The sequence below is a fragment of the Xyrauchen texanus genome, chromosome 36 (genome assembly GCF_025860055.1).
Source record: "Xyrauchen texanus isolate HMW12.3.18 chromosome 36, RBS_HiC_50CHRs, whole genome shotgun sequence".
Lineage (NCBI taxonomy): Eukaryota > Metazoa > Chordata > Actinopteri > Cypriniformes > Catostomidae > Xyrauchen > Xyrauchen texanus.
In genome coordinates this window covers 19418793-19562971 of record NC_068311.1, presented here as the reverse complement: position 1 = coordinate 19562971, position 144179 = coordinate 19418793, and the positions used below count along the sequence as shown (strand labels likewise).

General features: G+C 38.7%; 1 protein-coding gene, 1 long non-coding RNA gene and 1 pseudogene across 2 annotated transcripts; all 3 read right to left on the bottom strand.

Moving 5' to 3' along the window:
- Positions 1–32210: 32210 nt before the first annotated feature.
- LOC127630192 (uncharacterized) lies at positions 32211–33536 on the bottom strand. Its single transcript, XR_007968830.1, has 3 exons — positions 33499–33536; positions 33343–33412; positions 32211–32602 (listed from the first exon to the last, which is right to left on the bottom strand). It is a non-coding gene; the product is annotated as an uncharacterized LOC127630192 (long non-coding RNA).
- A 4651-nt stretch (positions 33537–38187) lies between these two features.
- LOC127629864 (sortilin-related receptor-like) lies at positions 38188–128885 on the bottom strand. The gene is made up of 48 exons (XM_052107141.1): positions 128601–128885; positions 112699–112815; positions 108810–108938; positions 101238–101399; positions 100862–100929; positions 91536–91716; positions 81055–81156; positions 80761–80930; positions 78100–78292; positions 77137–77254; positions 71244–71317; positions 71030–71118; positions 70746–70924; positions 70083–70269; positions 69017–69145; positions 65896–65981; positions 64547–64719; positions 63332–63463; positions 63155–63246; positions 62745–62991; positions 62490–62628; positions 61234–61407; positions 60176–60289; positions 59962–60084; positions 59150–59269; positions 58910–59035; positions 57901–58011; positions 57669–57800; positions 57125–57256; positions 55660–55794; positions 55252–55404; positions 54999–55160; positions 52555–52683; positions 50842–50968; positions 50572–50741; positions 50086–50198; positions 49892–49996; positions 48507–48573; positions 48304–48380; positions 48128–48215; positions 47848–48032; positions 46650–46769; positions 46391–46555; positions 46021–46195; positions 45569–45675; positions 45261–45459; positions 44908–45120; positions 38188–42660 (listed from the first exon to the last, which is right to left on the bottom strand). The coding sequence occupies exons 1-48, from the start codon at positions 128883–128885 to the stop codon at positions 42593–42595; spliced, it is 6642 nt and encodes a 2213-aa protein (XP_051963101.1). The 3' UTR covers positions 38188–42592.
- A 2419-nt stretch (positions 128886–131304) lies between these two features.
- Positions 131305–132650, bottom strand: LOC127629514 (carotenoid-cleaving dioxygenase, mitochondrial-like; annotated as a pseudogene).
- Positions 132651–144179: the final 11529 nt, after the last annotated feature.

The following is a 144179-nucleotide window of genomic DNA, read 5'->3' as shown; positions in this document are numbered from 1 at the left end:
ACGAGTCTAGAGGACGCCTCCTCCGGACCTCCTCCTCAGTCACCAACCCGACCCCTGCGGAGTGTGCGGAGCAAGGTAAGTGCTTCAAGTCTTTTCTCAGCACCAGAGCCTCAGGACACACCTTTGCATCCCAATGCCATACTACCTGCTCCGCCCGATGCGAAGCCCCGCTGGGTACATCAAAAAGAATCGTCCTGATAGTGCCCCTAGCATGGAGCTTGGATGCCTGGCTTTCACTTACCAACCATCACGCTGGCTGGCCAGGACCATCCGACACGGTTACGCAATTCAGTTTGCCAGGCCCCCCCCCCCCTTTTCGGGTGTCTGCTTTACCGCAGTACACGCCGAACAAAGACGCGATAGAGCCTGTCCCTCCAACCCAGATGAAAAGGGTTTCTACAGCCCTTAATTCATCATACCCAAGAAAGATGGCGGCTTACGACCAATCTTGGACTTAATATTTTTCAACCGGGCTTTGCACAAACTCCCGTTCAAAATGCTCACGCAAAAACACATCTTAACTTGCGTCCGGCATCTAGATTGGTTTGCAGCGGTAGACCTGAAGGACCGCGTACTTCCACGTCTCAATATTGCCTCGACATCGACCCTTTCTACGGTTTGCATTCGATGGCCAGGCGTATCAGTACAAAGTCCTCCCCTTTGGCATGTCCATGTCCCCTCGCGTCTTTACGAAGGTCGCAGAGGGTGCCCTTGCCCCACTCCGAGAAGCCAGCATCTGCATACTCAACTACCTCGATGACTGGCTCATCTTGGCCCACTCCCGAGTGTTACTATGCTCCAACAGGGACCAGGTGCTCAGGCACCTCAGCCGCTTACGGCTTCAGGTCAACTGGGAAAAGAGCAAACTCACCCCAGTTCAGAGCATCTCTTTTCTTGGCATGGAGTTATTCTCAGTCTCAATGTCAGCGCGCCTCACCAATGAGCGCGCGCAGTCAGTGCTGGAACTCACTCACTCACATCCCCGGCAACCTCAATGTCGTAGCGGACGCGCTATCACGACAATGCTTGCCCAGTGGAGAGTGGAGGCTTCACCCCCAGTCGGTCCAGCTGATTTGGGAATGGTTCTGCAAGGCTCAGGTAGACCTGTTCGCCTCCTAAGAGACCTCCAGCTGCCCGCTCTGATATGCCCGTACAGAGGCTCCCCTCAGGGCAGATGCACTGGCCCACGGGGCTGCGCAAGTATGCATTTCCCCCAGTGAGCCTTCTTGCAAAGGTGCTGTGCAAGGTCATTGAAGACGAGGAACAAGTCACTCTAGTGGCTCCCTATTGGCCCACTCGGGCTTGGTTCTCGGACCTCGTACACCTCGCGACAGCCCCTCCCTGGCAAATTCCCCTGAGGAAAGACCTTCTTTCTCAGGGATGGGGCACGCTCTGGCATCCACACCCAGACCTCTGGAACGTCCACATCTGGCCCCTGGACAGGACACGATAATCTGGCCCCTGTCGTCGTAGACACGATCAACCAAGCCAGAGCCCCTTCTACCAGGCAAAATATCTGTTCGTAATAGGTGTTCTTCTCGGGTCGAAGACCCATAAAGGTGCGCAGTCAGGTCAGTGCTCTCATTTCTGCAGGAGAGGTTGGATGGGAGGCTGTCCTCATCCACTTTGAAGGTGTATGTAGCTGCTATCGCAGCCCACCACAACACAGTATGGTGGCAAGCGTCGCCTTGTTCCCCTGTCTAGGGTAACTATAAGGATTCCGATTTGGCACGTCAAGTACCTGTCTGCTCCTGTGTCAGCAGTACACGTACACGGCTCAGCGCATGACGTGATTTAAATTGGACCCCTAGTGTGGCGACAGACGAGGAACGTCTAGGTTACGGATGTAACCTCTGCTCCCTGATGGACGGAAAGAGACATTGTGTCCTCCCGGCCACATCGCTGAGCCAAGCCACTGTTGTGGCTGGACCATTTCCGGCTCCTCAGAAAAATCCTGAAAGAAACAGATGCATTTCCTCGCCTTTAAACCCGTATGTCCGGGAGCGGGACATGCAAGTTTTTTTTTTTAAGCGTATGCAAGGCAGTGAAGCAGCAATCTCATTTACATGTTTAGAGAACCCATATGAGTATAAATGTTTCACCTTTTAATGCATTTGATGCAAATGGATTTCACATCCTTACTGCTGGTTCAGAATTTCTTCCTCGAGTTAATTCCACATTTAATGTCGTTGATCAAAACAGTTGCGCAGTTTTTGGTAACTGTAGCGGCTCCTGATGTGATTTATAGCTAATATTTTATTGGACAGGGCATTTCATTGCCAGGTGATTGAGTGAAGACACTCTACAAGGCTCCATTGGAGTACACTGTTTCTATTCAAAATGTTAATTGCAGACTTTACAATTCTAAAACCATAAATAATTAAATATTAATATGTTCTATTAAATATATTAATATGTTAATATATATGAATTAATCTTATAAATATATTGTGTATGGTCTTTTCCACTCTTTCTCCCTTGCCATCCCAATACTTTGAACTGAGTGTCTCCTTGTGGATTGGCAAACACTGCAGAGCAAGAGAGCAGTGTTCTCTATTAACATGCTAATGCTTGAATTGAGCATTTTTCAGTTTTTTCAAAATTATTCAGTTTGGAGCTGTCCATTTCTCATTGACATGACTTTATTAGTAGCCTACTACAATAGTTAATAAGAAATACAATTAAGATAAAACACAAATATTGAAAAACAGATGGTTCTCTTTGATTATGCCTTTATTTACTATAGTAATGTACTGCAAAATCATGATCAAAATGACTTAAGTTAAATAAAAGTTTTATAAACTGTTGGAAGTAATGCCAGTGTGATTCTTTGAGCTGAACGTTGATGTGTTTGTCGAAACAGTGATGTTACTCTTCCTCATTTAAAATGAAAACGTGATGGTGATTTCATGCATCAAGAAGAAATCTGAATGTGTTTTCTGTGCTTGGCTAAAAATAACAGTTCTTTCCAGATCCAGAAATAGGTTATCTGGAATTGGATTCTAAGCCTAGCAGCACTTTCCATTTAAACAACCAAATATGCAGGACATGCATCACCATGTCAGATTAAGAGTGCTACTTTTAAACAGACCTGGAGCCTTATCACCTTTACAAGATGTCCTGACTTAGAACAGGACAGCTCTGGAACATATGTATGACATATTAGGCTATACAAAATTATTATTTTTTTTTTTTAAATGTATGTACAATAATTGAATGGTCATTTAAATCATTTAAATTGAACGGTTTTACAGATTAATTAGTTGCCTGCAAAAATACTATACTAACATAAAATACATGTCGTAATAGAACCACTAGATTCTTCAGTGATCTGCACCACATGTCTAATATATTTATTATGCACAAAATATTATTTAATTGCCTTGGACCTGTCTATTTGCAATACTGCATCAGTTGAATTTTCTCCTCGAACATAATTATGTCAATAAAGATTTTTAAAAAATCCTTAAAAGAAAAATAAGTCCTAGATTGGAATTTACTGCCTCATAAAATAGTTTTACTCTTGTTCATTTTTTTCTGTAATTAGATCAAATGATGCATAAGGACAAACAGATGATTTGTTTAATTAATTTAGAAACTGCTGGACTGATTTTGTTTTTAAATCAATACATTTTTGAAACATTTAGGGATAGGAGGAGGCTGGAACCAGCTTTTAATGAAATAAAGGAACTTAATCATAACATAAAACACACAGACAGCGTGACCGGGTGCATCTCTCTTTCTCTCCCTGCCCCAGCTCTTCCTTTATCTCTCTTCCGCTGATTTGACAACTCAGCGCCGGGCACGCATCCTCACGGCCCGGTCATGCCCTCCTCCTCGTCACAAATGTAATTCAAGTTTACCTAAAATTCCCTTTAAAAAGGTTTAAAATTATTATAGATCATATACAGATATGCATATGTGTAACAGTTCACAGAAAACAACAAAGTTTTTTCTGTTCTTTCAGTGGATGCTCCCTTAATTTGGAAATGTTCAAGGACATCAGAGATCTGCTCTCTTTCTGTTCTCTTGTGCCTGAATGCCAAATCCTACTGTATATCCACACACACTTAGTGTATATACTATAAGAGTGCTGTGTGTGTGTGTGTGTGTGGTAGCGGCTGTGTTGCCTTTATCTTGTCCTTTATCAAAAGAAGCCTGAGAGGTAGAGTGTGTTACAAGTGTGCAACTTTCTCTGTCTGTTCTTCCTTTCCTCCCATCCGTTCTTGTATTATAAGAGGCTTTATTATGTGGGCAGAAATTGAGGAAAAAGGGATGGTGGGTTGGAGGGAGCTCTCCTGTTCATGAATATAGGTTACCACACACAGAACAATGTGTTAGCCAAGCGCGGTGGCATTGTCATGAGTGGTGCGTTCCAGCGAGAACTACACCCTGCTGGAAGTCACCGTATGCAGGCAACAGGATCGAACCGAAGAGTTGCAATTTATGTAATTGGCTCATGTGTCTGACAACATACTACCGCACAGAGCATGTGTGTGCTTGCTATTTGATGTATACAATTAAAGGAATAGCTCACCCAAAAATAGGTGAACTATTCTGTTATTATTACTCACCCTAATGTTGCTCCAAACACGTATTACACTCTTTCTTTTGTGTAACATAAAAGGTGAATTTTTAAAACATTTTAAGGTTTGAGGATGATTTATGGAGTGTATTCATTATTTGATTTGTCACTGTATAATGACTAAAACTTCATTCTGTGGATCACACAAACTGATCAAATGGTTTCAGAAGACTTGAAATACTGTGCCGTATCGTTTAGTTTTACTGTGGTTGTATGGTGGTTTTTGTCCTTTTTCGAGCCTGACAGATTATTTACTTTCATTATATGGCACATAAACCCTGTGAAGACTTTTTCAAAATTCACCTTGTGTGTTCCATGAAAGAAAGAAAGTCATACAGATTGAAGTGACATTATGGTTTGAAAATTAGTTTTCAGAATAATGCATTTTTTAAAGTAAGAATTTTTATTTTGGGGTAAACTATTCTTTCAATTGAGCTTTTTTTCTCTCTTTTTATAAACCCCTCTGAGCTGAGGTTGTGAATAAAGCTGAACTCAAGTCACAATGCGGCAGATGTGCTGATGAAGGGGCAAACGCAGTGTCAGAGGAAATTACAGATGGTCTCGGCCAAGTTCAAATGCACTTTCCCCCTCGTCCCTCCTCTTCCCTTCCTGCCATTCTTCTCAATGCATAAACGGCCGTCAGCTAGGTATGCGTTCATTCATTGTGTACGGCAGGGGGTCCCTCACTTCAAACTGGCACATTTAAAAGAGAGCTGTGAAGTCCCATGGAGTCCCCTGAGCCATGAGCGGAGCAGACAGGCGTGACCGGGTCGGCAAACATCAAAGTGGCTTGAATCCTGCCCCTTCATCCTGTCTACACTGTGCCCAGCCGACCTCTCCGCCAACCTTGCCGAACCCACCCAGAACAGCCTTCATTAGGATACCATTACTTTCATTTCCATTCATAGGCATACCTTACAACCAGGCCCAGACAAAACCTATAGACATTTGATATGTTTTAGCTAATTTGGGGAGGAAAACTGTATACACTTGTGGAAACATGGTGAAATGTGTTAAATGAAGATAAAAAAGTACAACACTTCCTGTGAAGAAACATTTTAAACCAGTCTAAACAGGTACTGGGTACTGGTCAGTAACATTATCATAATAATCAATTATATTACAGGTCTATTTTGTATTATATTTTTAGTTATAATATTCATTATATATTCATTACATAGTAAATAAAGGGTCTTTTACTATAACTAATGTTGTTAATTATACAGAGGACCTTCTAACTTTATACATTACTAAATATGAATAGTACTAATTTTACAAATGTTATTTTTTCATTTGTTTTTCATAATTTGATTTTTTACTCTTTCATAAGTACAGTCACACATATGTGATGGTTAATAATTGGCCCTTGCAGAATAGCATTACACATATGTGTTTCTACAACAGCCAATTACTTTACAAGCTGCCAGATTCAAATCAGCTTTCGGTCAAACACACAGATGCGCTGAACAAGCGCCTGTTATTCATATTTGCACAAACATTGAATCATACAGTCTTTTCAAGCACATACGTTTATTTTACACTCATACATCCAAATGGTCACCAATGTACTATGATAAAAAGTTTACAGCTCACATTCAAGGTTAACACATCAAATGCAATCATCCGATGCGTACGGCTATGTTTGTTTACATTAGTGGTTATGCGATTGTCATTCGCACAAACAGCAACTCAGACAATGTTTTCATGTTTTTTCTGAAACAGACAGTCAAACTATCACAGAAGCGCCATGCCAACTCAGTCAACACATAATCACAAATAAGTTTTATCCTGTGATCTCTTCGCAGACATCTGTTTACTTTAGATGACGATGCCTTTGACACACGCGCGCGCGCACACTCACACTCACACACACCCACACACAATGTCTGAAATTTCAAAAAGTGCACAGGCAAACTGTACACCTTATATTCTTTGTCTATTTATTTTTATAACTATATACGTATATAAACAAAATAAAACAAATGCAGTACAGTACTAACCAGTTTTGTTTACCATGGTATGTACAGTTTATTTTTCTTTTATTATTATTGTTATTTTTAAGTGATAATAAATCAAGAATTCAACAAATGATTTGTCAAAACTCCAACCCCCTCTAGACCCTACTCATGTATTTTATCAATAAATATGATGTCTCGAAATTGCATAAATTATATTGTATCATTTTATTTTATTACGTTCATTGTAAACATGCATAGTTTGTACTTTTACAAGTATTTACACTGATATGTAGAAGAAGAGCTAAAACGGTACTGTCTCTTTAAAACTACCAGCAGTTCGGCCAGTGAGCTCTTGACCAATTGACGCCCAAGCATGACTGCTGTGTGAATTTTCCATTCCTGTTTTTGATTTGCAACTAAAACCCCCTAATAAAACATACAATAACTTTTTTTTAGACCAAATACTTCTCCTAAAAATCGATATACACATAAGTGGACAGTGGGACTAAGTTGTAAAATGTGAGATGTTATCACTGATCTATAGATCAGTGGATGTTACAGACATTACATCAGAAAGTAGCAAATATAATTCTGATTAAAAGTAATGGCCAGCATCATCCAATCACTGCCAACCATGTTAAAATAAAAGTTTGCATGAACAATTCTGAATCTATGTACTGATTACCATTGTCCCATATCTGCCAACCATGTTGAGTGGTCTAAACATCATCTGCAGCCTGAAACTGAATTTTTTACTGGATGTTAGGATTGAATGCACTTGGCTGCATAAGAAAGCTATATGATGCTCCCTTGCTCCCTAATTAGGGATTGACTTAACCCCTAGTGTGGTGTCTGTCTACACTGGTCTAAGAACAGTTTGAAATGTACCTTATTTTCATCCTAACTCTATATACAGCGACACTGAAAGCAACATTTTGTAGCTTTTGGATGCATTCATTGATTCTCAATGTGATATAAGGAAAACGAGCCTATAGTCCACATACATGATCATTGTGTTTAACAGCGTGCCATTTCGGTGAATTCAATTATGCATAGCCTACAATGAAGCCAAATTGTAACATCCATGCATGTGGACGAGGGGTCTCAGGAGGATATTAATGAGAGAATGTGCAGTTTCTTTATTGCATCCCTGCCATGTTAGATTAGAATTACAGTAATGTCTCTTTTTAGTTGTTTTTGATTTTAAAAAAAAACATTAAAGAACAGAAAGGGTATTAAAAGGGACATTATTTAATGACAAATGGATGGTGTGGATATCATCTTTGGACAGATATTACACGGGATGAGTCAAACCAAACTTTTTCTCTTTTTTACTCTTTTACTTTTAAATCCTGTGAAAAGATCTCGATGCTAAACTTTGCATACAGTAAAACATCGATAATGGGATTGTTTAAATGATCATGATAAATTGGAAAATATATTTTAACTTCATTTAAATTTTAAGCCATACATGTGATTTTGTAAGGTTTCACTTCACAAAATCCAATTCTTTTTGCATACCTCCTGGAACCTGCTTGATTCGGAATCACTAGTCTAGGAGACCAACTGGTCGACATGTTAAACCAACTAAAAACCAGGTTAGGAGACAAGAGGTTCACAACCTTGTTTTCCTTGAAAGCCCCCTTTCTTACACATTAGCTGCTTATTATAAAGAGTTTTGAGAGGTTTTGCAGTAAGTGGTTATGAAGATGCAGAAATTGCATGGATGTTTAAGATCCAAGTAAAAGAAACTTCCAAAAAATGTGTTGCATTTCATCCTCATGCAGTTGTGCAAAGATGCTTTGGTTGGTAGAGCGACATTCAATTATGTAGGTCTTTTGGACAGTTTATGTTGAGATATTGCTTGTATTAAATTGAGTTAGATGAGGACGCTGACATGCTGTTTTACTGGTATCGCACACTTTATATATCTTTGACCATATAAAAGCACCCCAGCTTGGGAATCTCTGAGCTAGACTACATTAAACCTGCAACAAGTCATCTTAGGCTGGTTTAACCTTTTTACACCTTTTTAAAAATATTTAAAATAAAATTAGGCACAATATTTAAATTAAAACGCATGGGGCAGGGATATGTGTAGAACATTCTAAATAACCAGTGTAATAATTCTGCAGATATCTGAGGAGCTTTCTGTAGAGTTCTTTAAGCGCAGATAACTCCTAATAACATCAGATGTCAAATATCAACGTTTCAACAGGTCCTTTCAATTAACAGACTAAAAGGGAGTTGATGATACAATGCCTCTTTGGCCTGGTCAGCAGAGAAGTGGAAAGTCCCAGAGTTCACTAGGGATCCCATCAGGTGAATAGGCTTTGAAACATCCCTGTGTATGAGAGCATAGTGGGTGGTGCTTCCCCGAGAGCAAGAGGAGAGGAGAGGAGAGCCCCAGCTCTCATTCAGTCCTCTCCGGGTATGCACACAGCTTCTCAAGTGGCCCATGAAAGCCCATTACCTCCTTATGGGAGGGCTTAATTGAAGCTGAAATGCAGAGAGACAATGGTGCGCAGAAACCTGAGTGAATGTAAGTATGAGCACAGCTCTTCCCCATGGCATTAATGGTGGCATAAATGACAATAAACTGCTTTGTAACACAGCGAAATGGCCCTATATATCTGCTGTGAGCCGGGCCAGCCTCATTAGAGAGATCGTTCACAAAGAAAGCAATCAGTCAGGAGGTACATGGCTCACTGCCACTGCTTGCATCATTTGCTATCCCACTGATGCCATGCGATACATTCTAGTGCCTCAGCCACCAGACATATCATAAAAGAGATGGAAAGGAGCCACCAAAGAGATCCAACAAAACTCCTGATGCCTCTTTCCAGAGGCTCTGAGGAACAACACTATTGGTTTATTCACAGTGCAGGTGCAAGGAATACATCACATAGAGGGAGGGGTCATTAAAGTAAACTCCTGAATATGTCAACCATGTGTTCATAGGTGAAACTGCACATGGTCATTCTTCAGTAATCTTCCTTAAAATGTAATGTGTGTGATTTTTTTTTTTTTTTTCAATTAAAAAAATAAAATAAATAAATGTCTCCTATCCCAGCTTAAAATGCAGAAACAATTTTAAGTGAGCAATTCATAGGTTGATTCCCCCAAAAAGTGTAAATACTGTGGCACTTCCAAAACATTGCTTTGTTTAACCTGTTAACCTTTGCCAGTGCGCCAGCGCACTGAAGAGTTTTTTTCCCCCACTAGTTTCATGTTTATGAATAGATTTAACGTGAAAGAACATCATTAATCTTGGCAAACTATATATCATTTTAAAGGTGTAAGCCTCAAGCATCGATGATAGAGCTCTGTTTTTCGATGAAAAGCTTATAACGAATGTATTTCTTGCATTTATATAAGCAATACAGATCAAAACACACGTAATCAAAAACGGAGTACATACCAGTAGTGTCGTAATAACGAGCCACACACGCATCCACTGCTAAAAGTTCCAGATTGGATGGAAAGGTGAGGGTCCACTGAATAACATCCCATAGAGCATTTTTAGTCCAAAGAAACAATAACGTTGTAACATCGATGGTTGTTCCTTTGTTTACATCGAAGTTTCTTCAGGGTGAAGTATCATACTTGTCGGTTATGCAATAAAATTATGCATAAAAACAGACTCCGGTAGCCGAACGTTATATGTGTGTGTTGCTTAGAGTGTAATGAACAAATTATGACCGCACACACACACACAAATACAAAGATAGGCAATATATAGGTCAAAATATCCAAACACTGCGGTCAGTTTTTTGACGTCATGATATGCTGATCCTATTGTTTTGTCTTTACAACGAAAGCCAATGAAAGAATTGAAATGATATGACTGATAGAAAATGTAGCCAAGCAGTGCACGATTCCAACGATACCCGGAAGTTTAAATTCCTCGCGAACAAGATGTTTTTTATTTATTTGAATCAGCCACTCTAACCTGCGAATTAGGCTGTGACCACACCCCGCCATTTGACAACAAACGAGCCATAGTAAAAAGACGGAAAACATCTGTTTTCGCGTCTTACTGGACGGATTATCTCATCAAATGGATCATCAAAAGAAGTTTTTTTTCTGCTGAAGATGTTTTATTTGAGATCACTCGAAGCAGCGATGACGAAATTGAGGAGAGTGAAGACAGCGCCGAGGGTGATATGCTTGAGGACGGAAAAGATGGTCCAATTTTACATCGGTGAGTTGCTATGTAACATGCACACATTATACGTGTGTGTGTGTGTGTGTGTGTGTGAGAGAGAGAGAGAGATAGAGAGAGAGAGAGAGAGAGAGAGAGTGTGTGTGTGTGTTTGTTTTCCCATTTGATATATATATATATAGTGTGTTTGTGCTAGGAAAAATTACAGAAATAACTAAACAACTTTACAATTGTCCAATATATACAAATAGAAATAAATAGAAATAAAGTAGCATCATCTTTTCAGACCACAATGCATTTACCTTATAAAACAAATGGCCTGTCTGATGGCTGGCCATCAGTGTGATTGTTGGTTCTATGTCTGACCATCCATATGAATGCTGTCTGTATCACTGGCCATCACCATGCTGTCTAAACGACTGCCCATCAGTTTGATTGTTGATTGAATGGCCAGCCACATAAAAACTATACAGAATTATTTACTTGACATGCGGTGCTAATTATCTTTCCATTCTTTCCCATGCAACAGCCATCAAGTTGAATCTTCAGATGAAGAGTGGCATCCAAGCACCAGCCAACCAGTAGAAAAGAGATGCAAGCTCTCAAATTCTTCAAGATCTGCACTTGCTGTTTTAGACCTGAATCGACCAGTAAAAGGGAGAGGCAAAAGAGCAGCAGAAAAACCAAGTCCATACCCGCTGTGTCCCCAAGCACCCCTAAAGAAAAGTGGAACTGTTCAACTGACGAGGACGTTTGGCATGACCAGCACTGACTAAACAGGACTTAGCATTTTGCCAGAGACAACAGCATTTTTGAATTTTTTTTCTTTGCCTTTTCTGTTGCAAAGAAATTCAGTTATTTTTTATACATTTATTTTTTTAAATATTTCATAATATTTTACTTATATTTTTATTGTTCTGTTGTGCAAATAAATCACTTATATAAAGTCTTATGGTTGTGTGGATTATTTTATAATTGAAAAAGCATGGAACAGTGTATATGATGACTAAAATAGCTTGCAGTACCCTTCATAACATTTGGTCATTAGGTTGCTTTTTGAGGTATCCAAGGAGGCTTCTTGGTACCTGGACATAGTCTTGGAAAAAATATTGCAGAAATCTCATTTTTCATAATATCTTCCTCAAATGTGAAATATAAACTGATGAGACTTGTGGCTTTCAATCAATTGCCTAACTGGATTCCTCCAGGTTTGTTTTCATTTATTTTTTCATAAAATAATGAAATGTTACTTGCAGTACAAATTATCTTCAAGACACTTTAAATTCTATAAATTTTTGTCTGTGTAAGTTTTTTCAACTTTTACATTTGGGTAATAAACTCCAAAGTGTCTTCTTTTTAAATATGTCTAAATTGTGCATGTAGAGCAAATTGTTCAGTAACTACAATTATTTTAGTTTGGGGATGTCATTTCTGGGGATGTGCCTCAGCAGGGGAGGGAGAAAGGGAACTGACATAGTCTTGGAAAAAAGCTTGCAGGAACCCCATTTTTCATTATATCTTCCTCAAATTTGAAATATAAACTGATGAGACTTGTGGCTTTCAATTATTTACCTAATTGGATTCCTCCAGGTCTATTTTTATATATTTGTACATGAAATAATAAAACATTTTTTGAAGTTCACATTATTTATGAGGCACTTCAACTTTTATAACTTTTTATTTGTTTGAGCATTATCAACTCTGATTTATTGTTAGTAGAGTGCCAAGTGTCTTCTTTCCAAAGAGACCTTAATTGTGCCTGTGGTACACTGTTCTCAGGAGCTATATTTATTTTAATTCAGGTATGTCATTTTCAGCTGTGAGCCCCTGAGTGGGGGTGCAGGTTAACAGGTTAAGCACCAATCCAACACAGCAACATGACTCAACCAATGTGCTGATTGTAGGTCGGGACTATCTGTCGGATCAATGGCAAATGGGGAGTGTTCTGGAAACCTGTTTGAAAATAATTATAATTTTTGCTATTCTTTTTTGTGATGTTAATTCCCAGAAATGTCTGTATGAAATCAAGCTTTTCAAGTTGAAAACAATTGCTACTGTTTATGGTGTAATAAATCAAATTATCAAAATTGCTTGTAATGTTGCAGATAACATCATTTTGTGTGCTTGAAGTTCCAAGTTCTAAGTTCGAAATCCCATTCCAATGGATGAACTCATAACAGATTATTTAGATTAAATTGGATAGAACTACAACTTTCCTTTTCTACAGGAGCGTGAGTTACACATTGCATTACCCAGCTCCCCCTGCATCATAGACCGTTGCCGTGGAGATACAAGTACAAGTGTGCAGTTGTATGAGCTGCATTTGAACCCAGACACTGCATGTACAAAAACCATGCAATCACATTTACTGAGGGCCTGTTCTCTAAAGCCCTGTTTAATGTAAATTTATCAGTCTTATTTAAAAAATAATAATAATAAAAAAAAAAAATATATATATATAAAATAATTCTTATGGCTATTTTAAATGGAATTTCTGGAACTATTAGTATGTGCTTGAATGAGCCCTAGTCGTTGGTAGAATTGTCCTGAAATCAGTTGCCCTGATTGTTGATCACTGATGCTCTATGTGTAAATCACATAGGTGATTCAAACTTCCATATGCATAGTTATATATTATCAATTCATTAATTCAATAAGGCTATTACCAATACATTTAAATAAAATAAAAATCAACTCATTGTGTGATAATGTGCATTAGGCTCAATATTATACAAATATTATGTGACAAAACAAATATTTTTTTTTCACTTTTAGTGGCCTATTTGCCCCAAGCCTCCATTACTTTCTGGCCCTGATCTGCATCCATGTTATCTTATTATTTAGGCAAATGTAGATTTCTGTCAATATAAAGGGTTGCATAGTGTGATTATTATGTTATATAATATATCGTTTGATATAATATGACTGTTTGATTTTACATTAAATATTTGTTGCCACATGTCAATATATTATGATAATGGTATGAATAAAACCAGATGTTAGCTGGCTTTCCTATGTATGCTTATTCAAGTTTAAATATGTATAAGACCATGTCAACACGAATGTTTAAACATTTCTTCCTACAAATCCAAGCTTCAATCAAATACTACAATGTAATACACAGAACCTTTAAGTTAATTATTCAAGCTAATATATTTTTGTTAGATCTCACTGAACATAATTTCCAGTAGAGTGATCATGCACATATTCTGTACAGAGCACCATTAACTTAAGAGAAACACCAGTACCATGAAAGAGTTTCTCACAAGAGAGAGAGCCTCATCTCGGATGTGATTTTGCTGTGTGCACTGAGGCAGTAAAATCTGAAGGCAATTACCATGGAGAGCACCAGCCTGTGCAAGCACACTCTGTCCCCTAATGAGGTGTGACCAGGCTCATGAGTTTCCATGGAAACTTCCACCAAGCCATTGCCACACCATCAAGTCTTCTGTATGATAACTCCCCCCCTCGTCTTTCTATAGCAATGTTTAATCGCCTGAAGGGAAAGTTATGCGTTGATAGCTGTTTAGCCAAATGATGTAATATGATGTGTAAAAGCCTACTTGAATTTCAATAAGTAGAATTAGAAAAGGTAATTGGAAAATAAGGAAAAATATTAACAAAACATTATTAATCTAATGCAACTAATTGATATTTCAAGGTCTCTAAATAAATGAATAAATACAAATCATGTTAATCAAATAAAACTATTTGTGTGATTTAAAAAAAAAGCTTGTTTTTAAAAAAAACCTTGAGGAACTATTTCTACTTGATCTACCTAACTTTAAAATTCCTTTTGTTGTTGTAACCAAATGTATTCCGGTTGATTCAGTGATGTTAAATAATATTTTTGACTTAAATAAAACCAGTTAATTTAGCTATATTTTTTAGCTTAGCATTTTTTTTGTGCAGTTTTACTCTATAAACCTCCTCCACTACCTTTTTAAAGTATAAATGTTTAATATTTGTATATTAATATTGGGTCACTCTGCACTAATTTTGATACATTTAAATATTTTGAAATCCATGGAAAGGTAAGCGCAGCGTAGTTCTAGCGGGAAGACTAGCAGATGTACATCATCGCACCATTACCTGGGTAATTCCCAGCCAATCACATGTAAGCTGTTGCTTTATAAGTCTGCTCACAATCTATCACATTGCCGTTTCAGTGTGCTAACACGGCAACCTCCACCACCCCACCACCACCAGTCGAGTCCCGTCCTGTACAGGGTAGGCTCCTCGCCCCCGCCTCCTCTCTCCGGCAGGATATGACGGTTCTGAGTACAACTTCTTTGGACTGCCAGACACGCCAAAGAGAGACATTACTTTTCTGTTTTATATTCATCAAATAACTGTCCTCTTAAATTTCACTCATGTCTGCAAGTCTTCCTGATAGAATATCTTTTACGTATGTAAAATAGTAAGCAACGTTTATTATTATTATTATTTGTGTTGGATGTGCTGAGAACAAAAGAGGAAATGTTTTGACAAACACTTAATTTTATGAACTGGAAATGAGACTTTCGTGTGCTCTTTAATGATTCAGAAATCCGAAAAGAAAACTATGTGGGAGGTATGTCATTCAGATTCATTCAAACATCCATTTTTGGGGATTCATTTAACCACACAGAAGAAACCCATCGGCCTTTGAGAGCGAAACAAAATGGCAGAATGCTGGCTGACAGCTACACGAGTTGCAGGTCTTGAATGCTGTGTTCTAGAGGCCCAGTCTGCCTGCCCAGCGCTGTCTGGTCACTGCTCAGTCATTTTGTCTACTAGTGGCACATTCCTTCCTCTTGGCCAGTCTTGTGTTTATTTCCAAGGAGCTGTCTTTTTCCCAGGTCCCTCTTGGCCTCAGTGAAGGCTTTTGGCAGAGATCCACGTTGCACAAAAGGTCTGGGCATTCCAGCTGCCTGTCTCTAATCCCCGGTGTCAGCTTGTGTTAAGGTTGCAGCATGAAATCTGAAGGTGCAAAGCGGCGTGGAATATTAAAGAATCATCGTCAGAATTCCTGTGGAATGGCAACTAGTCTGCTGGTGGCATTAGCGAGGGCTTCTGTGCTGCCAACTTGGAAATGAGGGGGTTTGGAGGCTTTCGCCAGAATTGGAAGTGGTCGCCACAGTGGTTTGAGGTAACACAGAAGAGAAAACTGATGAATGCTATCCTTGGAGACTTGCTCCAGAGCGAGAAGAAAAGAGGAGAAAGTGATTGACACAAGACTAAAGCAGCATTTCTGTCTTTTGGCTGATTATCTGATTTGGCTGACATATCTTTGCCTCATCCTTCAACCTCCCACCCCAATCTCCCGGGTATCTGGATCTCAACCTACGTCCAATCCCTTCTAGTGTGATCCTACCCTGTTTTATGTTGTCTTTATTGTCTATATGTATGGTGGACTTATGTTTTATGTAATTTTCTTTTTTGTTGCCTGTATTGTTGAGCTTGCGCCAAGGTTGCTGGAAAAACGATATTTTGTTTATTTTTCAAATCTCTAGGACAGCAAGGGGAACCTTTTTTTGTTTTATTATAATTAAGCAACAAGGTACAAGATTTTTAATCTAAAGTTATATTGTCAAGCAAAGTCTTTAAGTGCCATAACTCAATGGGTCAACTTAGAGTAATATTAAGTGAAAACAATCTTATGTGCCTGTTTTACACGATCAGTTAAATATATTGTCTCAACTTCAAACAAAATATAGCTTAAAACTTGTATTGAGCTTTTTGAAAAGTGCAAATCCTGTATCCACATTGAAACAACAAAAAACAGCACTTCCATTGTTAAAAACAATAATACAAAACAATAAATCATATAAAACATAAAGTCACATACATGTGATCGTCAGTATTCAAACCTAATAACAGCTGGGTTGGACCAAAGAAATTACTAGTCAAATTACTAGTTACTTTTACACACATTGCGGTGGTAGAGACGGGGTCTCGTTCCTTCCATTATCTTACATAGGTTTTGTTCATATAATATCATTGGGACATATTTGGCCTCATATCCGTCACAGCGACTGCACATTGAAAATTAAAAACAGCTGTTTTGCAATCAGCATTTGTGCGATTCTTTCGTGAAAGGTTCAAATCTATCAACAGCAGCAGCGGGGCGAATGGGTCTTAATAAATCACACACCAAATAAATGACAGTGCTCTGTGAAATATCATACATTATGTACTGTAAAACCTTCAGTTTATCCTGATCCACCGATCCTGATGGAAATTTAAAGAAGCCCTAATCTCCAATAATCTTTAGGAAACAGGGTGTTTCAACCACACAAACAAATTCAGCAAAGCACCTTTGCACAGCAGTCCTTTTCTGCACTGTCAAAGAACCCAGGTGTGCTCGAGCTGACCAATTGCTTGTAAACAGCAACTTAATTTACACGTTGTCTGTGACTGAAGGGAAGTTGGGCAGCTGCTCTCAGGTCCTAATGCCTTCCTCTGTCAGTGCAACTTACACAAAGATGCGACTTTTCTGTGTGTTTTTTTTCTCTCAACAACATAATTTTGACCAGGTGCGACATTATTTCTAGGGATGCATCGATACCACTTTTTCTCTTCCGATCCGATTCCGATATCGGAAATCTCAGTATCAGCCGATAGCGACCCCAAGCCACCAGTGTTAGCCAGTGATAGCGACCAATGTTGTTGTTTTTTGCATAATCGGTAGGAATATCTTTACATTATTGTGTGGAAATAATTGGGTGTGCTGCTTAATATGTAAAGAAACAAAAACCTCTAACTATACATTATTTCAATATAAATGTATAGCTTATTAAGAAACACTTTATTATTCATTAGTATACTGGATAATGTAACAGCAAAATTAACAGTAATTCAAGTCTTCAGAAGAAAAGAAACGTCTAGTTTACGGATGTAACCGCCGTTCCCTGATGGAGGGAACGAGACGTTGTGTCGGAGAAGTGACACTAGGGGTCTCTCTTGAGCAGCGAATATACCTCTGATCTATGAAAAAAGGCCGATGAGAAGTTGGCAGCTAGTATTTGCATACCTCGCCCCCGGACATACGGGTATAAAGGCGAGGAAATACTAGTTCATTCAGGATTTTTCTGCGGAGGCGGAAATGGTCCAGCCACTACAGTGGCTCGGCTCAGCGACGTGGCCGGGAAGACACAACTTTTCGTTCCCTCCATCAGGGAACGGAGGTTACATCCGTAAACTAGACGTTCCCCATCTGTCGCTCTCTTCGACACTGTTTCAAAGAAGTGACACTAGGGGTCCAATTTAAATCATGCCATGCACTGAGCAGTGAACGTGTTCTGCTGACACAGGAGCGGGCAGGTGTTTTATGTGCCAAGACGACCGGCTGTATAAGACAGCACGTACCCTTCCCCAATGCCCCAAAAAAGTTGTCGGAGTCCTTCCGTTACCCTAGATAGGGGAACAAGGTGATGCTTGCCAACCTGGGAATGGGCCAAGCCTGGCTGGGCCTCTTTTCTCTCTATGTTTCTCGCATAGAGCAATAGACGGCCGGGGCCCTTACATGCATCGAGGGAAGGGGGTCTTACCCAATTTCCTATTCTTTCAGGGGGAAAAGACCCTGCGGAGACCACACCTACCCGGTGGGGAGGTAAAGTGGTGAATACATCACATGTGTTTTTAGGCGACACGTGGGAGTGGCGCGGTGGTAGATCCAGCCTCAGCAAGGGGGAGTTGCTACAACACGGCGACCGGAACTGCCTAAGGAAAACGCAGGTCAGCTTCGTAAAGGGACCGTATCGCAGAGAATACACACAGGGGTAGTCTGAGTAGGAGTCCTCACCCTGTGGAGCACCTATTCCAGTACAGGGTAGATTGAGTACCCGCAGTGGATTGGGTCGGCAAGTTCCTCCGCTGAACTGCGGACCCATGAGGGCTAGGGAGGAATTGACCAGGGATTCGAGGAGTGGAATCTCCTGTGGAAAAAAAAAACGCACAATTTTACCGCAACTGAGGGAAAGGGCGCTATATGCAAGCGATTCACCCGGCCAGCCCATCAGCGTGTTACCGAGTTCTTCTGGCTCGGATCTGAGAAAACACGGGATGAAACTGACTCAACCCTGTGATTGAAATATCTCGTAAAGGTGTTGGCTGTCGCCCAACCCGCTGCTCTATAAATGTCTGCCAGGGAGTTACCCCTGGCCAGTGCCCACGAGGACGCAACACTCCTTGTTGAGTGAGCTCAGACCCCCAAGTGGGGGCACGGCCTGGGTGTGATAGGCCAATTAAATGGTGTCTACTACCCAGTGGGAAAGCCTCTGTTTGGAGACAGCATTTCCTTTCCGCTGTCCCCCAAAGTATACAAAGAGCTGCTCAGAACTTTTAAAGCTCTGCGTGTGGTCCAGATAGGTACACAAAGCACGTACCGGACACAGCAACGAAGGGGCTGGGTCTGCCTCCTCCCAGGGCAGCGCTTGCAGGTTCACTACCTGGTCTCTAAAGGGCGTGGTAGGAACCTTGGGCACGTAGCCCGGTCGTGGTCTTAGGATCACATGACTGTCTGCTGGCCCGAAATCCAGGCAAGTGTCGCTGACAGAGAACGCTTGCAGGTCCCCGACCCTCTTGATGGAAGTGAGCGCGATCAGCAGGGCAGTCTTAAGAGAGAGAGCCCTGAGTCCAACAGATTCTAGCGGCTCGAATGGAGGTTTCTGGAGCCCCACGATGACTACCTAGAGGTCCCAGGAGGGGAACAGGCTTGGCCGGGAGGGATTTAACCTCCGGGCGCCTCTTAGGAACCTGATGATTAAGTCATGATTACCAAGGGACCTACCTTTAGGGTGGAAGGGGACAGCCTCCCCTCCAGCCTCTCTTGCAGGAATAAGAGCACTGACCTAACTGCGCACCTCTGTGGGTCTTCGGCCCGGGAAGAACACCAACACCAGAGCTGCCTGGTGGAAGGGGCTCTGGCATGGTTGATCGTGTCTACGACGGTAGGTGGTAGACCAGCTAGATCCTCCGCATCCCATCCAGGGACCAGACGTGGAGTTTCCAAAGGTCTGGATGCGGATGCCAGAGCGTGCCCTGCCCCTGAGAAAGAAGGTCATTCCTCAGGGAAATTCGCCAGGGAGGGAACCAGTAGGGAGCCACTAGTGTGACTTGTTCCTCGTCCTTCCTGACCTTGCACAGCACCTGTGCAAGAAGGCTCACTGGGGGGAATGCGTATTTGCGCAGCCCCACTGGCCAGCTGTGTGCCAGTGCGTCTGCCCCGAGGGGAGCCTCTGTTCGGGCATACCAGAGTGGGCAATGGGAGGTCTCTCGGGAGGCAAACAGATCTACCTGGGCCTTGCCGAATTGTTCCCAAATCAGCTGGACCAACTGGGGGTGAAGCCTCTACTCTCCGCTAGGCAAGCGTTGTCGTGACAGCGCATCCACTATCACATCATGCCGAAGGGGAGGAATTTCTACTGGAATGCCTGGCCGTCAAACGCGAACCGTAGGAGGGGTCGGTGTCGTGGAAGAATTGAGACGTGGAAGCACGCGTCCTTCAGGCCTACCGCTGCGAACCAATCTAGATTCCGGACACATTTTAAGATACACTTTTGCGTGAGCATTTTGAACGGGAGTTTGAGCAAAGCCCAGTTGAAAACTCCAAGATCGGTCGTAAGCCGCCGCCTTTCTTGGGTACAATTAAGTAAGGTCTGTAGAAACCCTTCTCCATTTCGGTTGGAGGGACAGGCTCTATCGCGTCTCTGAGTAAAAGAGTAGCGATCTCCGTGCGCAGGGATTTGGCATGTTCGCTGTGTACTGCGGTAAAGCGGACGCCCGCGAAGGGGGCCGGGGGCCTGGCAAACTGAATTGCGTAACCGAGTCGGATGGTCTGGACCAGCCAGCGTGACGGGTTGGGAAGTGAGAGCCACGCATCCAATCTCCGTGCTAGGGGCACCAAGGGGACTTGTATTTTTGACGTACCCGGCGGGGCAGAGCAGCGGGGCGGAGCAGGTAGTACGCCGTCGGGAGGCGAGGATGCGTGCCGAGGCCCTGGTGCTGAAAAAACACTCAAAGCACTTACCTTGCTCCGAACACCCGGCAGGGGGCAGGTTAGTGACTGAGGAGGAGGTCTTGTAGTGGCATCCTCTGGACTCGTCAGAACCGGCCGTCAGTCATGGGGCTGAAGGTGGATCTGGGACCGCGTCCAGCATGCCGGGACTGTTGAGATCTGGTGGCAGAGTGCCGTAAGACCGGCTTTTGCAGGCCAGATGACCCAGAGACAAAGGATATAGCTCTTTTATTGAGAATTTGGGTACCGCTGCCCCGGTTAAGGGAAGCAGCAAATGAAATGAATTCAAAAGAAGATTCTCCTCCTGGCCCTCCACCGGGGGACGTCTTGGACTCTGGGTCGTCCATCTCAGGAGCGCCTGGGAGCCTTCCTGGTCCTCGAGGGGATCCGTGAGATGGGGGCGTCAGCTTCCTGCGGAGCGCTCGACGCGTGGGCTGAGTTGGCTCAATTAAGTTAACTTTTCATTCACACAGTTATTTTTTAGAACCCATTCAACTTAAATATTGTTTTAAATTGTAAACAAATACTAATGATGACAAAAATAATAATAAAACATTTTTATTAATATTATTATTATTGACTTCTAATTTTAAATACAACAGTAATATATTTAAATCATGCACTTTTTAAACCCTCATGCTTTTATTTTGACATTTTAAACTCTCCAGGAAGTCCTGTATGTGTCTGTTTGTAGGCAAGTTCACAGTAGTTTAATTGAGTTCTTATTCATCTCCGGTGCCGTTCTAAATGCATATTATATGTGAACCGAATTATTAAGCATCTACATCTGAGATGCTGTTCTTGAGTAGCGCTCAAATATTGCACACCGGTGTGAAGGCTAAAAATAGCCGCGAGTGCATCACCAGCCTCTGCATGAGTTTGTGTCAACAGAGCAGCACCACTCACTAACACGTTGGCGCTGCGCATACTATATATTTACTTAATAAACACAGCCTTTTGTGATTCGCAGAGCTATCACACATCTTCAAGTGGCTTTGAATAAAATACACGAGTCATATGAACTGCTTTAATGGTGTTTTTATGGTTCTTTTATGTCATTTTGGGAGCTTGACAGTAACAAACATGACTAACACACAGTATCGGATTTGGAACTTGTCCAATAAGATTAGAGGAGCAGATCCGTAGTATGAAATGAAATTAATAAAAAAATTATGATAATAGTATTTTGTTATTAATATTTATCATCTACTCATTTTTTTCCACTTGGTCTAGCAGTACTTTTCCCAAGAAAAGCAGCTTAGGAATGCATCCCTCCTCTCTCATAGTGCATTGATCACTTGAGTGCAGCTGACTTGACATTTTCTCTGTAGTTTGATTGTGGATCTGTGTGGAGGATGATAAAAGAAGGCTGCACTGGGTGGTCAGTGCAGAGCAGGTGGATGGGGTGGTAACGATATGCAGGAAGCAGGACAGAACAAGTGATCGCTGGATATGGAGCTGCTTTCTGATGACTTGTCAGTTTGGGAAGGACAAGCTGTTTGTCTGTGCGGTTGGGTGGGTCTTATTTTCACATCAGTGTCATCTTTCTGTTTTCATTCAGCAGGCAGATCACACCCTTGTGAGTATCACACCAGCCACACACTCATAGAGGGTGGTGTGCATTGATACATGTACATTTCCTCTTTAATCGTATCCTATTTTAATCTTGTATGTCCTTGTTCATTTTCTCCATGTACATTTCCTCTCCTTACATGTTCTTTTCATCTTTTTTAATCTTTTAAAAGTCCACTCACAACCGATTTTCCCTCTGTACTGTGAAATATTCAACAAGACAAAAAGTAGAACAGGACTTGATTTTATCCATTGGGAATTGACTGGGGGTGAAAAATGCATTCCATACCAGAATGGAGCCAGTTTCAATGTAACTTTTCCTAAAGCAATGCCTAAAAAGCTTTTTGGCTATTGGTTAACATTACCCAATAGCTGTGCCACCTAGGTAATATCAGTGCAAAAGGAAAGTAATTTCAGAGGAAGAACAAGTTATTACACTGACTAAAGCTAAAGTGTGTCATTTGTGCACTACTAACATCACCAATCTAAATTAAATCCATAAACTACAGTTCAAAATTTAAAGTTTTGGACCAGATTTGGTAGCCCTAAAGTGAGTTTGTTAATGTTATCAGTCAGCTTTTATGTTTCAAACACAATCTTTGTAGACGTTCTTGTTCCATGATAAGTATTTGAACATACTCTAATTGAGACAATACAATTATAATAGAGACCTAATCATTTTAAAAGGTGCAGAATAGATCAGAATGGGTTTATTTGAATGCATGCCTTGAAACCAACAGCAAATCTTTGAGGTTCATTCACAGCAGGTAAATGTACATGGACAGATGTCTGTTGGAGCGAGACTTCCAAGCAGAATTGCTGGGTTGGGGTGGGGAGGGGGGCGTTACTGGTCGGTTTGCAAGATGGCGTGTGGCTTTATCATGTTTCCCTCTGGCTCCAGGTCTTTGTGTGGGATGTTAAAAGCCAGAGTCTAGAATGCCAAACTGTGTTCTTAACAGTCAGCTATCTGTCTCTTTCATCTGTGGCCTAGATGCGAGCACCAATTCTACCTGTTCAAAAACAAGAAAAAAAGATGGGGGGAGAGGGAGAGCTCAAGGACAAAGCTGAGAGCAGAGCAGCAGAACACAGTGTCTGTTGTGTATGGGTGCAGGCTTGGCACAAACACTGGCTTTTCTGTAAAACTATACCACTCCTACCAGGCCTCTGACTGGTCTCTCAATACTGTCTTTGTCCTTTCACATCACCAATGACATTGAGAAGTCAAATCAAGCAACACCTGGCCCCTCAAAGCCTCACTAGCACATGCAATCTAGCGCAGAGCCGGCCGCGCTCTTGCTGCACTCTGAAAAAGACTCGCACACCACAATGGTAGGTATGGAGTTGATTTTATTAAGCAGCTGTGATATGGGACCACTCGATTGAGCTCTCAGAAAAGTGATTTTTAATCCAGAAAAACATAGCAAATCTAATTTTCCTGCTATCTCATCTTAAATGCAGGATATACTGCATAATTGATGAGCACTCTTTTTAAAGTTATTAAAATATTTGATTCCAGTATTTCTATGGAGTCCAAGTGCGAATCAAATATTTGTTGCAGTGATACAGTAAAGTTGGTCACTGAGACAGTTTGAAGTTCAGCTAAAAGGACACTTTCATATGGAATGGCTTGTGCTGTTCATGCAACAGTTGAGAATAATTTTTCAGAATAATAGCAGAGGATCAAGGACAAGCTAGATTCAATTACAGTGGTGCTTTTCACTAAAGTTATTGTAAAGCAGCTTTTACAGAGTACCAGGAATGGCATACCAAGGACAAGCATGTCTATTATATTCCAAGGTTGCAAACAGGAAATAAATATTAAATATTATTATTTAATTAATAATTAAATCTTATTTGTACAGGGACAAATCGAACACGGGGATGCAGATACATTATACTTTTCTAAAAATAACAGAAGAAAAGCAATGGAATGTGGTGTAATGGCACATGTGAAGCATTCCTAAATCTGTTGCATCAATCTCTGTATGTTAAATATGTATGGAATTCCTGTTCTCTTGCTCTTAATATAATAGTTTAAATTCAAGGTCACAGATGAAACTCAGAGCCAACTTTTAAATTGGAACACAGCCAGAATAAATCTGAATTGTCTGTAGTAGAGAGAGTTCACAGCATCTACTATATAATTAATAAACGAAAAGTAAAGGGACACATGAGGGTGAATTAAAGGAGTACTCTGGGTTCAATAAAAGACAGCATTTGTGGCATAATGTTCATTTAATGTTAAACCCAGATTTTGTTTTGTTCTGTTTTTTTAAAGAAAAAGAGGGACATCAATATTATACCACAAATGCTGTCAGCTGAGCTTTACTTGTATTGAAGCACACCATTGACCATACAGCTGAGGCGTAACACAAATTTTATAGGGTCCCCACACGTCATGGAAACCTGGAATTTTGCAATGCAGTTTTTCAGTAAAAAAATACCTAAATGTCCTGGAAAATAATTATTTGTGCTGGAAAATATTTTTGAATTTTTTAGTATTATGAAACTGTTCGACTAACAAACAAGGTTTGTGCTACATCAGTGGTAAGCAACCTTTGGCATGCATGCCAGCGGGGGTAATCCCTGGCATGCCAGCAATGGCAAGACTGGAGTTTATTATTTTATTCATATGAAATTCCGCTCCTGCATTCCAATCCTCATCTTGATGTAATCCTTCCTCATGATCACGCAGCATGTTTTCATGAGCTGAATGGGAGGCTAAACAAAAATAAAATATGTGACGAGACTGCAGTATACCCAACAGGCCCGTGCAGCGCCCCGCAAGCCATCTGCGCATTACAAGCCGGCAGCGCTTCACTTACGGTTAATCACACGAGAATATGGGCCAGCTTTGTTTTGGTCAGGCTGCGCTGATGACAGCCTACATTCTGTATTTCGTTTGTTTCTTTTTTACTTTCAGAACAACACGTGATGTAATAAGGAAAACACCACTATTAGTGCTGGTCCGTTGAGGCCCCCTTCAAATTGTTGAACTGTGGGGCAGGGGATGGGGTGCTGGTCCGCTGTGGCCTCCTTCAAGAGCTGTGCATTGAGCAAGCACTACATGGACACCTTTAACAGTTGTGCACTGTAACCATGTCAACAACCGCATCTCCAGCTGAAAGCACTTAAACGTGCTCTTCCCGCCGGGCCCCATGGACCCCTGGGCTTCAGCCTGTATAAGCCTGTGCATTAATATGCCCCTGATGGTCACATTCAAAATTACATTAAAAGATTAAAAGAGAAAACATTATCCCACATTGTGGAGTCTATTCAAATTATAAATTAAACATGGAAATAAAGTTTAAGGATTTTAGGTGCGGTTCACCGAAGAGGGCTAAATAGTTGATCGGCTTGTGATGCGCGAATGTCTCATCACACTTTAATAGTGTTTAGTCTCTCATTCAGCTGATGTAAACACACTGCGTGATCATGAGGAAGAATTACATCAAGATGTAGATTGGAATACAGGTGTGAAAAACTTCATATAAATAAAATAGACTGCTCTTTAATTTGGTCAATTATTGCCCAAAAAATATCAGCAGCCAATACTTCACTGCATCACTATTAGTCACCCTTATACATACTTAGTTAGGTGGAACACTAGAGGACAAATTTTTAAGAATGTTGATATTGCTTTCTCCTAATGAAAGCGAATGGGAACTGAGGGCGTTAATTACTAACTAAATAATAACTAACTAATTTTGCCTAACATTAAATTTTGTGCATGGAAAAAGATAGTCAAATGGGTTTGGAACAACATGAGGGTAAGTATATAATACCAGAATTTTCCTTTTAGATGAACTATTCCTTTAATAAATTGGAATGGTGGTGGTATGCATGCAAATGTGATATAAAAAAAGAATGTATACAATTGTGATATTTTGTTTTCTATTAAATACATAGTGACTTGAAAAAAGGGGAATTTTATTTTGATGTGTATTCTTGGCTAATGGAGGGGATTCTGTGAGATCGGGAGTGAAATTACGCTTCTGCATATGCTTCCTCATACCAACAGAGGAGCTGTGATGAAACAGACATGATTTCACAGGGAAATTCACATCTGTTCAACGGACCTCCGGCGCAGGGCCCAGAACAAACATGGAATTCAGATTGCCAATCTTTTATAAAAAAATTGTTCTCTCAAATTCATGTAATATCAAATGATTCATAAAGCAATGATGGAAATAGAATTGCTTCAAAGGGAAAACAACACAAGTGCAGCAGTAGATTTTTTTTTCTTTTCTCTCATCATAAGTCTAAAAAGGCTGCAGGAGGAAAGGGGAGAGTTAACCGCCGTTTTCACTGTGCAATCCAATCTGTTCAACAAGGAGGGGAGGAAAGATAAAAGGAAACAGAAGTGCTGTTGGAGTCTGTCTACAGGAAGAGCCTGATTAGAGGTGAGCCTGCACCAGGCATATTGGCTGAAGAGCCAGCCAATCAGAAGGGCAGCCAGGCAGGGCAAAGCCAGTCTGCCTGTGGCCAACCGCCATTCTGTGTGTCACTCTCGTCGAACACTCTTGTCGAATGTGTCCCGTTTCAACCGTACACTTAATTACAATACATTACATTAGGGTTAAAAAATATTAGTCAAATCTGGGATTTCAAATCTAGTATTAGGGTTTTTAAAATGTTGAAACTATTAAACGTGATGACATAAAATTAGGAAGAATTATAAAGATAAATATTCTTCACTATTTTTAGACTTTCTAATCTAATTTTTAGACATTGACATATTGCCATGTACATTGTCTCCTTTGTATAAAAGGTCTGATTTTCTTAAATTCATTGAAGCACAAAGATGCTCTTTGGAACATCGTTAAATCATGCTGGGAAAACATGGATCATCAGTCCAAGCCTCAAGTCCATGCCAGATAGAATGCATGCTGTCATTAAAACAAAAGGGCGACACACTAAGTACTAAGAAAATGTCATTCACATTAATTATTCAACTCAAATTCAACTCAAATTGTTATACTGAATATTATTGGTCATGAAATGTAATTTTGTATTGTATTGAGCATATTTAAAATGCATTTTCAAAAGTGGACTCAGAGATAAATTTACTTCATGTAAATTATATCATAAAACATGTTTTTTGCACATTTCAGATCACAGAATCTCAGCACATTAATTATTAATGAATTTAATGGCTCACTGGTGTTTCTTGTAATATGTATGAACATGAACATTATCAAAGCAAACACGTCTTAAAATGTTTCGTATTTAACTTTTTCACAAGGCTCGTTGTACATTATAGATGTCTTGACATGGCTTGTAGAAATTATATTTTGCAGCTCAAGGTACAGTTTTATGGTTATTTAAATTAGCAAACGTCTGGTTGAACTTTTAAATTATATGTAATACAAAAAGTTTGGCTTATTTTACAGCATTTCATCCACACATTTAAAAATAGGTAATGTGTCATCTAAAAAAAAAAATGTTTTTGGTCTCTGGGGATATTTTTGTCAATCCTTTCTAAGAGTTGCATAATCCCTCTTTCATTTATTGTGTATAATGTTGTCCAATGGCCCACTCTGTTTTGCCAAGATGCCATCGAAAAGTGTTCCCTTCCAGTTTTGCCATGTCAAAGCGGGAGCTTTGCTTAGGGCAACAGTACAACCATTCATTTGGCAACCGAAAGTCTAGCCAGCAGACTGTGTCGGTCTGTATCACAATGCTGGAGTGAGCACACATGTCAGCTATCAGTCTCCTCTCTCTCAGGCTCTGAGTTGGCAGTGCTAAGCGAAAGGGTCAATTTGCTGCATTAATACCATCGGAAGCTGGCGCACACTCATATGGCACATTTTCCAGAGCCACTCTCTCGCTCCAAACACTGAGCAGCCCTGAGTTCCCCACAAGACGTGGCATGCTCACTGCTTCAGTGAATTGCTGGAATTAGGGATCAGGGGAGGCAATTTGGTGTTTTCCTAAAACTCGAAAGTTGGCCGAAAAAGCTGATAAGTGGAGTGCCGGAGACTTTAGTGAGAACGCTGGAGAACCTTGGACACAGGTGTTGTTACTATAGATACATGTTCCTGCTCACATTACAAATGATAGTCAAGGACACTGGAGGAAGTGAACAGTTATGCAAACATTATGGCTTTGATTTTACTGCCAGTTCATTCAGAATTGCATGACACCTACACAAGGATGAGGTTTGATCTTTCAGAACACTTTCCTGGGCAAACCTTGCTGAAAAAAATCAGCTTTGGTAACCATAAACCATCTAGGTTCATTCATGCAAGTCCAGCCTGTTTATTCTGATTATTCATAGCATAGCTACGTTGTTTTAAATTAAATAAAAAATGTAGCTGTAACCAGCAGGGTCTTTCTAATGAAGCTGGTTGAACAAGGGTGTCTATGCTGGTCCAAGCTGGTTTATACTGTTCTGGACTGGTCTATCTGGTTATCCGGCATAGACACGCCAAATTTTTGGTAACCAGCATGGGTTTACTAATGAAGATGGTTGACCAAAGAAAGCTTGGATTTCCATGCTGTTCCAAGCTGGTTTATGCTGGTTTGGTGCTGGTCTAGCTAGTGGACCAGCACTGCCATGCTATTTACCAGCAAAAACTTGTTGTTAACCAGCATTGATTTTCTGATGAAGATGGTTGACCAAGAAAAGCTTGAATGTACATGCTGATCTAAGATGGTTTATGCTGGTGGCCTTCATAGCTATGTTGTTCACCAAGTTGTTGTAAAATACTTCAGAAGCCTGGTGGGGAAACCAGCATAACAGCATACCCTGCCGAAGACAGCATCAAAAACACATCAGAAAGCAAATGTATGACATTAACGATTAACTCCTTTGTACAGTTAAGATTTCTTGGCTTCCATTGAAGCGCACAAGATGTTCTTCTCAAATCATGCAAGATAACACGGATCATCGTGTTTTGTGGAGTTCATGCCAGCTTGAGTGCATGCTGTCATTAAAACATTAAGACATTCTCAAATTTATGTTCAAATTCAGAGCTTCATGTAAATTGGTATGCTCATCATATAATTAGCAAATAAAAAAAATTAAATCTGAAAAATGCAAAATAGAAGCATGGCCTCTTTGAACCTCACTGGTAAGTCGGTAACATCTGCTACCCAGCAGAACACAAGCCAACTCTGTTGCAGAGCACAATATTTATCAATCATTCTTGTACTGCACACTGTACCCATTGTCAGTTTCATACAGACCAACTAAGATGTTTGCAATGGCTCTTTCTTCCCTTCTTCTCCTGCTCAACGCAAAAGCCAAGCCTTTGTGTTGCTGCATTTATGGAATCTGAAAATAAGCAGAATTGTGACGGAAATTCAACGCACACTGCAGAACAATAGCAGTCCATGCCACGAGGGTTTGAACAAATGTGGCTTTTATGGAGTGAGGGTGTCGTTTCCTACAGTTGGGTGGGGGAGATTGAGCTCAGTCAGCGAGGAAATGACAATATCTACACTGTCCCTGGCAGTGGCAGCAGTGCTGAACCAGGCGCCACCATGACTGAGCGCTGACACACAGACAGAGCAGAAGAGTACCGACCCAGAGGAAACATCTATCTTCACATTCACTGAGAAACCTACAAACACAGCCAGAGGAAATAATTATGTTTCCTATGTGTTCCTCAGAATGATTCGCTGAAAGACGAAGGAAGTAATTGATCACTTGCCTACAGCTTTTTGATGTTAAAATACTTTCTCCAATCCCAACTTGCAGAGACAACTACAAGTAAACTATTTGTAGGTTGATTCCCCCAAAAAGCATACACACTGTGGCACTATCAAAACATTGCTTAGTTTGTTTGAGAAACCAGACAGCCTGACAAAGCAGCATTGGCTAAACCAATGGCATGAGTGTTGAGCTGGACTATCTGTTTGTTTGACCAATAGAAAAGGGGGCAGACTGTTTGAAGACAGTTGTGATTTTTGCATTTTTTGTAAAGTTTGGTGCCACAGAAATTATATGCATCACCATTAAATTAGTTGCTCCAACTCATGTGGTCTGTATTTAGTTCTACCCATACATTTGCATGTACCAGTAATGTGCAAATCTATGTGCAAGCATTAACGAAAGTGACAAAAAGTATTTGTTTTGTTAAATCTTATGAGCTACAGAATGCTGAAAGTAGATGGGAATATATTTGGCACTGTTACATCCGCACACTGTGTGTTGAAGAGGTACTAACTATACCTCCATTTGCCAGACATCCTCTGTAAATATTTACAATTAATAAAAAAAATCTGTAGCCAGCCAACCCAATAAACATAAGATGCCCAATACATGGGAAAGCTCACTGAAGATTAATGCATTTTTGAAAAGTGTAAATAGCAAAGAAATCCCAGTCGGCTCTTGAAGATGTCACGCCAACGGTCCAGAAAAGAGGATGGATCTGGTATTAGGAGAACAGGCTCTGTGCCTGGCCTTGTTTGTCTTTCTCACGCTCATCTGAGGAGTTACTAATGTTCCAAATGTCTGGACTCATTCTGCTGAATCTAAAAGGGATGAAAATGTTTGCAACGGAACACTGTGTCGGCACTTGTAAGATCTGCCATATAAAATCTTTGAATGTTTAGTAGCAGACAGCAAACTAGCAGTTAGGACAGTTAAGGTAAAGACCCCATGGAATTGCTTGACAAGAACTTATTATATCTAACTATTGAAACAGGAAGATTGGCTGGGACATATCAAAGGGTTTGTCCATTTTTTTTTAAATAGGCTACTTAAGTTATAGCCATTAAGCATAATTTGCAACTTGCTAGTTGGTGAAAAGTGGTATTAGTGGGAGGGACATTTTCATTCTAGAGAGCATATGATTGGACAAACATCTATGTAGTGTAAAATTAGTCATCAATATTTTTGGTAAATTTTCTTTCAATACAGAAACTGTAAATTTGAAATAGGCCCATGAATATTTGCAAAAGGTTAATTTTAGGTTACACTAGAATATAGATCTAGCTAACAGATAGTTAACAGACATGGACTAACATAGTTTCTCAACAGTTTCTCAACTGGTGGGTCCCAGCCCAAAAGTAGGTCACAGGTATATTCTGACTGGGTTGTGGACAGCAGGTAAAGAACAATGCAATGTTTCTCCCAGTGAAAATGTTTTGGCAGCCTACCAAGTAAAATTAAGGGCTGCTGATGCAAATTAAATGATAATCTCACATTCAGCTAAAGGCTTCTGATCAGCACTTCAGTGTGAGTGTAATGTAAACAGCTTGTGCTAATGATCAGCTCTGCTCTCTGGCACACACCCACGCAAAAAATGGGCTTCCCTTGATATTGCGGTGCGCAGACCTAAAAACTAATGTGACCAATTTGAATTCTATTTAGAAAGTTCTAGTTTAAAATGCTATGGAGGAAGTCAAATAAAACCTCTTAAACATTAGGCTCAACATGACAAACAGAACAGAGGAGGAATAGAGCAACACAGTTATAGTTTCATATCAACCTTGTGCGACCCCACTTCTACATGCGTGGATGCTGTATTTTGCCTTCACTATATGCAACACATAATTTAAATGAATAAAAACCAACTGTATACTGTTCACAAGACAATAGACATTTAAAGGGTTAACTTCTACACAACTGAGTCACGTGACACAACGGCATGCAGTCGATTTCTTTGAAGTGCTCCTACGGATCCAGCGCCAACAAAAGTGCCTCTTAGAAATATCTACGTTTTTTCATTGAAACCCTTTTGGTTGTAAAGTGTAGCATCTCTAGTTTCGTTCAATATGCTGCTTTAAAAAAAATCTGTAAATTTTTTGTGTCAGTGTAACCCTAATTACGAGGTAGTAATAACGTACATAGGTGTAGTAGTCTAAAGTAGTCTTAGAGGTTATCATTAATGTGAACTTGGACCAGAATCAGAAGATGCTAAATTGTTGAGAGCCTGAGAATTGAATGTCAATAAAAAGAATACCACACCAGAATGACAGTTTGTAACAAGTGTATTAATTACATATGGCTGGTACATACATATAAGAAAACAATTATGAAAAATAACAAACTAAAATAATAAAGTGCGCACATAAATAAATCCCTTGTCTTTAAATTTCTTTGAGCTCAGTTCCACTTGCCTTCGTTGACAAGAGTTCAGTAATCAATGTTGGGGCCCTTTTGAGTTTATGTCAGTGTTTGTCCTACCACCATAAGGATGAAGAAGGAGATCCTGACAATCCGTCTAAAGTCAGAATCAAACACGGTTGGCTCGCCACCCAGCCACCTGGACTGGGAATCTATGAATCTCTGGGAGATCGTCTGGATCTGTATCACTCTGTGGAAAGGATCTCAGATACAGGATGTTTCCAACTCTTTACCAAAACCTGACCTAAAAATAAGGCCAGATCATTTCTCTCAATTACCATTCAGTGTTTAAATGGACTACTACAGGCTACTATAAAATAAAATGAAATCATATTTCAGTACACCTATAATGCAATATCAAAATATCTCCCTCATTGTACAACAGCTCTTTTGTTTCTTCTCAGGTATCAAAGTATATACATTTCTCTCAAATATCAAAAGTACATTTACATCAAAAATGACATCCTTCCTAAAAACACACATTTCAAATAAAAGTTTTATGGAACCTTAGTAACTTTAGCAGTATAAGGAATAAAACTGCAATTGCATGTAAACATTCATCAACTGGTATTAATACCCTTACACTTAAACTACAATATTGAAAATTAGAGGCATTAAGACATTAGCGTGCTTATTTATCCCCCTCTGCACCGGTAACAGTGGAAAGAATGCACTAAAAATTTACCTCTTTAACTCCAGTAACCACAATTAAATTCACAGTTTTAACATTACTATTTAACACTAAGCACAGTATGGAAAGGTACCATTTCTTTTTATAACAAACAACCAAAAACATTAGTCCCTTTCACAGGTAGTAACTAGTATTCCGCTAGCCTATTGTGCCTAATTACCCTATTAGCATATGACTACAGCAGGCTCACATTAGCTTTACACAGTTAGCACCTTTGCATTGCTTTACCCATTAGCGCCGATTAGCATAAATGCTAGCGAACTCACAGTTGGGTAACCAGGTAACCAACTCACCATTTTAGTGGAATTCACTGCTTTTAACTCCTTGACAACAGTGGATTCAGGCACAGCTCTCTTTTAATCTCTATTGTACAACAAGGCATAGTCAGTATATGTAATACAAATTTTTAGAATATGCTTAATTCACTCTGTCGTTTTTTTCTGTCTTACCAAATAAATAACGCAGCCTCCTATGCTCAGATGCAGCGCCAAAAAGAACGTGCAGAGACGCAAACCTAGAGGCGTAACTGTAACGGAGCTTAGCTGACAGCTGATTGGTCAGCTCACTGCCTCATAGAGTTCACCCATTTGCTCACTAACAAATCCATCAAAGATGAGAAAAATGTAATTAACCCTTAGGGACTTTGTCAGACAGCTAAATAGTGTTTTCCATTATTAAGCCTGGGCTACATCAGCATGCTGATAAACATGATGTTTACATATGTGGACACTGGCACCACATATCCTCAAAAGTAGAAAAACATGTTAGTTATTGTGAATAACTTTCTACTCTTTCAACACATCTGTGGGTCATTTAGCTTCATTTTAATATACATTTTATGTTTAATTTTGTTATCTCTGTACAATATGATTCTATTCATTAACATAATTAAATGCATTCCTATATATTTACTGTGCATTTTCACATTGAGAATAAATGGGTTCATCCAAAAGCTGAAACATTTTGCTTTCAGAGTCTTTATGGAGTTAGGATGAAAATAAGCATTTTGAACTGTTCTGAGACCAGAGCAGACAGTCAGCACACTGGAGGTTAAGTTATTCCCTAAATAGTGAGCAAGGGACCATCCTATAGCTTTCTTTGCAGTCAAGTACATTCAATCCTTAAATCCAACCAAAAGTTCAGTTTCAGGCTGCAAATAACCACTCAACATTTTGGCAGACATGGGACAGTGGTAATCAGTACATAGATTCAGAATTTGATAATGCTACATTTTATTTTAACATGGTTGGGAGTGATTGGATGATGCTGGAAATTACTTTGAACAAGAATTATTTATTCAGTGTTACAGAAATATATAATATCTCAAAAACATGAAGAAACAACACTTTCTATAGCTTAGTGTTATTTAAAATTTCACAGTGCAGTCTCACTGTCCACTTTTGTTGACATACATTTTTAGGAAAAATATTTACTTTATTTTATTTTTCTTGTTAATTGGGTGCTACTAGTTACAAATCAAAAAGGGAAATGCTCTATTAGGTAGAATCTATAATACCTCCTTTATATAACAACAGTTGCAGTTGTGGTTGAAATTTCTAAATGTGTTTTGGCTAATTTCTTTTCATAAATACTATAATTTATTATTATATACACCGATCAGACACAACTTTAAAACACCCTGTCTAATGTTGTGTAGGCCCCTCTCGTGCCAACCCGCATCTCAGCATAGCATTCAGATATTATATTGTATAGAGCTGTTATCTGAGTTAGCATAGACTTTGTCTGTTCGAACATGTCCGTCTATTTTCCGTTGACCTATCTCATCAACAAGGCGTTTGCGTCCACAGAACTGCCGCTCACTGGATGTATTTTGTTTTTGGCACCATTCTGAGTAAATTCTAGAGACTGTTGTGTGTGAAAATCCCAAGAGATCAGCAGTTACTGAAATACTCAAACCAGCCCCTCTGGCACCAACAATCATCCATGCGATTATCTAATCAGCCAATCGTGTGGCAGCAGTGCAATGCATAAAATCATGCAGATACGAGTCGGGAGCTTCAGATAATGTTCACATCAACCATCAGAATTAGGAAAAAATTTGATCTCAGTGATTTGGACTGTGGCATGATTGTTGGTGCCAGACAGGCTGGTTTGAGTATTTCTGTAACTGCTGATCTCCTGGGATCTACAGTTTATTGAAAATGGTGCCAAAACAAAAAACATCCAGTGAGCGGCAGTTTTGCGGACGGAAACAACTTGCTGATGAGAGATGTCAACAGAGAATTGCCAGATTGTTTCGAAAAGACAAAGTCTACGGTAACTCAAATAACCACTCTGTACAATTGTGGTGAGAAGGATATAATGTCAGAATGCTGTTCTGAGATGCAGGTTGGTGCTGTTTTGGTGGCACGAGGGGGACCTACACAATATTTGGCAGGTGGTTGTATTATAAATGTTTTTAACTTGTGATTTGTTGGTGACATCAACAACAAACATAATGTCACTTGATAATCCAACCCAGGATACATAAAAAACACAGGTAACTTTTTTTTACTATGGTGTGTTGCCACTTGATGTCCATTGTAAAATCTGGGTCCTGAAGAAAAACAAGTTGAGAACCACTGGAGTAAAACACAAAAACCTGGAGAGGTATGCAGGCATAGTAACATCCACCAAGATTGACAGTAATTGTATCTGCAGTCAGAGCCAAGACTGTCGGCACGTCAGAAAGGATGTTGGGATAGGACCAAATGAGGGAGAATTTGGAATCCGTAGATCAAGTAAAGTGTTTATCGACAAAAGACAAATAAAAAATGTCCTGGATGACAATTTGTGAGGTGGTGACCATGTTCGCTCAGCAGTCAGGGAAACAAACTGTTGCAACACAGCTGGTTTCCATGTTGCGGAGCTTTGTCCTCGCAAGCATTCACCAAATCAAGGAGAGTTTTTGGAGTGAAATGAGAAGGAAAAGAAGGAGGGGGTTGGCTATTGTTTGGAACGGTTAAGTACTTTTTATTTGTGATGTAATATTTGTCACTTAGCTCAGTTTGCACAACTGTGGAGTTCTGTTGCTAGGAGAGGAACAGCACCATTCTCTTCCATTGGCTAGAAGGACCTGCACGATTGTCCAATAAAAATCAGTATTGCGGTTGGACAGTGCTGGCTATCCAGATGCAATTATGTCTATGGAGATTTTAGGAGCAAGTTTTTCCAGGATACTCTGTTGGAATGTTACAAACTTTTGATGCCTTTTTGGGCACATGAAAATGGTGGGATGAACTTTGAAAAATGGGGTGATAGTGTATGTTTTTTTTTATTTATTTCAAATTTTAATATCATACACACTCTCCCCTACAGTATTTCAAATGTATACCTTAAAAAGTACTTAGCTGTAATTCTTTTTTTTTTTTCTTGTTAAACCAAGGTGAGTAATTTCAAAACAAACCTATGAAAAATGGGTTTCTCCATTTCTTACTCTCTAAAACTGAATGCCAAATGTTTCAGACTTGCACTTAATGCCCCTTGATTGGTGTTGTGACAGCAGAGCTCCCAATCACAAGAATTTATATGAAAGGGTCAAGGAAGTTACATCACTCTAGTGCCGAGAACAAACAGTCTCCAGCATTAGGCAGAGGGAAGTTGTAACCCATGAGGAAAAGGGCCAAATTGCTGTTAGAATCACTGAAAGTGATATCAATTAAGATTCAAAGCCATACAAGAAAAAGACAACTTTGTTCACATCTATTTAAGCTTTAGTAACACTTTGGTTCTTCCACAAAGAGCTCTAAGACTTACTTGTTAACGTCTTGTGATGAATCTGCCCTTGCCCTTATTCCGCCACCTGCCGGATGACCTTTGACCCCCTGGGAGCATTCAAGAGGCTCCTGATGTTTCCGAGTTATGCCGGCTGGCCCAGCTGAACTAAATACTGCTGACCACACAAATACAGGATGTACTGGCGCACAGGGACAATCAGGTCTGTATGCAAAGATATCACAGATGTGTTAAGGGCCAAAGATCAGTAAATCTAAACAGGTGCTTTATTTCCCCAAAATGAATGAGACCATTCATAAATTAGTACAGGCATAAATCAGCTGAAATTTTAGTAGTTATGGCTATCCATAGTATGCATGAAAAAATTATAGTAAAAGTTGTGAAACATCAAACCACTACATAAAAATAATGTATCACATAAAATATATAATTTGGTTAAAAGGTTATGTCTAATGTAATATTTTTAAAATTATTTTAAAATGTGACGTTATATTTCTCCGATCAAAAAAACATTAAAATCATCCCTAATGAAATTATGAAAATGTCTGTCTAGCAACACAATCTGCACTCTGAACATTTTTTACTATTTCCTCATTCTCATCGCAGTGATCTTTAGGTGTCAGAAATCCTACTCTACAAATTAACAAGCTGTGAGTATTGGATAGAGAAAAGAGAAAGAACAAGAAAAGAAAAAACATCTTAGATTAAGTGCTCCAGAGAGCTACAGAAATCATTTGACACAAAATTGGTGTTTTGTGCTTGTGCACCCACTAATGGTGTTTCCTTTCAACCTTACATTTTTTTAGTCATCTTTATGGTCCTTTTGTTTTTTATGTCATCTTTATGGTCCTTTTGTACTGGTTTATATGATGTTTTATGTATTTAAAAGATTATTTATAACAACAACAATACACATAAACATTATCACCAACATTTTAGTCAGATGGGTTTAGAAAACAAGATAAGGAAAGATATTTCTACATTTTCATATCTATTTTTAGACACAGACCTTTCTGTCTGACCTTTTCTCTAAAGACACAGATGATCCATTACCACATTGACGTAATTGTTGTCCCAGTGCAGCACTGCCATTGTAAAACTTAATAGGCATTATCTGCACAAAATGGACAGCTCACATCAATGACATTCCCATTACAAATGTCAATGAGGACACTACATCAAGTGAAAGAAAGAAAGAAAGAAAGAAAGAAAGAAAGAAAGAAAGAAAGAAAGAAAGAAAGAAAGAAAGAAAGAAAGAAAGAAAGAAAGAAAGAAAGAAAAAGATTTTCATGACAACATTTTTGATAAAAACTTGGAGAAACAAGTAATTATTGTAGACATATGAGACAACCTGCCAACAAGAATATACAAGTGATCCAATCTATGCTAAAATTAAGGAATTGTGTCTTCCGTTTGCATTCTGTTTTCATGGAAAATGAAGAATTCTGTGTATTTATAGCAATTGGACATCCCAGATCTGATCACCTGGAGCACTAAAGTACTTCTTGCTTTTGTAGGAACTGTTACCTGTCTTTTTTTGGTTGAAACTGTTCTTCCCGCCAAACGACGGAAGAAATAAGAGAAGGTACAAACATGTCCGTGAAGACGACGTCAGACGTTAATTAATGCATGAGAGACCTCTGGTGGTGGAAGCAGGAATAAATACACCTTTTTTAATTGTAAAGATATAAAATACACAAATTGTAACGTATTATTAACCTATTTGTAATGTTAAATTGAATACGTACATTATGGTAGTATTCGTTTCACTGTCATTATAGATATTCACCCTGTTGGTGTACACAAAAACATCTCCATATTGAAATATTAATGTAAAACAAAGATGAATTTCTCTCACAAACACCGGTTGGAGCTACGGACAAGGTTCTGTATAGATATCTTGTCTCTTAAAGGGATAGTTCACCCGTAAAGGAAAATTCTATGATCATTTTCTCATCCTCGTACCATCAGATATGTTTGAGTTTCTTTATTCTGCTGAACACAAAAGAAGATTTTTAGGAGAATATTTCAGCGCTGTAGCTCCATATAATGCAAGTGAATGGTGTAGCGATATTTGAAAGTCCAAAAAGCACATAAAGGCAGCATAAAAGTAATCAATATGACTCCAGTAATTAAATCTATATCTTCAGAAGCGATTTGACAGCTGTGTTCCTGAAGCTCAACTGGGAGAGCATTGTGCTAGCAATGCTAAGATAATGGGTTTGATTCCCAGGGAACACACAAACTGATACAATGTATACCTTGAATACGATGAAAGTCTCTTTAAATAAAAGTGTCTGCCAAATGCATACACATAATTGCATGGGTGAGAAACAGATCAATATTTAAGTGCTTTTAAACTATAAATCTCCACTTTTAATTTAACTTCCACATTCTGCTTCTTTTGTTTTTGGCGATTCACATTCTTTGTGCATATTGCCACCTACTTGGCAGGGAAGAGAATTTATGGTAAAAAAAATATCTTAAATATTGATCTGTTTCTCACCCACACCTCTCATATCACTTCAGAAAACATGGATTTAAGGAGTCATGTGGATAACATTTATGCTGGCTTTATGTGCTTTTTGCACATTCAAAGTTCTGGCCACCATCTCCATTTGTGCTCTCAGAATAAAGTTATACACATCTGGGATGACATGAGGGTGAGTAAATGATGAAAGAATTGTAATGTTTGGGTGAACCATCCTTTTAAACATTCAGTTGTGAAACCTCAGCTTAAGTTCAGTGAGCCGTGCGCTCCCTATGACATCACAGATGTAAGCAATGTCTCTACAACTGTGTTGGAGTAGTTCAATGGGAAATTTTGTATAAGTGCCCATTACTTTTTCTTGTAGATGTTTGTAAAATTTCTGGTCGTTCAATAAAAATCAACAAAACGAATGAAGAAAAAATTGTGTTGGAGAGTGGTGTGAGGATAAATAAAGGGAGACAAGTAAATAAACAGGGACAGGAACACACTGTAAATAAAGACGTACCACTTCTATAAACATGTCTAATTGTGGTTCAGATAAATCCCACACATCAATAAACACAGGGCATAAGGTCTGCAAGCTGTGACTGGCAAATTATGCAAACTGTTTGTTTTAGGTATCCTTATTTTAAAAAATAAAAATAAATCATGTGTAATCAGGCTTATAAATAGGTGGTTTTGTGTCAAATGTAGGCTTTGAACCAAAATTGTGCCCCTAAGCAAGGCACTTAACACCAGGTACTTTAAGAAGTGTTTGTTTCTATAACAGCACTGTATGTTGCTTTGGATAAATGCATGCACTAAAATGACCCTATAATGATAAATGTAATTTTGCTTGAGCTTTTGAAACCTAACCTTATAGGAAAAAATATGATTAGCTGTGAGGGAACTCTCAAGGAGATTCCTGATGAATACTTCATTACAGTCTCACACACATTAACATGGTCAAATTCCACTAATGGGTCTGAACTTCAAAGAGCAGAAAAGAATGTACTTTGGCTTTATTAAGTGTTAACACTGTAAATTAATTGGCTGTTATAAAGTGTGAAGTATTGATTATCAGACGATCCCACTGCTACAGAGTAAGAGGAGCCAAATTCAACAGTTTTCTACATTTATTTAATCATAAGTGGTTCATAAAACATCTCAGATGGTACCACTTAAAATATTTGTATCTTTAAAACCTTCAGTAGGCAGGCAAGATCAAAGACTTAAACATGGCGGTGCCCAACATTACTGCTATGTCAACATTTTACATCTTATCGACCAAAAATAAATGTTCAAACATTGTCACAAATAGTTGTAAATAAGAAATACAAACAATAAAAAGAAAAACGGTGGCTCAGAATTCACACAAGTGCTGCACTAGAACTTCAAAACGTTATACAGTGGTAATTCACAATATGTCAATACACACATTTTCTATCTAATTATTCAGTCTTTTTTTATTCAATTGTCATCTTGTTTACTTTTTTACATTTTTGTGAGTGTGTTCATGTGTGATCACTTTGACATACTGCTACATATATTACTCAGTGTGTTGTAATAAGGCAATGTGGTACTTAAAGAAACAATTTCACTTAAAACTGCCATAACTACTATTAACTGTATAGATTTGTTTCAATAAACAATGGAGATTATTAATAATGAACACGCAATTGAATGTAAACTGTCAATAAACCTAATTTAAAATGACCTTTAAAGGGTTAGTTCACCAACAAATCAAAACTGTCATCATTTACTCACCCTCGTGTAGTTCCAACCCCATTTTAGAAAATTTTAAGAATGTTGATGCTTCTATTTGTTTCCACAAAATGAAAGTGAATGTTGACTGAGGCAAAAATTCTGCGTAACATCTCACTTTATATTCATCAGAGGAAAGTCATTCAGGTTTGAAACAACACAAGGGTGAGAAAATAATTAAATATATTTTTGGGTTAATTATCCTTTTAGAGAAAGAGGGAGTAGACTGTAACCATTTTTCTTTTTTCTGGTCACCACAACACAAGTTACAAAAAAATTAGGTGAAACAGATTTGAAAAAAACAAACAAAAAAAAAAAACAATACATTCATAAAACAAATCTTTTACGCAACACCCGCAATCCAGTTAAAATGAAACATGGATTTAACACATGTACCTCTTCACAACGTATAGGGAAGGCAAGATGGCTGCTCTACCCTCTGCTTTTCTGTAAGCTTGGCACAAGAGACAAGAATAAAGCCTTATGCTCTGCCAAGAGCTGCACGGGCTTCATTGCAATTTGGAACTACTGTACAGATTCTCAGAAACCAACACACTGCGCTGCCTGTGGCAGTGTGACTGATAACGCTGGCACAATCTACATTAACCCAGTTCCCTGAGAACACTAAAGGACTAAAACCATGGCAGCACACAGGATATGCAATAGTATTTTTTGCTAGATAAAATGAGTACCGGTAGGATAAATCAAAGGAATACAGCAGTGAGCACAAGTGATTTGTACGGACTATACAACACATAACATAACTGTTACCGAGATGTTTTTGTCTGCAAGACATTTTGTTTTGTCTTAAGATGATTCTTATCTTAAAATAACTGATAAAACAACCAAACTAGGTAACAAATTTCACATTTTCAAAAAGCAGAGGGGATAAATCTATTGCTGACCAAAAAAATTAACAAATGGATAAAAAGTGTAAACAAGGTACTGTGGACAAATGCAGGCCTACTGACATAAAGTGACACAAATCGAGCATATGTAGAAAAAATCAAATCCTGTGGAATTTGCTGTCGACAGCCTATGTACCTCCTTCCCTTTTCATTAGCATTCATTGATTCATTTTTTTCCTTCTGTACACAAAAATGAGGTTTGATTTTTGTTGACTTTTTCCTTTTGTGTGTTTTTTGTTTGTTTTTGCACTGATGCACCCATATCTAGGTGCTTATTTTGGCTTTAAGCAAATGTAATGCTCGCGTGAGTTTGTTGTACAATAAGGGTCTTTGCTCTGTTCGGTGAGTCTGCTGATCAGTTAACAAACTCCTTCACTTGCTTCAGTTAATGCCTACAAAGTCCAATACCCACATTTATAATATATAAAAAAATAAGTTATTGCGCATCCGAAAAAAAGTGCATCTTATATGGAAAAATATCTCTTTCGCTCCATGCTTTCGTTTCTTCCTTGGGGTCCTGAAACCTACATTCAGCCTATCTAAGTTTACGGGGGTTCGAGAGGAAGGGTGCTCGGTAGCTTGAAGGTGTGCCAGATGGGCAGGTAAGAAAATGTGATGAGGAGGTGGAGGGAGGAGTGAAGGAGGAGAAGAGAAAGAGTCATCCAGCTATGCAATCATCATGGGAACGTCATCTGAAAAGCCACAGATCATTGGATCATCTTCATCATCATCACCTGAACAGAAGAGAGGGAATAAATAACATTAGCAGCTGATTTTTACGGCATTGAAGACAACTGAACAAAACTGAACTGAAGAGAATGTAATTAAACTGAACTAAACTGAAGTAAAGTGAACTGAGCTAAAGTAAATTGAACAAATCTGAAGTGAACTGAATGAAACTGAATTGAAGTGAACTGAATGAAACTGAATTGAAGTGAACTGAATGAAACTGAATTGAAGTGAACTGAATGAAACTGAATTGAAGTGAACTGAATGAAACTGAATTGAAGTGAACTGAATGAAACTGAATTGAAGTGAACTGAATGAATCTGAATTGAAGTGAACTGAATGAAACTGAATTGAAGTGAACGAAACTGATTTGAATGAAGTGAACTAAACTGAACTATATTGAATTGAACTGAACTGAAACTTATCTGAGCGGAACTGAAGTAAACTAAATTAAATTAAACTGAATTGAACTGAAAACTTTAACTTAAAATAGCTGAACAGAACTGAACTGAAGTGAACGCAACGAAACTGAATACAAGTGAACGGAACGAAACTGAATTTAATTGAACGGAACTCAACTGAATTGAAGTGAACGGAACTCAACTGAATTGAAGTGAACGGAACTGAACTGAAGTGAAGTGAACGGAACTGAACTGAAGTGAACGGAACTCAACTGAACTGAATTGAACAAAACTGAACTGAATTGTAATGAACGAAACTGAACTGAATTGAAGTGAACGGAACTGAACTGAATTGAAGTGAACGGAACTCAATTGAATTGAAGTGAACGGAACTCAACTGAACTGAATTGAAAAAAACTGAACTGAATTGAAGTGAACGGAACTCAACTGAATTGAAGTGAACGGAACTCAACTGAATTGAAGTGAACGGAACTCAACTGAATTGAAATGAACGAAACTGAACTGAATTGAAGTGAACGGAACTGAACTGAATTGAAGTGAACGGAACTGAACTGAATTGAAGTGAACAGAATGAAACTGAATTGAACAAACTGAAGAGAATTGATCTAAACAGAAGTGAAGGAAACTGAATTGAAGTGAACTGAATGAAACTGAATTGAACGGAACTCAATTGAATTGAAGTGAACGGAACTCAATTGAATTGAATTGAACTCAACTGAATTGAAGTGAACGGAACTGAACTGAATTGAACTGAACGGAACTGAACTGAATTGAAGTGAACGAAACTGAACTGAAATGAACGAAACTGAACTGAATTGAACGGAACTGAACTGAATTGAAATGAACGAAACTGAACTGAATTGAAATGAACGAAACTGAACTGAATTGAAGTGAACGGAACTTAACTGAATTGAAGTGAACGGAACTGAACTGAAGTGAACAGAACGAAACTGAATTGAACTAAACTGAAGAGAATTGATCTAAACCGATTTGAAGAGAATTGATCTAAACAGAAGTGAAGGAAAGTGAACAAAAGTTACCTACATTTAAGGGACCTGAATTAGATACAGCTGATCCAAATCGACATAAAAAGCAAGACTACAGTTTGCAAGTGCACTTTTTGGAGAAATATCCTCTGGAGGGACTGGTGCACTTCACAAAATAGATGACATCACGAGGAAGGAAAATTAAGTGGATATATTAAAGCAGCATCTCAAGACACCAGCCAGAAACTTAAAGCAAATGGGCCTTCCAAATGGACAAGGACCCAGAGCAGACCTCTAAATTTGTGGCAAAATGGCTTAACGACAACAAAGTCAAGGGATTGAAGGGATCACAAAGCCCTGACCTCAATCCAAATTTCAGCAGAACTGAAAAGGCACGTGCGAGCAAGGAGGCCTACAAACCTCACTCAGTTACACCAGTTCTGTCTGGAGGAATGGTCCAAAATTCCAGAAACGTATTGTGAGAAACATGTGGAAGGCTCCCCAAAAGGGTTGACCAAGTTAAACCAGGCAATGCTACCAAATACTAACAAAGTGTATGTAAACATCTGACCCACTGGGGATGTGATGAAAGAAATAAAAGCTGAAATAAATCATTCTGTCTACTATTATTCTGACATTTCACATTCTTAAAATAAAGTAGTGATCCTAACTGACCCAAGACAGGGAAGGTTTTCTACGATTAAATATTAGGAATTGTGAAAAACAGAGTTTAAATGTATTTGGCGAAGGTGTATGTAAACTTCTGACTTCAACTGTAGTAGTAAAAACAGTATAATAATAAAGACAGGAGACATTATTAAGGCCAAGGTCAGCCTGGTCTTACCCAGCTCATCTCCTGAGGAGAAAATGGCAGAGCCCAGACGAGAGTTGTAGTGGCTGTTAGCAAAGGCGGTGAAGCTGTGCTGTAGCCGACGGTGTCTGAGGTAAAGCACCACAAGACCTCCACACACACCTACCAACAGCAGGAACAACACTGGAACCACAACCACTGCCACGTCTCCTGATTTACCTGACTGAGCTGCAGCATCATTGGGACCTAAAACACAACAGGAGCAAAGCCTTGTTACATGAATGACCAAAGCCAGTAACTCCACTAACTCTTTATTTAAGAGAAGTACTTCAGGACAAGAATGAAACACAATGCCAAGAACAACATATTTTTGTAAATAATCATGCCTGCTCCTTTCCCCAGTTCATCATACAACAGCACTGCAGCATCTCCGCACAGCTGGTTGTTGAGTAGGCAGCGCGCCCTCACTGAGAATGTGTAGTTATGGCCAACCAGCAGGCTGTTGATCCTGAAGAACGTCTCTGTGGTGTTGCCCAAACACGTAGAGGAGTTGGTCACACTGTCATGCACATACACCTCATAGCCCTGAGGAGTGAAATAGTGATAATCAGTCCTGTGGTGTGCAGTATTGCCACTGTAATTTAAGGGTGTATGGAGAGAGCATGCAGTATATCGAAAGGTTCAGGTCTCTAACCCTGCTCTCATTGAAGCTTTGGTCCTTCACAGCCAGACTCTTCCAGAAGAGAAACACATGGTCCTGTTCTTCTAAGATCTTGAGGGCCTCAGGTGCAGGCAGAGGAACTGTGTGGATAAAACACATTTAATGAAAAATTAAATATTAATAAAACATATTGGCTATTAATGTACAGCAGGGTCCTAATGTCTGCGACTACTAGTTCTAATTGAGTAAAATTTACTTCATTACAAATTATATCCTTGGTATAACAATTTGAGTGAAAAGCTGAACAGAAAAAATAACATTCATTTTAGAATTTCCTACTATTTGTTTGGTCCTCCTTGTGTTTTAATGCTTGAACAAATGTACATTTGATCTGGCATGGATTTCACAAGTTTGTACAAACCTGATGATTCATAGACTAGTAAATCATATAATGTTTTAGGCAAGTAATAAATAGAAGGTCATACCGGTGTTGAGTGTGTAGCTGGCCTCTTTGCTCATGTTGAGCAGTCTGATGGTGATGCTATAGCGTCCTCCAGCCTCCAGGCCCTTCAACGTGTACTCCACTGTGTTATTCTGAGTGCTCACCTTATAGTCTCGCTCTGTTTTACGAACCATGTCTCTCGTGTGCACTGCATACGTCTAATAAATACACAGGGATGCTTTAAACACTCGAGTAGATTACCCATCTAAAATATAACTACATAATAAAAAGTTTTATATATACAGGTTTGGGGACCCCTGGCCAAATGTATAACTTTATACAAATATGCCAGTCAATTATATGGAAGAGAACATATGTTAGTATATTTGCCCGGGAATGCATGCTCATCGTACCAGAGGACTGCTGGGAGAATCGTAAGGCGGCTGCCACTTCAGAGTGGCCTGTGTCTTCTCCACTCGTACTTTATGTAGGTTTCGGGGTGGAAGTCGCTCACTGGGGATCATCTTCACTACGGCATATTCAGATGGAGGACCCAGGTATGGAGAGATCACCCTCACCTGAACACAACGCAGACATTTAACTTCTGTACACATGCCGTTATAATGAGAAACAATGGCATACTTAAAAGTGAGGACAATGGTGGACACTAACCAGGAAGAGGTACTGCTCATCGCTGTCTACAATGACAGTCAGGCTGCTGGAGGTGGTGATCTGCCGGTGAGGTCTGCGATACAGGTCCAGGAAAGAGGTGGCATAGAACACTCCATACATCTATTAGAAGATATAGTACACGTACATGCTGTCACATATATATATGATTTCTGCAATAATATACACAACCACTAAAATCTTGCTCCTGCAAAATTGCTGGGTGATTTTGCCAAAAATATATTAGCTGTCCTTGGCTAATATAGCTTTTCTGTTTTGATCTAGTTGATCTAGAAAGTGCACACTGTATACCAAACAATTTGTATGTATAATCATAAACCATTGCTGATAGTGTCCACTAATTTCTTCCACCGCAGATTCAGCATCTAGCTGGTTACAAACTACCCACTGAGTCACAGAGGTGTGCTGACTTTGCTCCCGAGTTTGTGTGCATGTCCGTGTGTGAGTGTTTCTGTGAGAGCGAAAGAGAGGGGGAGCACGAGGGCGCTTTACACTATGGGAGGCTGACTTGGGCAAAATACATTGAAACATTTGCACATATTAAAAAATTATTTAGTATAATATAGAAACTGTTGTATTGATCACGTCTCGGTGGTACGGCTCTGTTTGTTGGTCGAAATTCAAGTTTCTATGTGTGCGTATGTATGTGTCAGCGTGTGTGAATATGGTTGAGACGAGAGTAAAAGAGAAAGAGGCAGAGAGCGAGAGCGAGTGCAAGGGCACTTTTCAAAGTAAACTGAAATACATTTAGGATATTATCGATATTGTTTGTCATTCACATGTGATGTACTAAACATATGTCATTGTTTTAAATGTTTGTTTTTTTTGCTGTGTTAGCCTGTATAACTCTTTGAAATAACTAAATAATTAGGTGAAGTGATATGAACAAGAAATATTTCAGCCGTGCGTTACAGGAAAACAATTGCACACCTTAGAACGTCTTTCAACCAATCAGAGTCAAGCATTCAACAGAGTAGTGGTATAAAATGTGATAAATTCTCAATAATATTTATTTAATATATTAACATTTAATCTAGCAGTGCATTCATTAGTGTACTATATGTTTCTGCTGTAGTATTGAGAATCAATAATTTCTCAGATATTGTTTCAACTACTGAAATTTTGGTATTGACAACTCTGCTCTTTAAATCCACAAATATTGTTCAACATATAGTCTCACCTCAGCCTGAGGACCAGTCCAGCTGCAGTCCACAGCAGTCTGGTTAAGTGCACGGGCCTTAAGTGAGGGCTGGTCAGGTCTGGTGCCTTCGGTCTGCTGGCGGGACAGTGCAGTCGGACTGTCTCCATCATCTGTGTGAGCCCACACAGCCACCTCATACACAGTCCCCGCTGTCAGGTTAGTGGCTACATGGGAAACAACATAAATATCACTCACATCTGTAGTGTATCTCTCTGTGGAAATGCATGTGGAAGTTTGATAGTTTGTCTAGGGTGTTCACCTTTCAATATTCCAGAAACTGTGTAATTCAAGCTCTCCTTTACATGTTCGTCAAACACCCATGAAATGATGACAACATATTCCTTTACCTAACATAGACAGTAACAAAGATTAAGTTCAACTCGATGGAATGACATAAATGTAATCCACATACTGAGGCAAAGCAAACTGTCTGACCTTATAATCAGAGGTAATGGACAAATCCATAGAGTCCTCCGTGATGCTAGTGATCTTAACGGTAGGTGGAGACAGAGCTGAAAGAGATTATTAAATAATTTTGATTCAACCATTATATGAGATAAAAAATCAATACATGTCCAGCAGGGGGAGGCAGCGCTCTTCTGTGAACATTTCAAAGTTGGCTTTACTGGCTTTGTTACCTTTTTGAGGAACGATGGATTTAATTTCTGTCCAGTTTCCAACCCCTCTGCTTGTGACGGCAGCAACCTGAAAAATAAACACAACAGATTTGAAGACTATGTGACAGAAAGGACTCTATTTAATTGTTTCAAAGGCAACATAAAATAGCTTTCACCACCTATTTTACTACTCTAATGTTTACAAGTAATTTACAAGTATTCCGAGACATGTTTCAGAACATACAGTCTTGATTTTATTCACAGAGAAACTGGACAATGAAAAGTGGAATTCCATAGCGTAATGAATCCAGATCTGACGTATGCTTGGGATCGATGCCTTTTTCACACATCGTTAATCTGAAGATTTTGCCAATGATTATCGATATACAGTATCTTTATTTTTAATATAAATAGGGCTGCTGGTTGGACAATAGTCTTTGTCTTTTCAAACATATTTCTCAACACAACTTTGGTAAAGTGTGAGTCAATTCAAGGGGGTCATACACAAGACATGTCTAGCGGACAACATGGTGACAAACTGCCAATGCTCAGCAATTCTACAGTGCCATGGAGTGCAGCTTGCATAGTTTTCCACTAAATTAGACTCAAATCATTATCAAAGGACAAAGATTATTTACTCTAGCCATCGCTGGATGATATATTGTGTATGTGTATCTCTCATTAAGCTTACAATATGTATTTTCAGTTACAAGTATGTCATTTTGGGGTTTGGGGATGGGACAGCTTGAATGTAAGACCTATTCAAGGCTACATACAGAGAAATTGCATAATAAACTTCACCATTTCTAATCATCCAGTTTGTGCATTTAGAGTTTCATACACTAACCTGCAAACTCATCAGTGTCACTTTGTTCATTCTTTATGTACAAAAACCTTCGTAACTTTGGACAGCCATCTGCTGCATCGCATCAGCTATAATAATCGATATATCAATATTTTATGACATCCCCTAATCTGAACTCTAGTTTGCAGTTGATTGTGGAGGATTACTCTCCATTGCCGCCACCAACATTTGAGGAAGCTTTTTGAGGCCTAAGTTCAAGTTCAACCAAGGAGAGCCTCTCAATATATCCCAAAGGTATGCAAATCTTTAAATCTATTATTATTTGTTATTATTGACATAGCCTTTATTAAATAAATGTTAACCTTTTTAAATTATAATGTTAGCTTTTGGCAAAATTTTAGAAGGACTGCAAAACCTACAACAGTAGTCTAAAACAATGCCTAAAGCTATTGTTTAACATTAGTTTAGTGACAGGAAGTTGTACTTTCTGATGAAAGATTAAAAAGACAAACTTTTGCTTCTTTGAAAATAATGTGCAACATGCAAATTGAGCAAATAGGGTCCGTGCTGACTTTAAATCAGCGTGTGCTTCTCATTGTACCCTGAATCTGTAGAGCGAGCTGGGCTGCAGGTTCTTCACTTGTGCACTTGTGCCAGAGCTACGCTGAGAAAACCACTCTGCACTGTTCTTTTCACTGTACTCCACCTGTACAAGACATACAATGAAGCCAGTTAGATACAAGTATGTATATATAAAGAACAGTGGTTTAGAGTCTTTGAGAGATTCACACTCACAATATACTCCCTAATGAGTCCATGTGCTTTATCTGGGGGGCTCCAGGAGCACAGCACTGTTCCATCCTCTTCGTTGTCACAGCTCAGTTGCAGACCCTGTGGACGATCCGGCACTGCCACAAAACACATAGATAAGAATGAACCAGTCTGTATGTAATTGAGACTGAATTGTTGAGAAAGGACAATAACACTGTCCTAACCAGGCGTGAGGCATTGAAGGGACAAGTGATGAACCCTATTTTTTTTTTCCATGTTAATCTGAGTTGTTGTCCTAACAAGCCCCAAGCGAGCTATGAGCAATGATTGGCATTTAGTGCAGAAACTTGCTTTGAATGCTGACTGGAAAATATTTAATATTTATAATTTTTTATTTAATAAAATGTAATAGCTCATATTAATCAATTTTAAAATAACATTGCACATTATTTAACCTGTCAAGTCATGCTTGGTTACGACACAGTAAAATTGGTTATTTTAGTGACTTACATCCTTCTGGTGTGCGCAGCGTGAGCACCTCATTGGTCTTGTGCTGCTTGCTGAGACACTGAGTCTGCACCTTCACTTGGTAGGTGGTATCCGGCATCAACACAGTCAGAGTGGCACTGCCTTTATTGCTGTTTGTGTCCATAACAGTCCACTGCTGGATACCCACCGGCCTGGAAATCAAATAGAGCCTGTTTTAATGACCCACGTGGACCAGAGACACTTTCCCTGCTGTATTGTGCAGCTGAAAGCTGAAGTACGAATGCTTGATACCTGTAGTAGATGATAAAGGAGCAGGAGGTTGCTGGCATGTTTTTGGGTCTCGACCATGTGAGCGTTACAGCACCGGAGAAGTTGGCGCTCCACTGCAGATTTTGGATCTTGTAGACCAGTGAATCCACTGACGGAAGGTGAAACAGAGTGATTTAGTGTGAACTGCCTGACCATGATATGCATGTGCTTGCGGTATTCGGTATAATACTGTACTTGGTGCTGTCAGCTTTGAATAGTAACTAGATTTTCCTGAAGGAAATAGCAGTGCTTGCAAGGCAGCACAATATTAGTTTTAAAGTTTTATGTAAGTTTCAGTTATAAGCTTTGTTTCTGGGTAATTTAATCTGTGTTAATTAACTTAATCTTTGCAGTTGTTATGACAATCAGTGGACATCTTTTTTTATGATGGCTGTGTATGAGAATCGAAACAAAACATGACACCATCTTTGCACAATCCAGCTGTAAGGAGGACCAATTGGAATTTATATGCAAATATTACAATAACACCATCGCTGTCGGTTACATTTTAAATTCTGTACATTCTATCCTGTTAGTCAAATGGAAAATTTCACATTTAAATCTCAAATTTCTTAAAATTGATTCACCTTAAGCGCAAGAGAAACTAGCATGCACCCATCTTGAAAATGTTGTCTCGAAACTTCCATTCTAGCAGACACTATTAGATGTCTATGGTCAAAGTGTAATTAGCTAGCAAAGTGGATAGCTATCATGAGTATTTTAAAGTGATCAGGGGATGTCATAACTGCAAGCAAAATGGGGAGATTTTAAAACAAGTGTACTTAATTCATAAATCCAAAAGATTCTACCTTCACGTTGTGGATATACTGATATTCTTCTGTGCACATGAAACTCCAAGAGACAACACAAAATCATTAAAAATATCTCTGTACGACAACTCTGGCCATCTTTTCAGGTCATTCACCCATCGTGTTATAGTTCAGGAGATCAGATTTTTTGAGTGTTAAAGTGGGACAGGGGAAGGGGTGCAACTATATTTATACACACACATACATACATACACACACACATACATACATACATACATACATATATGTGAAAGTGTATGTTTTAATTTGTTCCATTTACAACAGTTTTAATCACATTGAAGCTTTGAAAAAATGTAGGGTGATAAATTAATTTTAAAAAGTGCAATTGTAATTTGCTTTAATGTTATGAACTTGCATGTGTAATAATAGCTGTCACTGTTGGAAATTTCATGTCAACTACATGCTTTAAAAGAAATTATTATCAAACTGAAACCTAAAAATTAAACAGAATTACAAATCTAACAATCAAATGCATGTATCATGAAGTGCAGAGTGTCATAGCTGTCTGAATGTGATCTGCCAGGCCCAATTTACCTCTGAGTTAACAAACATTTAGAGAGACAGAAAAAACACCTCACTAGCATTTTCACATAGTAAAGGGGTGGTGTAGAATCACACCATCAACTCTTGGTGAAAAATACTGTGTGCTCAGAGGCGTAATCCATTTTGATCAAAGCTTCTCAATAGCTTCAATACAAACTGGAATTTAGATGAAAAACTTAAAAGAGTGGAGCGCGGAAAAGGGGCGGGGCTGAATATGGTGAATACTATAAAACAAAAATAAAAGTCTGAAATTATCTACAATAAGTTAGAAAGGACTCGTTAAACAGTTTGGGCTGAATTGCAGAAATAAGCAAGCACTAACCGGTGCAGTTGTCTTCATCACTGTGATCAGAACAGTCCATAAAGCCATCACACCTCTCACTGTTGAGAACACATGCCTCACCATCCGCACAGAGGGTACCATTCACACAGAGCAACGGCCCACGGGTGGCTGCAATAAAAGAGTCAGTTAATCTTACGGTTACCAGCCCTGAGCTGCTTTTGATCTAAAAGCATTTGCTGAATTGACTAAAATTAGTTTGAACTTTAAATAAATGATAAAAATAATAATAATAATAATATTATACACACCGATCAGTCACAATTTTAAAACCACCTGCCAAATATTGTGTAGTCTCCCTAGTGCCGCAAAAACAGCACTAACAAGCATTCTGAGATGTTATTCTTCTCACCACAATTGTACAGAGCGGTTATTTGAGTTACCGCAGACAGTCAGTTCGAACCACTCTCTGTTGACCTCTCTCGTCAACAAGGTGTTTCCATCCACTGGATGTATTTTGTTTTTGGCACCATTCAGAGTAAATTCTAGAGACTGTTGTGTGTGAAAATCCCAGGAGATCAGCAGTTACAAAAATACACAAACCAGCCTGTCTGGAACCAACAATCATCCATGACATTATCAAATCAGCCAATCGTGTGGCAGCAGTGCAATGCATAAAATGCAGATACGGTTGTGACAGGTCAATAACTCGTCTCAACCACGAATCATATTCTACAGGGTCGAATTAAATAGTTCAACCAAGCCGTCCATTTTAATCCCGAATCCCATTTTCACGACTGTGACGTGAGGCACGGGCATAAGTGAGTCCAGGGTCACAGCTGATGTCCCCTCCAGGCATACCAAGCTCTCTATCACCTGCCGGTCCTCCGCTTGAGCCTGGTGGAGCACCTGGAACTGCAGCTCCTGTTCCACATGCAGGCCAAGCAGAGCCTAATGTTGTGTTTGGTGGATGCCGGCGAGGGTCTTGAACAGTTCGGCCAGCGGTGAAGTCTCTATGACAGCGTTTTCTATCTACTAATTCCCGGGTTCCAAAACCACTGTGACAGGTCAGTAACTCTTTAAGAAGGAGGAAGCGGGAGCCGGATAAACAATCCACGTAGACATGTAATCACAATATTTTTCAGTATCACACAAACAGCTTCCTGTGGTGCTCTCTCTCCCCTCCAGTGGTCTGGACTGCACTATTATCTCTCTCGATCTCTCACTATAACACAGAACAGCTGTTATAGATAATTTCCCACAGGTGTCAATCATTATCGTCCTTCCTCTCCCTGCCTTGCTCAGCCATGCCCACATCACCACAACTGGTCAGGGGCTTCAGTTAATGTTCACATCAACCATCAGAATGGGGACAAAATGTGATCTCAGTGATTTGGACCGTGATATGATTGTTGGTGCCAGACGGGCTGGTTTGAGTATTTCTGTAACTGCTGATCTCCTGGGATTTCCACACACAACAGTCTCTAGAATTTACTCTGAATGGTGCCAAAAACAAACAACATCCAGTGAGCAGCAGTTCTGGCTCAAACTGACAAAATCTATGGCAACTCAGATAACCACTCTGTACAATTGTGGTGAGAAGAAAAGCATTCTGAGATAAGGGTTGGTGGCACGAGGGGGACCTACACAATATTAGACAGGTGGTTAATGTTGTGGCTGATCGGTGTATATCTATATATCTATATCTATATATATATATATATATATATATCTATATATATATATATATATATATATATATATATATATATATATATATAATATTGTGCAAAAGTCACACAAGATGTTTCACAAAAGCATTTGTCTTAAGATGGTTATTTATATCTTCAGCTTTCGTGTGTCAATAGGAAATATAACTGGTAAACTCCAAAACATTACTTTTGCAAACAGAGAAGATTTGAATAGAAGTAGGGAAAGCCTTAAAGTTGAGACAGCCTAAACAGATAGAAGAACTGTGGCAAAATCTCCAAGAAGCTTGGAAAATCCTATCTGCCAACAAACAAGAAAAACTGTGTCCAGGTGTACCTAGAAGAATTGGTGCTGTTTTAAAGGCAAAGGTGGTCACACTGAATATTAATTTAGCTTTTTATGTTTACTGGACTTTGTTTGACATTAAGTGATAAATGAAAAATATTTGTGTCATTATTTTTAAAGACATCCTCATTGTGAAACATTTTTCACAAGTGCCAAAAACTTTTGCACAGAACGGTGTGTGTGTGTGTGTGTGTGTGTGTGTGTGTATATATATATATATATACACACACACACACACACACACATTCAATTTTTATTTAAAAGTTTCTGTTATATATATTTTTTACATTATTGGTTACTGCACAATTCCTGTACTTTTATTTTTGTTATAACATGGTTTAATTACTCAAAATATTATTACAATATAGTAATAATAAAGAATGACCAGTCTAACTTTTGACTGTATATGTGTGACTCGAAGAGGCACTTACGACAGTTGGCCTCATCAGACCCATCTTGGCATTGAGGGTGTCCGTCACAGCGCTTCCAGTCAGGGATACAGGTCTGGGGCTTTAGGCAGAGGAACTGATCTTTAGTGCAGCGGCCTGATGGTGGAGGAACATGAGTTGCCACTGGAGTCACAGAACCATTGGCTGAGAGAGAGGCAGAAAAATCACACAGGCAGGGATGAGTACAGATGATAAGGTAACAAGGCAGGGTGTATTGTAATGGTAGAGAAAGCACCTGTGGGACAGCCCACTTCATCGCTGCCATCAGGACAATCTGCATAGCCATCACAGACCCAGGTGTCCACAATACACGCGCCAGAACCGCAGCGGAAACGATTGGGAGCACAGGTAACTGGACCCGGAGCAGGTGTGTGAACAGTTCCGCCACCTGAACTTACCCACAATATATTATAATTAGGCTTAAAACTGTTGCATAAATTTACACAGGACTATTTTTTGTATTCTTGGAACTGAACGTGTTCATTTCAGGGGATCATTTTGATTAATCGCAATTAACTATTTTTAAATAGATTGACAACCCTAATTTTAATTAATCAATTGTACAAGTCTTTTTGGCAAATCACAAGCCAATTCAAAGCTAATAATCAAAGCTAAGAATATGGCACCGGTCTGATTTGTGTACCTGAGCATTGTGCTTCATCTGACCAGTCACCACAGTCGTTTTCCCCATCACACTTCCACCAGGCAGGCACACAGCGGCCGTTCTTACACTCGAACTGGAAGTAACGTGAGCAGCCTGGCTCTTCAGTCGGCGAAGCTGATACAGGAAGAACACATCAGTCAGACATTAGCAAACATGCTCACAAATTTAGTGCAAGGATTTAACTGTCAAAGCAAAACGGGTACTTGTTAGGCTGAAAAGTGCTTTGAAAATGAAATTGTTTTATTTACGGATTTACATTACATTAAAATCACATTCCTGTATAATGTATAGATGCAGATTATAGGTCCATGTTGTGCAGTTCATATGGGTCACACTTTTTCATCACAATTAAGAGAGTTTGGCTTCCTATTCAGCTCATATAACTTCTACATTTCTAAATTAAGTGACTTAATAAAATAAGAATGCTGACCAGTCAGAGTGTCAATATCACAAAATAAACAGCATCACTCTAAAGGGGTTAATTTGCGATATTGACAATGACTGGTCAGCATTCTTATTTAATTAAGTAATTTAATTTAGAAATGTAGAAGTTATATGAGCTGTATAGGAAAACAAACTCTCTTAATTGTGATGAAAAAGTGCGACCCATATGAACTGCACAGCATGGACCTATAATCTGCATGGATCAATTTACTTGCATGACCAACAAATAGTGCAGTGTAGACAGGTTTTGCCCATATAACTCAAAATAAAACTTGGACTTCACACTAGGGATGGGTATGGATACAGACTTTACAATTCGCATGCGTTAATGCATTAAATGTCAGCTCTAGAAAATATTAATTTTATAAATATTATTTTCTCAGATTTTAACTTTCATGGGCAGTTCGGCAAGCATCACAAATGTGTAATCCGTGTCAGTGTGATTAGAATTAAATGTATATTTTGTGTTGCTTTCAATCTACAATTGACTGTAAAGAACAGGAAGGATATTAAGAGACATTATTCAATGACAGATGATTTGCGTAGATCTCATCTTTGGATGCACATTACACAGAATAAGTCAAATCAAACGTTTACTCTATAAAACGCAGTGAAAGGATCTCGGTGCTAAACTTCTTCGTCACTATAGTAGTCAATAACTGGTGGGTGAAATCTGAGTATTTTCCAGCCTGTGGCTAATCATATGCAAGTGATTGGCATAGAGTTAAAGATCAATCTTGAGATTTAAGGATCGATTTCGAGATTGTTTAAATGAAGATCACAATGCATTGGAAAATCTATATATTTATCCATGCAATGGGACTATTGTTGCAGCCAAACTGAAATGTTTGAAATTGAACCCAGAATTTGGCTTTTGTCTGCTAGGGAGTTTTTGATATGGCACAGTGATTAACATTAAATAAAAAATAAATGGCACTTCATGCTAAAGGTTGTCGACCACTGGCCTACACTATAATGTGTTTGTGTGTGCATTGCTCACCACAGTTGGCCTCGTCTGAGTAGTCCCCACAGTCATCCATGCCATCACATTTCCACTCCAGAGTCACACACATTCCATTGGTGCACTGGAAGTTGTAGCCATCACACGTTTTCTCAAACTCTGGATTAGTTGCTGTGGAGGGAGCAGAGAACATTCAACAAACTAATCATTCCAAAACAACTTCAACACGTAATAGTAGAACCTTTGGTTATAGAGCTGTTCAGTCATGATGTCAGTTTGTAGGTCAACCCCGAAGGTAATTTACCATGGGTTCTACTGGGAATTTCAATGGTTTAAAATAAGGTCTGTGGTTAAGATTACTTAAAAGAGACTTTGCCGTTTTTTTAATAATCCGTAAGCTTTAATTATTACATTAATTTATCAAACAAGTAAAGTTCATTTAATTCTTAATTTAATTAAGTTAATGTGCTATTATCCTGCAATTCTCTTCCAGCTTTGAGGGCTATGAACTGAACAGCACTGTTTCTGCTAATAAATGGGTTATTATGGTAACAATTATTAGTCAGCAAAGTGTTGGACTTACAGCAGCCAGCATACGCTGCATCCTCATCGGATCCGTCAGCACAGTGCCGAGTGCCATCGCACACCAGAGACTGGAACAGACACTGTGCTCGATTCCTGCATACAAACTCCATATACCGTGTGCAGAGCGGATCTGCAAGGAAAGCAACTTATTATTCCTTGCAGCCTACCTGTGTTTTAAAATACAATATAAACAGAATTTCCACTTGAGTTCAAAATAAAAAGGCAGATACCGCAGTGTTGCTCATCAGCACCCCCTAGACAGTCCTCCACGCCATTGCAGTGAACACTCGCTGGCAGGCAGGTTCCGTTAGAACACAGGAAGCCGTTGCATTTTTCACCCCCTACAGGACACAAAAGATAACAAATTCCATAGAATCTTAAGCCAATTTTCTACCATCTGGCATACCATATGCAACAATAAGTTAACACAGAACCATCTTCTGAAGCGTTTCTTCTCATGTTTTACTTTTTTTGACTATCATTTACGCACAATTGTTAACAGCCAGATAAGTTCTTTGTAGTTTCTCAGGCATGTTGACAGCCATAGTACTATACTAATTAAACCATCATCCTAAAATCAAGAACATACTCCAAACTTAAATGTTTTTATTACATTTACCTCATCATAGCGAACTTTGCCAGCTAAATAGAAACAAATTATTAAAGCCATGAACTAAAGCCATTCAACCAGCATGGTTAAGCAAGGTCAGCTAACAGTGCAGAGAAATCCAGGATCGAGATTTTTTTGTAATTGTCCCATGCCAAACCATGCACAAGTGGAAATGCTCCTGGAACTGTTCCTCACCGTGCTCATAAACATTCGGCCAGATGGTGGAAAAGATGCTTAACAGCACATATGTTCTATTCTCTTTCATGAAAGCTGCATAATAATGAGAACTGATGCTACTGAATATTGATTGACCCATATGATTTTCTTTCTTCTAATGATCCCAAAGTTATTTACTAGAATGTTCCGACTGCTCTATTTCATACAATGTAGGACAAATAAAAGTAGTCTATAAAAGCAGACGCATGCACAAAATTTGAAATCTTCTCATATTTTTGGAGCAGCATTCTTCCCCATTCACTTTCATTGAATGAAAAAGAGCAGCCAGGACATTCTCCAAAACTACTACTTTGTGTTCCACGGAAGAAAGTCATATAGGTTTGGAACAACATCAGGATGAATAAAAAACAATGACAGAATTTCATTTTTGTGTTAATAGTTAAGTGACTGACCACAGTGGGTTGGGTCCTCGTCTGAACCATCCTGACAGTCATCATCTCCGTCACACACCCAGCGATGAGGAATACAATGACCCGTGTGACACTGGAAACTGCTACTCTCACATGTGTGGTGGCCCACTATGAGACACAGAGACAAAATACGAAAACATTAAGGAGGTACATCAGATGTATCTGATTTGAGTGCATATTTGTTTTGAATCAGTGTGCCAAATAGTTCTCTTTTCTTCTCACCAGTACAGTTGGCTTCATCTGACCAGTCCCTGCAGTCATTGTCCCCATCACATCGCCAGGCATCCCGAATACACACACCTCTTGCACAGGTGAACTCTGCAAGCCCACATTGATGAGACTCTGGGGGGAAAAAAGCAGATCAAATATTACCCAATGTTCTTTATAACATGTTCATTTACTTTTTTGTTTTTTTTAATAAAACATTTTTGGGGGTTAAAATCATATGAGTTATAAGAAAAAAGGAAATTTAAGTGCAGTGACTTGTTTTTGACTGGTTTTTTTTTACCATTTTAAATTACTAATTTGTCTTCCCTTCGTTTTAAATGGTCCAGCTGTGTAGCTGTAATGTAACGTACAAATATTCTGTGTCATTTCTCAATTAATTTGAGGTAATAAAAGCGGCTTGTTGGCTACTCGTTTGAAGCATTTGTTTCAGAACCTGGTGCATTTTCTCTTAGTTCAGTCCGTTTAGCATGTATGAACATGGAAGTCTTAAACAACACATATACGATTAGTATGGTTGACAAATGTGTACAGGTATTTCGTTCATTTTAACAGGTATATTGATTTAGGAGCTAAATCCTGAAATAGTGCACAAACATTCTGACCAATACGGGGGAAGATTCCTCACATGTGACTTTTATTAATACAGTTTTGGTCCGATTTGAAATGTTGCCTTGTGAAAGCAAACCAAAGCAAGATGAAAATGCAACATTGTAACAATTGAAGCCCCTGTTTCAGAACAAAACAAATGAGCTACGGGTCTGAAAACGCCCTTTGAACGACTACCCATTACATCCACACATACATACCACAGTGCTCCTCATCACTGTTATCTCCACAGTCATCCTCGTGGTCGCACTTAAAGGTCAGCGGGATGCAAGAACCAGAGGCCACACAGCGAAACTGTACCGCAGGATCACAAGCAGTGGTGGCTGCAGAAAGAGAATGACAGATGAAACATACCACAAGCACATCTGTGTACTTTTATATGAGAGAGTGGGCGGAGCTGGTGCTGTCACTCACGGCACTCCTGCTCATCACTCATGTCGCCACAGTCATTGTCACTGTCACACTTCCAGATGCTGCTGATGCACTTTCCATTGGAGCAGCGGTACTGGTTTGGCAAACAGGTGTATTCTGATGGGAAAACATTAATAAAAAAACTATATTAAATATTAATATTAAATCACTTTTAAATAGAATGGCACAGAAAATATCCCTTTTCCTGACAGACATTACTGTATTAGGTGTCCTAAAATATTATACCTGTCTCTGTGAAAGTTCTAGACTCTAAACAGAAAAGTAAAATGTGGCTGCTGTCTTTGTTTAGCCAACCCAAAGACTTTGAATTGTTTTCTACCTGTCATTTATTTTGCCCGTTCACAGGGCAGCCAATAAATGAGTAGCAGGAAGTGCTGAAGTCTGGCTGTAGAAGCGGACCATTCATGTTAAACACCATCTTCACCTTAACAAGCCTTGTCAAAATATTAGTGTGTTGTGCAAGAACACTATATTGTTACTGTTGTCCTGCTCCTGATTATAATGGTCTCAACATTATGATGGATACCTAAGAGATCTATCTATCTTTGTATAGTGGGGTTTGAAAAGGGGTAGCATCTAGTTCAGTGGCAAAGTATGGCGGGCGTTCCAGAATCACTTACAAACCTTTAAATGCAAAGAAGTTAAGCTTGTTTATTAGCTTTTAAGATTTATTCATATCTGAATCTTTAAAGGTATAGTTCTCCCAAAAAGTAAAATTCTCTCATTTACTTTTATAAAAATATGAATCTGTTTCTCACCCACACCTATCATATAATTTCTGAAGATATAGATTTAACCACTGGAGTCTGACACATTACTTCTATGCTGACTTTGAGCTTTTTTGCGCTTCCAAATTTTGGTATCCATTCACTTGCCTTTTGAGGACCAACAGAGCTGAATTATTCTTCTAAATGTATTTGTTTGTGTTCTGCTGAAGAAAGAGAGTCATACACATCTGGGATGGCATGAAGTTGAGTAAATGATGAGAGAATTTAAATGTTTGGGTGATCTATTCCTTAAAGTCAATGTTTGTGTCAGACCTGTCTTAACACATGTGTTATTGTGGAGCTGGTATCCACTGGGACACTGGCACTGGAGCTCTCCAGATGGCAGGGTCGTGAAAGAAACTCCATCAGGACACACACAATGACGCTTATTTCCAGGCTGGGGAAGACACAGCAGACTGCATGGCTGGTCGGCACAAGCATTCTGACCTACAGGAGAGAGGGATTATTCAAAAAAACATTTCTATATCCCAATTAAATCATTTGTGGTCACTATTTCAAAAAGCATTTTAATTTCAAGACTTTTGTGGCTCATGTTTATTATCTTTCGAAACATCTACAGCATATGTAAGTATGCTCCTAAAAGTTGACAAAGCGTACTTTTAGCAGATATAAATAATTACATTTACATTCTCCTTCCACAAAAAACAGACAAAATATATTGATGACACATCTCTACCGAGCACAAACAGAGGTATAACATTTTTGTCCAATAAAGTGCTCGACAGAATGAGGACATCTCCTTCTATATTATAAATATCACCTGCCAAGACTGACACATATATTAAAGACTACGGCCACGGCCACATGAATATGTTTTAGTTTGAAAACTAATTCATTTCATTACGTTTTAGCCTTCCGTCCACAATGAAATGACGTTTTGCTCAGCGAAACACTCGTTTCGAAAAACGCTCTCCCAACTGGATATATTTGAAAACGCATTCTACAGGTTGTAGTGTGGACAAGGAAAATGGAGATATTCCAAAACTATGGTTTATTTGTTGTCTTGTGACACAGTCATGTGATCTATTCAACCCAAAACAATCAAGATTGCGGCCCATGTTGTAGCGCGTTGTTGTACCAGCTATTCACTTTGATAGCGTTGTTAAAGATAAATGTTCCTTTGTACAACCTTCACATTGCATTCCTTTAAAAGCAACTGGAAAGTTTTTTTAGAATTGCTGTCGGCGGGGAAATACGAGGACATTTGCGTTTCAGACCATACATGGAAATGGCGTAGGGCCACGCTTTTTAAGTTTTTCCGCATTCGCAGTTTCAGTTTGAACCAGGAACTTTTGGAAAACATATGAATATGACAGTGTGGATGGTGAGAGTTTCGAAAATGAAAACGCTGTTTTCAAATGTATGTGGAATAATGTGGATGTAGTCTATGAGTGACGTAAAAAATGGCACAAGTCCTTATGTCTCACAGCAACTGGACAGACAGGACAGAAAACTGCACTCGTCAAAACATTTCATGGTTTCTATAATGTCCCTCTAAAAGGACTAACCTCTGTTTTTTCCCTTGTAGAAGATCTTAAGATCCATCACTCCAGTCAATCTGCCCACTATCAACTCACTGTCTGGTGAGCCTGATTTAGGAGCTTTGAAGATGCCCATTTTGGACCAGTCATCCCAGTAAAGGTCATTCTAATCAAAGACAGTATATTTTCAAATATGAAATATGTGCTTTAGATCATCAAATATAAATTCAGAAGCTGTTTCAGCTGCAACAGTCCCAGGCAGTGTTAAACAACAAGGCCTACCTTAAAAACTGCAATAGCATAGGGATGAGGCAGGCTATCCATTAGTACAGTGCGGTGACCTCCGTTGAAGTCAGATCTCTCGATGCGGTCTCCGTACGCCTCTGTCCAATACAGCCAGTTCTCATCGGCTGTGATGCCATTGGGCCAGCGAACTCCCTCTGACACAATACAGGATATATTGGAACCGTCCATCCAGCTGCGGTAGATGCCCGCCACACGATCACCCCAATCAGTCCAAAACATCAAGCTGAGGGAGCCACAAACAGGTTTTTATTTTATTTTGATGTTTAATGAAGGCTCGGGTGTCAAGGTTTCAAATTTTATAATATACTCCGTATCAAAAACTAAAACTACATTTAATTTGTGGTCATTTTTATTTAATTTTAGTTGGTAGATTGTGGGAACTGTACCTTTCTCCAGGCATGAGAGTCAGAGCTCGAGGGTGCTCCAGCACTGAAGCGTTCACCAGAGTGCGTCTCAGATCTCCGTCAGAGTTGGACACCTGGAAGACAGAGCATGTAAAAATGACTACATGGACAAACACTGTTTAAATTAAAATTGCTATAGTTATTTCTAACATCAATTACCTCAATTTTCCGAGCACCTGCATCCACCCAGTACAGCAACCTGCTGATGGGGTCAAATGACAGAGCTTCCACGTTTTGAAGGTCCTTCTTGACAATCACTTCCTGTCCTGAGCTTCCATTCAAACACAGTCTCTACAACATAAAAAACAATGTTTACACAAAATTAGACACAATACTGCCAAAGGTCTGAGACCAGTAGTGAAAATGCTTGTATATGTATTGTCTTTTTCTATTTTTATATATTTTTTTATTATTATAAACTGAATAAATAGTAGTGTCATTTGATTAAAATATTTAATCAGGATTAATCTCAGATTTTAAGCGCTTACATTTGACACTACACACATATTTATTTTACTGTCAAAATACATTTTGTTCCATAGAAGAAGACTTAATGAATATGTAACATTAATGATTTAACCCTCATAGTCCACAATATTAATCGTGGCTAATCACTTTGCTACACATCAAATGATGTGTGCCTTTTTGAACTCTACATGAAAAGTGCTTCAGAGAACGTCTTGATTTGCTCTTGTTTAGCAAATTGAAGTACAACTATAAGATCAAGTGGTCTACTGTCTTTCTTATAACATCAAATGTAAAACTAAAGTGATGAACATTTTATTGGGCTTTCAAGGTATTTGGTATCGTGATTCTGTGAGATCGTCTACCCATGGCTGCATCCTGTTTGTGTAATGACCCCGGACACGTTTCAACTACAAATCCAACTAGTGTTCAGAACTCACACGGAGCTGAATAAAATGTCAGAATATAATGTGAAAATTGGTAAATGGATTAATTGTGTTAAAGAAAACACGTTAAACAATTTCAACAGCTCTAATAAATTGCATAAACACTGGAGTGTAAATTTCAATAGCAAAAATTTACATTTGAAAGTATTTGGAACTTGCACCCAAGCTGACATGAACTTTGTGAAAAACTTGATCCATGTTATCTCAGCATAATTTGAGAATTATCAAAAGAGCATTCTGTTTTTCAGTGGAAACAAGGAAATCTGACCTTTTGTACAAAGGATGCTACCATGGTCAAAGTCAAATAATTGTCTATTATTTTTCTGATTATTTATCTAGATAGAGTGCAGATGTGGTCTCAGACATCTGGACCCCACTCTAAATGTATAAAACTGCATAAATATTTTAGCTTTAAGAACAAAAGCCAGGCATGCAAAAGATTTATTTAGACAGGTTTATTCACCTGTATTGTGTCCAGTGAAATATCAGCCCAGTATAAGCAGTTCTTCTCGTAGTCAAAGTCCAGTGCAACTGCCTCATGGAGACCCAAGAGGGGAAGCGGCTGGTCAGTGCCTGTGGCCAGATCATAGCGGTGGATGGAGTTCCTCACCGCATACAGGATAAACTCATTACTCTCTATAGAGTAAAGCCAAAATAAGACAGTAACACTGAATTACAAACTTCAAACTTCTCAGTTAAAGGGATAGTTCACTCAAAAATGAAAATTCTCTCATCATTTACTTGCCCTTAAAATTGCTCCAAACCAACATGACTTTCTTCTGTGGAACACAAAAGGAGATGGAAGAATATTCAGTCTCAGTCACCATTCAAAAGATGCAACAAATGTAAATGGTGACTGAGGCTAACATTCTGTCTAACATCTCCTTTAGTGTTACATGGAAGACACAGAGTCATGGGTTTGGAATGACATTAGGGGTGAGTAGTATAATTTTTGGATTAACTATGACTCATACGTGTGCCATAAAAATAGCTACTTATGTATTGATTACCTAATAATACTTTTGTGCTTTAAGATTCCTTTTGATTTAATGCTTTAAAGCACTCACCTCTAAAAAAGACAAAAGAAATAGCTACCCATTTCACAGGACCAAACTGATCCCTTCCAATTCATTGCAAATCATAAAAGAAATATGAAGGCACTGTTATGAGTCACATCACTTCCTGCCAACACTTGGTCAAAAGGGCTTCTCTAATACTCCATCTTCTCTCAGCCTTTTCTCTAGTTGCAGAGTCGAGCCAATCATCACAGCCACTGAAGTGTGGTCAAGAGGCTCAGCACCACAATGCAAGAGGGAAGAGGCAGTCTAGACAGCGATGACTCTTTAGAGCAGCACAGTGGTGAGTTACGCTTATGGCCATTTGGAGACTGAGCTCTAGGTTAATAAAACTTTTAACATTACACCAATGTGCAACTGGTAGACAGTTCATGACAGTCCACCAACAAATACATAAAGCTTACATCATAATATTAACTTAAATCTCTACACATGGGTTTGTATGGGTTTCCCTTCCCATAAATGCAGAGACAACTATAAATACGCCATTCATAGCTTTGAATGCTATTAAAAACATTGTTCTGTTTGTTGGAGCATTCCAACTACCCGAATCCGCAACACTGACTCAACCAATGGCATGAGTTTGGGGTGGGACTATCAGTTTGTTCTTTTTAAACGTTTGAAGCAGTTTATTAATAATGGCTGCACAACTTCATATTGAATCTCTTAGGACTGCCTGGTATTACATAAAAGGAAACAGGGAGGAAGACTGTGTATTCTGAGGAGGAGTTCTTACCTCCTACAGGACATGGCAGCATTTCTCCATCGAGTCGAGCTTCAACATCTCCTCCACTGCAGCTGTCTCCAGGCACCTTTCTGTACCTACAGCATCAGACAACACTATAGCATTAGGGGTTGTCGGACTAGTAGGTTAGTTCTGCCACTCATCAAAGTGCTGGGTCTTCGCTGACTCGTTGTGGATCACATGACTTCAGTTGTGTTTATTCTATCTATGGCAACAACAGGAGGAAAATTCCTCTGTCCACAAACTGCATCTCAGCGTAGTGGTGTGGCATTAATTGTATTTTATTTTTTTAAATATATATATTTCTGAAACCGCAAAAATGAAAAAGTGAACCGAGCAAAACACGTTGCAGACATTGTAGACACTCTGACGTCCAAGTTCATTTAACTCTTTAAGCCCTGAAGGTGTTTTTAAAGATTTCCTGTTTCAGTGGCATGACCAAAATTAAAGGCTTATAACTCAACAAAAAAACAAAGAGAGTCAATTTGATGGTATTATTTTAAAGAAAACCTTTAAAAAAAACTTTTTTATATAGATTATGTAAGGGCTAGGTGTGCATTAAACGATTTTAAATGCACAAAAAAAAAAAAATTATGGAGGCGCAGAACTACTCAACTCGAAGCGGAGGGTTGTTGCAAATTTAACTGGAAAACAAAAATGTACGGTTCATTTTATCTAAGGGTTGTTAGATCTACAGCTCTGCATATTGAGACACAAAGAATAAGTAGTGCGACCACACGCTTGGTCAAAACTGTGAATTTAAATACACAATCCAGAAATAATAACATCCACAGAACCTTGAAGGGTTGGCACTAAAGAGAAAATGTATTATTTCATTTTAATGAATTGGCATTTTCACATAAATGTGGAACTACTGACGTTACAATCATGCCAGTGACAGTAAGTAGCACTTACTGTATATAAGGGGAAAACAATTCAAAATACTCTGTAACCTGCAGATATTGACCTCTGAGACATCGGTATGTTATCCATCAAGGCTGCACGATTGACTGAATTACATATGAAATTGCAATTTGTCCTTGAAAGGTAGCGCTTCACAGCAAAATGCTCCATGCATTTTGTAAACAGAATTTTCAGCATTTTATTTTTCATTATTTATTATAAATAAGAGTGTAAATAAGGTAGCTCCAAAAAAAAAATATTTTGTTCCCAATCATGTCACCAGTACCTGAATAAAATTTTGTGTTGATACGACAAAGCAATCAAAAGTTCTAGCATTACAAATATCATTTATCATAGTGCCCAAAGACACCTCTATGTTTTCAAAAGCCTCTCCAAACAAATAAAACATAATAAGTGTACATAAGAACTAACTACACATGCAAATACAACAATGACTAAAGTAACATGTAGGAATGAGAAACAAGATCTCATACAGTTCCATTCTGTGTCACTTGAGCCATCATTCAGTCTGTGTTCAGGAGCCATCTCCTGGTGGCCATATTTAATTAGAGGAACGATCCTCTCTGCCAATATTTGGATGACTTCCACTTCTGGTTGTAGCGATCTAAATCCTAATAAAATTGGTTTAGCATTCTACATAATTTTCGACGATGTCATCTGATCCAGGAAAGTTAACATGCTTTTAGCAAGATAGCACATTATGTGATGTGTACACATGGTCCTTCACGTAGATTATCTAATGAACTATGCATCCTATTATGTTGTGTGTTGGCTCGTTTTAACAAGAATCACTCCTCTAAGTAATGGTATGTGATATTTTATGTTCTGTTTATTTTTCATGCAGTAATAAGCAAAAAAGCAGTTTATAAGCAACACCTGGTTGTATTCTACACTTTGAGAGCTTTCTAACAACATATGACACATTATTTGATCAGTTTGATGTTTTTACCGATTACAATAATATGCACAGTGCAAAATTATTAATAAATTATCAAAACTTCTGATTCGTCTGAAAATTTCAAAGCACTTTCATAATGCCTACACGCATTCTGAAGTACAGCTTCTAAGCTTTAATATGATACCTATTTTGTGATGGTCAAGACTGCAGTTATTAATATTTGTTTAATTATGGCAGGCCAATCCAAACAAAAGTTTAAAGTGTCCACATTCAAGCCAAAATCTTCTGAATCTCTCTAAAAATAATTGTCACCCACAGGGAGACAGATATTATAAGCAAATAGGACAAGATGGATTTGACAGGGTTTATGAGAATTCAAGACATATGGAGACATACAGAATTTCGTCTCTAAATCTCCATTCACACGCTCACCATTAACATAATGGACTTGCCAGAAACAGAATAAAAAACAAAAACAAAAAAAAAACACTGTTGTTTTCATGCATGGTGAGTAATTTATATAAACTAGTTAACTTAAAAATAATTTAATTAACAAGATTTAAAAAATTGGTTTAAATTATATTTATTTAAACATGCTTAAATTAGCCGATTATGAAATTTGTTCAAATAATGCCAAAGCAAATACAGATGTACACATGAATTTTGCTTACTAGGTTTTTGAAGTTAATACTTCCCCTAAGAATTAATTACTTCACACTTATTCTGAATTCATAATATGTACATTATTTTAAAGATTATTGAGGAAATTTGCCATCCAATTAAAATGCATAAATATTAAAAATTTACTTTAATATTTTTTTGACGGGTACCAACAGTTGACACTAGGTGATGCTGTAATTACATGATAACAAACTTTCTTCCTTTGATTAAAGGGTACTTCTTGCTCTTGAGATGTTTTCAAAATATGAGAAATTCCATTTATTTGCATATAAAATGCTAATTCCATTCATCATGTATTATTATTTATTAATGTCACTTCCCCATTAGCCCAGTAATCATTCTCTATTATTTTTATTAACCTCATTACCTCTAGCTCACATCTCAACTGAGTGAGCAGATCTAAACTCATCCAGCTAAATTCATTCCAAGCAGCAGTCTATGTTCTAAATAAATATTCTCCTCTCGACTGCAGATAATGTGGGGAGAGCGATGTGTGGTGAGACAGCTGTGGCAGATCTAATAATGCTTTCGGGCTGCTGATGGTGGTTGCTACCAATCTATATCCAGGAGGATATTTTCAGCTGGGATTGCAGGGATAACGGTTCTTACCCTTTGCTGCGGCGGTATGTGGTGCCCACCGGACAGGGCACTGGTGGGGCGTACAGATTGCCAGAGAACTCAGGATCAGGCATGCACACCTCGAGAGACAGATCCTCACTCAGCTTAAACCCATAATCACTGGGAAACATAAAGATCAGGCGGTCAACTACTGAGAAATTATTCAGAACTCACTATTCATTTGGTGCTCTTCATGTGAACACTTGGGATGAACATTTTCAGAAATGTTCGTAAGTTGACTGTCATTAAAATTTACAATCAATTAATCTAATTTAATTTTAATAGGAGGACTCCAAATAACATGAGCATGCAGCCAATGCATTATCATTAATAATAATTAATTATGAATGTAATATATACTGTATGCATATATATATAGATAGATAATAACGCAATATATGTAAATGCTATTTAATAATATTTTACATTTACATTTAATACAATTAACTACTACAAATGTAAATAGATAATAAAGTTCATTTAATTCCACTATTAATAAAGTTATTTAATAAATGAATATTTCATATATTTCAAATATATTTAGCAAAAATATTATATAATAATATTATTATTAGAAAATGCAGAGAAGGCTCTCACCAATAAAACCTTTGTATTTGGATATACAGCTTGATTTTTTGTTAAATAGGTTTTTTTTTTTTTTATTGTATTACTAAAATGTACTTCTGACTTTGAACGCAAGACAAATTATAGCACACAATGCAAGTACAGTCAGTGCATAACATAAACTGGTCACTCACAGTGAAATTACTGGTAAGCGGATCTAAACTGACTGAGAAACACTGCTTGATGCCATGTTGTACTTTTACACACTAGTACAGTGTTTGTAGGTAACATAATCATTATTTATATAGAAACACTCCCACACCTGAGTAGCACTTTTCATTTTAACAAGCCAATGAGTTATGTATTTTTATCCGTTTTTAAATTAAGCTCAGTCAGCTATTAACAACAATTGAACAATGATTTAGCATTACCACCCCAGTGAACACAATGACAATATGAAAAGAATGCAGATGGAGGTGATTTCAGCTCATACCACTCATAGTCCTGACGTGAACAGGAGCAGTTTGACAGAGTTACAGGCCTGTCGAAGTCCTCGCCATTGAAGCAGGTGGCATGCGGAGAGCGGCGCTTGTACACCATCTCTCTGCCCAACAGACAGCCATTTCCTCTCTCATCAGACGGAGACCAGAGTTTATAATCACCCTCTAAGCACGGCACACCTAAGAACATATAATACAAGGAATTAGTGTTTATTTTTAAAAATGTTGTCCCCTATCCCATATTATGTACAAATTATGTACAAATCCCAAAAGACTGTGGCTCATTGTTGCTATCAAAACACAGCTCTGTTTGTTTGAGCATTCCAACCAACCTGACACACCAATGTTGTGCATTGGTGATGTGACTATGCGTTGGTTCAGGACCTTCATGGACCACTTTTGATACTTTCAGGTCCTTTTTTAGGTTTAAAGAGAGGTACTATCCATTGCATTGTATTGAACAGACACATGCATTATTAAAAAACTACATTGTGCGTGTTCTGTATAAGAAAGTTAGTCATACAAGTTGACACGAGGGTCAGTATTTCACGGCAAAAATGTTTACTATCCCTTCAAAAATAACACATTTCTACTTTAATGTTGACGAATGGGCTATTGTGTACATCCTATTTAAATGAGTTGATAATCAATCTCACCAAGTACATCACTGGCGTTGACCTGCACAATGAGCCAGCTATGTGTCTGGTCTGCGTAAGACCCGAAGATAGTAAAGATGGTGCTCTTCTCCCCTGGTTCTGTCAGCAGCTGGTAGACATACACCTCCTGCTCAGAGAACTGGAACTCTTTCCAGGTTTCCCCCTCGTTTGTACTGAACCTGAGCCAGCAAAGGGCAGACACTGGCATCAGTACTGTCCTAATGCTGGAAAATACTCAGCTTATACTAAAAGCAGAGTGCCATTAGATCCTTAGATGGACTCACTTGAGAGTTCTGGTGGAGCCGCCCTGTGCGATAGCCAACAGGATCCCTCCATGATCTCCCCAGGTGTAGAAATGAGGACCAGCCAGGGCCTGGAGAACACACATATTCATTACATGTGAGAGTGAATGCTGCTTAGCCTTCCAAAATGTCTGGGAATTTCAATTTAAGATTATCATGGTGAATGGGTCTAGTTTGTAATACTTTATGACCTCACCTCTCTCCACCTGATCCCAGCACTGCTGGAAACATACACATTGGGCTTGTTTGCCAGATTCTTTCCCACAGATCCTGTGCAGATTAAACAGAGAGAGAGAGAGAGAGAGAGAGAGAGAGAGAGAGAGAGAGAGAGAGAGAGAGAGAAAGAGAGAGACAATATTGACTCTCGATTTTTCACCATTTTGACATTCAACATCTTGATGGCTTACAAGGGTATTATTATTTCAATTAGATGAACCATAATTAAACAAAATAATATTAAGTTACTTAAAAAAAAAAAAATCTAAAAAATAATGTAACACTCTAGCAAACAATTAAGGCATGTCTTCCACAGCAATTTTAACGCAAAAAAAAAAAAAATGAAATTCATTTATTTTAATCTATCTATCTATCTATCTATCTATCTATCTATCTATCTATCTATCTATCTATCTATCTATCTATCTATATATATATATATGTGCACCAAATGAAATAAAAAATACGGAGTTAAAAAAATTTAAGCAATAAATCATGCCCACGGACAATAACGTTTTTGAAAGTCCCAGTCAGCAGGGGGTAGAAAACACAACTCCAGCTGTACAAACAACAAACCACCCTTACTGACACCAGACGACACAAGATAAGGACGAGTAGCAGGATAGAGCGCAACTCTGAATTCAGGGTTCTCAAAATATGTGTTTCGAAGTTTCAAACTACAATTAACTTCAATCTGCTTCTTAAAAAAACAATGTTTATGATGCGTCGCAATCAAAGTGAGAAGCTCCAACATTGTCCATCTGAAAAAGCCTTTATAATAAGTCTATGACAGATTGACGAGTTAAATTGCAAAACAGACCGCTGTGGACTGTCGGCCAATGATAGGCTTATATTCAATTATACAGATATAATGAATAAAACCACTTTTTGTATTGCCAAATCAATGCTTTGCTCATCTGCCACTATAATGTAATGTATGTTAATTATCTTAATAATTATATTTATTATATATTATATTAAAGTTTTTTATATAATTATTTTCTAATTATTTAATTATTTTTATTCAGGGGAATTTCTCAGCAAATATTAATATATGTGATTAATTGCAGTTAATTCTATTAATTAATTAATCAGCAAATAATGTAATTAATTCTATAAAAAAAAATCATCAATTGAAAGCCCAAATATTTTTATTATATTATATACATTTTATTTACTAAATATTTAAACTTTCTAGAAATTATATTAATATCTAAACATATACTACCAATAAACATTTTTAAACATGTCAAATGCCACTTGGAATAAATGTACCAGTTTTGAACCAGTTCACAATAAAAAAAGACAAATTCTATCTGCCTTTTTTAAATGGAACTCAATGGCCCAAAAAAACCCCCACAAAATACACATTAAAATCATTGTGATATTCATGTTTTTATATTGCAAGCTAAATCATTGTGAATGCATAAAGAATATTCAATATATCCCCAATTTACACTGTGTGCTCTCTGATCCAACAGCAGTTTGGGAGATATGCACTACTTAGAATTTTGGGAGGGAATCATCTACCAGACAGTATGCGATCAACCATAACGGAGACAAAATAACAGAAAATTAGAGCTCCATCACTCAAAGAACACTATTGCTTCCTGTTGCTGTCATGAAAGCTATAATTTTGAAGAAGAAACCTGAGCAAAGGGCAAAAACCAAAGCGTTACTGTCTGATTCTTTAGTTCTGCCACTGTGACAGGATCTTGAATCTAAGTGAGACGAAAGCTGTTTACTGTCTATCACCTTCTCTTGCTTTTCTCGAGCCCAGACTTCAGAACCTTGCTGTCCTTTTCTCGATGACATGCATTTTGCTGCTGCATTACCGCAAGAGTTTTTCCATTAATTAATCTGAGTGCTAATGAACTTAATTTACATGAATCTCCTTAAGAGATATGCACAGCAAGTAGGCACATAACACATTTATTTCAATGAGGACAATGCTGAGGTGGTGTGGTTGTCCTTGGCTGCATGGATGAGTTTGAGAACGTGTTTGTACAGTATGTGATAATTAGCCAGTGGGTGAAGAACAAATAATTAGCACATCTGCGGCGGAGCGATAGCAGACGGAGTGGGCAGACATTTTCACAAGCCTCCTGCAACTCTCGCCTTCCTGCATGCAAATTATCTAATAATCATTTAATTAATGGTCTGGCTGTGGCTGGCAGACATACAGAGGGGGAGAGATGCTAAAAGGAGTAAGTGCCTTCCAAACTGTGTAGAGGAAAATCTATGTTTTCCATTAGAAGTTCAGGGGTGAACTCGAGAATTCGGGCTCATGAACAACATGCACTTGTGCCCTATCATTACTGTGTACACTGTGTTCTCCACAGGGACACAGGTGTTACTCACATAATCCCAGTCCTCTGATAACTGGAGTGAGGCATCTCAATATGGGGATTCGCCTCAGGCATATCCGACACTGGAAGCAAAAACACTACGTCTGTCAGCTGACAGACCAATCACAGCAGTGATAAGGGAGCCCCACCTTCCTATATAAGACACCACCACAGGTCTCCTCTTCATTCTCACATATGTCTTCTCCATGCAAGTACAAGGAGGGAACTGCAGTGAGATCCCTCATTTATGTTATCTGAGAACCGGTGTTACATGAGTTATAACCTATAGTTCTCTTTCTAACATTTGTTCGGTATCTCTCAATGGAACATAGCATGTTACAGATATGCGGTCCGAAGCAGACCATCAACCAACTTCTAGTGTTCAATGTACACCCACCAAATCAATTAGCAAAAAATGGGGGGTGAAATAAGATACTTGTGCTTCACTGTGTTATTGTTAATTTGTGTGTGTGTAAAATTGGACAAAAGTGTGAGGTGACACCCAATTTGCATTCACACAAATGTCCTGGACTGAAATGCCCTTAAACAGCACCCACAAGGTAGCCATGCCTCTGGTAGAATGAGCTTTCAAGTCCTCCAGAGGTCACAACCCCAGACTATTATAACTCAAGATAATAGCTTCCACAAGCCAATGCAACAGGCGCTGATGTGATATGGGTCTGATTTGAGAATCAGCCCAAGAAACAAAAAGTTGATTACTCTTCCTCAATGCCTTAGTTCTCTCCATGTACAAATGTAGAGTACGAACTGGGCACAGACAATTAAGCCATTTATCCTCTCAGAGGAAAGCGGCGGTGGGTGAAAAGACAGCAAGTCCACCGGATTACAATCGAGCTTACAACCAAGTCGCTCACCTTAGGCACAAAGTGATAATAGAATTAGTTTTAAGAGATACTCTTGACAAATCCACCGCAAAGCAAATACAGGAGTAATTGCGGTTGTTGGCCTATTGTACTAGAGTCATTTCCCATATGACAGGCCGCCTAGGTCCTGAATCCAGATTGCCCACCTTTAAATGGGCTGGGAACCCCGAACGTGATGGCTGCGGAGCTCAAGCAGTGACTTTTCAGGGAAGGCAAGTTTCAAATGCCTCCCCATCTTTCTTCCTTGAATAGCACTGCTTCCGCATCGTAGAAACCGTATCCCCGAAAGGGGCTTTCGTTTCCACAGGGGCATCCAGGAAGTCTGTCTTCTCTCTCTGTCAGACAAACCCAGCCAAACAGCCCATTCGCCCACGACGGCAAGACCTATGCTGCAGCCGCAGCTTTGGACGGCTCCTCTTTAAAAAATTACTCATGTCTTGCACAAAGTAGATGTACATCACGACTTGCTAAAACTATAGATTGCTAATATGAAATCTGTGGAGTGGTTAAAAAATTTGTTTTAATGACTTAAAGTGTAATGGAAACTTCTGACTTCAACTGTATTCGCAAAAGAAAAAAAGCAGTGCTCTGTGAGGTATCTGAATGACTCGTCTATGATTTGTTTAGCAGCCACGCCTTGAGAGGATAGCTTCCAATTCATGGGGCACAGAATGAGAATGAAGAAGAGACCTGAGGAGGTGTCTTATATTTGGAGGTGGGGCTCCCTTATCACTGCTGTGATTGGTTGTCAGCTGACAGATGTGGTGTCATTGATTCCAGTGTCGGAGTTCAATTCCCATTCCCATTGTGAGAACTTATGTGTGTCAAGGTATCAGGCAAAGTTCATTTTGGTGAGGTTAATAAAATTGTGTATTTTTGGTGTCCTCATGATTTTATTATGATGGTTTAACTAGTATAGTACATTATTTAGTATATTATTTATCCTCGTGCAACCCCGCATACACATGCGTGGACGTTGTATTTTGGCTTTGCTATATGCAAAGCCTAATTTCATTTAATTTAAACCGACTGATCTCAGTTCAGAAGACTCTGGGCTGTCAGAAAAGGGTTTAACTTTCGACACACAGTCATGTCACAACAGAGTCACAACATGTTGCCAATCACAGTGGAGTTTGTTTGTGGGAGAAAAGTGAATAAAACTACATCTGGTTTTTACATTGAAACCTGTTTGAGTCAAAATAATTCTGATGTACTGTCTGTCACATCTCAGAAGCATGAATAACCAACACTCCTAGAATATAATAAACAATTTGATTAAAAAAAAAAAAAAAATGACTTCCAAACATTCCACAACTTAGTCCATAAATGTTGCCATCAATTTTTGGAAAACATTTTGCTCTAGAATTTTTTTTTTTCATGTTTATTTGGCGCTATTGGTTACAAATCAAAAAGGAAAATGGAAAATGCACACAGCAGTCATGCTCAGGTCTGAGGAGGAAATATACAGTCTATATTATTTAGTATATAGTATAAAGTAATTAGAACGTTCTTTATCTACACAGCTTTTTTTATCAGGGAGGTAGATTATAGAAGAAGATTATCATTAAATCTCATAAAATATATCATTATATTATTCGTAAAATATTTTGTCAATAAATGTCTGTTGAGATGAGGGCGTGGTCGAGTGCCCATCTGGGGAGAGAGAAAGCAGTAAGGACATCCACCTGATATTTATTGTGACTAATTACATCTCTATGTTCACAGTGAGAGTTAGGGGAGATAAAAAGACCAGAGTCTTCATGTCTGTCCCCTGAGAGAGCCTTGTGTTGTGTGAAGCTGAAAATCTGACTGTTTATTTGAGTGACGCTGAAAAGCCATCTTGTGTTTTGAAGTGAAGCTGTACAGCGATTGCTGGTTATTTGTGAATAAAACAGACTCACGTGAACTGTGGAAACCTATTCCTGCTTCCTCCTTTATCTGCCCAACACAAACCTTTGTTACAATGTCCTTTTTAGCTAGTCTGGGAACTTTTAACTGTCTGTGTGTATGTGTCAGGTGGCTTGCACAAACCCTCTTTGCTTTCCTTTTTGTTTCATGGGGCATGTCTATTTAGAGGAGTAGAAACCAGGGGAAAAAGCAGTCCTTAACATTGATAAATATCCCATCAACCTCCATAGTGCACACACTCAACTGTTTACCTTTTGTGCCACCGCCAACTGAATTATTTGTAAACTACATCCAAGCACCACAGTGAAAAAAGAAATCCTAAATTGTGCCATCTTGCCCGGATCAGCACGGTTTCACAGTGTTATGGTACAAACTGAACAATTTATGGTGACATGTTAAAATGGATGAACTAAAACTACATTGCAACTAAAAAACTAAATAAAAGTATTTATTAAAATAAATAAAAAAATATTGAAACTATTTATGCACCATTTAAACTAACAAAAAACTAACCTGAAAACCAAAATAATATACAAAATAAAAATTACAACTTGTGAAATTTCTGACACTCACATTCTCACTCTCACACACAGCGTGGTTAATAAGAGCAGACACACAAAAACAGGAAGAAACAGAGTAAGCAGCAAGAGTGCAAGCCTTCTCGTATTTCCTCTATTTCACACACACATATGAGAGCATTTAACCGCAAAGCAGAGCTGCTCATGTGACCCACCTGTTGCCATGATGAGACCAGGTGCAGACTCTTTAGACAGAATAGGGATCCTGCGCAACTGAATATTCAAAAGCTGACTCCACCTCTGGGCCAAGTGCAGGGAACAGCCACTATCCAGCTGAGAGAGAAAGAGCGAGAAATGTGAGACTGCAAAGATGTTGTGTCCCTTCAAAGAAAAGCTCACCTCAAGTGTAAAAAAAAAAACACTACTCCCTACCACAATTGCAACACTTCTCCAACATCTCCATCTTAAAATTTGCAAACACAAAACCGCAGCATCACAAAAACATACTTGCCCACTCATACTCAAAAAGCAATCAAAAGTGTGAGATCCGCAGTGTAGAGTGAAGTGTAGAGAACCACAGTATCAATCATGAAACCACATGAACTCATGTTCTTTTTGGCCATTTAAATAGAAAATAAATACATGCTTCTCGTTTAAATATTAGGTTGATACTACGTACATTGCATTATCTTATGATAAATGCATGAAATGCTTCAACCGTCCTCCATGTACATTTTATATTCTAATTTTGTTTTGTGTCTCAGAAACCCCAGATTCTACTGGGTTTTAAAGTGACAATAAGAGGCTATATTTGACAAATAAGAGGCAAATTTTTACGTCACTGGGGTCTCCAGGAACCCCAAATATAAACCTACAAACAGTTTGGAAAGGATTAGAGGATGTTCCAACAGGATGCATTCTTGGGCTTCAAAACAACTGGTCAGAGCACACGCAGGGTCTCGAAACACCCTTTTGAAAGTTGGACTATTTTTAACTAGACGCAGCATCTTACAAAACATTATGCCCATGGTCTACACTGACTGATATTTGGAAAAATGGGACAAAAGGAACTTGCGCCTTTTCCCAATCCAACACATATGCCCACCCCCAAGTACTCGGTTGATTAATCTGTTGAGTACTCATGTAGTCAAAATGACCAAATTGGAAATTTCTCATACCTGACATTCTATGGTTCCTCCCAGGCTGTCTGAGGCAGGTGGCTGCAATAGTTCCCAGGTTCCTCCTTTATCAAAAGTGATGACTGACCGCATGTTGTCTTCATTGACTGAGCCATTGATCAAAGTGGCCACAAACACCCCCCTCAGCCCCTCCACCCGATGGAGATCTGCAAACGGCTCATTGGCGAAGTACCTACAAACACACATGCACACACACTTAAATTAGCTTCCTTGTAAAGTTGCGCAATATACCGGCACACAAAAAAATACAGTGATACTAAAAATCTACAAAATACAAATATTTAGCAAATTTCAATACCTGACGAAAACCTCCATTGACAGTTCAGGCATTATGACATGAAAATGTGATAGAAAAGTTAACATTTAGAAGTGCAATGCATCTACATGATTTGAGAATGAAAATGTAATGCATTATGAAATGTAATAATCGTTTATTATTAATATAATAACACTCACTGTGTGACATGCGTGCTCTCACAACAACGTTAGACTAAGGAAAAAAGGCTGCACTTTAAAAAGCTGCTTTCGAGTTCTACCAACATATATTTTCATGAGTGTCCATTTGAGCTTGATGTTAATTTATATGTTCTTGCTATAATATATTGTGGTTATTATCTTTAATATTTGAAGAATGTATTGGGAAAAGCAGTTGAAAACATTGTGATTTATCATTTGTATAGAGCTGTCAAAATGAATGCGTTAACGCATGCGTTTAATTAAAGTTTAAAGCGGAAATTTTTCTTAATCGCAATGAACGCACGCATTTTGTGTTAATAAAGCAAAAACCATTATACTGGTCAGAGAAGGGGCGGAACCTTTTCGAGGTGTCCGCCCGAATTCATTACACTGACGAACACACCACAAACACACACACAACCGCCATATCTGTGATAGGGAATTTAAATCTTAATGCTATTTTAGATGGGACTTGTGACATAAATCAAGTACTTTGCAGCCTCTATAAGGTGCAATTTAATTACCACAGAAGCACGTAAAGTCTTAACTATCACGAAAATGCAGAATGAAACATTGTCTGGAAGCGCTTTTCATGTGGAGATCAAAGCGGTACTTGACCCTAGCATTGACGTCCTGGCGCGAATCGTGAATGCATCTTCACAATTGCTGTAGCAAAGCGGATAGCCACAGTCTGTGGAGGATGAGAGTTTAAGATATTTAATGTACATTGCAATGAATGGATGGTTGCATAGTTCTTTCAACCACTAAATTCAACCTTTCAATAAGACTTTGCAAAACATTTCATTTTACTTGAATTGGTGCCATTTTAGTGCATTTATACTATTGAAGGCTTTGCTTCGAAAATGAATATAAAGTATATTGTTTTTTTCCTAAGATGAAAATAAATGCACTTTGACAGGAAAAGTAACTATAGAGTAAAGTTTCAGCAAAAATATTAATAGACAGTTAGTTGTTAATTCTTTGACCCTGTTTGTTTAAAAGAGGGCCTAATCAGCCTATATATGACAGATTTCATGCATATTTCACAAATAGTTTAATAAATATTCCTGTTACATTATATGCTAATCTATCACGCATATTCAACAGTAACCTGACATCTGTTTGTATCGAGGCATCAGTTTAGCATTACTGAGGTGATTCTGAGGTATCAGGGGCTGGAGTCGTACCAAAGCCAATATTTAAGAATCAAGCAAAACACAGTAACTACAAATGTATCAATTAACTACAAAAGACCTGTCCCATGACAGATGGGGTTTGGCCCAACTATGCTCAGCTTCAGAGAAAATGGAGTGAGACAAATTTATCATTCACATTTGGCTGGACGATCAATCAAAAAACTTTGAAGCAATTTTTCTCAGTTTCACTGTTAGAGTAGTTAATGCCTTTTGGCTTTTTAGGGCAGCCTATTTCGATGTGGCATTCATATCTGCCAAAAGAGGTGCTCTTTGTAAATGCCAATGGCGTAAGAGCCAAGTACATTGCATCTGCATTCCGCACTGCAGTAATTGCGTCTTTTCTCTCAGGCGGTCGGTGCTGAGCTCAGTGGTTTTGCAGCGGGTGAGATTCCACTTTGTCGCAGAGTAAAACAATAGCACGTCCTTGGAAAGCCATGTAAGAATGATGGATTGCTTTCTATTGACAGTGTGAGGGACTGGTGGGTGTAGACATACACTAGCTCTCACATTATAGAGACAAGGCCTCCCTAACCTGCTTATGGGTTGAGGCGTGCATAGCCTAAATGAATTTGCAGCACCAATGCACGTACGTTACTAAAGTGAAGGTGAAGAGGCCATGAGCTGTGCAAGACTGGGGCTTAATGTGACGCAGCTATGTAGGACATGTTTCTGAATCAACATCCTTGTTGGCCCTGGGACAACATTCACAATCAGCAAATCAGATTTTAGGGTTAGGTTTATGGTTAGTGCTACAGCATCATTCACATCAAACTATAATTTCCCCTTGATTTAGGTATTATGGTTGGTGTTATGTCAAAGTCCATTTAATGCAAGTTAGGTCACCCGGTGGTCATGCTATGTTCTATGGATACGAGCTCCTATCTACTTAAATGGAGAAAGTCTGAAATCGTAAAAAAAAAAAAAAACTGTTTGTTACGCCATCAGTGGATGTAGAAGGCCTTACACACTCTGTAATGTTCAGTTGTACCTAATGAGGGTGTTGCTGCCCGAGCCTTCAGGACTGTAGTACAACACATTCTCCAGAGAAAGAGAGAAGGCCAGGCCCTGTGTGTCTGAGATGTACAGGTGTGTGACATTGTTACTGTGGTTCACGCACACGAACACCTGGTCCTCTGAAGCATCTGCTATGTAGTACTCCTGCAGAAAGAGAAAGAGAAAGGAGAGAGAGAGAGAATTGCAGACAGGTAAACCATATGATGCTTTTTAAGTCAGAGCTATAGTATTAATCTATCCAAGACTACATGAAGGTGACAGCACTCACTGTAATAGGGTGGCGGGTGTTAAACTGGGCTGCTCTCATTGGCTGGCGGTTGTAGGAAACCCACAGCTGGACAGACTGAGGTTCATGGCTCCCCAACAATGTCTGTGGAAACACAATGACAGAGTGCGCTTCACTGTCAAAGGTATATTAAACCAGAAATGATATAGGGGAGATCATGGCAAGTTATCACTTTTTACTGCTGTGAATACATTTTTCAGGGTATGTTTATTTTTTAAGTTTTGCCAATTTCTGAAAAAGGAACATAACTGTTTGGGGGACAAAAACAAATCTACTGAACAGGTTAAACGGTATTGCACAGTAAAAAATATACAATTCATTGAACACTCTTTGACGTTTTCTGACAACAGCATGCCCCAGTAACAGGGAATGATGTTACACTATAGGGGGTACGTGTCACAATGGAACCTGCCATCAAACAACCTATTACGGATACAAAAGTTGTAACAGGTTTTTAACTAATTCATTGAAAAGAACAGACTAAAAAGAATGAATCACTGACAAATGAGACATCACTTTGACTTGCAAATTGCATGTTTTACTCTACTTATCAATTTTTACAAATAAGAGCAATATTTAGCCAATGAAATGTGTTGGAGAAAAAAATTGAAAAATGTATATTCACTATAGAAATTTTCATGACTTTTCCAGGTCTGAAAAACACAATTTATAATTATATATTTTTAGTTTTTAAGACTGTGGGAACCCTGCAAAAAATAAAACAATATTTATTAATATTTGTAATTGTATAATATAGTTTATAACATTTTATTTAAAAAAAATAAATGCTCAAATTGTGTGTTTATTGTGGATTAAACTTTCAAAAGTGCATCATTGAACATGGATTAGAAATTAAACAATTAGTAAAATATCACAAAATACCTAAAACCATAATACAAAAATAAAAAATAGTTTGTATTGGCTTTATAATATCTTTATTGCACCAATCTTACACATTGGCAACATATCAATGGCTAGAAATATTCCAGAATGTCAAAACCTGTTAATATAGCTTAACTTGAACATTCAACAAGACTACAAAAATGGTTCAGTCCTACCTTGGCTGACAACTTTTCAATTGTTGTTCAAAACAAATCAACATTGTCTGGTTTTAGAGAGGACTTTGCTGGGGTTATGATGTTTCCAGCTGCACTGAATACACGTTCAATAAACGAAATTACTGACAAAATGTATGAGATGCTTTTTTTTTTCTGATAACAATGACAAGATGGACATCAATACGCATCATGAAGATTTCAGTCAAGTGACCCCAAACTTTTGAATAGCAGAGTACTGTTGACAAAAATAGGACATAAATGACCAGCATCATATTACCAATGAACTTGCAATGTTTTATTTAGAAAAAGAAAAACCATGTTGAATAAAACCTTGCTAAACGATTCAGTCATAGTATTGAGCATAATATCGAGGATCTGAGCTGCGGGAGCTAAAAATCTGAACACATATAAACTCAAGCGCTTAGTGGGTTAATCCTTTTTTTCAAAACGCACCCTATATGACATTAATCAGCTCTATCAACAACATAAATATAATATTACCACTACCATCTGCACTGAAAACGCATATATACACAACTATATGCACACATATATAAACAAATGATGTAACTCGCATTGTGAATAGGCCGGTGCCATAACAATGAACATTCCCTGTTGGCACTCCACCACCATGGTGGGGCAGTTGTCACAGTGATCCTAGCAGCCCTAGACACAGTGGGTGTAAATAGCAACTTTCTTCAATACTTTCCACTGGGACATGGTGCAGTAAAAATTACAATAAAACAGTAGAGCCGTAAAGGTTTTTATTTGACCATACTTTATATCTGATAATCTGACACCTTCAGCTACCATAAACCATGGCACATTATCATTATCAGTGAGGGTCAGAATGACAGCCTGTATCAGAGGTGGGAGATATGCCAAGCCTGCACTGTATTCACTGGGGTCCTGTACCTGATACAGCTTAATAAGCACTGATGGGGATATGAAACAGCAAAAAACAGCCAGTCTTATTTATATGTCTAAAACTGTTGGTTTTTCAAAGATGAAAGTGTAGGGAAGCTGGTGCTAGCAGCAGGATATCACTTCTGCCTAGTCGGAGTCCCAGCAGTTTAGATGCATCTCTGTCGAGCAGTGTCCAAAATGAGCAATGCTTCTACTCTTTCTTCCTGTTTTATAATCCTTCACTTTGCTCTAATCAGTTTTGAAGTTCAGGTCGATCCATCAGTCTTTTGCTTGTCTGACAGCTTGACACGCTTAATCAAGCCATGGGTAAGTTACTTACATCAGTTTTTCCATCGAGTCGAGTCAAGAAACATCATTCGCAGCATTATAATTTCACTATAATAAACACAGATAAAGTAAAGCTTAACAAAAGCTATGTGATACTGATGAGGAAAATAAGACGCCATTAAAGGTGATAAACGCAATACTAGATGAAAAAGGAAACAAATGTCCACAACAAGGTTGTTAAAGTTTGCATTTTCAAATGTTTTTATTTTAATACCATTTTCAAATATACTTAACACATTTTTGTTTTAGTTAAGTTTTACTTTGTATCAGCAATTGTTTTGCTAGTTAGTTTTGTTTGTATTATTTGGACACATTTTAATGTATCAGTTCAGGAATCAACATAACATTACGAGAGTTATTTACATCTAAAATAAGCAAAACCTTTTTATCTGAAATTAAATGAGAAGTTTTACACAGATTATTTTTGTCCATTATTGTTCACCCAAAAATAAACATTTTATCATTTATCATGTCAAGTTGGACATTCATAACTTTATAAGATAAATTCAGTGACTGCTCTGACTGATGTGTAAGTGTTTTTAATTCACTAAAAAGTACCGGCTCATAAGAGTCATCTGTTCGGGAATCAGACAACACTGGGCATGTTGTGTGTTTTGCGCTGTAGATTTTAAAGAGCTGGCTCATAAGAGTAATTTGTTCGGGAATCAGAATAAACAGGGTGTGCTGTGTATTTCACACTGTAGATTCAGTAGGGGGCAGCGCTGCCACTGAAATGTACTTTGGTACAGTGTTCGGCCCGCATAGGTTTAAAATTGAAGGTGCGAGAACCGTTAACAGAAAACAAAAGTCATGAAAATCATTCCATTCTGAAATTTTCCTAAACCTGGGTTAATTAAATTTTCCTAGATCATGTTCCAAGGCCCAAAAGGCTTGCAAGACAGGGCTGGCAATTGGTTCAAATTCAAATTGATTGAAACTGATTTATTGGGTCAGCAGGAAAAAAACCTGACAGATAAGACGGGCTTTTAAAGGCACGATCATCCAGACTAACAAGTCTAACCACTTCCTTGTCTAAACAGCACAAAGGCTCAGTGTTTTCTTTCTAGTATTTCCGTGCTGCCTGGTTTACACACTATTCATGCTATTGATTTATCTGGCTGTTAACGGCTGTCTCCAGGAACATACTGCAGTGCCGCGGAAGCAGCCAAAATACAATCTGGCTTTAGAAAGCCGAGAAGAGGGAGATCTTGTGAAACAGACGCTGTTGCCTGGAGAGCTTAAGAGAGCACACAAAGTGTTATAACAACAATCTAATCAAACACCAGCGACGAACACATACAAAGCCAGGGGAATAAAGGGAACACTCAAAAAAATACCATGGTATTACAATGATTTTTGGACATGGTGCCATAGTAATTCCATAATTCCTTGGTATTCTTGGTCTTTGGAGTACGAGGTACAGTAAATACCATGGTATATGTCTACGGCAATCATTCAGTACCGTGGTATATTTCAATATACCACAGTATTACCATGTTTTTGGGACGTTTACCATGGTAATACTATGGTATATTTTGAAGTACCTCTATATTCCATGTAAAATGGCAACCATTCTCTGAAAGGTGGTATTGTGGATTTCAATAGCCTCATAACTACCACCTTTCGGGTAGAGGTGCTACAAGATTGGCTGCAAAATGTTTTAATGTGATTGAACTTTTAATGAATCCTGTCAGTTGGTCAGAGGTCGAACATTTCTCCCAAGGTTCCATTTGCACATCCACCTTCCAATTTTAGCACTCAGTGTATCATTAAGCATTTATAGTCAGTTACCTAAAAACAGTCACTGTAAGCAAACTGTCATCTCTTATATTGCGGCCATAGCATCAGGCCAAGTGTCCCTGACAACAAACTTGACTTCAAAATTCGCCTGCAAGAAGCCTTCTATTCTTATACACCAACATGAAAATGATTGCTTCTGGCACAGGCGATCTAATGAATATTTGGCTTTGGAATCACTTTGCCTTCTTTTTGGAGGAGGCATTTATCTCTGAAACAACAGCCGTACTGTGCTGGCAGTCTCTCCGATAGCTTAGTCTGGAAGAGAGAGCAGCCTTTCAAGCATGAGTGAGAATGTGTAGATGTAGTGCACTGAAGGAACACAGTGTGAGAATACTTGATGGTTCAAGTTGAGGACTTGGACAGATTTAGTGACCCTGGTAAAGAAATCAAAGCAGACAATATTACGGTGTCAGTGATTTCTGCACTGCAAGTGGCACAACAAAATAAAAGATATTCTACTCGAGTTCTGAGTTTTCAGTCTGAAATGAATGCAATGAGAAAAGATTCAGTACGTTTACATTTACAGTTATTATCGAGCTAGAGTCGTTTTTTGCATAGTCCAGCTGTTTTTCCAAGTACGTGATCTTAATTTAATATTTGAAGAAAGGAGGTCAGCTACGGAAATGTAAATACACATTGCACGCCACATCTGTCTTTTGGAGTATGCGCACAATGTGGAGGCGATTAACGTATATTCATGCTGGACGAAGCCGATCTACAATAACATTATAAAGGTTTGTTAGATGATTCTTAAAATGAATCAGTCAAAAAAAAGTTATCAGTTTAAGTCTAACAAATCACTTGCTCAAACCATCAGAACGGTTACTGAATTAACATCCGACTTGCTTACTGACTTGATGTTTATGAAAATGTGTCCATAAAAATCCACATACAAGTATTCTGTTGTAATAAATGTAATAAAAAATAAATAAATACAATTTGTTTGTTGTACAATTTTGTTAAGCATATAGTTACTACCTATTTAATGCTGATTGATGTGCTGTGATTGACAGATAATTTCAAACTCTCCTTCCATCTCTTATGCTAAGGAGTTTTCCGTGAATACATTCTTTAAATCAAAATTCATTTTACACCCCAAAACCTGGTTATCACTAGAATGGCTCACTGGATTAAAGGGAGGTGAGGACGTGAGAGCAAAAAAGGCTTAATTATTACTAAGGATCTTTATGACATTATGGATAAATCCCTCAGATGAGAGGATCTTGGTTTCCACAGCTTTAATTAGTCTAGGAAGCTTCTCACTGCCAAAGGCTCTAGTGATATTCATTATGGTAATCCTATTAGCCTATTGCAGATAGAAGGACTCGGCACAATGAGAGCAAGAGTGTGAATAATTTAGACACAGTAACTGAAAGAAAAGAGGACGAAAAGACAAAAAAGCAGGGAAAAAGAGTTATGTGACATCAGTGTTGTCTGTGTTGCAAGATACTTTGTGTTTTCTCTATGAGCTGTAGAGTCTGACTTTCGATTGTGTGTGTGAGAGAGAGAGAGAGAGGAGAGAGAGAGAGAGAGAGAGAGAGAGAGAGAGAGAGAGAAAGAAAGAGAAAGACTGGCAAACAGGGTCAGGGCCAGGCCACACACAGCCATCACCAAGCTGATGTTTTTAACAAGTCTGTCACTTTTCCCTCCCCATAAGTGCAGAGATATTTACAACCAACCCAACCAGAAGAATTCCAGAGAGCTGCTTGCACTGGCCTTTTTTATCAGTCTGTATTATTTAGGGATTCTTATTTCAAATATCGACCAGTTGGTGGGTTGTCTAAACTGGATAGTCGACTAGTTTGTCTTTAAATAATAGTTCACCCAAAAATGAAAATTCTCTCATTATTCAAACACCCTGATGCCATACCAAATGTGTATGATTGTCTTTCTTCAGCAGAACACAAATTAAGATTTTTAGAAGATTTAGCACTGTCAGGTCACTATAATGGAAGTACCCACTTGCAAGCATTTTTACGGTCCATAAACCACATTTAGGCAGCATAAAAGTAATCAACATGACTCCAGTAGGTCAATGAATGTCTTCTTAAGCAAATCGATACATTTATGTAAAAAATGCACTGATAATTAAAACGTTATTTACTTTGAAAAAGAGCTTCCTCATTTCTCATGCGAGATTTCTGCAATTTCAAACCGCATCAGAGCCCTGGATAGAAGCGCCGATTTAAAGTTAATGTTTTAATTATCAACTTGTTTCTTACCTTAACCTATCGATTCGCTTCAGACGCATGACTTTTATGCTGCCTAAGTGTGACTTTTGGACCATCAAATTGCTGGCACCTGTGTACTTCCATTATAAGGACCTTATAAGTTCGATCTTCCAAAAATCTTCATTTGTTTTCTGCTGAAGAAAGACAGTCATACACATCTGGGATGGCATCAGGGTAAGTGAATAATGAGAGAATTTTCATTTTTGGGAGAACTATCGCTTTAAGAAAGCCATGAATGATTAGGATGATAATGGTCATGTCCATCAGTCACCAATGAGCCAAATTCATAAGCATTGCAAAAACAAATGGACAAAGCAAAAACACAGGGTCTTGAGACACAGTAAACTATTTTTAGCAAGTCGTCATGAAAACACAAAACTCATGGCGAGATGCTGAAATTAATTAAAACAATTTAAAAAATAATTTGGTGGTGAATTTGTTAGAAAAGCATTGCTTTTTAATGGCTATAGCAGGATAAATGTAAAGAATCAACCTCTCAGAGAGGGTTTTAGCATGCTGACAGTCCCAAAGTTGATGTCATTGTTAGCATACCAAAGCACAGCATGTTGTAAGCATGCTAAAACCATCCCAGGAGTAAAATGTTTAAATGTATCCCCTTTAAAGCACATATTTTTAAAATAGTAAAGCTAAAAAATAAAAGAAATCTACATAATCCCCAATAATTGTAGTTTGTTGAATTACATTTTGATCATCCTGACCCAACTCTAATCTTATAATGGACCTTCGTTTACTTAGCCATTAAAAAGTGTTGCTTTTTAATGGCTATAGCAGGACAATTTTAAAGAATCAACTTCACAGAGAAGCATACTGACAGTCCCAAAGTAAGCATACCAAAGCACAGCATGTTGTAAGCAAGCTAAAACCACGTCAGAGGAGTTGTCTTTAAATGTATCCCTTTTAAAGCACCTCTTTTAAAAATAAAGCTAAAAAATGAAAACAATATACATAACCTTACTAATCGGCTAGTAGATTGTTGAATGACTTGTTGATCATCCTGACCCATCTGTAATCTTATAATGGACCTCTGTTTACTGTCCTTACGATAATCTTTTTTAATACATTATGCAGACAAACCCACAAACTCTACAAGCAGTTTAATGGCCTAACCATAATTACCACTGTGATTATCCTGTTGTAAATCCATCCACTCAGCTATCAAAATAACCAAATCCATTTAAAAAAAACTTCACTGAGATTGTGGCTCACCAGAACATGGGGAGAAAATGTCTCATAACCCATTGTGGAATGATCCGAAAAGTCATTTAAAAAATGAGGGCATATTAGTTTGTTTGAGTCAGTGCAACGCTTCAACGCTGGTAAAAACCAAAGTGATGCTCTATGAAATGAGATACAGATGGTCTTCAAAACCACTGAGGTTCAGGATCCTTAATGCACCACTTTCCATGAATGAGAACCTTTGGAAAACCCAGAGGTCTTTATGGTATTCTTGTTCCTAGATATGGCATTGGTCCCTCCTTCAGTGTAGATCTATGGGATTTTTTGGGGGCGATTTCTGGCTGTATTTTGGCCATTAACCAGGAGAAAATTGCAAGCCTGATCATTAGAAAAGTTACAGCACAGCTCTCCTTAACAAGCAACACCATTTGTTATCATTCATGTTTGGTGCAGAAACGGTGCTGGACAAATATCCAAAATACTTTAATGCACAAAGTTAGAGCAGAGAGATGACATGCTTTTTCAACTTCAAGGGGTCTTTCACATTCTTGTGTTTGAAACAGCTAGATGGAGCTTACCAAAATTAAGCAAAACGCAGGAGTCTCGAGACAAGTTTTCTTTTAGTTTAACTACTTTTAACTAGACACAGCACCTTAAAACGTGTAGCGAGTGGCAGAGAAAATAATACAGAAATTTACTAAATATCTAAGTAAAAAAAAATCTGCTGTTAATCTTGAGAACTAATTTGTCATGTATGTGATCCTGGCTCCCAAGTATTTGGGAACAAAAAAATGGGTTGTGGACCAAAAATGTTTAAGAACCCCTAGGTTATAGGTTTTCAAAAAGCCGTCGCTTAAACCAAAGTGACACTCTATCAAACAATTTACAGATCAAGGAAATTAAATACAGATGGCCTTGAATACCTATGCCTTTCAGGATCCATAGTGCACCATCTTTCATAAACGAGAACAATGGGAGCCATTATGAAATAGTTTCTTGGTATTAGACCAGCAGCGCTCGCTGGCGATAGTACAGTGGAGTGCTGAAGACAGGACCATATGGCGGCACTGGGCAGCAGAACATACTTAAGTGGTGCATGAGTGGTTAGAAACACCCGAGGGAAACCAAGCCACAACTTCATTAACAGAACATATATCAGAGCTGTCAGGTAGGCAGCTCCTCTGCCGCGCTCTCCAGAAGGGCTGCAACGAATCCATCCGCGCAGCACCGCTTATAATTAGCCCTCAAACTCACACAGAGTCTCTGGTTAACTGAAACCACATTGAAATTCTTGCCACATTAATGGTTGAATCAGTTCGGCTTCTGCTTTATGCAGCCTGGCAATGCCATGTGTCAACTGACAGATGCTTCATCCAGTTCTGGGCAGTCAAACATTTGAGGTGGGATGAGGTTGGTGTGATGCCAGCCTACAGGAGGTGGAAATGATTAACCACTGAGGTGACACCTCAAGGGTGAGTGCAACAGTGAAATCCAACACATAGCCGTGTTCGCCATAGACACATAGTTTTTGTTTAAGCAACCTAGTATGCAAAACTTTATGGAGGCATATCAACACAAAACTAATTTTTCAAGTAATATAGAGTTCCCATCTCGGACATTATGCAAATACATGAATTTGATAGATGTAGCCTATGTCCCTTTATGCTACATTTGTTATATGAATAGTTGCTTACCACGATAAAAAGAGTCATTAGGCAGCTGTTGCATCCAAAATGACTCGGGCTTGTTCAGACAGCAAAATTCAAATTTTTAGTTTGTTGTATCCAACTCAAATCTGTTTTGTTGTTTGTAATCTGAACGGCAAAAAACACATGAAATCTGATATTTACAAACCTGATCCAAACCACAGCCATATGTGGCTCAGTATGAAGGTATTTCAAGAAGTTTTTTTTACGTCACTTGGTATGTGGTGAGGTCACATGCAGTGTTGTCTGGTGCTTACATTAATTTGCAACTGCATCTATATTGGCTTCCACGTTAAGTTCTATATTTCAAGCCAACTGTTGTCATGGAGGATCAACAATTTGAAGAGCAATTATGCTGAGCAAGTAAAGCCAATATATTTACAGCAACTAACCTGAACAAATCCATTTTAATGGCACATACATTTGAAGGTTTATCTATCACCCCCTTGAGTACTGCAGTTTATTTCCGCAACAGTAACAGAAGAACGCATGTTAAGCGTGTTCAAACAGATAGCACATTGGCAATATGTTTGCCAAGGTCTTTCATCTGCAAACACATTTGCATCAAGTTTGTTTCTGGCCTTAAAAATTGGATTTGAAATCCAAATGTGTGGTGTAAACACAAGCCTTACAGTACACTTATTACAGTTTCAATTTATCTGTTGCAACCTGAGGTTTAGTGCAACTTTAACAGTACAATGGTCATAGCCCATTGATCACCCCCCTCACAAGATTCAACCCTGCAACCTTCCAGTTATCAAATCAGATCATTAACCACTACAAGCACCATCCTTTCATTACCAGATCAAACATAATGAGGCAGCCATTTCACTGTGAGTGATTTCAGAGTGAGTTCATCCCATTACTGGCCCTTTGTGGTCTTATAGAGGGTCATCTGCAAGAATTACTCTCCTGCCACAAAGATTAGAAGTTCAGTGTAAGGTAAACAAACCAGCAAACCTCCACATTTGACTCTCAGGCTTTAAATAAGCCTATTGCTACCTGTTCATCTTGAGTGGGATCCTTCTGAAGAGTGTTGACTCACACTCAAAGGAGAGGCATTCAGCTGGGGTTGGCACCGATCTGACTCTCTGCACTCTATTCTGTTTTTCATTGTAGCTCAGCGCTGCTTATTCTTCCCTTTCTTTTGCTATATAAAATCCTGAAGCTACAAATTATCATTATATCTAGCTCTAGCCTCTTGGGTGAGTCCTTACCCTGGTGGTGGTCGCAAACATGTACTTGTCTCGTAGCTGGAAGCTGTCCACCTTCTCCAGGATAACTCTGCGATTTTGCTCAGTCTGGAAGAAGTCTGTGCTGCTGAGGATGCTAGAGTCTCCTTGGGGTTCATTCCGCTGGACGAACACTGTGGTGGTGTTGTCGTATGGCTCCACACCCCTACAGAGATGCAAAGACAGACAGACATACTTAAGCATTTACTGCCAGTCAAAAGTTAATACACATTACTTAATTATTACCATTTTCCACATTTTAGAATAAATAGTAAAGTGAGAACTCAATCAAAACTATGAAATAACCAAATCAAAATATAATTATATATATATATATATATATTTTAGCTATTTTAAAGAAGCCACTCTTTTACAAGATTAGAGCTCTAGACTCAGCAAACATCATGAGGTACATCCTGGGATGCTTTTTAACAGTATTGATGGATACTGGAAACTTGTTGGCTATTTTACATTCACTGTGCAGTCCAACTAAATCATATATATACACACACACACACACACACACACACACACACACACACACACACACACACACACACACATATAGACACACATACAGTATATACTGCATATATACACTCACTGAGCACTTTATTATAAACAATATACTAATACTGAGTAGGGCCTCCCTTTGCTCTCAAAACAGCCTCAATTCTTCATGGCATGAATTCCACAAGAAGTTGGAAACATTGCTTTGAGATTCTGCTCCATGTTGAGATGATTACATAACACAATGTCTGCAGATTTGTCATCTGCCCATTCATGCTGTAAATCTACCACACCCCAAAGGTGTTCTATTGGATTCAGATCCTGTGACTGGAAGGCCACTGAACAACAGTGAACTCACTGACATGTTCATTACACCAGTTTGAGAAAACATTTACTTTGTTACATGATGCATTATCATGATGGAAGTAGCCATTAGAAGATGATTAAATTGTGGCCATGAAGGGATGAACATGGTCAGCAAAAATACTCAAAAAGGCTGTGGCATTCAAGCAATGACTGATTGGTATTAACGAGCCCAAATTGAGCCAAAAAAAAAACATTCCCCACACCATTACAACTTCGCCACCAGCCTGGACTGTTAACACAAGGCAGGTTGGGTCCATGGATTCATTCTGTTGCATCTGTGTGCCTCAGCAGAAATCGAGATTTATTAGACCAGGCTACATTTTTCCAGTTTTTAACTCTCCTATTTTGGTGAGCTTTCTGTTCATGGCTGACAGAAGTGGAACTCAACATGGTCTTCTGCTGTTGTAGTCCATCTGCCTAAGGTCTGACATGTGGTGCATTCTGAGATGGTATTCTGCTCACTACAATTGTACTGTGTGGTTTTCTGAGTTAACCTACATTTTCCCCCATTCTTATGGTTGATGTAAATATTTACTGATGCTCCTGACCTGTATCAGCATGATGTTATGCACTGCAGCCACACGATTAGCTCATTAGATAATCAAATGAATAAGTAGGTGTACAGGTGTTCCTAATAAAGTGATCTGTGAGTACTGCATACACACACACACACACACCCCCCCCCTCTGGAAAAAATTAAGCGTCCACTGCAAAATTATCAGTTTCTCTGGATTTAGGTATGTGTTTATTCTTAATAGTACTGACAACATGTCTCACAAATTACAATTAAACATTTTGTAATTTAGAGCATTTATTTGCAGAAAATGACAACTGGTCAAAATAACAAAAAAGATGAGTGTTTTCAGCCTTGAATAACGCAAAAATCCATTTCATTTTCATGCATTTTTAACACAATACTAATGTTTTAACTTGGGAAGTGTTCAGATTGTACATTTTGTGAAATAACGTCGCTGAGTGAAGCCATCCCGGACAGCATGTTACATCTACCAGGCTTTCAGCTGTGCAGAGCAGAACGCATTGCGGAGTTATCAGGGAAAACGAGGTGTTGGAACATGCTTTTACATCAATGAAAGTTGGTGTACAGATGTAACAGTGTTGAAGATGATGTGTCGCCACAGGAATTTTCATCATTCATTCTAGTGGGAGTTTATATTCCTCCACAAGCAAGCGTGAACGCAGCATTGTCACAGCTGGCTGATCACATCACAGACACGGAGCAACAACACCCAGACTCTCTTATTCTTAGTCACTCTACGCCACCATGGATATTTGCATTACATTTTTATCATTCAATAACGATAGACCATGGTTTAAAGAGGATGCTTACAGAAGTGGGGACAAAACATTGTACAACCAGGCCAGGAACACAATTACTAAGGAAATCAGAGTGGCTCAAATAAGCTACTCTGAAAAGCTGAAAAAACTGTGTGGAAAGGCATAAAAAACATCACCTAGTACAAGACACCTCCCCCTCGCTCTGTAGAGAGTCAACTAATGGCTGATGAACTGAATGTGTTTACTGCAGGTTTGAAAAGCCCAGTCTCGCACCCCTCCCCCACTCTGATCTTCACTTCAAACACACACACACACACACACACACACACACACACACCCTGGAACCCCCGCCAGCTAATCAATTTGCAATGCAGATCTGTGATGATGATCGGCTGGAATCGAGCAGATTCGTCTTTATGATGGACACATGAATCAAGCCACGTACAAGGTTATTCTGGAAGAAAACTTGCTTCCTTTTGTTCTAACAAATGTTCCCCAACTCTGAGGATTGGTTTTTCCAGCAAGGACAATGATCCATGCCACACAGCCAGGTCATTTTCTGCAAATAAATGCTCCAAATGACAATATTATTATTTGGAATTTGGGATAAATGTTGTCAGTACTTTATAGAATAAAAAAAAAAAGTTTTTCACACGAACACATACCTATAAAATAGTAAATCCAGAGAAACTGATAATTTTGCAGTGGTCTCTTAATTTGTTCTGTTGTGTGTGAAAATCCCAGGTGATCAGCAGTTACAGAAATACTCAAACCCGCCCATCTGGCACCAACAATCATGCCACAGTCCAAATCACTGAAATAATTTTTTTCCCCATTCTGATGGTTGATGTGGACTTTAACAGAATCTCCTGATCCCTATCTGTATGATTTTATGCACTGCACTGCTGATTAGATAATTGCATGGATGATTTTTTTGCTCCAGATGGGCTGGTTTGAGTATTTTTGTAACTGCTGATCTCTTGGGACTTTCACACACAACAGTCTCTAGAATTTACTCCGAATGGTGCCAAAAACATCCAGTGAGGGGCAGTTCTGCAGATGGAAATGGCTCGCTGATGAGAGAGGTCTACAGAGAATGGCCAGACTGATTCGAGCTGACAAAGTCTACAGTAATTCAGATAACCGCTCTGCACAATTGTGGTGAGAAGAATAACATCTCAGAATGCTATTCTGAGATGCGGGTTGGTGCTGTTTTGGTGGGACGAGGGGGACCTACACATTAGGCAGGTGGTTTTAATATTGTGGCTGATCGGAGTATTATATATGTAGTTGTCGTTCTTAGCTGACAAATAGTGGTTCACTGTCTTCCAATCACTGAGGGTGATTTAAAAGAGTGCACTAATAAAATATGACATCATCCATAGCAACAAGGTCATCTCCGCCTTACTGTTATCTTTAGATTTCCTTCCTAAAACCTGATCTTAGCAGTTTTGTGAATAAGTTAAGCAAAAACTCTTAGCTAGGAACTCTTTTGAGAACGCAATCTATGGAGTTATATGTGTGCCACAATTCTGAAATTGAATTGAAGATGTATTGTTAATGAAGATTTATCCCCAATGCTCATTGTTCAAGTAATCGTCCGAATAAACATGCTCATTTTGTCCTTTGGGATTTCCCCACCATTTTATCATCCACTAAGCAAAGTTTATTGTTCCCCATTTTATCGTGGACCAGGCAAAACAGTCAATCTATGGGGTTTTTGAAAATGAGTCATGGTGTTGAAATATGTCATTTATGTTTCACTAGGGGTTTAACAATATATCGTGCCACAATATATTGGGATACAAAATGCGTCGGTTTGCATCGTGGGTTTAAAAATGTATCTTGATATAAATTAGAGTTAGATTTGACCAATTAAACAACAAAAGTTTTAACAATAGAGGGCAAAGTCAGCATAGGCATATGCATCATGTGTTGGGGTATGATACATGATGCATAATTTCTCATATTTCTCTTGAGTCTAACCGAATCGTGAATTCAGTATCGTGAACCGAAACAATCGTGAGATGAGTGAATCATTACACCCCTATGCACCACTATAAAACAATTATGTCAAATTATGACTGTTTTCAACCAGGTTTCCAACACACACTCCCATCTGATATTGGTCAGAGATAGCCCTGCCACAAAAAACACTCCATTGTTGTAGTGTTAGGCTGGTTAGATGATCAAATCAACAGATCATTGTTTTAATGGTGCCACAAAGCCAAAGTGTTTACAACTTTCAAGGAAGTCAACCTACAAATGACTTACAGCTGTCTCTATATATTAAGCTGGGATAGGAAAAAGTACTCCAGTATAAAAATAATACACACTCCACCTTTAAACTGAAACTAAAAACATAACATCTATAATAGGCTGTAATCAAAACATTCAAATTAGCTTCAGTCTTTCAGTTGGATCATTTCCTGGAGCAAAATGTTTATGAACCTGGAGTAAAATAAGCCCTACTCTGTTATTTCAAGTTGCTGCTTGCTTTCGATGCCAGCGCCTGATTGTGAAAGTCATCAGTAGAAAACGTTTTTTTTTCCAACTTGTATCTGAACTTCAGATCTCTTTTTTGTTCACTTTACGCATTGGAATTTAAGTCCACTTTTTTAATCACATAATAATTCAGTCAACTTATATATAGTTGTAATTTGTAAAAAAGAAATATTATTATTTATTAACTTTTAGAATTGTATTTTACAATAGTAATGTACTGTATATTCAGTCATGCCTTCTTAACTATAAAACCCTCTGAATTTTATAATGGCTTAATACTCCAGGAAGTCCTTTGAGTGTGTGTACATAGCCTAATACACAGTAGTTTAATACACTTCTTATTAAAAATCTGGTGAAATGCTCCTCCGGTGCCGCAATCGATGCATGTTATAAGCAAACCAAACTATTGGGCATCTACATCTGAGGTGTTGTTCATGTGAAGTGCTCACATATTGCACGCCACTCTGAAAGCTGAAAACAGCAGTGCATCATGAAAGCCCAGCGCATGCTACAGTATGAACGTGTGTAAAAAACGGGGGTGTAACGGTTCTCGGTAAAAAAAACTAACAGTACGGTTCGCCAACCACAGTTCAGTAAGCATTTGCTCCACGGTTCATCTCTAATTTATATGCATCCAAATCATACAGTTTGGGAAAGAAAATAAAGCGCAAAATAAACATGATGGACACACTCCACCTGTGTTTCACGTGAGTCAACTTTCTACAGAGAGAAGCTATCCTATTAACTGTTAGTATGTTAATAGTTAGTATGACATCACAGTTCTGCATGCGTTAGTTGGCAAAATGGCAAGCTTAGAAAACAAGCCACAAGAGAGAAGGTCCTGCGTCATTTAAGCCGCCTATCTGGAAACTTTTTCTTTATGCAGTCAATTACAACAGCGATGGTCAAAAAACATTTACAAAACAGGCACTGTTTGCAGACATTACTCAATACTCGAGGATATATAGCGCTTGGTGCGCACAGAGGCGCAACTGAGCCTGAAACTGCAGACAGACACACTCCCTTCAGTCTTTAAACAGGCACTCGGGGCTAATTCGGACAGACATGAAACAAGAACTAAAGCACTTGGGGTGTTCATAGCCAAAGTCATGTTGCCCTTACTCCGTTGATGTGGGATTTTCACGTATGATTAAAATACTTGAGTTGCGTTACTACATCCATTCTCATATTTATTTTAATAGCAAGTTTATTTCTCCTATAGTGATGTACAGAATCTGAATGTTGAATATACATTGAGTTGAGTTTAAACTGCACTTTATGTTGATGCACCGAGTGTAATAATGCAGGTATTAAGTTAAAATGTTGAGTTAGTAATTAGAGGACTTTATTTATTTTAGGTCTCAAACAAAAATTAACCATGGTTTTACTATAGTAATATTGTAGTAGCCAAGACTGAAGTAACAATGACAGCTGTCACCATTGTTTTCTTTGCAGAAATCATAGTTTTGATACAATTAACTATTGTGTTACAACAGTCATATTGTTGTTTCCATATAGCAACCTTGGATTTACAATAGTATTGCAACCATGTTCATTTTGTGGTTACTATGATTTTACTACAAATACAATGTTTTAACTATGGTTACTGTTGTAAAACTATGGTGATTTGTAGTGTGGGAAAATCTCTTGAAGTGTCTGTTCCCAAATAGTATATTTTTACTTTGGATTTGGCAGTAATATTTTCTTTTTTCCTGAACATAATAAACACCGAAACCGTAACCCTAAAACCATGAGAAATTTGAACCGTTACACCCCTAGTAAACAGCAGGACGTATTCACTGAAATGCGTTGAACATGCCAGCTATATATATTTTCTAATTAAATGCAGCCTTTTGTGATTCACAAAGCTATCGCTGTCTTCAAGAGACTTTGAATAAAATGCACGAGTCATATGGACTATTTTAATGGTGTTAAAATGGTATTAAAGTATATAAAGGGGTATATAGAGGGGTTTAATGGTATTGTTCTTTTGTAATTTTTGGAGCTTGACTAGGGCTGGGCGATATGGTCAAAATTGTTATCACAATAATCTTTTTCATATTGTTCGATATTGAGATTTATCACGATATACATTTACACATTGCACTTTCTTTCATTTCAAAGTTCTCAGAAGAAAAAATAAATTCTAAACAGTCAAAATAGTCTCTACAAAACAGCACAGGGGTCCCAGAGACGGCCAAAGCAGTAGGGTCTGCGGGATCTTTTACCAATTTTACCGTCTTTTATGTTTATCAATAGAAATTGAATGTTAAAAGAAAAAGGCATAGAAGCCCTTGTGACTGTGGAATGATGCTAAATGTGGGTTCAGGGGTGTCCCGAGTGAAAATTTAGAAAGCATTTTTTTAAAAATGTAAAAAATATTTCTATATTTTCATTAAAGTGAGAGACTAGTCTACCAAATAGTAATTTTTGTCTTTCCTTATCCATTCCAGACATCGAATTAATTTTCACAAAATGAAATCATGCTGATTAATAAAGATACATTTAGAAGGGAAAAATGTTATGGTCTAAAAGGTGCTTTGAAACCACGTTAACTCATGCGGCGCTTCTTGTCTACACACATGCAGGGAAAAAGAGCCAACGCATGCGGAGCGGGACAGGGCAGACATTATGCATGTTTGGTGCTAGAGAACAATATTTAAGATTACAGCGCATAAAGATCAGAGCTGTTGTCCACATCACTCTCTTCACTAGAGACGATGAGAGGACACAACCGTTGTCATGAAGTCTTGCGGTGCGGATGGAATCAATCCGGTGTCTGACGTAACCTAATTGTTAGCAAGGCAGCTAGCATTAGCAAGTTCATCCAGTCTGACCCTACGTTACCACTGGCGCGCTGAGCGAAGCTGAGAGTATTTTCAATTAATTCCTATGAAAGCCGAGCGTCATGCTCGCAAGGTGGATCGTAGGATTGGCAGCGGTGCGGAGCAAGCTCTCTCCTAGCGCGGTGAGAGCCTTTGAGCGGATTTTGTATCAGATCATAGCATCCCTAGTGAAAAACTAGTGTTACACACGATTACTTCAAGTAAATGTTTCCGATTAAAACAAGCCTTAATTCAGCTGTTCAGGTTACAAAAATCCAGAAAAGAATTTGCACTTTTGAGACATGGGTTCCCTCTGCATTTTCCTAGAGGGTTATTATAATGGCAGTTTTGGATTTATGAATAAAATTAGGTCTGTGGTAAACGGTACTTGAATATACGTGGATGTTTTGTTCTACAACATAAATTACACAGTCATATATCAAATGTGAATTCTGAAACTGCATTGAAGCAAAAAAATTATTTTAACATGGCAGCTTCAAAATCACATTTAAGGCATGAAAGTGTGTCACTTATGTTGTAAAATAAAATGTCCACGTATCTTCGAGAAATATTTACCACACACCTTATTTTATTTATAAATCCAAAACTGTCCTTATAAAAACACATTGGAAATTCCAGAGGTTTGCCTACAAATTGACGTCACTGCTTAGTGTGCCGCTGCCATATCACCCTGCAGCTATTGCCTGGTTGCCCACTAAGCTAAGCAGGGTTGAGCCTGGCCAGTACCTGGAAGGGAGACCTCCTGGGGAAAACCAAGGTTGCTGCTGGAAGTGGTATTAGGGAGGCCAGCAGGGGGTGCTCACCCTACGGTCTGTGTGGGTCCTAATGCCCCAGCATAGTGATGGCGACACTATACTGTAAAAAACCACTGTCTTTCGGATGGGACGTTAAACCGAGGTCCTGACTCTCTGTGGTCATTAAAAATCCCTAGGGCACTTTCTCGTAAAGAGTAGGGGTTTAACCCTGGTGTCCTGGCCAAATTCCCCCATTGGCCCCTATCTATCATGGCCTCCTAATAATCTCCATCCCTGAATTGGCTACATCACTCTACCATCTCCTCTCCACCAATAGCTGGTGTGTGGTGTGTGGTGGGTGTTCTGGTGCACTATGGCTGCTGTTGCATCATCCAGGTGGATGCTGCACACTGGTGGTGGTGGTGGAGGAGATTCCACCCTATACTATGTAAAGCGCTTTGAGTTTGAGAAAAGCGCTATGTAGTTGTTGTTGTTGTTCTACACGCAGTAAAGGTGCGTAGATCCTAATATTATCTTCAAAGAGTGTGTCTTAGAAGCAGCTGAAGGGAAGTTATGTGGCTGCTCCTGAGACCTAATGTCAGCCACATGCAACTTCTGATTTTATTTTCGGAAAATACAGTAACTAGTAGCGACACTACTATCTCAACTACATTTTTCAGTACCTTGACAGTAGCTCAGTGGTGTTCAATGAGTGCAAATTTTCCAGTAATAAAGCTACTTTTTCCAACATGTAGCAATGTAGTGTGACAAAATGTTACATCGCCATGTTTTGCTATACGTTTATCAGTTTGCTTATTAATGCACACACAGCTAAGCAAACGTAGACAATTATCAAACATCAATGAATTATCAATGAGTTTGTTCAGATGGTTCATTAAAAGAACTGTTTCAAAAAATGATTCACCATTTCCGAATGCGAGTCCCTGCGCAGACGTCTGTGTGGCATTTTACATCATTCTACCTCTTTGTGTTATTTTGTCAAGCTACAATTTCACAATAGCTTTACCAACACTGCCAACATCACTGATCTTACCAGAAGAAGGACTTTACATGTTCCTGTATCAACACCCACGTCTCACCAAAGTCATCTGATTTCCACAGCTGCAAAAGAGAAATTGTGATGAATGATTTCAGAGTCAGCAGTTTCTTTTGTAACATTTAACGATGATTCTATATTTGTCATGAATCAGCTTTTCAAATTAAAATTGTGGCCGGTTACTACATCAAATTATGCTGTTGAATGCTAAATTTAAAAGGGCAAACTCTATTGCCAAAAGCCTAAAATTGAAAGTACCATTCATCTTTCAAAATCTGGAAACAGTTTTCAAAAACTTTGGACACTTTTCTCTAAAGTTATGAAGAGAAGTAGAGGGGGGAAATCTCACAATTGAGAAAATCAGTAATCATACCTGTTTATTTGGGTGTGAACTGACATAACCGAGGACCAGGTTTGGCCTCTTACTATGCAGCAGTAAGTCTGTGGGCTTGAATGCGATGGAGAAACCCTGGACACTTTTGCAGAAGTCAAATGTGTTCCACAGGTAACTGTTTGTGGTGTCAGTAAACAGGTACTGGGAAAAAAATGGAGGAAAAAGACATAAATAAACTGTAACTTCAACAAGCATAAAACATTTAAACTTCTGAATTAGTCGACAGCACCACAGAAGCTCTCAAACTGCTTTTTTCTTGACATACATTGGTTTGGAACCACATTGAAAATACGGGATTCAAAACCTAATTTAAATGAGCACAGCTCGTTTAAATTAGTAACATTATGTCTGAAAATTAACAACAAATATGTACGATTATGCACTATTCCTAAGTCAATAATCAAGTAAGAAAGTGACACTGCCCATGTAAACTCCTTTGTACAAAAGGTCATATTTCCTTGCACAAGATCTGCTCTCAAATCGTGCTGGATAACATGTATCATCAGGTCTTGTACAAACCTGTGGAGTCCATGCCAGCTCGAGTGCATGCCATCATTTAAGCAAAAAAGGGACAAACTTAATAAGAAATTTCTGAATTTAGTTCTCAAAATGTAATTCAAATTTTCACTCAACGTGTTATGCTGATATCATTTCTAATAAAAACTATTAAATCAGAAAATGCAAAATAGAAGTGGATTCACAATTGGAATCAGACTTTTTAACCCCACTGTATATTCCAGGCAGATAGGCTCCATGGGCTTCCCACAAAGTGTTTAAGTATAGTAAAACCACCTCATCTCAACATATTTTTCAGATAATTAATTATTCAAAATTAGCATTTCGGACGTTCTAATCTGCCTCCCTTTTCTTTGATAATTTAATTAAAACCTTTACACAGAAAACTTTGTTCTCTCAATGGCCTCTTTATGGAAGCAGGACACTTCCCTCTCCAGAATCAGAAACAATGAGAACTGGGACTGAAACTAAAACACTCGGCTTAAAAAGAAACCTAATGCTGAACAGAGAAGTAAAGCGAGAGGGAAGCATATTACGCATTAAGTGTGATCTTCATTACACCACGTACTGCATGTGTGGTTCTAAACAGAACTAGTTTTCTCATTAAACTCGGAGTAATGCTTGCCAGTGCAAAACTTGTTGCCACAATGCTAGGATGTTGCCTTGGGATAAATCAATGAACAAACAAACAGGCCCAGTATGGATATAAAACTTAGTCATCAGGCAGAAAACTCATCATCACAGCTATTTGTGTGCGATTTTATTACTTTATCATGAATAGATTAAAATACTCAATAATAATCTCCGCCAGCAGCCTGTCAGTATCTATGTTAATAATCCCATCTGCCGCAATTGAGATTCAGAAATTTCCCCCACGTGCAGATCAACTGTACGAGTGACTTAGATCACTCAAAATGTAATTGAGCAGGTCTGTGCTCAAATGAAGAGGTCATATGTTTTACAAATTACACTCGTAATGCTTAAGCATCAGGTAGCAGCTGCAGTGCCAGCCACATCATCAACTCCAGATGAATGGTCACCATCTGCTGCCGTCAGCCTCTGCAAAGACGCAATGCAGCACCAGCACATCTGCAGCTTTGCACTATATAACTCCCATGAGCCTTTGCTCCCCAGAGCAACTTATTAAAGCAAGTAGTTAAGGTGGGCACCAAGGGCAACGATCAGTGATGAACACTGATGCTGCCTTCCAGTGCACCATCAAGAATTCCTACTTTTAAGTTGGGCAGTTGTTTTTACGACTTTCACATTCACATTCAAGCCGGAAACAAAAAAAGGTTAGAAGTTTAACCCAAACAAATAAAGAATGGCAAAAGCTTTTTCTCTTGTACAAGTGGATAAGCATAAGTGAATACACCTGCACCATTTTTACACAACCCACCTGGTTTATTTATGAACGGTACTTACTGAAAGTTATTCATTTGCCAAAACTGCGAAAGTTGAGTCATTTGTTTTACGTTGTTGACTATAAACTCTGTCATTTATAACAAATAAATTCTACCGAAATACAGCATTTGAATTTAAAATAACTTGACAAAACCATTCAATATCAACTACTGCAGAGCTGCTTTTTGCCATCTTTCATGTCGACACGGCCCTTTCAAAAATTACAACTAGGCAACTTGGGTACCGCTAAAAACTAGAGCCCGACCAATATGGGATTTTTGAGACCAATACCAATTTTATAGGGGGAAAATTCACAGATATTCACAGACTTTTCTATGTGGTTTGTTCACAGATTTTGCACCGATATGACTATGCAAAGGTACTTAGAAGGCTGCTTTCTTAAACATTTTTATGAAAGAATATTTTACATTATTATTATACATTGTCAACAAATTATAAAAATGAACACTGAGAAAATAAAGAATAAATGAAAATACAATAAATAGCTTAAAACATCAATACTGTTTAGTGTTAGTCAAATGCTGACCATTCTTTATACTGCTAGTCAATTGCTGGCAGGTTGTAAAACAAAAAGTACACCTGCCGAGTGAAGAGCTAAAAAGCGGCAGTGGTGTTACAACGTATTCTGCTATACAAGTTCAGGGGAAACATTCAATGGTGGAAAACCTGATTTTTAAATATGACATTTTTGTAAATGACTGGAATTGTTTGGCTGAAGGAGGTAACAAAGTGTGAATCCTAAACAAAACAGTTTGGTGAATACATGTTTACACATTAGCTTCCAATCAGCTGACAAGCAATGAAAGTAGCTACGTGGTTAGCAAGTTAGCTATAAGCTCGTTGTCACAGAGAGTAAAAGATGGACCAGCATTGCATCTCACCAACTAGGTAACAACAGCGTGAAACAGGGTTTCCGTTGTCCGGTAATTACCGGACATTGGCCGGGAAAAAAATGAAATGTCCAACAAAATTAAATCTCTCCGGTCAAATTGTCCGATTAAAATTGCACTGCTGGACTGTATTGCTTTCCATACAGACTTGGAAATTAGGCGCCAGGGGTTGCACGTCCTTGTTCTGAAAGACCACAAGTTCCCGCCTAGAGCTGTAGGAGTGTGCAAACTGCATTTTACGCAGGATTGCTTCTCCAACACAATGGAGGTGGAAATGGGCTTCTCCAAACAGCTCGCGCTGAAAAGCGACGCAGTGCCAAACGCTGCTCCTCCTGCATGGACTCCACCACCTCAGCGGCGTCTTGAGGTGAGTGATCATATATATTTGAATCATAATTTATGGTTAGGCTAAAGTTAATCCTCTGGGGCCGACAAACGCGCGTTCGCGATGCGGGAGTGTTAAACGTATTGCACCCTTATACATTGTATTACGGTATTGACTACCTGTATAGTTTTATTTGGAGGTATACGGTTTTGTACATGACGTTACGCTTTACGTCACATTCTTCTAAGTTGAGAGAACAGCTAACTGATGTTATGTTCAAGTGAAGCTTGCTAAATAAAAATCCTGCTAAAAGGATAAACATCACTGAACAGCGTTTCGTTTGTTTTTCCTGCACGCGAGTGAAGGTGAATGCGCACTCGGATGCTCAACAGGGAGTTAAAACCGCAGTTTGAGCCAGCAGCTCGAATTGATATGGCTCCGGCCCTGTGTCCACAGACAATTCACCCTCCTCCACTTCAGGTGAAGGTGGGGGAGAAAGGTCCTCGACTTCAAAAGACCACTCCGTGGCAAAGCTACTTGCGTCACTCCAGTCACTCTCCATTTTAGAGTCTGACAGCAGCTGTCAATTAATCTGTCACTATGGGTCTCAGGTGCACGCCCCCCCGCTCATCCCCGCCCTCGGTTCGTCCCCTCTATCCCCGCTGGGGTCTGCCCACTTTTCGAGCATTTTTCAAATATTGCTAGTGGGTGGAGTCAGACTCTGAGCAGGGGTTTAGTTACCCTTTAAACAACATCGCATGCTGCATTTCAAATAAAGCGCACGCCTAAAACGGCTGTAATATAGACATAAACAACGCACGATTGAGTGAGACGTTTCAAATATGGCCAGGCCCAGGCAGACTAGCCTTAAAAGCTTTTTTCAGAGGCCAGACGCGACGGACGATGGTGAATCAGGAACGCCTGAAGCCTCAGATGTCCAGAGCCAGACAGCTCCACCACCGCCGGAGAAAAAGCCTAAGTGTAGGGCGTATCGGTCGGAATGGAGTGACAAGTTCCCATGGCTAAGATGTGAGATAGTTGATGGTAACGAAAAACTTTTCTGTTCGCACTGCGAAAATGACGCAACGGATTCACAAGAGAACCATGTATTTGCTATAACAATGAAAATATTTGAAAACCGGTTAAAATTAAGTTGTGATGCAATCCTTTAAATCTTAACTTTTGAGTGTAGCAGAATTAAATTGATGTAAAATTATTGTCACATGTGACATTATATTTATAGTGACAGAATTTTTTTTTATATTTTATAGTATAAATATAATATCAAATATATTTGATAGTTATGTATACATTATTGTATTTTAAATGGTGTAAAAACTTGTTACTGGCCTCAAAATAAAGCACTTTCCCTCTGTACATGACTGTGGGGACGAGCACTTCTGTGGTGGAATTCTATAGAATTAATAAAAATCAAATATTGCCATTGATGGCTCAAGAAGGTGTAATTTTTCAAATAACATTGTTTTATTTTAAAATGTAAAGAAATTGTAACCCTAAAGTGTTTAAGTGTAATATTTTTGTAAAGGCTAGGGACAGAAAAATGGACATTTCCATAGAATGACCCATACAGGCCTATTTATAATAAGCGAAGCGCAGCATTCTTTTGTAAGCCTAAAATTCTAATATCGTTCTCACCTATTATATTATCTTATAGCTCTTCAAGGATATGCAGAACCAGCGATCAGAAGGATTATTTGCCATTTTACAAGCATTGAGTCTGCGGACACCGCTCCTCTTATCGATGCCGTAAGCCTGTGACGTGATGCCCTCGCTGTCACGACAGCGCTCCGTGGCTATGGAGGATTGCATTTCTCCACAGCCTGCGAAGTCCTCATATGTGATTTCAACTAAATGTATCCAGAGTGGACCAAGCTCGCCAAGATAGCCTGTGTAATCCCTGTCTCAAGTGTTCCTGCAGAAAGGGGGTTCTCGCTGCAGAATCGGATCAAGACGAAGCAGCGAAGTCGCCTTGCGGAGAACAAGGTTATGAGGCTTATGCGCATTGCAAGTTGCGGAGAGACACTGCGAAGTTTTGATTTTAAGTCGGCAGCTGCACAATTCAGCACTGCAAAACAGCGTAAAAAGTAGCCTAAAATGAGACGAGACAATTTTAAAGGCCTAGTCATTTGTTTGTTCCAGTTCATTTGACAAGGAGTCATTTCACGGTGGCCAATTTAAATGTTACCAGCTAAATGAGACCTACTGAGAGTGTTCGCTTGAGTAAAAACAATAGGCTACTATTCAGATATTTTATGTGGGGAAGGGGGGTTTGTTAAACTATGAATGTGAAACCATAGTAAAAACAATTGATTGACGCCAATCGGACGTTCATGTTTTTTTCCTCTATTTGAAAATTAGGCTAATAAACATGTTGCATTCTATACGGCCTGATTATGTCATTTTTTTAAGTTACATAGCCTGCCTCCAGTTTTCCTCAACTTGACTAATTATATTCGATATTTGACCGGCATATCATCAAAATGTCCGTAAAACGAAACCTCGTGACCCTCACCATTTATTTCTAGCAGAAACTCTGCCGTGATATCAACACTCAACCACACAAAAATATGCTCTGATGTTTACCTTTCAATCTGCTGTTACTTATACAAATTATAGCTGGCTAACATAAACAGATGTGATAAATATGAGTGACATGGTTGTCAGGGACAGGGTTAACATTATATTAGTTATATTGAAAATGTAAAATGATGGGGTCATTGTTTATTAACTTTCCAGTATGTATTTCACAAACTAGTTAGCAACTTACCGAGAAGACATCCCTTAATTCTACACCACTTAACTCCACCCTGTCTGCAGAGCCACCGTCAGGTCAGAGTCGGAGCGTGCTCTGCTGGACAAACTATGCTATGACACCAATTCTAAAGCACTACTTTCTGCATTATATGTTCTGTAATAAAGTTTTCATATCTGCGCATATAGGTAAACATATATGCCTATACGATATATCGGTGAAAGGCTAATATCGGCCGACCGATATATCGCATGTCCACCTTATTTAGCAGTGTAAATCTAGCAAGCAAACATTTTTATATGATAATTTTTTAATAATATTGAGTGCAAGTTTAAAACATTATGCTTTGTGTTAAATTACCCCTGAATTCATTTAAAAAAATGAATTACCACAGCTGTGAGGGGGTTTAAATTACAGTTGCTGAGAGTGTCATTGTAAATTTGGCATCTTCTTGCATCTTGTCTTAATCCAACGCTCCCTGTTTATTTTCCTCTTCTGGAAAGTCATTCAAATGCAGTAGTGGGTAAATGAAAATCATATTTTCTGTGATCTTCCATTCACTCATAGTCTCCCATTCACCTCTGTCGAAGTTTACCCAGCAATTATTTACTTCCACGTTACAAAAACTGGAGTGTGAAAAAGATCTATTCACACTGCCCCAATAAAGTTCACAGAATACCGGAAATTACATCTTTTTTAGCATCAGGAATCTAGCAGACATTTCCTATTTTTTTTATTATTTAGTATATATTTATAACATTATTCTTTGTGTTATTTTACCTGGCATTAGGGATGGGCGATATGAGGATATATATATATATATATAGTGGCAACAATATAAAATGTCAATCGACATTTTTTCCAATATCGTGTATATCGCAATATATAATATCTATGTGCGCCATGAACGTATATATCACTGAACAGGGCTTTACGTGAAACTACATTAATTCACCTCTTTATTTGCAAAATGTTTAAAAACAAACAATTGCACCAGGTAAGATAATCAATAGTAATTATATATAAGATATCATTCAAACATATCTATCAAACATATGAAAAAAATGTGTAAACTGTCTTTAAATGTGAAGGCAGCATCCATTTTGGTTTTTACATGATATCACGTTATGTCGGTGATTTCATAAAATTCTGAGTTCTATGAAGACATGAACAGTTTTTACAAATTGGAAACTCTTAATTCTGACATGATGTTTATGCACCATTAGCATTCTGAAAATAATACCAGTTTTTTTCATACATCCTCAATAAACACCAACAGGGATAACACAATGATTCAACACAAACCAAACATCCATCTTCTTCAGAGATTTTGGCTGTTTGTTTAAGCAGTGTGAATTAGCCTTATCTTGTAATACCGATATTTCTGAATCCACATAAGGCTGTAGCTTGTATTTTTGCTCAGCCCTTGAAGTGGTTCTCTTGGATGTTAACACCATCTGTGGGACTACAAGTAATTGAACTTTTGCAAGGTCACAGCTGCAGATAGCAGGAAAGTGGTCGACGTCACAGAGGTCTTGTATAACCTCGGCTTAAGCTCACAAAAACAAGAGAACCCAAGGATGTCACACTTACAGCCATGCTAATTTCTCTTCCATACTCACTCGTTTATTGTCAGCAGGGCTGTGGTAGAACTGGGAGATGACCTGTTTCTTGCCCTCCTTGTCCCCAGACAGCTGAAATTTTTCTGATATATGGGTGAAGGTGGTTCCATAGTCATAGGACACATACACCTGTTGAAAGAACAACACAAGAGTATCAAATTTCCAATCTGATACGCAACTATTGAAAAAATGCACAATGTATGACTCTGTAAAAACAAAACCTGCAATTTCTCATTCAGTAAATCTGTGCATGGACATTTTTGTGCATCAAACGTGTGTGTGAATGTTTTCATGCAAAAACATGAATCATGACTCAAGTTTAACTTTGCACTTATTTTTATTTATTTAGGGTAAAATGTATTTAATTCATACCACGTATATGCAGAAATCATAGAATTCAACAACATAAGAACGAGGCTAAAAGAACAAATTCATATGCATATGCACCGGTGATGAATCTGGCAATAATTATGCTCGAGAACCTGTTCTGTGCACTTAAGTAAGAACATTTATGCAATTATTTGTGAATGAGACCCAGTGTCATTTAGCTCATTTTGAAAACTGAATATGGAGTTATCTGCTTTTCTGTAAGAACAGCTCCTTGGTCGAATAAGCTATAATTCCCAGAACGGTACATCAGAAATGTACTTCACAGGTGAGCAGATTACAGTTCTAGCACCTGAAAGTGTGACCACAACATTTTACTCTTGCATTTGTATTAGATAATGTTCAAAATAAAAGTCAAACAGTGCAATTATTGCCCCAAAGATGGAAAAATAGCATACAAGGGCACAAGACCATCTTTCCCAGGTGTGCAGTGAGTTAGATCGTGTAGGATTTGAAATGATCTAATGAAAGTAAAGGCACTGAAGAACTAAGCGAGTATGACTCAGAGTGCACTAAAAAGCCAAGCTTTCTGCTCAAGATATTCTTGGATTGGCACTCTGGAAAAGAAATGTGATTGGTATCATGCAGTGCAGAGTCTGGTCTTAGAAAAATAAACATATCTAATGCTGCATGTAACAAAAAAAAAAAAAAAAAAGATATACAGTGGTGTTCAAAAAATGTACTTTAAACTTGAAAAATAAAATAGAAAATAAACAGTGTATTTTAAACTTAATGTTATTCACGGAACACTTCACTTATAACATGAATTGAGGTATCTCACTATGGGAACATGCTCCTTTAATACGCATGAAATAAATGGTCCTCATCAGGATTTATGGGTCATTAAATTATAGAGAATAATATTAGTTCATTTTCATCTACTGACACACAAATCATGACTAGTATTAACAGTGATTTTATCGGAACGTGCTTCACTTCTACTGGTCGATTTTGATTGTGAAAAATGTTATTAATTTATTGAAACATGAACCAATTAAACCAAAAAATATTTCTAACTTCAAATTGCACTTCAAACAAAATGAAAATGTAACCAAAATAATGAAGTGAAATGAACTTTGTAAAAAAAAAATTTTTTAAGTATATAGTATTTTAAAATGGTAGATAGCAGTTTCTTCTGATTTCTGTTTAGTCATAAAATTTTAGTAGTTTATTTGCACATGAAGAAATTGTTAATATATTAGGGAGAAGGAAATAATAGTACACACAGTAGTCTAGCAACAATGGATGGCATGTCCATGTTAGCAATAGCATTTTCTCAAAAAATACTGAAACAAAAAATTGCACATACAGTGCATAGTGAATAAGTCATGTACTTGTAGCACACATGAAGCGTTATTTTGAAGTTTCACTCACACGCTCGTGTGAATCCAGCGCAAGCAGAAATCTAATTTAATCAGCCTCGATTGCCTGCTTGGATTGTCAAGGACTGACCATCATGATTTGTGAATCAGAGGAACTTTTGATCCTGAAGTTTTGATTCTGGCCGATAGAATACGCGCTTCAGAGGATGATATTAGATGAGCACTCGACGGGAAGAAAACGCTGGATTTTCATGAGGTTCGTGAATGACATCGGTTCAAATGAGATATCTGCATATTTGTAGATGGTGTATAATAGAAATGTTATTGATATTTACATTTACATTTATTCATTTGGCAGACGCTTTTATCCAAAGCGACTTACAAAAGAGGAAAACATAAGTGAATCATCTTAAGGAGACAGTGGAACGAAAAGTGCCACACTACAAAGTTTCACTATCATCAGAATAGTAAACAGATTTAAGTGCAAGAAGAATTGTAAATAATATTTTTATTTTTTTTATTATTATTTTTTTTAGTGACTGGTTAAGTTCTCTTGGAAATGTATTTGCCTTTTATCCTTGTAAAAGAAAGTTAAAAGTTACAGGGAACTGCTGCGGAGAGGCTGATAGAATACATGCTTTTGAGGTAGATAAATGAGCGCTGCACAGGATGATGGATCTGCTCAAGTTTTGTGAGGTTTATTTATTACATCTGTTTAAATGAGATATTTGCATATTTGCAGAAGGTATATGATATTAATTTGATTGATATTTGCCTTTTATCATTAGACAAGAAACTTAAAAGTTACAGGGAACTGTTGAGGAGAGAGAGGGAAAATGAAACAGATGAGCACTTTAACATTACGAGCTCAAACACGTCTGCTGTGGCTCTGATCTGTGGACCGTTTAAATGAGACTGTGTTGCACACCGGTCTATTATTGTAGTAACATGATGGCACGTAACAAAAAAACAAACCATGACTGGTCGTTTACATGTCTCAGTTGCTTTACATGCAAGCAGACGATTCTCGTTCCCCACAAGAAACAAATCGGGCAAATGGGAAAATGTATTAGCCGATGCGATGGGAATATATATCGGTCGCCCACTACTGACAATGTAGGAAATTAGTTTGGACTTTGCGCTGAGATAAGATGTGCTTTTGAAACGTCTTGAAACTATTTCTCAGGAAAATAGAAAATTGCACTTTGCACCACTTTAATACCATACATAAAACCCACAGTAGCGCAAACACACACTCACCGCCACTTGCATTTGTGCTGGCTTAAAAACTGTGCTTAGAATAATTGATCTCACGAAAATAGGACAAGACATAGCGCACAGTAAAACTTTGCAGACTTATGAAAATAGAGCCCTAAGTCTGTCAAAAATTAACAGACCAACTGCTGCAGTGATCAGGGAGGCCCACCTCCCCAATATAAACCACAGCTACCTGCAGCTGCCTTATTCACCACAAATCTCTTGTATATGTGAACTGCAAGAAGGGCAGTAATGTGAGATTCCTCACTTCAATTTTTCCCCCCAAAAAATGGGACAAACCTTACATTCTCTTTCTAACATTAATTTGGTATATAACTATGGGATATACTAGATAGGCCTGTTGCGATTATTGAAAAATAATTATTTGAGATAACTGTAATTATTGTGCACTTATTGTGCATTCCAATCGCATTTTACCGTCCAAATAAGGGTTTGAAGCTAATTAAGTCAGTATCTTATTCAAAACATACAAAAATGTCATGGTGTTTACAAACTTTTGAATGGCTGTGTTAGATTCTGCACTATTCAGTATAAAGATTCAGGCATTTGAACCCCATTTTAATTTCAATACCTTTCCATTACTTTTCCAGGCGTTCTTAATTACTGCATATGGGTTTTTAAATATAATTTAAAAGATAGAACTAGATAGAGATAGCATGCAGAAAGACCTATTTCTGGCTGGTTAAATACTTTAGAGCTGCACATAAAAAAAAAAAAAATCACAATAGAAATTTAAATGACTTGAAGATCATGCTAATTACATTTCCTCAATATATTCAGGTTTTCCATGACTGTGGGAAACATGGACTGAGGTAGACATTCCGGACGAAACAGTCTAGGATAAACGGGGCAAAAAATTGTAAAAAAGAAGTCAATACTCAACACAAAAAATGTATACTCACAGAGCTGGTCTTGGGGTCTGTGGCACCAACACTGTCTCTTGCTAACGCTACTATGACATCACTCTTCTCCCCGGCCCAGTGGACGACCATCTGATTATGAGAGTCATTCAGGTTGGCCTGCAAATGCAAAACAATATGATAAGCACCTCTCTCTAAATACAGTTGACTAACTGTCAATTTAGTTTGATGTATACTGCCGTTGTCTGTCAAGAATACAGCTCTACACAGAACTAATCTTATTTTAAATTACATAACAGTGTTTCAGGATTCGCTTGAAGCTTATTTTCAAACAGTTTCTGCATCTCCCACTGGGTCATATTCCACTACAGTCGTATTGAATTACTAGTATTAACCAAAAATTATATTTTACATTCCCTATAGCACGTGGTGTAAACAATGCCAACAGACAGACAACATTCTACATGAAAACACATACATGAAAACACACACACAGACAAAATCGAGCTGAGCTAGACCACAGCATGAAAACTGAAACCACGGGCTGCTTTGTCCCAATCTGATCTGCAGAACAAGGAATGCGTGTAATCTCTTCATGTCCACCCCCTCCCACACACTAAGAACAGCTCATCTCATCTTTAATTCAAACTTCTGCAGGAGAACCATGGGATCCCCAGTTCTTCTTTTGAATGTTCTGTCAGAAATAAAAGAGATCTTGCAGAACATTGTCTTTGTAATGCCAAACACCTCTTTTTGTCTTTGTCAAAAGAAGACCGCTGTGGTTTTTACCGCTGAAAGGTAAATACCACATTACAGATGTAAATGTGATGTGTGTGTAATTTGTTCTAGGTTAAAATACTTTTCCTATCCTAATTTATAGTGCACAAACCACTATAAAGTAAGCCATTTGCAGGTTGATTTCCCCTGAAAAAAAAACTAAAAGAATGTGGCCCTATGGCACCTTCAAACAATGATGTTTGTTTAAGCACCTGACCAGCATGATTGGCTCAACCAATGATGGGATGGCCCGGGATCTGGAGTGTTCAGGCAACATGTTTGAAAACAATCATTCAGTACGTTTACACGCACTTTAATAGTTTGATTTCTGTCGGACTAAAACAACAATAAAAATATTTAAAATGTTATGTAAACCCTTAAATATTGAAGTAAGATTTTTGCAAATATAAATAATCTGATTGTAGCTCGGCTTCGTCGAGCATGTATTGAATTAGTATCAGTGATGCACACACAACGTGAATATAACCCGGAAGTCGAACGCATCAAAAACAAGGTGATAGTATCATGGCTAACTCTAGGAATGTAAATTTTGTGATGGAAGGGGAGACGATTAATGTAGTAACATGGATGAATAAAAAACAAGGAATGGTGAACTTCCTTAAATAAATAAAATTAAATAAATAAAATTAAATAAATAAAATATGCATAAATAAAAAAATTAAAAAAAAATGTAAATGGACAAAAAGCTAGAAGTGCAAAAACATGCAGTAGCTCAATTTGAACTATTTATGTAAATGTACCGATTTGGTAATGCTAGTGGTGCAGAAATTACACACTTTACCTTTAAAGCAAGTGTGTGTGTGTGTGTGTGTGTGTTTTTAGTTAGTTATAAAATAAAAATATTTCAGTATGCCATGGGCTCAGTAAAAAAAGAAAGTATTGATATTGGATTGGAAAAGATGTTTGTTGTTTTGACAGAATGAACAGTGACGCTTTGCCTCAAACTACCTCACCTTGAATGTAGTCATATTTTAATTCGCCATGACAAGGCAGTAAATCTCCCTGCCTTTTATGCCTGTTTGACAAGCAGCGTGCAGACTTAAGGAGACTGACAGAGCCATTAAGAAAACTTACTGTTTTGATTTTAGATATAGCCTTACAACATTCATTTGCTTTCAGTCTATTTATTAAACTTGATAGCTGTATAATCCATAATTTTCCCAAAGAGTATGACATTGTTTCTTCTGTGGAACACAAATGAAGATATTTTGATGGAGATCCGATGTGAATATAGATATATTGGATATACATAGATATACAATGCAAGTAAATAGGGTCCAACATTTCCAAGCTCCAAAAAGGAAACAAAGGCAGCATAAAGGTAATCCATATGACACATTTGGTTTAATCCATGTCTTTTGAAGTGATTTGATCGATTTTAACTGATAAACCATAATGTAACTCCCTTTTCACTATATATTTTGACATCTTGACTCCTTGGCACGATCATAATTTGAATCTCTATTCCACTTACTTGGCTTCACGAAGCACAGATCACACATACATGGCCAGTTGACCTGCATTGTATTGATATATACTGTACAGTATATTCACATTATATCTCCTTCCTGTGTTTGTGTTCAATAGAGAAAGTTTTAAAAGTTTTATGAGTTTGAAACAGCACAAGGGTGAATAAAAGATGATATTTCTTCAAAAGAGCACAATGTGACTGATAAAATCTCCAATTATCTCTTTAGCATAGAGAGGAGGGCTTTTAAGTTGTACTTCAAATGCTACATCAAATGTTTTTGTTGACTGTCAACAACAGCTGATTAGTCACTTAAACAAATCCACATCCTCATCTAATAGGATGTGTACCAAAGCTTTTCCCACAACTGTGCCAACAAACACCATGACAGCAAATGGGTGCAACCTGATCCATTTTACCCTTCCAAACTCTTAGTGCAAGAAGCCAGACTATTAAGGCCTTTCAATTCCAAACGCGAATTTTCTCTTCTATTTCTCGCTGCAATTACTTGCCGAGATTAACATTTTGAATAGAAACAATGGATTCCTATTGAGCCATTTACAACTGGAGGAAACATTTGCGTGCCAACAAAGAGAGGTTTTCTTTTTACAGTGAAGGTGCATACACACTGCCAGCGACTTTATCGCTCCAGGTCGCCAGTGGCTGGCGGTGAAGTTGCTAGTGGGCGTTCCCACTACTGGTTGCCTAGTAACGTTTGTAAATGACATTCACGGATGTCATTCCATTGCTGTTGACAGCTAATCTCTTTTCTTGCGACTAAAAACAAACATTTTGGAGGGAAAAGACTAAATATAAATGGAATCAGTACATAAAATGCTTTATATCAAAGATGAATGAGAAACAAGGCGTGCTGTTTCCCATAGCGGCTGTTTATCTGCGGCGAAAATGCAAATGCCGGTCTGTCTGGGTCCATAAAGTCCCCGCGATCTCAGATACACCTTTCCACGCAATATTTTTCTTAAAAATGTCCTTGTACGTGGGAAGAGACATATCATAGAGCACTGGGAAATTTCTAACAGCAAGAATTAGCCTTTCATCCATCTTTCCGTTACTGCAGGAGCTGAGAGAGAGAAAAGGATCACGTGAGTTCTCCCGTCTTCTCTCCTATTGGCTGTCGCTTCCGTTAGTCGCTCCAAAGTTGAACTTTTCTCAACTTTGTCGCGTCGCTGGACACGCCCACATCTAGCGCCAACGGTCGCGACAGCTCGTGTCGCCGGAAGTCGCTGTGCTCGCATTGAAAATGAATGGTATTGAGTCGCTGTCGCGCGCGACGCCGCTGGCAGTGTGTACGCACCTTGAGAGTGTAGATTTTTTTTTCTTCACCCGACGATGACATGCCCTGACCAATAAAATATGAGTTTTAAACACGAAAATAACTCAAAGAAGGATATGAATTTTATTTGCATTAAATGCCTGTTTTTAAAAACTTTAATCTTACAGCTGAAGTCAGAGGTTTGCATACACCTTACATATAAATTCAGTTTTTCCCAATTCCTGACATTTAATCGTAGAAAACATTCCCTGTCTTTGGTCAGTTAGGATCACTACTTTATTTTAAGAATGTGAAATGTCAGAATAATAGTAGACAGAATGATTTCAGCTTTTATTTCTTTCATCACATCTCCAGTGGGTCACAAGCTTCTCACAATAAGTTGCTGGAATTTTGTCCATTCTTCCAGACAGGACTGGTGTAACTGAGTCAGGTTTTTAGGCCTCCTTGCTCGCACATGCTTACCTCGGATTGAGGTCAGGGCTTTGTGATGGCCACTCCAATACCTTGACTTTGTTGTTCTGAAGCCATTTTGCCACAACTTTGGAGGTATGCTTGGGGTCATTGTCCATTTGGAAGACCCATTTGTGACTGAGCTTTAACTTCCTGGTGTAGTCTTGAGATGTTACTTCAATATATCCACATAATTTTCCTTCCTCATGATGTCATCTATTTTATGAAGTGCACCAGTCCCTCCGACAGCAAAGCACCCCCACAACATGATGCTGCCATCCCCATGCTTCACGGTCGGGATGGTGTTTTTCGGCTTGCAAGTCTCACCCTTTTTCCTCCAAACATAACAATGGTCATTACGGCCAAACAGTTAAATTTTTGTTTCACCAGACCAGAAGACATTTCTACAAAATGTAAGATCTTTGTACCCATGTGCACTTGCAAACTGTTGTCTGTTTTTTATGGCAGTTTTAGTGGCTTAGTAGCTCAGTGGTAAAGACACTGGCTACCACCCCTGGAGTTCGCTAGTTCGAATCCCAGAATGTAATGAGTGACACCAGCCAGGTCTCCTTAGCAACCAAATTGGCCCGGTTGCTAGGGAGGGTAGAGTCACATGGGGTAACCTCCTCATGATCGCTATAATGTGGTTCGCTCTTGGTGGGGCATGTGGAGAGTTGTGCATGGATGCCGCGGTGGATGGTGTGAAGCCTCCACATGTGCTATATCTCCGCGTTAACACGCTCAACAAGTCACATGATAAGATGCAAGGGTTGACAGTCTCAGACGCGGAGGCAGCTGAGATTAGCCACCCGGATTGAGGAGAGTCGCTACACCACCACGAGGACTTAGAGCACACTGGGAATTGAACATTTCAAATTGGGAGAAAAAAAAGGTTTTAATGACTTCAAACTAAGTGTATGTAAACTTCTGAATTAAACTGTAAGTAAGTACTCTTACTAATCTAACATGCTGTATATTGTGGCATTTTGCCTTTGTATCCCTTAAAAAAAAAAAAACAGCTTTAGTGATCTTAAGTGTTTTTCTTCGCCAAATATTAATAATATTAATACTATTGCTGTGCACTCTGTATAAATGTCTTTGAATCAACTTGCCTTTGAACACCAAAAAAGTGATGTTGGTTGAAATTTGTGTTTTATGGTGCGAATTATAAAGACTCTTGGAGTGTCTAGATGTCGTCACATTTAATTCGTAACATGCAGGGTTTGGAGCAAATGTAAAATACAAGTAGATGTTCTAGTGAGGATATAAGAAATAATCAGTATTGTTCCAATTGACATTTGTTTTAACATACATTTTGTGTGTGCATTACACAGGGATTTTAAACAAATATACATAACACAAGTATATACAGTATGTGTGTGCAACCTACCATACCGGGGTAAAATTGCTTGTTGATTAGCGCCACCTATTGTAAAGGCTAACGGAAATAATTCGCCTTGCTTTTAATTTGACAGGGCCATTTGTTTCGCACTATCAGGCTTTATAGTGGATCAGTGATTAGCACTGTCGCATCACAGCAACAAGGTCCCAGGTTCGAGTTCAGGCTCAACTGGGCCTTTTTGTGTGGATTTAGCATATTCTCCCTGTGTTCGTGTGGGTCCCCGTGGGGTATGGCGTTTTCTGTTTTGTCCAAAAGAGAAAAAAGGCTGAAAATATGAGCCGATATGTATATATATATATATATATATATATATATATATATATATATGCCTCCCTGCCCCTCAGTGCTCAGGTTTCACTCTCGATCGATCTAGTCAGAAATCACGGCACTACCAAGCAAAGGCCGATGTCAGCGGTGTGGAAATACTATATAATACTAATAAGCAGTACCACCGCAACCTATACGCATACTACGCAGTCTGCGCAGGGCACCAACTCCCTAGGAGGGCACCAGAAAGTCCACCGGTGCCCTTCCTCACACGTTATACGTTATTCAAGGACCCGAAAGCAGTTGTGGAACACAATCGATTGCTTCACGCTCATATTGCGAACGCGACAATCCTCTTGAATACTGGCGCATGAACAAAGATCGCGTTCCATTGCTTGCGCGGATTGCACGCAGGTATTTATAGCCCAAGCACCAGCACAGAGAGAGATACTATTCAGCGCAGCATCTCATGTTCTTGAGTTGCCAGAAAGCTGAGCAACCTTTGTTCTTGAAAAGAAACCGGACATTTTTACTTAAATAGAAAGCAGTCCAATTTGCTATGTGTACAGCAATTACATAATTTGTTTAGCCCTGCAAAACTTTGTTCTTCACTTGGGGCTACATCTGTCTTTTACAGTTGAGTTTGGTTTTTGTTCTATTTCTGCGGTTTTGCACAATAATTTTATATTAAAGTATAAATACGTTTACATAAACAGAATAGAGGCCCTCTGCCGTTCTGTGTTCTGCCTGATGTTTTCATTAAATTCACTGTGTAGCATATTTGCAAGATGCTAGCCTAGAGCTGCTAAGTTCATTACTTGACTGCTGTTTTGCATATCATTAGAGTTTTCTATTACATTAAAAAAAAACTTGGTTAAATTTGATTGTTAAAGAACTGAATAAAGAATAATATATTTAATATTGTTATAATATATTTTCTGTCCAATTTTGGGAGAAGGGAGAGAGGCAGAAAGAAAGAGTGTTATTGTAGTGAAGTAGGCACTTGTGCACCATTGCCCATCACAGCAAGCATTTCACTGCTTGAAACAATGACATCATCTCTGCAGCAGTACATTTTGGACCAAAAGATCTTTTTGCCTACAAGCTAGTCAGTTCATGTCTGGCAAACAACCATATATGTTTCACCATGAATAAAATATGAGTAAACCACACATTTAATATTAATAAAAAATGAGGAGTCATTATCTTGTTAAAGCCATAATGTACCGTTTATAGCTGTTTCATTACTGCAATATAGATATGTACTATATGGGGCTACAGGGCTAAGAGCTACAGACCTTGCATAACACAGATGAACATAACAGAAACATCCATTCATACATAATGAACATACTGAAACAACTGAACATACTAAAACATTTTTTACTGTTTTAAAAATGTTTTAATATTTTTGAATCCTCCGATACTAATTTGACAAAACATTAATAAATAATCTCTCAATCCAGTCATTGGCTAAAAAAATTATATTGGGTTGAACAATAATTTTAACTTTGTTGTAACATGAAATTGTGTCTTGAGGGCGTTTTAAAGATAATATCTCATCTGGGTTGATTTGGTTTCACCTTGAAATCTAGTGTGAGCAACTTCAGGAAAACCGAAACTAAACATGCATGCTGTTTAGACAAATTCTAGTAAAAATCCCTGGAATTACTGTAAAAATTAATGCCCCATTGTCTCATGACTGATCTTATTCTTCCCCAAGTTTTTTTAAACTTTCAAAGAATCACTCCCTTTCTTGCTACAGAAAAAGAAACTGAATTCCTGAGCCTGTGAGGCAGCTCAGACAAAATGGTACACTTACAGAATTACTGATCTTCTGCACTTGGAAAATTCTGATTCTTACATAAGACAGAACTAAACATATACTTAGGTTGAAGTCATTAAAACTAATTTTTTACTAATTTTTTCACTCCACAGATTTCATATTAGCAAACTATAGTTTTGGCAAGTCATTCAGGACATCTACTTTGTGCATGACACAAGAAATCTTTCCAGCAATTGTTTACAGACAGATATTTTCACTCTTCATTGACTATATCACAATTCCAGTGGGTCAGAAGTTTACATACGCAAAGTTGACTGTGCCTTTAAGCAGCTTGGAAAATTCCATGATGTCAAGCCTAATTTAGCTTCTGATTGGCTAATTGGAGTCAGTTGGAGATGTACAGTGCATCCGGAAAGTATTCACAGCGCTTAACTTTTTCCACATTTTGTTATGTTACAGCCTTATTCCAAAATTGATTAAATTCATTATTTTCCTCAATTTCCTACAAACAATACCCCATAATGACAACGTGTTTGAAATCTTTGCAAATGTATTAAAAATAAAAAATTCACATGTACATAAGTATTCACAGCCTTTGCCATGACACTCAAAATTGACCTCAGATGCATCCTGTTTCACTGATCATCCTTGAGATGTTTCTACAACTTGGAGTCCACATGTGGTAAATTCAGTTGATTGGACATGATTTGGGAACTATATAAGGTCCCAAAGTTAACAGTGCATGTCAGAGCACAAACCAAGCCATGAAGTCCAAGGAATTGTCTGTAGACCTACAAGACATTATTGTATCGAGGCACAGATCTGGGGAAGGGTACAGAAAAATTTCTGCAGCAAGATTTCAAACAAACTTCTTTCACATTGTCATTTTGGGGTATTGTGTGTAGAATTTTGAGGAAAATAATTAATTTAATCCATTATGGAATAAGGCTGTAACATAACAAAATGTGGAAAAAGTGAAGCCCTGTGAATACTTTCCGGATGCACTGTACCTGTGGATGTATTTTAAGGCCTAATTTCAAACTCAGTGCCTCTTTGGTTGACATCATGTAAATTCATAAAAAAAAAAAAAAAAAATCAGCCAAGACCTTAGTAAAAAAATTGAGGAACTCCGCAGGTCTGGTTCATCCTTGGGAATGGGAACCTGAAGGTACCACGTTCATCTGTACAAATAATAGTATGCAAGTATAAACACAATGGGACCATGTAGGCCATCATACCACTCAGGAAGAAGACTCATTCTGTCTCCAAGAGATGAACGTAGTTTGGTTAATCAATCCCAAAACAACAGCAAAGGACCTTGTGAAGATACTAGAGAAAACAGGTAGACAAGTATCTATATCCACAGTAAACCAAGTCCTATATCAAAATAACCTGAAAGGCTGCTCAGCAAAGAAGCCACTGCTCCAAAATCGCTATTAAAAAGCCAGACTACAGTTTGAAAGTGCACATGGGGACAAAGATCTTACTTTTTGGAGAAATGTTCTCTGGTTTGATGAAACAAAAATTTTACTGTTTGGCCATAATGACCATCGTTATGTTTGGAGGAAAAAGGGTGAGGCTTGCAAGCGGAAAAACACCATCCCAAACGTGTAGCATGGGGGTGGAAGCATCATGTTGTGGGGGTGCTTCGCTGCAGGTGGGACTGGTGCACTTCACAAAATAGATGACATCATGAGGAAGGAAAATGATGTGGATATATTGAAGCAACATCTCAAGACATCAACCTGGAAGTTCAAGCTTGGTCGCAAATGAGTCTTCCAAATGGAAAATGACCCCAAGCATACCACCAAAGTTGTGGCAAATTGGCTTAAGGACAACAAAGTCAAGGTATTGGAGTGGCCATCACAAAGCCCTGACCTCAATCTGATGAATGCCAAATGCTCAAACTGAAAAAGCATGTGCGAGCAACAACCTCACTCAGTTACACCAGTTCTGTGTGGAGGAATGGACCACAATTCCAGCATCTTATTGTGAGAAGCTTGTGGAAGGCTACCCAAAACAATTGACCCAAGCTAAACAAAAGTGTATGTAAACTTCTGACACACTGGGAATGTGATGAAAGAAAGAAAAGCTGAAATTAATCACTCTCTCTACTATTATTCTGACATTTCACATTCTTATAATAAATTAGTGATCCTAACTGACCTAAGACAGGTGACCTAAGACAGGTAATGTTTGCTATGATTACATGTCAGGAGTTTAAAATGTATTTGGCTAAGGTGTATGTAAACTTCTGACAATTGTATATGTATACAGTGGATATAAAAAGGTCTACACACTCCTGTTAAAATGCCAGGTTTTTGTGATGTAAAAGAATGAGACAAAGATAAATCATGTCAGAACGTTTTCCACCTTTAATGTGTCCTATAACATGAACAATTCAATTGAAAAACAAACTGAAATCTTTGAGGGGGAAAAATAAAAAAAACTCACCATAACCTGGTTGCATAAGTGTGCACACCCTTAAACTAATACTTTGTTGAAGCACCTTTTGATTTTATTACAGCACTCAGTCATTTTGGGTAGGAGTCTATTAGCATGGCACATCTTGACGTGGCTTTTGTGGATTTGGATGTGTGCTTTGGGTCGTTGTCTTGCTGAAAGGTGAACTTCCTCTTCATCTTCAGCTTTTTAATGGACGCCTGAAGGTTTTGTGCCAAAATTGCCTGGTATTTGGAACTGTTTATAATTCCCTCCACCCTGATTAAGGCCCCGGTTCCAGCTGAAGAAAAACAGCCCCAAAGCATGATGCTGCCCCCACCATGCTTCACTGTGGGTATGGTGTTCTTTGGGTGATGTGCAGTGTTGTTTTTGCGCCAAACATACTTTTTGGAATTATGGCCAAACAGTTCCACCTTGGTTTCATCACACCATAACACATTGTCCCTCATACTTTTGGGAGACTTGATGTTTGTTTTTGCAAACTTCAGCCGGGCTTGGATATTTTTCTTTGTAAGAAAAGGCTTCTGTCTTGACACCCTACCCAATAGCCCATTCATATGAAGAATACAGGAGATTGTTGTCACATGTAGCACACAGCCAGTACTTGCCAGAAATTCCTGCAGTTCCTTTAATGTTGGCCTCTTGGAAGCCTCCATGACCAGTTTTCTTCTCGTCTTTTCATCAATTTTGGAGGGACGTCCAGTTCTTGGTAATGTCGCTGTTGTGCCATATTTTCTCCACTTGATGATGACCATCTTCACTGTGTTCCATGGTATATCTAATGCTTTGGCAATTCTTTTGTACCCTTCTCCTGACTGATATCTTTCAACAATGAGATCCCTCTGATGCTTTGAAAGCTCTCTGCGGACCATGGCGTTTGCTCTGAGATGCAACTAAGAAAATGTCAGGAAAATCCTACTAGAACAGCTGAACTTTATTTGTGATTAATCAGTCACTTTAAATGATTGCAGGTGTGTAATGACTTCTATTTAACATGAGTTTGAATGTGATTGGTTAATTCTGAACCTAGCCACATCCTCAGTTATAGGAGGGTGTGCACACTTATGCAACCAGTTTATTGTAAGGTTTTTAATGCTAGTTTTTCCACCACAAAGATTTCAGTTTGTTTTTCAATTGAATTGTTCACGTTATAGGTCACATTAAAAGTGGAAAAAGTTCTGACATGATTTATCTTTGTCTCATTCTTTTACATCACAAAAACCTGGCATTTTAACAGGGGTGTGAAGACTTTTTATATCCTCTGTATGTGTATATACATACACAGGCAGCCAAAGTTTAGAATAATGTACAGATTTTGCACCTGGATTGGCATAAATTCACCCAACAGCAATGTGAAAGACTGGTAGAGAGCATGCCAAGATGCATGAAGGCAGTGATTGAAAATCAGGGTTATCCCACCAAATATTGATTTCCGTATTCTTCCCTTAAAGTTAAAACATTAGTATTTTGTTGTTTAAAAATGTATATGAACTTGTTTTCTTTGCATTATTTGAGGTCTGAAAACACTGCGTCTTTTTGTTAATTTGTCCAGTTGTCATTTTCTGCAAATAAATGCTCTAAATGACCATATTTCTTATTTGGAATTTGGGAGAAATTTTGTCAGTACTTTATAGAATAAAATCAAAATGTTGCTTTTACTCAAACACATACCTATACATAGTAAATTCAGAGACACTGATAATTTTGCAGTGGTTTCTTAATTTTTTCCAGAGCTGTAGAAATATACTGTATAATGCAAATTGTTTGATTGTTGTAAAGAGACAAAAATTCTTGCAGAGGGTTTTACCATGCTGACTGTTAATCACTGTTAAGAGCAGGGAGTTAACATCATGCAAAAATGCTCTCTAAAAAGTTGCATCTCTTAATTTGAGAATTGTGTCTCCCATTAAAAATAACCTCTAAAAATAATAATTAGTAGTTGACCCACTAATCGACTAATCGGTTGTGAGATGACTAGTCGATTAGTCAATCACCCTGGCACATCCCTACTCTACATGGATAAGAAGAAAAACTGCTTAACAAATTTGCAAAACAACTGTGGAATCACAGTACAAAAGACAAGCAAGCGAGTTATCTAGCAAGCCGATGGAAAAAGAAATCGAAACATTTCTCTACAAGCTGCAGAAGTAGTGATGAGTTTGTTGTTGATTTTCTCAATGAGAAAGAAAACACACTTTACGAACTACTTCAGTTCACCTCCTGGACAAGTCGACTGACAGTATAATGTAGACACAGTCTGAAGGGCTGATCGGAAGGAAATGAGTAAATAAAACAATATTAACGATTAAAACATGTAATCAATTAAAACTATAAAACAAATTAATACTGATAATATGCCATTGCGATTTACATCTACTTCTCGTATTTACATTTGTTCAAAACCTTGCATGTTGCAAATTAAACGTGATGACATCTAAACTCCAAGAGTCTCTATAATGTAAGCAACAAAAAACTAATCTCAATTAACACAACCTATTTTAAGTCCAATTCATTATTAGATACTTATATGATAACAGATAGCACAGCAATAATGATTACATAATTTTGTTGGGAAAAAGCACCACGTTTTAAGTTTAAAAAAAAAAAAACACTTTGATAACAAAGACTTATACAGAGTGCACTGTAAGACACAGCAATACTTTTAATACACTGCCTGGCCAAAACAAAAATAGCATAATATTTAGTTGAACCGCTTTTAGCTTTGCTTATGGCATGCATTCGTCACGTTTCGACAACCTCATGCAACGTCGCAACATTTATTTCTATCCAGAGGTTCATTCATTTTTGGCCGAGATCTTGTATTGATGACTCTGTAAAGTCTGTTCCAGCACATCCCAAAGACTTTCAATGAGGTTCAGGTTGGGACTCTGTGGTGGCCAATTCACATGTGAAAATTATTCCTCATGCTCCCTGAACCACTCTTTCACAATTTGAGCCCGATGAATCTTGGCATTGTCATGGCATTGTCATCCTGGAATATGCCCGTGCCATCAGGGAAGAAAACAATCAATTGATGAGATAACTTGTTCATTACATTGAGGTAGTCAACTGACTTCATTTTATTGCCACATAACGTTACTGAACATAGACCTGAAGCAACAGTGGGCACTATGCATAACGGGTGCATTGCTTCATACGCTTCACTAACAAGTGGCTTTGCAAGCTCACGTAATATTTTGGCACTGAATATTAGCCTAGACCTTGGTAGTCATTCAGCATTACATACTTGGGACCAAGCTTAAAACTACTAGCACAAAATAGTATTTGCTTGTCAACAGCCTACTTAACATGGCTTATTAGGTAACAGAAAAGATCAACTTCCAAGAAACAAATTACATTTACAGGAAATTCTATAATGAATTATTACTGTTTAACACGAGTGACAACAGAGCCAATGTCAGATCACATTGTGAAATATTTCCAATTAAATTGTGAAAGTACAAGACTCTAAAAGCAATAAAAAATGTGTTAAATTGAGAGAAAACTTGCATGGTCACACTGTGTTTTTTCCATGTGAAAAAAGCCTAGGCATTCACCTTCAAGTGCTCGTCCTGGGGCTTGGCATTGAAAGAGGACTGCATATTTATGCTAATGACTCTGTCACAACATTTCCGCAAACTTGGTGAGTAATTGTGTCACAACAGGTCTTCGAGACAAAAACAAAGACCCTTAAAAACAGTATATATATCCTTTCCATGAAACAGCAGAGAATTAGTTAGGTTACTTGCAATAACAAGAAGAAAAAAAAAGTGGATGTTACCATTTACATAAAACTGTATCCCTTGTATGTGCTAAAAACAACATAAACTAAAAGGTCTGAAAGTTGCAAGTAAGGAAGTGAGGCCCAGATAAGAAATCTTAATTGGATCATCTGAGGGGGTTATTCTCCTCAACTGAAATGGTCTCTATTCAAGACACTAATTAAACTTCATAGAGGATTTCCTGTACAAACTACAGGGTGAAAAGTGTGTAAAAGTCACTAATCTTAGTGGCTGCCTTCTGCTGCATAAGTTTTAAGATGGTATTACATGTTTGTTACAGTATAACTCAATGCAAGGAAAGACAAACATTTTGTCAATCGCTGATATAACACTTACATTAAGTATTTTTCATAAAACACTGCATGTCTGACAATTTAAGATAATAATGTTCATATATATGTGATCTGAGCATTGATTTTAGTATGATATGGATAAACCTAAACTAATCAAGTCCATACCATCTATAGTTTGACTTTAGAAGCCACAAGTGAGTCACAGCACCTCAGGCCTTGAATCATAACATCACATGCTGTGGTAGATAAGTGTTTTTGAACTCATCAAGACACACAACTCTAACAAAAACCACACAAGCTGTATTTATGCTGGCAACCACACTCCAGTATATGTAGACACATAGCAATGGCTAATTTCCAGAGGTAATTCAGTGGTTTGACCCATTAATGTCTCAAAGACATATTGGATCTGAGGTAAAAGCAGGAACAGGCATTATTACATGCCTGACATACAGAGCAAAACACTTGAGGAGGTAGAAAAATGTATAAGTGAGAGATTTCCCAGCAAAGATTTTGCAACCAGTTATGCCTCTCTGGTTTGTTACTGCTTGCACAAGACTGCATCCACTTAGTAAACAAGCATCATGTCATACATTTAAAGGGATAGTTCTCCCAAACATGAAAATTCTCTCATCATTTATTCACTCTCATACCATCCCAGATGTGTATGACTTTCTTACTTCTGCTGAACACAAATTAAGATTTTGAGAAGAATATCTCAGCTCTGTAGGTCCATATAATGCAAGTGAATGGTGACCAGACATGTGAAGGTCCAAAAAGTACATAAAGGCAGCATAAACGTAATCCATAAGACTCCGTGGTTAAATCTATATCTTCTGAAGCGAAATGATAGTTGTGGTTGAAAAAAAGATAAAAATGTAAGTCCTTTTTTACTATAAATCTCCACTTTCAGATCTTTAAGTCACATGTGGTGCCTGTTTAAATTCACTTACTCATCTGAAAGTGAAAGTTGAGGTTTATAGTAAAAAATAACTTAAATATTTATCTGTTTCAGGCCAACAACTCTCATATCTCTTCAGAAAACATGGATTTAATCACTGGAGCATTATGGATTATTTTTATGCTTCTTTTTAGACCTTCAGATTTCTGGTCACCATTCACTTGCATTATATGGACCAAGAGGTGAGATATTCTTCTAAAAATCTTCATGTGTATTCAGCAGAAGATTCTCAAGACACTGACATTAGTGAAAAACACTTCAGTTAGAAACATCAACAATACTGATTATATATAACATTTAAAATAATCAATAATTTATAGGTGTTCTTCAAATGTTTGCTTGTTATTATTCCAGTAGGGGCATCAAGTGGACAGCATCACTACAGAATAAACATACATAACAAGAAAACGGTACTGTGTGTTCTGGTAAAAATATAATAATAACAATAGAACTATATAATGAATCTTAACCTAAAAATGATTAACGTGTTTGAAGTCTTACGTCATAGAACACATGATGTTCGTTGAGCTCACTGTTCTACAATAAACAAAAGCTTCCATAGCATGTATTCATGAATATGTGAGCAAATCACATAACCGAGAACGTTATGTATGCAGTACATTCAAAATAATTATATTTACCTAACTATCAAATAGCCTTCATTGTTTGATATCAGGTACAAGAGAAAGGTGAGACTGTTTATTCGGAGCGATGAAACCTGAGCGCTCTACACTCACTATTCATATGTCCCGATCGGACATCCAAAATCGTTTAATTTCACGGTTGAAATCATATATTTGGCATGAGGACGACGCGTGGGAAAAACCTTCTTGACACAAACAGGTCAATCACACTTCTAGGGGACTGCGCGTGCATCCCAACTACAGCTAGATATGAGGAAAAGGCAAAAGCTGAGTGAGGATGATTTAAACTGAATACTTCCATGTAATTCACAAACAGTTCATTTAAAACTCGCTTACCCTTCCATAAACCTTTGGCACGGGTGCTTCAGCAGCATTCCGCCGAACGCGATGTTGATGCGCGTCTGAAGCCTCCCTGACTTCCCTTTCCATTCGCACGACACGGCTTACAGCTTGCTCCATGTGTGCACTCACTAAAGAGAAACCCCGGTCCTGCGGGAGCATGAATCTCCGGTCATGGTGAAGTCGAAGCGTGGAGGAGATCGAGCCAGGAACGAGTGTTAATAACAAATATATGGCACAGCCACTGAGAGACAGCATCTTGCGTGTCTGTCCTGACGCCATGTTTGTGTATGTTTGACTGTAACGCGTAAACGAGCGCCTCTAGCGGCCAACCACAGTAACATACAAGACCATGGATACATATGGCGCAAGATGTTTTTGTAGACATGTTGAACATAAGCAGCTCATAAATAAAGACAGACAGAAGGAAAAGAAAAGAAAATCTAATTTTCGCTTTCATTTTCCCGTTTATGAGTGTTCTGCTTTTAAGCGACACATGTATCATTACAAGGACAAGCTGTTGTATGAAGTTGGTTGGTACACCATCGTTTCCTTTAGCCTATTATTGTATTAATAGAAAAACTATTCCAGTATCTATCTACTTTTCAGTGGATTGCTATTTATGAGGTCAACTGGAATTTGGTTTGGCCTCCACCTCATTAATATGTACTGACTAATAAAGTTTAAGACGTGTCTTTTTAAAATATTAGACACATGCTATCCCTGTAATAGTATGCTTTCTAAATACATTTGACAAAATTTAGAATTTTTTACTTTTTGTTACAAAGATGAGATGATCAAACATCTCTTGGAAAAGCAAATATTTCTTGGAATATATGGTATCTGACATAGGTATTAACACTTTTGATATTATTATTTTTTATTATTACAACAACAAAAACTCACAGATTCAATATATTGGAAGCGAAAGTGAAAGTGGAGATTTATAATAATAAAGGACTCAGATACTGATCTGTTTCTCATCCATACCTATCAGATCGCTTCTGAAGATATAGAGTCTTAAGGATTACTTTTATGTTTTCTTTATGTGATTTTTGGAGCTTGAAATGTCTGGTCACCATTCACTTGCATTGTATGGATCTACAGAGCTAAAATATTCTTCTAAAAATCTTTTTTTGTGTCCAGAAGAAAGAAAGTCATACACATACATCAGGGATCGGATGGGTGAGTATATGATGAGATAATTTTCATTTTTGGGTGAACTATCCCTTTAATAACGATGAGGGATTATTGAAACCTGCCGAGTGACAACAGTCCCACCTACTGGCTGCAACAGGTACACTGTAAAAAAATTGAGAACAATAAAAAAATTAAGAAAAATCCGTTGTTTTCACTAAACACACACACACACACACACACACACACACACACACACACACACACACACACACACACACACACACACACTGGCAGCTGTGGTTTCCAGTAAAAAATGCAGTAAAAATGTAAAAAACTTTACACAACAACCTGTACATTTTACAGTACCGTAGGCTAATTTTGTTTACTTTTTTAAATTATAAACTTAATATATTAAAATTCTGAAATGGTAAAAATCTGATTTACACTTTTTAACGTATTGTTAATAATCATAGTATTTACAGAGAGGTACGTGATGACATGAATTTAATTAGTAGTTCTTCTATCTTCCTGGAGTCTTGAACAATAAACATGGAGAGAGAGAGTGCTCAGTCTCACTCACACAAACACTAAACACCATCAGGGTAACACATGTGAAATTAAAATAATGCAGTAAACATTAACTAACATCAAATATAAAACAGAGCACCCAAATGTACATAACTGACATTAAAAATAAGAAGAAACTATTCCCATAAAATATAATGAAATGTAATAGGTCACGCAGGGCATTCTGGAAACAAAAATTTACCGTAAAAAGTGCATCTACTCTCTTGTTAAACATAATGTAAATTGAATCATTAATTATATGGTACAATCATATTTGTTAAGTCTAAAAAAAAACACAATTTTACCGTAAAACTACATTTGTTGTCTTTTTAAATATATTTAAAAAAATGTAACGTATATTTTATGGTAACTACTCGTTAACCAATTGATGTTATTTTACTGCAGCATTTTTACAGTACAGTTTGCCCACAGGGTGTGTGTCACTGTCCACATTCAGTGGTAGGATAAAACAGCGGTGGAATGCTTTGCACATGGTGTTGTACACCTAGTAAAATTATCAAGTAACGTGGAACAACTTAAAGATGCAAAAAGTATTTTTTACCCTTTAAAAAAGTTTTACTCTTAATGAAATGAATAGTAATTTTGAAACATATGAATAAAGTGATGAGCACTTATTGAGATGAAGATTCTAGTCATCAGTAACCTTATAAAAGCTGTTTTATTCTACATGGGGCAGGGACACCCTCATGGGATCAGCCAGTTTAGAATCATGACCAGCTGAATACTTCTCAATCTCAGTAACCGTCATGTTATTTGACACTTTCACTCTTGGATTTAATTATTCATGGCTGATTGCAAATTCTACAAAAAAAAAGAGTGCAATTCTACAATGGCATCTGTAACTGAAAACTATTGATTTTAAATGATGCTGCATCCACACCACTAGGGGTCAGTGTAAATCCAAGATGACACGAGCAAAAGTTTATTGAGTGCACCCTTAAATTGATGCGTTGAGGATGATTTTTTTTTTTTTTTACCTAGCATTTGCAGACTTTTTTAGATTCTGAATCATGTAGTTGTTGAATGTCTGGCCATCATCAGAACAGCACATGTCCATGATCAGGAAGCTGTTTTCTTCATAACAGTTTATCTGATGGAAGGCTGAGAAAGGCTTTGAATAATATTGGACGAGGCTCAGCAGTAAAGTAAAAATAAAGTACAGAATCATTCATTCATGCTTAGCAGGGAGCCAAAGGTGATTTTAAAATCATTTTTAAATGACTTCTGGTAGTTCTGGTAGAAATACTTTGACAAACAGTTTGTTTTTACCTTGTGTGCTTATTGATAACATGAAAAACTAGTGTGTGGGGGTCCCAATATAAGCCATTAGTAAACCCATTTGTCTCCATCTTCAAGAGGTCCATTTTGATTGGCTGCTCAATGAATACCACATAGTTCTCTGACATGGCTGCAATAACAATGTAAATTCTTGGTTGCCAATTTGTTTTAAAAATTGTTCAAGAACAAATATATTAACCAGTGACAGGATTTGAGCACTGTTTACTTACCAAAGCTATGATAGTAGGATGGTTTGGACTTGTCCTCAGATGGGATAGAGCAAACAACTGTGGCTCCTTCCAAGGTATCTTCTGCATTTTCCTTCTTTGGGGGCACTTTTATAATATTTAGAAGGCACCTGAGAATAAAATTGAGAGTTTAAATATTAAGTTTACTTTTAAACACTACCAATATTTGTATTTTTTTAGTGAGGACGACTTACAGGTAAACTGCTAACAAACCTTCAGGAGTGTAAGAGTTGCCCATGTTGTATGGGGGTGAGCTGTGGCTCCATTAACAGCAATGAATTTACTCCAGTCCACCTACAAACAATGATTTTCACTATATATTATACCATTTCAGTTGGTATATTCTCCATAAAATCTTATTTTTAAATTATTAATACATCATTTGTCCATACCTTTTCTTTTGTTTCAAGTGTCTTTGGGTCTATTTTGTGCATGAAGTTTGTCTCTGTGCTGACATAATAGTCTCCTTTATACTGGACAAAGCTAACATTTGCCTTGTCAGTTGGCTCTTTGTAGGAAGAGAAAGATACTAAGTTTGCTTATCAGAACATATTTAGACCAATTTAATCAGAACCAAAGATTTTACACTCACTTGGTTGCTCAAAGTGGGAGAGGAAGCGCTGGAAGAAGTTCTTGCAGGGGTCTGGCATTGCAACCGTGCCAAATTGTATGTCACAATGCTCATGTATGTCACTTTTCCATCCTCAATGTAGAACTGATGCAGAAGTGCCATGCCATCAAACCAGTTGTTGAAGCTCAGGGAACTGCTGTGCACTGAACAAGCACTACACATACCTAATCATGGAAAGGGGAAAATGGGCCCTATGGCTGCAAGCTGGGCCCCATGGGAGTTGTAGATCCCTGGCCTTCAGCCCTTATAAGCCTGTGTGTTAAGGTGTCCCTGATTCTGGGGGGTGTTGGGGACAAGAGATATATATAACTAAAGAAAAATCAAAGACCTTAAAGCGAAAAAGTCTTATTGAGGTCACAGCTTCACACATGTTAATGCCATTTAGGGTAGAAAAAGATGTTTCATAAATGATCTAGTGTTGTACAAATTAGGGTTTTCATCCAATACAAATTAAAATAGTTCAGAATTACACATGGCTTATTTTTAGATCAAACATAAATACAGTAAATTATAGTACTAAATATTGAACCACTATACATTAAATGGAGAAAATCGATAACATATGAGATAACACATTAAGAAAATATCTAAAAGCTCTTCTACCCTTCATTTGAACACATTAAATAGCTGATAAGCCTGTTGAGTTGATGACTTGAAGTACAGCATAGCAATTTTATGGGTTTTCTAAACCAAACCCCAGTTAGACAAATTGTCTATAACTGGAGATGATTTAGTACTGTGGCCACTCTCCCAAGAAGTGGCTGACCAGCCAAGATGACTCAAAGGGCACCGCAGAATGCTCAATGAGGTAAAAAAAGAAGCCTAGAGTGACAGTAAAAGACTTGAAGGAATCATTGGAACTGGTAAACATCCCTGTTCATGAGTCTACTATACTGAAAACATTAAACCGGCAGGGTGTGCAAGGCAGGACACCACAAAGCAAGCAAATTGCTGTTTGCCTGAAGTTTGCTAAAGACCACCTTGTCACTCTACCATGTTACCGGGAAAATGTGGACTGATAAAACTAAGGTTGAATTATTTGGGAAGGACACAGCACTATGGCGTAAAAATGGTACTGCATACCAACATGAAAACATCAACCCAATAGTGAATTACGGTAGAGGGAGCATCATGATTTGGGGCTGCTTTGCTGCATCAGGGCCTGGACCGCTTGCCATCAATGAGGGTAGAATTAATTCCCAAGTTTATCAACATATGATACAGAATGTCAGGATGGCTTTGCACTAGGTGATGCAGAAGGACTATGACCCTAAACATAGAAGTAAATTCACTGAATTGCAATTAAAAAACAGAATTGCTTTAAAAAAATAAAATCCACCTGTCTCAAACTGTGACCTTCTGATTCATGCAGGCTTGCCAACCATGTGCACAATGCTCAGACAGTGCACACTTCACTGGATTAGCCATGTTCACTGGATGAAGGATGGATGAATACATACCTCTTCATTTCAGTGAAGAAATGCTTATTGGTCCATGGATATAACCACATGTAATAATTAATATTCAACAAAAAAAAACATATCAGTAGACCACTACTATGAACATTGGGGAGGACATGTCCCCCTCAATGTCTGTGGTGGTTATGGGCCTGCATTGGTCAGGCAGATAAAAAAAGGAATTTGGTGCGGTTTCATATTTCCTTGCACCAATTACCCAGAAATGACTCCAGATGCAGATATTGGCAACAAAATCCACTGCTGATACTGCCTTACCAGCGAGACTTGGGAGAAAATCCATGGTCTATGACCGAATGAGCCCTACTAATAATGTGGACTATTTTATTAGTTTTATAACTTTATAACATCACTATTATATTATTTATCTAATCATTGTGGACCTGATTATATCCAAAAGTGTAATCAAATCCTTCCTAATAACAGAAGGACGGACGTTTTGTCTATCAGTGGCTTGCTCCCGTGAGCGACGATCGCAATGTATGAATTATCAAAGACGCGATTTGAGAGAACCGCCGATGCGTTGCCGATGTCAACGAGATATCTAGAACGACTCGGTTCCCTGAGAGGAGGGAACGAGTATTGCGTAAGTAGCTTACGCTATGGGAAAACTCCGTTTCTCGAGAAATATTGAAGTCTTTATGTAAAACGCATTGCAGCTGCACAGCAGACAGTAATGAGCGAGGCAGCTCGGTCATTGGCTGTGCTGCGGCAACTGCTCGAACCAATGACGGGCGACTCTGAACGCAGCGACCAATGGTAGCGCCTACGCGTCCAGCGCTCAGAGCCCGCCGAAATTAGCATAGCCAGGCTATATAATGGGCACCCCGTCATACGAGTTCCTTTAGGTTCAATCGACTGAAGCGAACTGACCAAGCAGAAGCAGAAGCAGAAGCAGAAGCAGAAGCAGAAGCAGAAGCACAAGCACAAGCACAAGCACAAGCACAAGCACAAGCACAAGCACAAGCAGAAGCAGAAGCACAAGCACAAGCACAAGCACAAGCACAAGCAGAAGCACAAGCACAAGCACAAGCACAAGCACAAGCACAAGCACAAGCACAAGCACAAGCACAAGCAGAAGCAGAAGCAGAAGCAGAAGCACAAGCAGAAGCACAAGCACAAGCAGAAGCACAAGCAGAAGCACAAGCACAAGCAGAAGCAGAAGCAGAAGCAGAAGCAGAAGCACAAGCAGCAAGCACAAGCAGAAGCAGCAAGCAGAAGCACAAGCAGAAGCAGAAGCAGAAGCACAAGCACAAGCACAAGCACAAGCACAAGCACAAGCACAAGCACAAGCAGAAGCAGAAGCAGAAGCAGAAGCAGAAGCAGAAGCACAAGCACAAGCACAAGCAGAAGCACAAGCAGAAGCAGAAGCAGAAGCACAAGCAGAAGCACAAGCAGAAGCAAGCAAGCACAAGCACAAGCACAAGCACAAGCACAAGCACAAGCACAAGCACAAGCAGAAGCAGAAGCAGAAGCAGAAGCACAAGCACAAGCACAAGCACAAGCACAAGCACAAGCACAAGCAGAAGCACGAAGCACAAGCAGCAAGCACAAGCACAAGCACGGCAGCTTACGCAATACTCATTCCCTCCTATCAGGGAACCGAGGTTACGTTAGTAACCGAGTCGTTCCCTATCGAGAGGTCTCTCCTATTGCGTAAGTAGCTTACGCTATGGGAACACCATGTAAAATGCCGTGCATGCTGACTTCGCTCTATAAAGCCAGAGGCAGATGCCTGAGCCTTAAAGCAAAGTGATTATTCCAGGAGCCGGCCAACGGCGAGCTACATAATGGGATAGTATAGAGAGCCCTTCCAAGGTGGTCCATGGTGGGGCGCTCATAGTACAAACACAAGCACATATCTTATGTACTGAGTTTTCTATGTGCTGATATGCATAAAAAATCCTTTAAGTCAGTCAGAGACAGACCTTGTAAGGGAGGAGATAATGCTCAGCATATACATACTCCAGTCCATTCTACAGTCAGGCTGATAGAATGTTGGAATGCAATGAGGGGACCTGTAGGTTATAAAACCTGATAAATGTCGAAGGCGAGGCCCAGCCCGCCGCTGCACAAATATCTTAAATTGGTATCCCACTCGACCAAGCCCACGAGGAGGCCATGCTCCTCGTAGAGTGAGCTCTGACGCCAAAGGGGCATTGAAGGCCCTAGGCTTCATAAGCTAGCGCTATAGCATCCACTATCCAGCGCGATATTCTTTGCTTTGAGACTGTGAGACCTTTAGTGCGGCCGCCAAAGCATACGAATAATTGTTCCGTCTGTCTGAACAGGGCAGAACGTTCCAAATATACTCTGAGCGCCCTGACGGGCAGAGTAAATTAGCGTCGCTTTAGTCTGCTGGGGACGATAGAGCTGCCAGAGATATCACCTGTGCTCTGAAGGGTGTGGAGAGCACTTTAGGAATATACCCGTGCTTTGGCCTAAGGACAAGTCTGCAGTCGTTAGGTCCAAATTCCAGGCAAGCAGCGCTTGATGACAGCGCGTGCAGGTCGCCCACACTCTTGACTGAAGCGAGCACCAGGTTTTTCAGGTACGGAAGCAGGGCTCTGAGAGCCAAGGCGACCGCCTTCATTTCCAGACAGTTTATATGTAGGCGCTTTTCCGGGTTTGACCAAAAGCCGGAGACAGGCCTGCCCTCGTAAAGGGCCCCCCATCCTATTTTGGAGGCATCTGTCGTGATCATTGTTCTCCGCGTGTTCACGCCCAGACTCACGCCGGTTTGATACCAGTTGATGGCTTTCCAGGGCATCAGGGCTTTTATACAGCCGTGATTCGCTCTGATCAAAAAGTGGCCCGAGCGCCACGTGTGAGTGGGGACACGGCTCTTGGGCCAGCGCTGGAGAGGACGCATGTGCAACAATCCTAGCTGGAGTACAGCTGATGCCGAGGCCATGAGACCGACCATTCTTTGAAATCGTTTGACGGGGGCGCGCGCGCCCTTTCTGAATGATGTTGCAAGGCGTCGAATAGAGAGCGTGCGCTCTGATGAGAGGCGCGCTGTCATCTGCACTGAGTCTAGCACTATTCCCAGAAGAGATATTCTGGCTGGGGGATAGCACGCTCTTTGCAAAATTGATTCTCAGACCCAGGCATTCTAGATGGCTGAAAATCCAAGCTCTGTGCGTCGTTAACTGACCCTCTGATTGTGCTATGATTAGCCAATCGTCGAGGTAATTCAGTATTCGCACTCCCGCTGTCTCAGGGGAAAGTGCCGCGTCCATACATTTTGTGAATGTACGGGGGCCAATGATAGGTCGAATGGTAGTACTGTGTACTGGTATGACTGTCCCTCGAGCGTAATCTCAGAAAAGGCCTGTGATGAGGCGCTATCGGAATGTGAAAGTAAGCATCTTTCAAATCCACTGATAGAAACCAACCACCGGGCGAACTTGCGCGAGGATATGTTTGGTTGTTAACATTCTGAACGAGCTGAATCATAAAAGCTTTGTTCAGATGTCTGAGATCTAGGATGGGGCGGAGGCCACCATCCTTTTCGAGACGAGAAAATAGCGGCTGTAAAACCCGCCTCAGCTCATAGAGGGAGGAACAGTTTCTATAGCCCTTCTCTATCAGTTCGAGCACCTCGGTGCGTAGAACATGTGACACATCTTTCCTCACTTTCGTCTCGACCACCGCTGAAAAGCGGGGTGGTCTGCGAGCGAATTGAAGTGAGTAACCGTGTTTTATTATGTTCAAAACCCATTTTGGAATGTCGGGGATTTTTTCCCAGGCTTTTGCTTGCACAGATATGGGCTGAATGTTGGCTGGGGGCGTGTCGCAGTGACGTTATGGGGCCCACCGGCAAATTGCCTTGTGCTAACACTGAGTTTACAGCTCCCAGAGGCGCAGGTGCGCGCTGAGCAGCCATGTTGAGTGCCGAGTGCAGGGGTGCGTGTGAGCTTACAGGCACACATGCTATCTCCGTAATGCTCGCATCGTGAGCTGGAGAAATGTTTGAAACTGTATAGACAGTGTTTACAGGTGGGGGTGTATACATTGTAATAGGCACGCGCGCCACTTTCATAAAGCTTCCCGCTCTTAGCGGGGAGTTTCTTGGCTCGCGCGTCACATCTGTGATGCTTGCGGCATGAGACAGAACTGTTTGAAACTGTATGTGCGGCGCTTATGGGTGGGGGTGCATCTACTGTAGTAGGCACGCGCGCCATTTTCATAAAGCCTCCCGAACGCGGCGGGGGGTTTTTGGGCATGCATACAGTGTTTGTGTGTAGGGGTGCATGCATGACAGCAGGCACGCGCACTACCTTTATAGTATTTCCCGCTTTTACTGGGGAAGTGTTTATAACTGTGGGAACAGTGCTTGTGTGTAGTGGTGCATACATGACAATAGGCACACGATCCACATTTATGGGGCGTCCAGCTTGAGCTGGGGAAGTATTCGGCACTGTTTGGACAGTATTGATATGTGGGAATGCGCACTTTAATGTGGACACGTGATCCCTTTGACACAGGCAGAAAATAGATTTCTGTGTGTTGCCGTTAAAACGGCGTTTGATTGCAGGTGAGCGAGTTCTGTGACTGGCCCATTGACTGCTGTACAGACATTTCCAGCCGCCTGTAAGGGGACTGGGTAATGCCTTGCAGGAACCACTCGTCCAGCCGGCTGCGGGCGGGTTCTTCCGGAGAAGACCAGTCGAGCCCGAGGTCTTCCACGGCTTTGGACAGGATGCGGACGATCTCTGAGTCCATGCTGGTGCCCCTGCTCGTGTCCACTAATGTCGACGGCGCGGGGTCGAAGGCCGAGCCCGGCCAGTCGTCGGATGCGGCGTCAATGGAAAGGCTGTCATCCTTTTCACCGTCGTCCCCTGACGCACCGAACGAGACGAGACCGACCGCTCCGGAGGGGTGCTGGTCTGCCTGCGTGAATTGAACTGGCGGCAGGGATTCCTCGGGTGGTGGTGAAGCACGCGGGGACTGGCCCGGCGTGACGTCACTGAAGTCCGCGTGCTCTGGCGGCCTCCGTGAGCGGCGCTTTTTCTTGCGCGGCTCGAACAGAGGGGATGGCAGCACGGTGGTAGCAGGCTCGTTCGCGGCAAAGGCGGCAAAGCGAGCGCGCAGCTCGGTGAGGCCCAGGGAGTCACATTCAGGGCATCCGCCTCGAGTGAGAGCAGCTTCTGCGTGGTCAGGTCCCAGGCAGCGAGCGCACAAAATGTGACGGTCCCCGTCAGGAAGAGGGCCTCTGCACGAGGCGCAGGTCGAAGGCATTTGAAACAACGCCTCGAATTTGCTCTTTTACTAAATGACAAAAAAGCGTCGCAGAGGCAAACACTTGCAAAGTAGCTTAGTAAAAGGATATCAAGGTGATGCGCGCCGGATGGCGTAGCAGAAGGCTTTGAAGGCGACTGAAGGCGCCGGCGTCCTCGTAGCAGTCCTGCTGTAGGCTTGTCGACGGCGGGCGAAAAGACTCCAATAATCCGGAGGATCCAGCGAAGAGAAGGTCTTTGCTGAAGGAGATTAAATCTAAAGAACTCTCATGACGGGGCGCCTAATATATAGCCTTAGCCACGCCCATCTTGGCGGGCTCTGAGCGCGCGAGCGCGAAGCGCGCTCATTGTTTGCGCGTTCAGAGTCGCCCCGTCATTGGTTCGAGCAAGTTGCCGCAGCACAGCCAATGGCCGAGCTGCCTCGCTCATTGCTGTCTGCTGTGCAGCTGCAATGCGTTTTACATAAAGACTTCAATATTTCTCGAGAAACGGAGTTTTCCCATAGCGTAAGCTACTTGCGCAATAGGAGAGACCTCTCGAGAGGGAACATATGATCATGCATTTGTTTTCGTATCTCGTATCACTTCTCGCGTGTATTCTGTTGTGAAACGTAATTTGGAGTCCGGGCAGAGTCGTTGGGGATTAGTCAACAGTGAAATGTCTTGTAATGTGTTCACCACTGTCGCCGATTCCTCGTGTAATTCGAAAACGCTACGACTTATATGACAAGACAGACAGTTGTGTAATATGAATAGTACCACGATCCGACGTCTTTGAATGTTTTTTTTTTTTCATATTTTACTTGATCTAAGATTTTTTTTTTTCTGTGTGTTATGTTTCTGAAATACCCCATTTGTTATGCATATGATGGCATGTTTCATGCTTTAGGCTACAGAAAACAAACTTAAAAAGAGTCATATGAATTTCTTTAATTTTCATTCCCTTTTAATTCTACATGCTTAAATTAAAATTCGAATTTCTAAATTCATATTCATCCAAAATTCAGGAATCGGATTGGAATGGAATTGGCATTCTTTATTCAATTCGGAATGTTGCACAAACCTGGTTGGTAAACCATTATTTCCTTTAGTTATTTTCCCACAAGTTTAATGCAACACATGGCCCTGAATAGGTGTGGTATATAAACACATATAAAAATGGGAAAACATGATAGTTTTAATCACGAAATAAACATTTGTACGTACATTTAAGGGGAAAAAAAAGATTGTTTTGATCATTACTTCAACTTAAATATTGTGAATAGTGATTATGATATTGTGCTGAATCATCTGAGATATTGATAACCACACCTATTTTATTTAGCAGGCTGCATCGCCTCTTTAAAGCCGTTTTAAATGTTTTTCACTTTTACATTATATTTGGACAATACCCCATTCTACTAGACAGGTTTTGTAAATTCGTTTGTTATGCTTTTCATTTCATTTTGATACTTGTATAATTATACAGCTAAGCCTTTTATTGAAGACACTGGCCAAATCAGATTAACTGACTAAATTGTGCATTACTTTATTCTATTATTATTTTAATACAAAAATTATTATTTAATTATTTATTTTTTGATTGTATATTATTTTATATTATATAATTCATACATATTTTTTTTTTTACCAGTGAGTCTTATATATTCCTGATTTCAGTCGTGAAGGGGCATGAGAGAGAGAGAGAGAGAGAGAGAGAGCGAGAGAGAGAGAGAGAGAGAGAGATATTCAAGTTCCCCTAACACTGCAACATGAAGTTTGAAACCAGTCCCCTTAGTCAGCTGTCTCTGAAACTCACAAACCCACTATCAACTAACAAACACCAGTTTCTGTTCAGCACTGCTGTACAAAACCAAATCAGAATAAACCAAATCAGAACAGAAAGCAAAAATTCATATTTGGACCATTGGGAAAATGAAAGTAAAAACCAAAGCAAACTGGAATGTTATTGGGCCCTAAACAGAACATATAATCTGGCAGACTATCTCCACACTGTAAGAGATCTAAACAGAGACAGATCCTCACCAAATACAGACTCAGTGATCACAGTCTGGCCATAGAAAATAAAAATAAAAAAAAATAAAATAATGTTTGTCTGGCAGACACAAACAAACATAGCTTCCAAAGGAAGAAGGAGTCTGTGCTCACTGTGACACTGAGAGAAATTTACAGAGGTGAGAAATACTTTGACAAACTCTCAAACCTCTTGCAGCAGTTTTCAGTTCAGCAGAAACAGATAAAATGCTGGTGTTACTGGGGGAGGAAAATCATGCATCAGTTGAAGTGCACACCCTCAGAAACCAATCACTGCCTTAATGTTCTTCGTCCACAGTATTATTATTTGTATTGTCTTGTTAAATGATACATTTATTTTATATTGTATATTGTTATTATTGTTATTCATTTATTTTATAAATTAACTGGCAGAGAGTGAGAGATTCTAATTAAAAACTGTAATGTTCAGTGTTATGTTCATCATGAGCACTAGGGGGCAGGCAAGCACTGGCCTATTACCAGCTAAGAACAGAGACAGACGACAGACAGATACATTTCACAAGAGGGATGTAGCGTTTTTGATAGCTGTAAAGAATTTGGTGCTGTTTCATATTTGTCTAATTAATAAATGGATTGCTGAAATAAGATAATCTGTGCAGTTCTATTCAGAAAACAATACAAAACCCATCAAATATATCTCGGTAAGTTAAAAAAAAAAAAAAAAAAGACAAGAAAAAAATAAGTTAGCTGAGCAATAAATTATGGTACGTACAAAGCGTTGATGTGTTGGGCTTTGCGCGATTTGATTGACAGCTCGGAACCGGTCAGCGGCGGTTGGTAAAGTGGCAGTTGAGGTGAATCCGTTACCGAAGTTATCGAAAAAGGATTGATTTTCTGGTATTTCTCTTTTTTATCTCCCCCAAAATTTTTATTCCATTATTAGTAAGACATTTTGTTTTGTTTTGTCAGAGATACTAATTTTTCAGGTGGAAGTTTGTCAAGCTAGTCAGCTGTTAATCAGATTTGATGGCTTTAATAGTGTCATTAGATAAAAAGTGAGATCCAATATTCCAGGTTCAATACAAGTTACTGAATTGACAACATTTGTGGCAAAATATTGATTACCACAAAAATTAATTGTGACTTGCCCCTCCTTTAAAAACACACAAAGGGAGGTTACAGTGAGGCACTTACAATGGAAGTCAATGGGGCCAATCCATAAACGTTAAACTACTCACTGTTTGCAAAGTAAAGCCACAAGACACGAACAGTATGTGTGTAAAAATTTTGTAAAAAAAAAAAATCACTTTTAAACCTTTTCTGTGTAAAGTTATAGCCAGTTTTAACTTCTTTGCCATGATGATGTAATGTCAACAAACCCTAAAATGACTGTAAAAATGATGATTTAAACAAATTTACAGCATAAATAACAAATGAGTGTTAACAGAAGAATTAATGTAAGTGCTTTTGTAAAATTATAAGCTTCACATTTCTGTCTTTAAACCCTCCGAATATTGTCCCCATTGAACAAGGACTATTCCTTTAAGGTAATGGCCATTTTTGCCTCATATAATAGTGACACACTCCCGTTTTCTTATGAAGACATCTTAAAAATATAATTAACAAAAAATACACTCAATTTTAAGTAGAAAAGTGATATCCTAGGCAAAATAAACATGCATGTTCTTGTAGAGTGGAGTAGACTATCTTTGGTTACACATTACCCTAAATAAGATGCCCAATGTCAAGAATAGGTTAAATAAATGCCTCAATGTGTACTTTCTCCTCAATGTGTAGATTTCCAATATCTAAAGACTTTTGGATAAACATTCTGGCTATCAATAAGTCATTATGTCCACATACAAAATGAATATCTATCTATTAAATTGTAGTTTTGTAGATCCCAAAATGTACCTGTCTTGTTAAGTCACAGGTCAGTAAAGACTCAACGCACTCAGGACAGCACATTGAGTTCCAAAGAGCCATCCATGGCGGTCAGAGGAAAAGAAATCAAGAGGTCTCAAATGAAATTACGTGAGGTGTGGATAGAAATTTAATTTGGTTTTCTTTTGAACTTATATCTCAGAAGCCAAATGTGATGACAATTCTATGACCAGACATACCAGCCAGATGTTGAACTCTGTTCAGTTTCTAGCTGACTTGATGGCTAGCTTATCTTTTTATTAATGCTCCCGACACCTAATGCGCATGTAGGTTGAAAATGCAGCTGCATTTTCTGAAACATCTCCAGCAAAAAAAATGAAAGCTCAACATTCCAGATCACCAGCTGGGAACATGTCTTATGGTTTTGAAACAGTTCTGGGAGGTACGTCCCACTTAAGTAACCTCTGTATTGATCATTTGTTTTATATGAGTTTGTTGCATATTGTAAAATGTCATGAAATATATTTTAGTTGCATCATGTTTTAAATAATAATTGGCTTTCACATTGATGATAGAAAATTGTGGATATATTAATCATGTGAGATTTCGTACTATCTTTTAATTTCTTTTTCGTTTGAAATTTAAGAGGCTAATCGAGAGGTCAGCGTGCTCTTTTCACAGTACTCTGAGGTCTTGAGGTAACTGGATAGATTTGTACACTTCCTCTGTGTGTTTTCATGTGTGGATTTATTGTTTCCACTCAAATACTAATTTCAGATGTTCTGTCTTAAGGGAAAGAGCTAATGTGGATGTGTCACAGCTTGGAGAGTTGGATGATATTCTTGTTGATGCTAGAAGCTTGGAATCTCATCTTAAAGAGAAGAAGGAACACCTGAGACGATCTTTGTCTTTGATCTCTGACAAACTACAAGGATAGGTTTTTCAGTTCTTTGCAATGGTGTTGTGTATTCAGTGATTTGTATAATGCATCTCTTTTGAAAGTGTTCTACAAGCAACAATTCACAAAGGACACTTTTAAATCATAGATTGTAAATGTTCATATTATACTGTGACAAAATCAGAAAAAAAGCTTCA

Coding starts and splice junctions, on each gene's coding strand:
- LOC127629864 (XM_052107141.1), bottom strand. CDS start 128,885: ATGGCGTCAGGACAGACACGCAAGATGCTGTCTCTCAGTGGCTGTGCC. Junction 60,085..60,175: donor GAGTGATGAGCAGGAGTGCC/GTGAGTGACAGC, acceptor CTCTTTCTGCAG/CCACCACTGCTTGTGATCCT. Junction 45,676..46,020: donor CAGCTACACACTCAACACCG/GTATGACCTTCT, acceptor TTATCCACACAG/TTCCTCTGCCTGCACCTGAG.